We start from the raw sequence: 108,374 nt of genomic DNA on the forward strand, positions 1-108,374 counted from the left end.
TCATAGACATGATCCTCACTGTTTCCTATTATTGAAAACAGATTATTGTATTTAAAATAGATTTCTGTTTAAAGTTCTGTGTCATACCGAATTTGTCAATAATGCAGTGAGTGTGATACATTATCATTCTGCAGACTAGGGTGACATCCATTCTGTCATGCTCTCAAACCACAGTGTCACATCTAAAAAAGTTACAGGTGAGGATAGGACTTAATTAAAAATTCCACATGAAAAATTGCTGACTATCCACAATATAGTTTTGTTTTAATTCTTTGAACTAAACAAATGCACTATCTCTCAGCAGAATCGGCACTAATCTCAGTTTCATTCACCTTTGCAGTGAATGAAACTCAATAAGTGGGAGTGCAGCTCAGTTTTCATTAGTCTGTATCACACTTTAGTATGAGTACTGCATGCCATGTGAAACAGTTGAAAAGAGTGAAAGAACGGAAATAGGTGTAGCAGGATGATTGATCATTTTTCTACCCACCTCTCTATTCTTTTTTCCACTTTAAAAAAGGTAAAATATACTGTATGCTAAAATAGATACAGGTAGGGCAATATTTCAGTGCCTACATGAATGACATAAAGAAGCTTCTGGGGTGTTTGAACACGAGTCTTATGTGAGCAACGACAGATGAAGTTTGTCTGACTTGTTATTGTGGCCTGCCGTGTAGCCTATAATAGAAATAAAATTATAAATCAAGCAATCAATTAAGTCGCCATTAGTGCCCCAGCCACAATGGGGTTGTAACTGCAGAACACGGTGAAAATAATGAAGCACAACAGAACTGAAGCACGCTTAGCTGTAGTTCGTATATTCCTTGCCCAATTTCGACAGGTGTCAGCAAAAATTAATCTCTTTTTCTCTCTCCTGGCTAAAATCGTCTTACATTCATTGCGATATGTTATTTAGCTCACTTGATGAGTAGAAATAAACACTCAATTTCATGTAACTTACGTCTTGCTACTCTCTACATGAATAAAACAACTCATTCTATTGCTAAACAGTTTTTAAAACACATAATCTGCACGTTTTCCACTGAGCATCAAAGACTGTCAACGTTTGTAAACAAAGACAATACATTTTTCTTGAACACTTTGAAAGGTTATACACAGCGCGCAAAATAATGGTGAAAATCAATACCCAAAACACGCCGTCAAACTCATCAGTACCATGTACCTAAAGCCACTATAATCAGAATACGTTGTAGCTATGATGCAAAACAATGTATGTTAAAAAATATACACAAAACCATAACTTCAGAATTTCACAGTTATGGATTTTATTTTCGTCTGCTGGTTTTGCGCATTTCGATCAGCTGATTTTCGCGATACTCATTTGTTTATTTTTCAAAACGATGGAAAAAAATGTGGAGTCTGCGCAGTTTCGTGGCCGAGCGTATGTAGACACATTCAACCGGGGATGTGGTATCCCGAATGTATGACGCGATTTACGAAATTTTGAATGACATGTACCCAATGAAGAAGTCATTTCACATCTTCTGAAGGTTTTGGAAACCCTCGGATAGTTTTCTCATACCAACCTTCTCATTTATGTCGATACTCAAAAATTATACTTGTTTTTCGAGCGGAAGGACATGAAATTGGGCTCTGCTCATCGACTGTAGGATAGTGCGGCGGCCATCTTGCAAATGAACAAAGCCTCAGCTGTATAGAATTTATTAAAATATTTGTTGTACATTTTCGCCTTGTGTTATTCACTTGTATATTTAGACTATGCACGAATTATTGTCCCAGATGTTTACTTAGCTATGGCTGCTACAAGAAAGCTTCAAGGTAAGGGATAAACCTCCTTTATTGCTAAATATATGACCTCTTCCCGACCTGTTTACAGTTTCTTAACGTATGTATAGCGTTGTTTTCGCCAGAAAAACTCATTAGGTTGTCGTACCAGGCTCACAAGACTCTTGTGACCGACAGCATCACATAATGTTTACAGGCGAATGTTTTACAGACGCCGGACTGTGGTTTGTTTTGATTGTTGTTTATGTGGGGTTCCCCGTGATGTTATTAATGTGTATGCTGTGAACAGGAGTTGGCGTCGTATTCTGTTGTGAAGTTTTAAGGAAATATATGTACTAAACGTGATACACGGTCAAACTGCGTGTTCCTGGCAGGTTGTTTGTTTATTCGCATGAGGTTATTGGAAGTGTTTATCTGTCATAGAGTGTCATTACAACTATTGCATGAGATTTCATTATAAGTAAATGTTTTGATACTGTGACATCAGCATGTGTACATACATTAAAGCTGAATAAAACATTTTTCAGGAGAAATTGATAGGTGTCTCAAAAAAGTGACAGAAGGAGTTGAAACCTTTGAAGACATTTGGCAGAAGGTTCACAATGCCACCAACAGCAATCAGAAGGAGAAGTATGAGGCAGATCTTAAGAAAGAGATTAAGAAGTTACAGCGGCTACGTGACCAGATTAAGAGTTGGATTGCCTCGGGAGAAATTAAGGATAAAAGCACACTTCTGGAGTTTCGCAAACTGATAGAAACGGTTAGTGAAATCTGAGTGTAGTGGAAATTATTTAGTTATTTCACTAGCGTGCATTCACATCAAAGAGCTCTCCCAAGTTATCCATTTGCGTGCATTCACATCAAAGAGCTCTCCCAAGTTATCCATGAGTGATGGCTTTCAGTGGCTGAAATAATTGCAGTGTTTTGACAGCTGCATTTGTAAATTAAGAGGAATCGAAATGCTGTTTGGTGAGTTCCAACATTTTATTTCAAATTTTATTGTGGTGCAAAATTAGAGATTTTGTGTTGACAGAATAGCTTTTGTGAATCCTACAGTAGATCCAGAAGGAATTGTTAAATAACTGTTCCTTATGTTCATATGTTAGTCAGTTGCATATAACTCTATTTCATACAATTTCGTTTTTCACCATCTATTCAATTACTTATAACAAATTTCGTAACTAAAGCAGCTTCCCAAGTATATTATGAAGCATATGTATGTTACTGATTCTATCTCTCGTTCATCACCTTTCTTAAGCACATCCTTATATTCTTCACATCTCTGTAGTCTTAGCATAAATGCTGCTGTTCCACCATGTATGGTGTTCCAGTTTCATCTTGCAAAACACAAGTTATTAACTTGCATTGAGCCTTTGCCATAATAAGTATATGTATGAAATCAAATAGTTTTTATAATCTTTGGCATTTTCATCATACGCGTGAAATATTATGCAATTTAAGCATGGCATTGATTTTTTTCACATTGGTGGGAATTTTGTGTAATACAGACTGACCTTACAGGAATGCACCAAAGCAGTTTCAAACAATTGGTTGAATTTATCACACTTTTCAAATTCATTGAAAAATAGACTTAAAATTTGAAGTAAAACAGTCTTCCTGTACTTATGATCAAATGTTATCGTTTACCTCACTGATACACACTTAAGAGGAAATGCCTTTACTTCACTTGCTGCAGTGACTTTCATTTATTTTCACTGTGGGCTACTTTATCGGACTGCTTATGATTGTTTCGCAGATCATAAATGTAACATCCAGTGAGCTTTGTGTTGTTTAAGGAGAATATCATTAATGGGGCAGATTCTTTGTAGGCTAGTTGGAAGTTGTTCCTTTGCCTTATACTATTTCATCAGGAGATTTTTGTGTGTGTGAACAATATTTCAATTTGACAGCTCCTGATTCATAAATACGTTTGTTAGACAATTAGATTGAACAACATGGTGCAGCGGTAAGACACTGGCATCGTATTCGGGAAGATTTAGATTTTCCCTAATTTATCTAAATCGCTCACAAGACGAATGCAAATCATGTGTATGCCAAATGCTGGAACGATTCCTTTGAAAGGGGGCTGGAGATTTTCACCATTGCCCATGATTCTTGCTTGTACTTCATTGGTAATGAGTTCATCATTGTCAGGACATTGACCCCTTATCTCCCTTCTTCTTGGTAGGTGATGCATTTGGAATTCCTCTTGTTACCTGTGTATTGCAGTCTTCTTTTCAAGGAAGAAATAAAGGCAATTTGCATGCATTTTTGAACATTCATTAAGTGGCCCTTGTCATTTGCAAGTTTTTGTGAGAGTTTTATATTTTGGATGTCCATTTTGAGCTGAAATAACATTTTTACGTTTGGCTCTCACAGCAAATGGAAAGGTTCAAGGTTGTGGAACGAGAAACAAAGACCAAAGCGTATTCCAAAGAAGGTTTGGGAGCAGCACAGAAGTTGGATCCTGCACAAAAGGAACGGGATGAGACAGCTGCATGGTTAGCAACTTCAATTGCTGCTCTTAACCTTCAGGTAACATATCAGTTACACATTCCAGTTACGAATAAAGAATACTTGTGTTCCCATATGGAAATTCTGACTTAACATTCATTTGTATAACTTTTTTTTTTCTAGTTGGATCAGTATGAATGTGAAATCGAGTCTCTCTTAGCTGGCAAAAAAAAGAGGCTTGACAAGGATAAACAAGATAGGGTAGAAGAGTTGAAAAGCAAAGTAGAAAAGCACCGGTATCATATCCGGAAACTTGAGACGTTGTTACGAATGCTTGATAATATGTCTGTGGAGGTTAATCAGGTAAACAGACTATCTGTGACACGTGTAAGTTTATTATCATTAAATTGCCATTCACATTGTGTCTTGTATAATTTCAGATAAGGAGAATAAAGGATGACATAGAATATTACATTGAATCTTCCCAGGAGCCAGATTTTGAAGAAAATGAATATATTTATGATGACATTAGTGGTCTAGATGAAGTTGAACTGACTGGAGTATGTATTTAAGAAATTCGCATTTCTTCCTTACTTTTCTTTTAAGTCGTGTAAAGTGTTTCACATCTTTCAATTTGTTTGTTATAAAAGGCGGGACTGCCGTCTTCCGCGACGACTGATAGCAACAACAGCAATGACACTGGAGGCACTCCAACTTCCACCACATCAGGCAATTCACCAGCACCTTCTCCTCCTCTTAGTACATTGCACAATCATTCCAGTGATAGTTCTAATGAAGACAAGAAAAGGGTTAAGGATGAGGTTTCTGCAAAGGTATTGCAACAACATATATATGTATTTATTTGTTGTGTGTGTGTGTATGTGTTCTTTATGATTGTAAACTGTGGATATCTGTCAATTTGAGTTCCTGAGTCACTGATGAATTTTTACAGCCTCTGAAACCAACAGCAGTTAGAGCCAGCAACAATAATTCCTTAATTAGTTCCAGCAACTGTTCACAAGTTGCATTAAAACCAGTCCTAAACTCTAGTACACCTAGTAAACCTGTATCAGGTATGCACAGTGCAATTAATATCGTCAAGTAAGGGCAGAATATTGAAAGGCAAATCATATTTTTGTTACTTTCTTTTTGTGTTCCAGGTTCAACACCTAACAACAGTTCTCCAAGTTCTGGGTTGAGTAATCATGTTAGCAACTTTGCTGCAGTGGCTGCAGCAAATACCCAGTCATCCTCCAGTACCAGCAAGGTTTCATGTAAGTTTTGCAATTATTTATGGGAATTTACCACATCTCTAAATGACTGGCTGCATATTGACACACAGTTCTGCTATTGTTCCTATGTAGCACTCACTTTGCTTGAATCTTTGGTTAATAATAAGCTGCCCTTTTGAAAAGTTCTGTTTATCACATCTTCTTTTGTAGTGTATAAGAAAGCTATTAAAACTAGGAAACCTGAATTGTCAGTGGAAGTTGAGATCAGGGCCGGTGGAGGTGATGATGTTGCTTCTTTAGTGTTCAAAGTTTGAAAACGTGTCAGTTTCATGTAGCCAATGGGACAGTACTTTCACATAATGGTGAAAGGTGAGAAAATTAATTTCTAGCACCAAATTAGAAACCATTCTCTTCTTCGCTGTTGTCTCAAAATATTTGACCTTTTTTTTTCCCCCCCAAATATGTCACGAATTGCAAGGTTGTGGTTAGTTTAGAGTGTGGCAGTTCACTGCATGTGAAAGCTTATAAAGTTGATTTTGGTGACAAACTAATCTGGGGATTAGCTCAAGGTCTAGGTTGAAACACAATAATTTTAATTAGTTTCTTGTAATATGGGCCACAGCTTCTATAAATTTTTTTAATGTCATCACCTTTTTTTCAGCATCAAGGAATCTTTGAAGGTACTACATAGGGTAGTAAAAGGCAGATTAATTGGTGCTTTAGAAGAAATTGAAATGTATAGTACCTGCAGAGAACAACTGCAGTATACACTTGATGAACAAGGAAATCTCACAAATTAAAATTTTCTCAGTTGTTTTAGACATTTACTCTACATATTGTAAGTGCACACTCTTAGAAGTGTGGTGTGTACAGTCTCCTCAGAATCACAGTACATACGATGGAACATTGACTAGTATCACTAATTAGTTGTTCTTTGATGTGCATATTATGTTATTATCTCTGCCTAGTGTAAAACTACATTTCAAAATTCGTAATTACAGTATACAGATGTCAACAAATTACTAAATTGGTTGTGCATGCTGTTAATCCCACTTTAAATCATCCTCATTATGTTGTCTTATGTTGAGTAGAAGCTTTAAAATAGCTTAATGCCCAAGTTTCTGCTAAAGTTGCAATTGTCAAATAAAATTCTAAAAGGTGGAAGCAAGGTGATGACATTTTTAAAAAAATAAATGATAGGTTTACTCAGAGAAATTAAATTAATAATTTTTGTTGCCACCTATGTCTGTTTATCCCAAATATTTCATAAATTACAAGGTTGTGGTTAGGTTGGGAGCTAATAGTACAGTTTACATTAAGTGAATAATCTTTGTTGTCAAAATATTTGCCTGTTTCTTCTAAATGTGTTACGGTTTCGGAGGTTGCGATATGTTGATGTGAGTATGTGACAGGAGTCCTCCAAAATGACACATCACCTGTTCGCCGATCTCTAATTGGCTGTGGAGACCCAGAAGCAAATACATCCCGTATTTACTTCCCATCATACATCATGGTGAGCACTGACACCATTGTTGCACAATATGCTTGGCCCTGATCTAGACATGTATCGAAATGGCCTTCAGAAAGCCATTTTGAAGTTCAGTCTGAATCTTCGTATAGAGTTCCACATAGTCCATCTCCTTCAAACATTTTTAGTTTTTCTCTTATTATTTCTGAATGTTCATGCCTTTTTCCTGTCCCTGAATCCAAGTGTCTTCTTTGTAGCTGCATATACATCGCTTACATCTCGTAAAAGCAAGGCAGTGAGCAAATTGAAAGTCAATTTGAATATAAAAGTATTTAGGTAGGATTGATCTGTTGGAGGTGGTATGCTTGCGTGCAGTTCAACCAGCCAGTTCTTTCTGAAACACAATATATTCACTCTTTTGCATTAGCACAAAGCAGAGGGGGAAAAAGTGAAGTGCCAATGAAAGTTTTCAGTTCAGGATCAGTTATCTACCATTTGCCTGTATAATTTAACCCCCCCCCCCCAAGGCTTCTTAACAATCGACAGATGCATATTACAAATTAAGTGAATGCTGTGCTAGAACTTTAAAGTGAATTTCACACTGGGCAAAGTGCAAGTTAAAGTATTGTTATCTGTACAGAAAATAATAAAAAAAAAACAACTGATATTTGACTGCAGTAGCCTGTGTGCGTTATGACCAGATACACTGCTTTACCCTTGGTGATTGTCAGTTGTCATTAATTAGATTGGTGAACTGGTCCATTGCAGTTCCCATATAGAATGTAATTCAGTGTAATGACAAAGTCATTGTTGCTATTAGAAGCTGCTTACCTCTGGAGCCATTAGAGGTGCGTTCCATATGGAAACAGTGTTTGGCTCCAGGAACTGAGTCAAAAAACTGCATCATTCACATTGATTGTTACCCATTGCCACCAGGAGGGGTGCCGGGATGGTTAAAAAATAACAGATTAGGTGAACAGATGAGTAATGTGATGGGGGCTCGGGGGGGGGGGGGGGGGGGCAGCAGCAGCAGCAGTGGCTAGATTCCTTTCCTGCAAGTCCAGAGGTAGTGGGACAAGTTCCTTTATTGAGTTCTACACCACACTGTTTTAAATCAATTTACCAAGAGTCATTCACATTGAAGCATCGGTTAAGTCTGAGTGCCTGTTTTTATAAATTTCTAAATTTATGTGAAGCAAAAGTTATAAAAATTGACACTAATGTCTGTTGCTTCTGTATCAATGATGACTGGTCACTTGATTCAAAACATCATGTAGCCAAGGCATCTCATAAGATAACCTGTCAATAATGTGCCTTTGCTTGCAGGAAGGCAGTTCCCTGTGATTACTTTTGTGTGTATCGTCTCAGTTTTGGAAGTGTGGGAATGATCTCGAGCAAATTATTCCTTATTTCAAGCACACCATAAAGTCGGTCTTTTCTGTCACAGATATTATATTTATCTGCTAAACCAAACCTGTTTGTTGATCTGCGGTTTGTGACCTGGCTCGCACTCATGACACAGCTGGGAGCAGCTGGTGCAAACTAATAGTGGGGAAAGGAGGGGAGGGCAAATCAGAACAAGACATCTCAGCAAAAGAAACAATTGTCAAGGAGTCAGATTCTACAGCCAATAGTGTCACATTATATGGAGATGTATTGCTGCAAGGTGGCTCATTAATGCATGTTGTGGCAATTTCTAAGACAGTTGTATTAATAAGAAATGACAATGAAATTAAATTTGCATCTCTCTTAATATTTTGATGAAATGGAGAACAAGGGGCAGCTAAGTACAAAACATGATATTCCGTATGATTGATGCGCCACATGATGAGTACCGTTTTACGATGAAATTTACATTAATGTAAACTTGTATTTTGTGACAATTTTATGTGAACATTATACATAAAAACACAGGATGTCAATGGATATTACTTATTTTGATTAAGTAAAAAGCATCAGTGTCTGGTATCACTTTTTGAGCACTGCTATTTTGAGGACAAGCTTTTAAGTTGAATTCTACCAGTAGCCTCCGTGAGAATATTGTGTTCTCATTATTGCAGAAAAGCTTTCACATGTGTGTAGATCTGAACACTGACATAATCAGAGCTGCAGACATGTAAAATAAAGGGCATTTATGTTCAGGAAACTTCTTGTACAACTTTGCGAGACCAAATTCATTACGGAACTTACACACTACAGATCTATAAGTTCTAATTGTAGCTCTGTTTCCATTTTGTCAACTTCAGTTGAAAAAGTGAAAAGACATTTAACTTTTCAAAATCCTGGGGTGAGTCTCAGATTTGTGGAGATGATCAGTGAATTTCTTTTGATACTGTTGAAAATTGACGCTCTCCTTGTAGCAGTGGCATTGTTCATAAAATACAGAGTGTTTCATCTCAAAGCCCTGAAGGCTGTCGTACGTCTGTGAAACTAACAAGTTTTTACCCTACAATGCTAAATTCAAAACATACATTTGGTGCACAGTTTCGCTAAGGAAGATCAAATCTGCTCTTCACCATTAATTTTTCAATTTTACAACAGGCTTGCCACTCCATAAATATGTATATATCACTCTGTAGTTGGAAAAAAAAAAATCTGTCAAGGGCTTGACCTCAACTCGGACAGTATGTTTCACTGTGATATTGCACATTTCCATAACTGCTTTCCAGTTTTTCCAAAAAGGCTCTGAATTTGTGTTGTTTGAGAGCAGAACTATGGATGAAATTTTGTTGTGCAAATCATCACGCTCATCACTTTCTCATATTAACTGTCTTACACAATAATACTCTTGATGGAGACTGCAGTGTATTGCAGAAATGTCATGTGGAATGAGTAACAGCCTTAGCATCTCTCTTAAAAGGGCCACGAAACCAATGTTTCAGCCAACCACAAAGATGCTGTGCTTTTGGAGAAGCAAAATCCTTGTGTTGCTGACCCATATTGTCAACACTACCTTGTGATAATATCTACCCCTGTTATAGTGTCTTTCCTGCAGTCAAGTCCAGTAACTATTCTGTGATAGTGAGGATATTATGTACTCGGCAAATGCAAATTTCTAACTGAAACATCTGTACACTCATTTGAGTACTGAAGAAAACGCAATAAAATCTTTTGCAAGAACCATTACCTTACATTATTTGCTATTCCATTAATTATACATCAAATCAGTGAATGAGAGACTAAGCGCCCGAAACTCCTAAAGTCTCTCGAGGAGATGCTCAGCTTCAGATACTAAAGATGTCTTTGTAAACTTGCCTTCAGTGAAACTACACAATTCTTTGACAAAAGTAATATGGTAACTTGAATGAACTACAGATGCAATTTTTGAGTGTTTTTTCCTGAAAACAAATTTATATTTTCATCATGCAAATGTTGGGGAAAATTCAGACGTGTTCTCGTTGATGAATATTTACTTCAGTCACATTGCTTAACAGTACTTTCTTCAATTTTTGCACGTGCGCTTCTCACTCTTTGCCGTCCAGATGTCCATAATCTTTTGTATGGAAGATATCATAATGTCATTGTAAATTGATTTTTTTCATTGTGTTCAGAGGTTTGAAGCACACTGAGCATTTCAAGACACTGTTGTATATCATAAACATATGTAAAACTGACATGTTGTACATTGATGTTGGTGTGTCTGATCTTCTCTTAGAATTTCCTAACTTGATCATGTTACTTTGCTCCAACTTAAAAGGAGCTACCCTCCACTTTAAGAATTGCATCATAAGTATATACGCTCACCTCTAATGCTACAACAGACATAACTATTGTTATTTGTCTGAAGACAGCCCATTGCCTGTATTCCTCTTGTGCTAAACCTCATTTTAATGAAAGTGCTCACTGTCTAAGTGGTGAGCAAGTGTGGTTGCTCTTGCTCACATAATCATCTCCTCAATAGGCCTGTAAAACTGTGATGGCAATGTGTAATGCAGGATGCTGTTTGTGGCTGGTTGACGATGGTGCTGCAAATATGATGGTGGAGGACCAGCTAAAGATGATACTGTCAGTAAAAACCTTTTTTAGATCTTCAGCATATATGAAAAGGGATTACTTTTTACGTTGCAACACTCACGGGTATAAAAGTTGCAGGTATGGACGGGGTGAGAGTTGATATTGTTACCAGTTTTAATGTGGAAACTTGATCTTTATGGAAATATGAGAGATATGTTTATCAGCCATGGGAAAGCTGTTTTTTTTGTCAAGGTATAACATACAGAAATGGATTTGGGAGAAGGTAGTAAGTCTCTCAAGGGATGAAGAGAGAGAGTCTGAGTCTGTACCAAGAGTCTAGATCTAGTTATTGATCATTGACTCTCCAGCAGGAATTTAGCTGGTTAACAATAATTCTTGTTAGCCCTCAAACAAGAGCACATATGTACACTCCTGGAAATTGAAATAAGAACACCGTGAATTCATTGTCCCAGGAATGGGAAACTTTATTGACACATTCCTGGGGTCAGATACATCACATGATCACACTGACAGAACCACAGGCACATAGACACAGGCAACAGAGCATGCACAATGTCGGCACTAGTACAGTGTATATCCACCTTTCGCAGCAATGCAGGCTGCTATTCTCCCATGGAGACGATCGTAGAGATGCTGGATGTAGTCCTGTGGAACGGCTTGCCATGCCATTTCCACCTGGCGCCTCAGTTGGACCAGCGTTCGTGCTGGACGTGCAGACCGCGTGAGACGTCGCTTCATCCAGTCCCAAACATGCTCAATGGGGGACAGATCCGGAGATCTTGCTGGCCAAGGTAGTTGACTTACAACTTCTAGAGCACGTTGGGTGGCACGGGATACATGCGGACGTGCATTGTCCTGTTGGAACAGCAAGTTCCCTTGCCGGTCTAGGAATGGTAGAACGATGGGTTCGATGACGGTTTGGATGTACCGTGCACTATTCAGTGTCCCCTCGACGATCACCAGTGGTGTACGGCCAGTGTAGGAGATCGCTCCCCACACCATGATGCCGGGTGTTGGCCCTGTGTGCCTCGGTCGTATGCAGTCCTGATTGTGGCGCTCACCTGCACGGTGCCAAACACGCATACGACTACCATTGGCACCAAGGCAGAAGCGACTCTCATCGCTGAAGACGACACGTCTCCATTCGTCCCTCCATTCACGCCTGTCGCGACACCACTGGAGGCGGGCTGCACGATGTTGGGGCGTGAGCGGAAGACGGCCTAACGGTGTGCGGGACCGTAGCCCAGCTTCATGGAGACGGTTGCGAATGGTCCTCGCCGATACCCCAGGAGCAACAGTGTCCTTAATTTGCTGGGAAGTGGCGGTGCGGTCCCCTACGGCACTGCGTAGGATCCTACGGTCTTGGCGTGCATCCGTGCGTCGCTGCGGTCCGGTCCCAGGTCGACGGGCACGTGCACCTTCCGCCGACCACTGGCGACGACATCGATGTACTGTGGAGACCTCACGCCCCACGTGTTGAGCAATTCGGCGGTGCGTCCACCCGGCCTCCCGCATGCCCACTATACGCCCTCGCTCAAAGTCCGTCAATTGCACATACGGTTCACGTCCACGCTGTCGCGGCATGCTACCAGTGTTAAAGACTGCGATGGAGCTCCGTATGCCACGGCAAACTGGCTGACACTGACGGCGGCGGTGCACAAATGCTGCGCAGCTAGCGCCATTCGACGGCCAACACCGCGGTTCCTGGTGTGTCCGCTGTGCCGTGCGTGTGATCATTGCTTGTACAGCCCTCTCGCAGTGTCCGGAGCAAGTATGGTGGGTCTGACACACCGGTGTCAATGTGTTCTTTTTTCCATTTCCAGGAGTGTAAATATTGCACAAGAGTCTGGCTGTGCTGTTGAGTTTTTTTTATACAAAGAAAAACTAATAATTAGTAGATAAGTAGTCTTGTTTATATGAAGAGTTTGGGTTTGAAACTAAAAGGTTGTGTTCAGTTGCAGCAAAGATACAAATACCTTTGTGTCTGACAGGGGAGCTGCACAGTGGTGAACAGGTGATGAGATGGGCACTGTTGATTTGCTTGGGAGGGTGTGATTGGTGCCTTTAATATGAGATGGTAGGCAGCAGCAAATGGCTGAAGATTCTAGTCCACAAAGGCTGAAGTCCCTTGAGCGAGAGTGAACTGACTGATCGCAATTAGCTGTACTGGATTTTTCAATTTTAGGAAACTTGTGAAAGTTGGGGTGTTATGAATAGTGGGATTGAAGTGATTCGCAATTATGGGTTAAAGGTTTTAGTAGTGGTTGGTGAGATTTGGGAATTGTTTTGAGATAATTGATGTCTTTTATTGTGTGAGATCATTGTTGTAAGATTTGATGGCGGAGGTATCTGACATACGGCAAAGGCGTTCTACTACACTTAAGTGCCCCAGCTTCATTTATCCAGTAATAAATACTGAAAAAGGTAGGGATAGCAAATCACTATATAGTTGTCATCACGCACATAAATAGCACTGAGAACTTTATTAGCTTTCAGGCGAATCATCCATCAGAACCAACAGAACACAGGCCAGGTGCACACACCTGGAGGACTTCATTGTCCTACCCAACTACATTGTTCTGACACTACAGCTTGACCCTGTCCTGTAATGAACGGCCATGAGTGCTGCACCAGAACCCCCAACAAATTTTAAATTTCTTCAACTGTTTATATTATGGCCACTTAAAAAGCTTTTCTCGCTTTGCAGTACTTATCATTATTCATTTCTGTGAAATATGCACAGTTCAGACAATGGAAAATCCAGGATGGAATGTAACAACATTATTTGAAAAGAAACGTTGCTACGCACCATATAGCAGAGATGCTGAGACCAGCATCTCCGCTCTGTGGTGAGTAGCAACTTTCCTTTTCGTAAATATGCACAGTTAATTGATAGCTGCTGCTTCAAAGTATTACCAAATCTGCTATAAGAATTGCATCTACCAGTAACCATAGAAATTTACATGATGGATCAGCCCTCCTTTGTAGAGGTTTAGAGGGCCAAGAAATTACTACTGAAAGAACATGCTGTAATTAACAGTTACAAACTTGTAATGTGTCCACACTACTGCACTCCAATTTAGTGCCTTTAGCAACACCTATGAATTGAATACCAACAAGAACATTTATAACAGAAATGTTATGTTATCAAGTAAAGTGTGAATCAGTATTGCGACAAACTTAATGTGGAAACAGCTATTTAAACAGTTGATTAATTAACTTTTTTGGGAGTCTGCAACTGAGTTAGGTATCAGTGAGACTGAATTAGTGACTGTAGAATACTACAGAGCTAGCTAACTGAAATCAATAGTAAAACATAAGATTTTAAGTGTACTTAATGCCAGTACATGATAACTATTTACTCTAGAGTAAAGTTTTAGATGCATTTCAATTGACATTGGATTTCAACATCTGTTATGTAGCAGAAAAGCTATCATAAAATCAACGGCATAAAATCATCCTGGATTCAGGCTCTGACAGATTTCAAACAAAAATTTGAGGGGCAGTAGTGGCAATTAAAGGTGCTAATTCTGGAAAATATTGCTCTGTAGGCTTGTAAATGAACACACAGAAAACAGCTGAAAGCTCTCAAAAATTGTGTGGTGCAATTAAATTTTACAGTTGAGCGGGTGAGAAACATCTTTATTCACTTATCCACATTTTTAGATCTGTGTTTCTCTGTTGTAGTTCAGTCGTACTTTATAATTGAGGACTGCAGCTGTAAAAGCTTTACAAATAGGAAAAAAATACCATTTACGGACAACAAGCAAGAATCATCTTCAGGGGATAAGTTATACTAGTTCATGTTACCCCAGAATTTAACACCGAAACTACGAGTGTACTGAAAAGTAATGCCTCTTAATTTTTTATGTGAAAATTCGTAGAGCTTTTTAAGCAAAACAAATTTTATTAACATTCTATGTCTTTATTCTTCATGTCTGTATGTTTATTTCTCAACATTGTCAACTTGGCAACAAACACATTTTTCCCAGTGAGAAACTGGTATGTTGACACTAGCACAAAGAATGTTTCGTTGATGGAGCCATAATTTCAGCTCTGCTTGCACTGCTTCAAATATATCAAAGTGAATCTTCCAAAGGTGTTCTTTAAGTTCTGGAAACCTTAGCTCTGTCATATACTTTGAGGTTAGCATGTTGTTTCCTTCATTATGAGCACGGACAACCCAGTGTTGCACATTGCTGACACTGATACAATTATCACTGTACACAACTTTCATTCGTCTATGGATTTCAGTTGGAGACACGTTTTCTGAGATTAGAACCTCGATTGCAGCACACTTTTCTCATGCGCAGACATAATTAGTTACGTGAAAGATGACCAAGTTATATGCGTGACAAGTAATACCTCAACTGCTATTGAGGACAGAGTAAAAAAATTTGGAAGCGTTAATTTCAGTGCACCTTCATGCCAATTGTATACCCAGCATGATATCACAGTTTTCGTTGTCTTCCTTGTTGACATTAAACACTAGTTCAGTTAGAGGAATACCATTTTAAGTACATTTGGTTCAGAATTAAAAAAAGTTACTGACAGCGTGTTGTTTACAGCTACCTTTCCAACAGCCAATCAGTGAGTAAGCTTCGGTGCCTTCTATTCTTTTCTCTGTTATCATTCTCTCTCCTACGTCGGGTACCTGTTGCCTAGCCAGTTGCACACTGTGCTTGCAACTGGTAACATAACAGTTGTGATTCATTTGCATTGTTTCTCTATACAGATATTTATTTCATTGGAGAGAATCTCCTAAATTAGTTCCAAAAATGCACAGAACAGTGCTGCCTATTACCATCCTGCTAAGCATTGTACAGCACATTAACTGACAGTGTTTGAATGTATCCACAACAGAAGCACCCAGCTGTTGTTGCCACAATCAGATTGTGCTCCCTCCTCCCATGCTTGACTGGCAATCACTTTGTAGCTTTCCTAATAATGCGCACTACGGAAATGCTGCTGGTAGACCTTTACCATGTTGTATGCCATTCACATACTTCAAAGTGTGTAATGTTCTGACTGTACAGTATGACTTTCATTGGGCGAGGCATGTATAAACTAATTCTAAAGAGCATTGTTAGTAGTAATCTAGTCACCATGTTTGCCAAGTTTCTTCGCGTATTTACATCAGTAAGTAGAATGAACACAGGTCACTATTTCTGCAAAAGTTGTCAGGTTTTTAGTTGAATATGTCAAGTTCATGATATTTGCATAATATGACACACCTGTACCGTGAATTGCCAGTGTAAAATGATAGCACATAAAGAAAGGAAAAGGTATACTGCTTTATCTCAGAGAAGTTTCATTTATTATTTAAAGCTACAAAATAAAATGTTGTTTTGCAGGAGAAACTACTGGCTATGTGCATATGGCATCCTGAATTATAGTTAGTTTTTTGTTACATTGACCCATTATTATCCTTATATGGACACATTCTGAATTTGGCCTCATTTGCCTCTTTGGTATCTTCTGACAAATTCTATTTTTTCTCCACTTATAGCGCATAATTCCGAAAATGGCAGTGTCAGCCAGTCTTCACTGGGCAGCTCTCCTCCAGCACATCACCACCACCATCACCACCACCATCATCACAACCACACAGCAGGTGCGGCAAGCAGCAGTGGAGCTGTTGGGAGTCAGGCATCCCAGTCTGTCCCGCCGCCTACACTGCAGCAACAGCAGCAACCGTCCTCATCCTCGACAACTGTCACGAGTGGCAAGCAGTCACAGCAGCAACTGCCACAGCAACAGCAGCAGCAACCACAGCAACAGCAACAACAGCCACCACAACAACAGCAACAACCACAGTCACAACAGCAGCAGCAACAGCAACAACAGCAGCAAGCTGTACAGCAGCAGCAGCAACAACAGCAAAGCCTTGTTAACTCTCTGGACCAGCACCAGCACAATGTCAGCAGTTGTAGCAGTAACGTCAATAACAATAACTCATCATCCCCACCATCATCGGTGAGCAGTGCTCCATCTCCGCTGCCAGCTCCAGGAACCTCGACTCCCTCCCCAGCACCATCGCATCAGGTGCCGACGCTCAATGGACCCATTTCTGCAAAGGTACGTTCACTGGATAAGCTATCTCTTGTCACTGTTTGGCAACTTTTCTTAATGCTCAGGTCTGTGGAATACAGGTAATCACTTCACCCTTCACCGGCACATGAGAAATTTTAAGTATATTAGTATATTCCAGATTTTCTGCAGGGTACTGTCACTGTTGTGTATATAGTGGTGACTTGAAAAGATAAATTAGAGACACTGTTAAGTCCATATTTATAGAAGATGGTTGCGGGGCCTTGGCTATTTAATATAAAATGTCAAATGAAAACACATTCAGCCATCTAAATTGCCAGTTTTATTTTATGTGTGCAACAAGTTTCAGCATTACGCTACACCATCTTCGGGCCCCCTGACTGATGTGTAGGAAGAATCCTACCTCTTGTGCAGTCGAAGTAAGGGCCAGCGTTCAGTCACTGGTATCCATAAATTTCTTTGTAGCATAACAATCCCTGTGATTGAAGAGATTGCTGTGCTTAGAAGAAATTTGCGGATACCAGTTACTGAACGCTGGCCCCTATTTCGACTGGACAAGGGGTGGGATTCCTCCTACGTGTCAGTCACGGAATCTGAAGATGGCATAATGTAATGCTGAAACTTGTTTTACAAATAAAATAAACCTGGAAATTTAGACATTTTATAAATTGGAGAATCCTTTAAAAGACATCAGTCATTTCTCACATACAACCATTAGATCAACTTCGAAATGAATTGTTGAATTACAGTGGTCAGTAGACTTCATTTAAACCTTCAATCTTGTTTTCTATGGCAATTGTTTTTTCTAGTCTTCTTTAGATCCCGAAACAAAACTTACATCTGCCATCATCTCTCGCATACTTCCTGATTCTGCAGATTCTTTGCTACTATAGGTTACTTGAAATTACGTATTGATTGATGTCGGCAGGTACAGTGTTGCGACTATCACGTGTCTTATGGGTGTAGACAACAATATCAAAATGTAAGGAAATACTATTTAAATTAAAAGAAACATATGTTGTACACATACATACATTCATGAACATTGCCCTGAAATGGACACACACTACTCAACTCTGAATCACTTGGACTTGAAAAAGTAGCTGAGCTGCTGGAATCAGTTGTAGTTCTATTATTCTATCTTCGAGGAAACATTTGTAATTCTGTACTTTGTCAACTGTTTCCTTTGAGTGCATTACAGAAGGCCTCCATTCCATTTCAGTAACATTATTTTTTCAGCTTTGCTGATATAAAGGATCAATCAATCAGACAGTGAGGTGCCTGCCATAGTTCTCAGTTCCACATTGTGACATCATCCTGGTCAGACAAAAGGCAGGCACCTGTGATAGACTGCTCTTTTCTGTGGCGGGTAGTTGGCGTATTGCTTGCATGAACTTATAGCCAATAATTCTATATCATAGTTATTCCTACGCAGAGATTAGGCTTAAACATAGTAAGAATACAATACCATTCTGGAGGATCTTTTAATAAAATTCTTGGATGTCTAATTATTTATCCTTTCTATCTTTTAACTAGATGCTTAATGATGCACTGCTGAGTTAGTAAAGATTTTTGTCCAGTGAGCTTGCGTAATGTTTTGGATTGTTCATGAGACATATGAAAGTAACTGGAGAAATGTCTTCACAAGAATACAGGTCCTTGCAAAACTGCTGGAAATTGCCATAGTTTCCTTATTTACTATAAATATAATATAACCACTTTGTTTCCGTGAAGATAGTGCAAATGAAAGCAGCAGTTCATCATCTGTTACTCATGTTTCTTGCACAGCAGCTGACTCAGTCACGACAAGCACCATTTGGTAACTGGAACACTGCACTCTACCCACACTGTCTTTGACCCTGCTGGCCGTAATGGGTAAAAGCACATTCTGCTTGCATGAAAAGCTCACACACTATTTAGCTGAGCTTTAAACTTTTTGTTTCACTTGCAACATATCCTTTCTTTTGTGCCAAAGAGTACAGTTTTATTAAAGATCAACTAATAAGGAGACAGTTAGGCCTATATGACATAATGTATGTATTTATAAGCGGCATCACCAGAACTCTGCTTAAGGAATTGTGACTTTGAAGTGACAAAGAGTTTAGTTAGTACCTCTACTCTTTTCAGTATATTGTCAGCAGTTAGTTGGTGTTGTTATTAACTGAACAGCATATCCTCAGAAGAGATGAAACGTCATTAGGAATTGTGTAAATGTACATACACCTCACTGGTGTGTGCTTCTGATGCGAAGTGCTTGGGTTTCTATCCAGATGACAATGTTGAGATACCACATTATTTTTTCTGGTTAGTGAGCATTACAAATCAAAATATCTTCTCGTAAAGATGATGAATACATCATTTGTCAAAATGTCTTCTGGTGAAGATGATATGTTTGACATTCATCAAAACATCATAGTATCTTAACACTGCCACCTGACTGGGAAGTTGAGGGCTTTTCATCAGCGTCAAGAAATTCCTAAACTTGGTAGCAAAGAATTTATAAACTGATCTAAAAATTGTCAGGATTGACAGCTGGGAATGAAGTCATGAGACGTATCAAGGTGAAAAGAATAATTCTACCACCTGTGCTACTGGGGAGTACCATACTCTGTCGTCAGTCCAACTTTTCTTCACATGTTGTCGTACTTTTACAAATGTATTGTTAATTCAGACTGTATCCTTAAAATTAATGTTTCATGCTTCATTTAAGACTTTGCCTTGAGTGCAGTTAAAAGAACAACTCACTGTATTGACATTGTCTGGCCTTAAATACTTTGGTACTCTAAATAGAGACTAGTGAGAAACAACCACAACAATTCTGTACTGACTCAGAAAGTTCAGAATTTTACAATGTCATGTGGGCTTACCTGAAGTGAGTGCTCTCTTTGATGATTATTGAGCATAGTCTCTTGTGAGGAGGAATGCATACAAGCTTCTGAATAAATTTCTCTTATAAAGTAGCTTATCTAATAGCCAGGATTTTATTATTATTATTATTATTTCCACCCTCCTACCTACCTGAGCTTTTTACACACATCAATTGTAAACACTGATTGCATGGCTAACTTGAGGGGTCCCAGATGTTCTCTTTCTCTCTCAAAGTATTTGCACTCATTGCAGAATTGGTGCAACAGTTCCTGAAGGCCAATTCCTTGTCCAGCTTTCTTCCTTGTTATGTCTTGATGCAAAATCCTCACTCTTCCTCTTCTACAATTTTGTGTTACATCAGATGTAATAGACACGCTACAATCAACCTTAAAAATAAGGTACTGTATGAAAAGCAAACCAAATGATTAGCAGACAGTACCGGTGTGTACACCACACTAGAAAGCAGTGAAAGTAAAATGATGCTTTGCTGTGAGGCATTAACAGTGGTGAACCGTTCGTGATGGTGATGAGATTATTGACTGGAGAAAATCAGTTGCATGATGTGAAGCATTACAGGCCAACTAATTTTAATCTTGGTTAAAAAAAAAAAAAAAAAAAAAAAAAAAAAAAAAAAATTGGTAATAATAATGATGAGCTAAAATGTGAAAGAGAGCTTGATATGCTGTATAATTCTGCCGTGAGAATTGATTTTTCAAATTTTTATTTGTCGTATAGACGTAGTCATCAATTGATTATATAGATAAGTCTGTGAAAATAGCAAGTTCATATGAACTGACAGAGCACAGTTCTTAGTAGATCGCAGCTGAAATTTTGAGTGAGGCTGTGATGCATTTCATTGTGCCGCCACCGCCACCTATAAGTACTTTTCACAGTGGTGTAACTGACAATAATCAGAAAAATGTGCATCTTTTACTTTAGTGAATCATCACATTCCTGCAGAATAAAAATAGTCCATGAGAGGTAGTATAAAAGTCGACCTGTACTTATCTTTTAATGGCTTCATTGGTCCTGGGGCTAAAATACATTTATCGGAACTTTGGAATATGGGATCTGTGTTTTACTTTGTAACTAATTGAATGCTAATTATTTGCTATTGCTGATTTATTTCATCATTTTCTAGATTGCAAACATATTTTTGTCACAATTTTTATCACATAGTAATTTTTGCATTTGCATAGCTCTTCTTGTCTGTAACAGTCACAACTGACAATGTACGTATGCCATAACTTCACAAGACAGACACGATATGTGAGTTAATCAAGCAGTGCGATAACCACAACCACCTTTCTACACAGACTGCTTCACGTGGCATCAACAAATGACCAAAAATCGTAATACACCACAAATAATTTTCAAAGAATCGATATAATAATTTTGTACATTAAAAAAAGTAGAACATATAATTTGCATGAAATAATAATTTTTCACCAACTTCGTTGAAATTAAATGTAAAATATCTGGATGACTAGTTTTTTTCTGAGTATATTGTTTATTCAAAAAAAGCAAATGTTTTGTAAGAATCCATCAGTGTAAAGAAATGGGAATAATTGATAACTACAGTAAAAAATAAATAAAGGCTCTCTGGCAAACGCTGACAACTGCTCTGCTCAATTATCAACGAAAAGTTATATCGGATGATTCATTAAGAGTGAGACTAGCATCAGTAGAATCAATTTGGAAAAGAGAGAAGTACCCTTGGGTTGTTAAACTTCCCAAAAAAGTTGCTTCTTCATTCAAGCAATTCCTCAGTTGACTTCACTAGGGTTTACAGATTTGTTCCAGGTACAACCATAAAAAATTGCAACCGCTGACTACCAAAACAGAAACTTACTTTGGATGGAAATAACACTTCACTAATTAAAGCTTCAGACAGCACAGTAAATACCAACAAACAGAAAACTACAGAAGCATTCAAACATTTCTTAAAATGTTTTGTGTAGTAGAACATAGAAAAGGGGTCATAATAAAATTAATGCCATGTGATGTATATTAAACCATTTGAGATGTGAAGAAAGAAAAGGTCTCAGAATGTGGCACTGTTTCTATAGAAATGATTAAAGCCAGAAGTAAATTGATATAAAACGAACTTATAAAAACTGTTACAGAATATCTGCAGAGAAAGATAATTTACTTTAACTGTATATGCTGTAATTATTATACTTAACAAGAGAGGGTACAGATGATGCAAGAAAACATAGCCCTATCAGCCTCTGATCTGTAATTTTCTGAATGTTCACTAAAATTAGCCCAACTGCATAGAAAAGAATGTTAGATTTTAATGAATCTAAGGCGTGAGCTGGATTTAGAAACAGATGATGGATAATTTGCAAGTCGTGAACAAAATAATAGAATGGAAAAGTGAAAAGCCCAGGACGGAACGACAACAATATTATGGTAATAATACAGTGCTACCCACAATATACATGAAATGTTGACTCGCAGGTTGGCACAATGAAAAGCCTGCTGCACATTAAAGCTTTCAGCCAAAAGGCTTTCATCCAAACTAGAAAACATACCCAAATTCACGCAAGCACAACTCTCTCTCTCTCTCTCTCTCTCTCTCTCTCTCACTCACACACGCACACACACACACACACACACACACACACACACACACACACATGACCACTATGGCCAGAGACAGTGGTCTCACATGTCTGTCTATGTTTAATATTTCAGAAGGAGGCCTTTTGACCGAAAGTTTAAATATATAGCTATCGTTTCATTGTGCTTGCCTAATACTGAGATTGTAACAAGGACCATAGAGTATGAAGTGCCTTTTTTCTGGGAATTATAGATTTTGAAAAAGCTTTTGACTTAATTTCAACTAAATATGTGACAATAACCCGTGAAAAACAAGCTATCCATTCTTCATTGAAAAAGGAGAACAAGTTACTGTTAATGGTACAACACTTTGTTGATGTTGTGTTGTGTTTCTCTAGTCCCGAAAAGCTTAACAACTAATGAAAGCTGGTGGTAGGTGGTAGGTGTTAATATCAATTATCTTTAGATGAAAATAATGTCTAATCAATGCACTGAAAAGAAAACTGTGCAAGTAAACACTGATGTCGCATAACAAGTCAATGAGTTTTGTTGTATATATGGCAGTTGAAGATAATGACTGGATGGAACAGCAAAATAAATAAATAGACTGTAAAACATTACCTAAGGTGCTTTCAATAAACTAAACCGAGTTTTTTAAACCAAGCTTCATGCAGGTCTGAAATAGAAAGTTTACAGTCATTTGACTTGAAGCAGTAATATGTGGCCTTTAATAGACAACCTGAGAGGTTTTTCAGAGGGCAGTGAAAAGATGGATGTTAATAATTGGTAATAATGACAAGTAAATAAGCAAATGGAAGAGACTGCAGTGGAGGACATATCTGTGTTGTTGTTGTTGTTGTTGTTGTTGCTGTCTTCAGTCCTGAGACTGGTTTGATGCAGCTCTCCATGCTACTCTATCCTATGCGAACTTCATCATCTCCCAGTACTTACTGCAACCTACATCCTTCTGAATCTGCTTAGTGTATTCATCTCTTGGTCTCCCTCTACAATTTTTACCCTCCACGCTGCCCTCCAATGCTAAATTTGTGATCCCTTGATGCCCCAGAACATTTCCTACCAACCGGTCCCTTCTTCTTGTCAAGTTGTGCCACAAACTCCTCTTCTCCCCAATTCTATTCAATACCTCCTCGTTAGTTATGTGATCTACCCATCTAATCTTCAACATTCTTCTGTAGCACCACATTTCGAAAGCTTCTATTCTCTTCTTGTCCAACTTATTTATCGTCCATGTTTTACTTCCATACATGGCTACACTCCATACAAATACATTCAGACACGACTTCCTGACACTTAAATCTATACTCGATGTTAACAAATTTATCTTCTTCAGAAACGCTTTCCTTGCCATTGCCAGTCTATATTTTATATCCTCTCTACTTCGACCACCATCAGTTATTTTACTTCCCAAATAGCAAAACTCCTATACTACTTTAAATGTCTGATTTCCTAATCTAATTCCCTCAGCATCACCCAACTTAATTCGACTACATTCCATTACCCTCGTTTTGCTTTTGTTGGTGTTCATCTTCCTCCCCATGAACCATGGACCTTGCCGTTGGTGGGGAGGCTTGCATGCCTCAGCGATACAGATAGCCGTACCGTAGGTACAACCACAACAGAGGGGTATCTGTTGAGAGGCCAGACAAACGTGTGGTTCCTGAAGAGGGGCAGCAGCCTTTTCAATAGTTGCAAGGGCAACAGTCTGGATGATTGACTGATCTGGCCTTGTAACAATAACCAAAACGGCCTTGCTGTGCTGGTACTGCGAACGGCTGAAAGCAAGGGGAAACTACGACCGTAATTTTTCCTGAGGGCATGCAGCTTTACTTTATGATTAAATGATGATGGCGTCCTCTTGGGTAAAATATTCCGGAGGTAAAATAGTCCCCCATTCGGATCTCCGGGCGGGGACTACTCAAGAGGATGTCGTTATCAGGAGAAAGAAAACTGGCGTTCTACGGATCGGAGCGTGGAATGTCAGGTCCCTTAATCGGGCAGGTAGGTTAGAAAATTTGAAAAGGGAAATGGATAGGTTAAAGTTAGATATAGTGGGAATTAGTGAAGTTCGGTGGCAGGAGGAACAAGACTTCTGGTCAGGTGACTACAGGGGTATAAACACAAAATCAAATAGGGGTAATGCAGGAGTAGGTTTAATAATGAATAGGAAAATAGGAACGCGGGTAAGCTACTACAAACAGCTTAGTGAACGCATTATTGTGGCCAAGATAAATACGAAGCCCACACCTACTACAGTAGTACAAGTTTATATGCCAACTAGCTCTGCAGATGACGAAGAAATTGAAGAAATGTACGATGAAATAAAAGAAATTATTCAGATAGTGAAGGGAGACGAAAATTTAATAGTCATGGGTGACTGGAATTCGAGTGTAGGAAAAGGGAGAGAAGGAAACGTAGTAGGTGAATATGGATTGGGGCTAAGAAATGAAAGAGAAAGCCGCCTGGTAGAATTTTGCACAGAGCACAACTTAATCATAGCTAACACTTGGTTTAAGAATCATGATAGAAGGTTGTATACATGGAAGAACCCTGGAGGTACTAAAAGGTATCAGATAGATTATATAATGGTAAGACAGAGATTAAGAACCAGGTTTTAAATTGTAAGACATTTCCAGGGGCAGATGCGGACTCTGACCACAATCTATTGGTTATGACCTGTAGATTAAAACTGAAGAAACTGCAAAAAGGTGGGAATTTAAGGAGATGGGACCTGGATAAACTGAAAGAACCAGAGGTTGTACAGAGTTTCAGGGAGAGCATAAGGGAAGAATTGACAGGAATGGGGGAAAGAAATACAGTAGAAGAAGGAATGGGTAGCTTTGAGGGATGAAGTAGTGAAGGCAGCAGAGGATCAAGTAGGTAAAAAGACGAGGGCTAGTAGAAATCCTTGGGTAACAGAAGAAATATTGAATTTAATTGATGAAAGGAGAAAATATAAGAATGCAGTAAATGAAGCAGGCAAAAAGGAATACAAACGTCTCAAAAATGAGATCGACAGGAAGTGCAAAATGGCTAAGCAGGGATGGCTAGAGGACAAATGTAAGGATGTAGAGGCTTATCTCGCTAGGGGCAAGATAGACACTGCCTACAGGAAAATTAAAGAGACCTTTGGAGATAAGAGAACCACTTGTATGAACATCAAGAGCTTAGATGGAAACCCAGTTCTAAGCAAAAAAGGGAAAGCAGAAAGGTGGAAGGAGTATATAGAGGGTCTATACAAGGGCGATGTACTTGAGGACAATATTATGGAAATAGAAGAGGATGTAGATGAAGATGAAATGGGAGATACGATACTGCGTGAAGAGTTTAACAGAGCACTGAAAGACCTGAGTCGAAACAAGGCCCCCGGAGTAGACAACATTCCATTGGAACTACTGACGGCCTTGGGAGAGCCAGTCCTGACAAAACTCTACCATCTGGTGAGCAAGATGTATGAAACAGGCGAAATACCCTCAGACTTCAAGAAGAATATAATAATTCCAATCCCAAAGAAAGTAGGTGTTTACAGATGTGAGAATTACCGGACAATCAGTTTAATAAGCCACAGCTGCAAAATACTAACACGAATTCTTTACAGACGAATGGAAAAACTAGTAGAAGCCGACCTCGGGGAAGATCAGTTTGGATTCCATAGAAATACTGGAACACGTGAAGCAATACTGACCTACCGACTTATCTTAGAAGAAAGATTAAGGAAAGGCAAACCTACGTTTCTAGCATTTGTAGACTTAGAGAAAGCTTTTGACAATGTTAACTGGAATACTCTCTTTCAAATTCTGAAGGTGGCAGGGGTAAAATACAGGGAGCGAAAGGCTATTTACAATTTGTACAGAAACCAGATGGCAGTTATAAGAGTCAAGGGGCATGAAAGGGATGCAGTGGTTGGGAAAGGAGTGAGACAGGGTTGTAGCCTCTCCCCGATGCTATTCAATCTGTATATTGAGCAAGCAGTAAAGGAAACAAAAGAAAAATTCGGAGTAGGTATTAAAATCCATGGAGAAGAAATAAAAACTTTGAGGTTCGCCAATGACATTGTAATTCTGTCAGAGACAGCAAAGGACTTGGAAGAGCAGTTGAACGGAATGGATGGTGTCTTGAAGGGAGGATATAAGATGAACATCAACAAAAGCGAAACGAGGATAATGGAATGTAGTCGAATTAAGTCGGGTGATGTTGAGGGTATTAGATTAAGAAATGAGACACTTAAAGTAGTAAAGAAGTTTTGCTATTTGGGGAGCAAAATAACTGATGATGGTTGAAGTAGAGAGGATATAAAATGTAGACGGGCAATGGAAAGGAAAGCGTTTCTGAAGAAGAGAAATTTGTTAACATCGAGTATAGATTTAAGTGTCAGGAAGTCATTTCTGAAAGTATTTGTATGGAGTGTAGCCATGTATGGAAGTGAAACATGGACGGTAAATAGTTTGGACAAGAAGAGAACAGAAGCTTTCGAAATGTGGTGCTACAGAAGAATGCTGAAGATTAGATGGGTAGATCACATAACTAATGAGGAGGTACTGAATAGGATTGGGGAGAAGAGGAGTTTGTGGCACAACTTGACCAGAAGAAGGGATCAGTTGGTAGGAAATGTTCTGAGGCATCAAGGGATCACCAATTTAGTATTGGAGGGCAGCGTGGAGGGTAAAAATCGTAGGGGGAGACCAAGAGATGAATACACTAAGCAGATTCAGAAGGATGTAGGTTGCAGTTGGTACTGGGAGATGAAGAAGCTTGCACAGGATAGAATAGCATGGAGAGCTGCATCAAACCAGTCTCAGGACTGAAGACCACAACAACAACAAACAACAACGATGTTCATCTTATATCCTCCTTTCAAGACACTATCCATTCAGTTCAACTGCTCTTCCAAGTCCTTTGCTGTAACTGACATAATTACAATGTCATCGGCGAACCTCAGAGTTAACCTCAAAGTTTTTATTTCTTCTCCATAGATTTTAATACCTACTCCGAATTTTTATTTTGTTTCCTTTACTGCATGCTCAATACACAGATTGAATATCATCGGGGAGAGGCTACAACCCTGTCTCACTCCCTTCCCAACCACTGCTTCCCTTTCATGCCCCTCGACTCTTATAACTGCCATCTGGTTTCTGTACAAATTGTAAATAGCCTTTCGCTCCCTGCATTTTACCCCTGCCACCTTTAGAATTTGAAAGAGAGTATTCCAGTCAACATTGTCAAAAGCTTTCTCTAAGTCTACAAACGCTAGAAATGTAGGTTTGCCTTTCTTTAATCTTTCTTCTAAGATAAGTCGTAAGGTGAGTATTGCCTCACGTGTTCCAATATTTCTACAGAATCCAAACTGATCTTCCCCGTGGTTGGCTTCTACCAGTTTTTCCATTTGTCTGTAAAGAATTCGTGTTAGTATTTTGCAGCTGTGACATATTAAACTGATAGTTCGGTAATTTTCACATCTGTCAACATCTGCTTTCTTTCGGATTGGAATCTGTAATGTATATTAACTGGAGATTGCTGGCCTATGAAGGCATACCGTTAAATTTAATGTCAAGTATTATAACCAATAACATTAAATGGCAAAAATTCTCAATGGAGAAAGTATTCCATTAATGTTTTTTTCTTCATTCATAAAATTATTAGTGTGATATTTTCTAAAAGAGGTATTTATGGTAACTTGAAGTGTCAGAGAATACAGGGTGTTTATAAATGAATAACGGGGTTTTAACATTTTATAATATTTATTATATTAAACTTACAGTTGTAAATTATGTGTCAAATGAAAGAGCAACACAAACAGTTTTACCATGAACCATATAAATGTTCAATGTGAGCACCATTTGTCACAGGCACACATCAAGTCTATAGCCAAGTTCTTCCCAAACGTTGGTAAGTGTGTCTTCAGTGATTGTAGCAGCAGCTGCTTCAATCTAGTTTCTTAATTCAGGGAGGTCTGCTGGTAGCGGAGGCACGTACACAGAATCCTTGATGAAACCCCAAAGGAAAAAAAATCACATGGGTTAGGTCGGGTGAACGTGGAGGCCATGCAAAACAAGCCCTGTCATTGGGCCCCTTGCGGCCTATCCAGCGCTTGGATACAGTGAAGTCTAGTGGATTGCGGTGGAAACATTGTGCGCTGCACATGCACACTGGTGCCAAACACAACTGTTTGAGTTGCTCTTTCATTTGACATATCATTTATAACTGTAAGTTTAATGTAATAAATATTATAAAGCGTTAAAACCCTGATATTTATTTATAAACATCCTGTAATTTTCTGATAGCTTCTTCCCGTAATATTTGAATATTTCTGTGATAATCTTGTCCATGTCATAGTAAAAGTATTTTTCCATCCATTCATTTTCCACAGATACTAAAGAATGTAGAACATTCCTGTGGCTAGGTCAGAATGACAGAGTTCAAATCTAGCAAGTGTATATCTCAAAGCTGCTGACTTATAAAATTCCCTGCTCCAAAAAAGAGAGAGATTGTTTTCCCCTTCAGTCACCAGAATGTTGTGCAACCTATGTTTTCAGTTAGTGTTGTTGGTAAGAAAATTATAGAACTACAGTTTGAAAGTCCAAAATTCAGCTCCCACTACCCCTCAGTTTCATCAAACTTGCTCATCATTTTATAAGCTAACGTACTTTTCTATAGCGTGTAATTACAAGCAAAGGAACTTGGGTATAAATGCATCCTAACCAAAAAATGCACTACTCCACTGCAATAAAAAAGTATGGAGGTCAAAGTTCCATTCTTATTGACATGTTTTCAAAAGGATACATCCACAAGATGTTTGTACTGCCTAGGGTATCAGTAATTATATCACTTAATATCCCAATACTTGATGTAGGACATTTCAAAACTTCCACAGACACCCTACTACTTGGACATGATTTGTCAAAATACTTTGTTTCATTCCTTGATAACAAATGCATGAAAAACATTTGTGATCTGTAGATAATATCAAATTGATTGTGACAAAAAACTATGAACATTGTCTCTACTGAAGACTGCTAACATTGTTATGAAGAGTGCAGCAATATTAGATTCAGTGCATAAACTTCGGTGGGGTCCTGTTTGATAACTAGCAAGTATGTTTGATCTTGATTTCTATAAAATATTTTTTCTATGATATTAGTTTTGGAGCAGACACACTACTTACAAACCTACATCCTCTTTCAACACGACTTCTATACGTTAAAAGGATAGATTGCTACTTACCATATGGAGGCGATGTTGAGTCACTGACAGGTACAATAAAAAAACTGCTAAATGTGTGGGCTTCCAGCAAAAAGGCCTTCTTTTAAAGTATACTAAACACATGTAGCAATGTATCCTTTTCATACTATTGCCTTTATTCCATCCTGTATTTCCCATTGTTAGACATCTATGTCATATATTATGTAGAGTTGGAGGTATTGACTGTTTGTAAACTATGAGGATCTTCATAAAAGGCAATCGCCATAATGATTCATAACAAATCAGTGATATAAATGGGAATTAAGGCAGAACACACAGTTTTGAGAGACTTCTGGGGTATGTTGCAGATATCAGTCTAACAAGTCGTGTGAAGCTATTTCAGGGCAAGTAATTTGATTTCATAATTGCAAATGAGACAACAGAGACATCTCTGCAAAACAGTCAATGTCACAGTAAATGGTATGGACACTTAGTGAGTATGAACACCCACACCGCCAAGAGACTGTAAAATTAATTAATATGATATGAGGATTGTAAAGATTGTAAATTATTGATAAGACGGCATCTGTTAAAAAAGAATAATTGTTTTTTGAACAGATAAAACCTTGGAAAAGCTTCATTACTTTTACGCAAGGGGAAAAAGAAACTTAAATGACACTCCGCTGCAACATGCAGCTACTTCTGTGATGTAATTAGACAAACTCAGTGTCAGCATTGTGATGATTATGTCAACAGACTTGTTTCATTTAATGTTTATCATATGATGGTGGTACAGAAATAGAGGAAATCTGTCATTATGATGTTTAATGCACAAGTCAGGATTGTTGAAGTAGGGCAATGCTACCTGAATGTTAGATTTTACACTCGCAGTATAACTTGGGTTGCTTAAAGTGTCTACAGTTAGGTCTTGCTTAAACAGCCAAGACTGTGTAGTTTGTGCTGAACAAAATAGTAAAACTCTAACTGAAAAATATGAAAGGTGCCACATCTGGAGGCAGAGTAGCTCATGAAACTTAGAAAATGTTAGTATTACCATTTTTATTTGCTTCTTTTGTGAAAAAATAATTGTCATCTCATTCAGTCCGTAAGACAAACAACACTAAGAGTGCCACAACAAGTGTTGCTGTCTTTTTACTTAATGCTTGCAAAGGCATTCCAAGAAATACTAACACTTCTCCACAAATAAAAGTAACAATTACTGCATATAAACCCCTCCTCCAAAATACAGCATAGCCATTGACAGGTACGAAAGTCAAACAATGTTTCTCCATCTCCTTGTTACCTTTGTTTTTCTGATAATGAAAAATATACACGCAATAAAAATTGAAAGTAAATCCAAAAACTGAATTCATTACCTATAATTATGAACATACATGATTCACGTATGACTTCTGCTAGAGAGCAACACTGCAAGGTTACCACCACACCTGATTTTTTTTTTTTTTTAGTGGAATTCAAGCTAGAAAAAATGCAGCAGGAATTTTTGCAAGTGGCCCAGCTCCATAGAGCAGTACGAACTGCTGAGCATTGGCAGTCATATACCTTGGTACACATGCTGGAGAATCAACTTCTCAAGAACAGTGATGGTCAGCATTTTGTTAGGCAAAAATTCTGTTTTCACACTGTGTTTATTACCAGCATCATTGAAGTCAAAGACAGCAGCAAAAATGGTGAGTCCACCATATAATTTAGGAACAGAAGGAAATCATGATATTTATTCTTTATTATTGAATGTCAGTCCATTCGAAAAATTGTTATCTATAGTGTAAGCCTGAGTCTCTCGGGATGTTGGCACCAGTCCACATTCATGAGGTTATTTTTAAAGTTTCAGACTCAATTTAGGAGAGCTGTAATGTCTGCAAAAAATCCTAAATCAACTACCCATTCAGGGTAATGCAGAATTGGCCCCAGACGTCCTTTGTCATACAAAAGCTGAGCCTTGGCAGGGTGTAGTCAAAAAACTTTGGAAATCACTTTCCGTTTGCTTAACCAGCGTACCTGAGTGTGGTAGGGAATATCTGGATATTCCTCTTCAAATAAAATCAAAAATTCTTTGAAGTGACGATAAATGAGCCTGTGAGAATGAACGTAGGTCACATTACACACCACTGCATTCACGGCATTTTGGAGACCAGTTACTTTTGCACAGAGTGTCTCTTGGAGTGCCAAACAGTGAACGGAAGGTAAATTTGGCATGTTGAGCTTTTTCCATAGCGGACCAGTAAAACCTTTTACCTTACCACTCCTTGCTGACACCCTTTGCGTGATTGTGCAAAACAACTTTTTCCAAGTGAGTCGTACTCCTTCAGCTACCATTTCAGCCACTTCTAAAATATCTGCCCCTGTAGCAGTGTACTTCATCGAAAGCATATACAGGAACTCTACCGTTATATGTAAGTCATCGTCCCCACGATACAAAAGAATGGCTAACTGATCCATGTCATTAATATCCTTGAATTTCTCAAGTGCTACAGAGTACACTAGGAAGATTTCAGTTTTGCATGCTAATTGTTCACACAAATTGCCGTCAGTTTCGCTGATTCCCAGAGAGAGTGTCATACTGGGAAAAGCGGTCTTCTGCTATATGCGGGAGCTAATGTGTGGTTTGTTGTCCAGCAAAGTCTTCTTTATTAATGGCTCTTCCATAAACGGCTTCCCAGCTTCTGTTAAATATAGGGGAACTTCATAACTAGCTCTAAGAGTCATTTTGCAGCATGCTTTATCTTCTTCACCTTAAAATGGAAATGATTGTATGGCATTGTTGGCCGGGAGGCCCCATTCAGGGGAATTCGGCCACCGTATTGCAAGTCCTTTTTAGTTGATACCACTTCAGCAACTTGCAAGTCAATGATGATGAAAATGACGACGTACTCACAACACCCAGTCCCCTGCCGGGACTCGAACCTGGGCCGCCTGCCTGGTAGGAGGTAACGCTAGTGCTATGCTAAGGAGGCGGACTTCTTCACCCTAAATTAGTGAAGAAAGATTGTGTTTGAAATAATAAAAATGAAAACGAAAATGAATATACATTTGAGAGGAATGTAAATAAACTTCAGTTCATTTTGCAGGTCTGTTAACCAAAATAAAAATGGTACAGTACTGGTAGAAAGGTCTATTCCTGGCTACAGAAGTCTCTTCTGCAAGAGTTCGCAACTTCAGTAATTCCTTGTCTCTGGTGCCTTCTATAATAATGTGATGTAAAATCGCTAAGCGGTTCTAAGGCTTCCATTCAGTTCCTTGTTGACCAGTCTGGTGTGCCAGTTGAAGATAGCAATAATAAAGACAGAGTTTTAAATTTCACGTTCAAGAAAGTGTTCACACAGGAGGATCGTGAGTCTCCAACCCAGCACAGAGTTCCAAGCACGTGGAAAAAATGCAGATGACTCCAGTATATAATAAGGGAAAAAGATCAGACCCACAAAGTTACAGACCAGTATGCTTAACTTCAATTTGCTGCAGAATCCTGCAACATATTTTCAGTTTGAATATAAATATAATGTTTATGAATCGGCCTTGTTTTAGAAAGCATTGCTCATGTGAAACTCGGCTTGCCCTTTTCTCACCTGATATACTGTGAACTATGGATGAATGGCAACAGGCAGGTTTCATATTTCTAGATTTCCGGAAAGCATTTGATATAGTGTGCCACTGCAGGCTGTTAACAAAGGTACAAGCATGTGGAAGAAGTTCACAGATATGCGAGTGGTTCGAAGACTTCTAAAATAATAGGACTCAGTATGTTGTCCTCAATGGTGAGTGTTCATTAGAGACAAGGGTATCATCAGGAGTACTCCAGAGAAGTGTGATAGGACCACTGTTGTTCTCTATATACATAAATTATTTGGTAGACAGGGTGGGCACCAGTCTGTGGTTGTTTGCTGATATGCTGTGGTGTACGGTAGCGTGTTGAATTTGAGTGACTGTAGGAGGATACAAGATGACTCAGACGAAATTTCCAGTTGGTCTGGTGAATGGCAACTAGCCCTAAATGTGGAAAAATGCAGATGAGTAGGAAGAGCAAACCTGCAGTGTTCAAATTCAGTATTACTAATGTGCAGCTTCACACAGTCAAGTCATTTAAATATCTGGGCGTAACATTGCACAGCAATACAAGGTGGAATGAGCATGTGAAAACTGTGGGAGGGAAGGCAGATGGTAGACTTCAGTTTATTGAGAGAATTTTAAGAAAGAGTGGTTCAGGAGACTGCTTATAGGACACTGGTGCAACCTGTTCTTCAATACTGCTCGAGTGTTTGGGGTCCTTACCAGGTTGGATTGAAGGAAAATATCGAAGCAATTCAGAGGAGGCCTGCTAGATTTGTTACTGGTAGGTTTGAACAAAACTTAAGTGTTACGGAGATGCTTTGGGAACTGAAATGCAAATCCCTGGAAGGAAGGCGGCATTCTTTTCAGGAAACACTATTACGAAAATTTAGAGAACCGACATTTGAAGCTGACTGCCGTATGATTTTACTCCCGCCAACATACATCGCGCATAAGGACCACGAAGATAAGATACAGAGGTGTACGTAAAGTCGTTTTGCCCTCGCTCTGTTAACAAGTGGAACAGGAGGGGAAATGAAATTAGTGGTACAGTGTAACCTCTGCCATGCACTGTATTGTGGGTTGTGGAGTATCAGTGTAGATGGAGATGATTTCACTATACTTTTCTGAATGCAATTTGCTGTAGTGTTTTTCAGTAGATGATTTTCTTACACATGTAATTACTGTACTGCAGATTAGACATTTGGCTTTATTGTCACAACTATCAAAAAAAATAAGAACATTCCCACTCCAATTTAAATGGATGTTCAAAAATTTTTCTTTTTTCAGACTAGGTTGTTCCATTATTCTAGTAACTGTCTTGCAATTATCTATTTCAGCATCTAATAAGCCATCTATCAATGCACTCAACACTGCACCATAGCAAACAGGAATTGTTCTTTTCTTTTCTGCTGGTAGCTGTGACAAATAACAACTACTGTTACAGATACATTGATGTGGAAAACTATGTGTGAATGAAATTCAAATTTATTCAAAGCAAGTGATTTAGACAAAGGAATTTTAGTAGATTTATTAAATTTTCCTTAATTCAAATCTCTTTCAAACTTTCCTACCCGTACAACTCTTCTGTGTGTATTTGTGAACAATGAAGCATTTACCCTATGTTTCCATACAAAAGCTTCACACTTCAAAATAAAGTTTTCAACCACAGGTCATCAAGAGTTCGGTGTTCTGTTGAAGGTGTTTTAGCATTTTAGCAAGTAAATGATGGATTTTGCAGCAGCTGATAAATACGATTGTTGAATTTATTGACATTGTAGTTACAATATGTTGTGTACTTCACACAATTACAGTCGGTGGCGACTTTAATCTACCCTCGATATGCTGGAAAAATTATATGTTTAAAGCCGGCGGCAGGCATAAAACGCCTTCCGAAATTGTACTGAATACTTTCTCAGAAAATTATTTTGAACAATTAGTTCATGAGCCGACTCGAAGTGTAAATGGTTGCAAAAGCATACTTGACCTTTTAGCAACAAATAATTCTGGCCAAATAGTGAGTATTGTAACGAATACACGGATTAGCGACCACAAGGCAGTTGCTGCTAGGCTGAATACCGTAACACCTACAACCATAAAAAAGAAACGCAAAGTATATCTATTTAAAAAAGCTGATAAAAATGCTCTTAACGCCTTTTTAAGAGACAGTCTTCACTCCTTCCGATCTGATCATGTAAGTGTAGAAAAGTTGTGGAATGTTTTCAAAGAGATAGTATTGACAGCAATTGAGAGATGTATATACCACATAAATTAATAAGTGATGGTACTGATCCCCCATGGCACACAAAGCGGGTCAGATTGTTGTTGCAGAAGCAACAAAAAAAGCATGCCAAATTTAAAAGAGCGCAAAATCCCCAAGATTGGTAAAGTTTTACATAAGTTCGAAATATGGCGTGTACTTCAATGCAAGATGCTTGTAATAATTTCCACAATGAAATTCTGTCTCGAAATCTGGCAGAAAACCCAAAGAAATTTTGGTCATACATAAAGCACACCAGTGGCAAGACGCAATCAATACCTTCAATGCGAGATAACAATGGTGGAGTCACTGATGACAGTGCCACTAAAGCAGAGTTATTAAACACAGTTTTCCGAAACTCCTTCACCAAAGAAGACGAAGTAAATATTCCTGAATTCCAATCAAGAATAACTGCCAAGATGAGAAACATAGAAGTAGATATCCTCAGAGTAACTACACAGCTTAAATCATTTAATAAAGGCAAGGCCTCCGGTCCAGACTGTATACCAGTCAGGTTCCTCTCAGAGTATGCTGATCCCCCCAGGGGGTCCACAACTCTTTTGTGGATACGTGCGTAGCGAGCACGGGACCCCGAGCTAATGTGGCCCTCCTTCCTTTCCGGGCTGCATACCTTCCTTTTCCGCATCCTTCCCTATCCCTCATCTTCGCCCCCCCCCCCCCTTCCCCTCACCTCTGGCTCTTTCCTTCCCTTTCTCCCCCTCTGGGAGTATGGTTTGTGCCTACGTCCGGAGACGGACGCTCGTAAATTTAATGCCTTCTTTGCCTTCCCTGCTTGTATGTCTTCATCCTTCCTTTGTCCTTCTCTTTTCCTTACCTCTTCTCTTTACCCTTTTCTCCGCTGCGGCGTTTGAGACCTCTCTTCTTTCCTTTCGCTTTCTTTGTTTTTCCCTTTCTCTTTCTTCCTCCCTGTGCGTGTCTGAAGGCCGACCAATGCATTTTCGTGCGTAGCCGGTGACGGGGTAACGCGTAATTCCCCGCCCCGGGTAGACAGGTAGGACATGTACGCACCCCCTGGTAACGGCCAGGCCCAGGGAGGGGTGGTTACCCGAGCTGATACTCCGAAAGTGCCGATTGGTCCCTCCGTCCGTTTGTCGGGAGGTGTGACCTGAGGTGTGAACAATCACCTAAGGCGGGAGTGCCCTCAGAGAGGGCCCCCACAAGGGAGGAGCACGCCATCAGAGACGCCGGTAATCATGGGGGATTCTTCCGCAATGGTTTCCTCACGTTCCATTATGTCTGCTCACAAGCGTAAGTTCACTGAGTCTCAGCCACAGACAGTTCTTCCATCGTTGCCACAGTTCCTTGTTGTTTCTCGGTCTGATGAAGGTCACGACTTCTCCACGGTCAACCCTTTCATTATTCAGAAAGGTGTCGACGCAATTGCAGGTCCTGTAAAGTCTTGTTCCAGATTACGGCATGGCACCTTGTTGTTAGAAACAGTCAGTGCTCTCCAGGCACAAAAATTGCTGCGTACTTCACTGCTCAACACCTTCCCTGTCCGGATTGAAGCGCACCGCACTTTAAATTCCTCGCGTGGAGTTGTTCATACACACTCCCTCGATGGATTGTCTGACGAAGAAATTCAGCACTACCTATCTGACCAGGGCGTAACGGCTGTTCATAGAGTTATGAAAAGGGTTGACACGAACATCATTCCAACCCACACTGTCTTCTTGACATTTGATAAAGTTCAACTCCCATCGAAAATCAAAGCAGGCTATGAGATAATTTCCGTTCGCCCTTACGCCCCAAACCCTACGCGTTGCTATCGGTGTCAGCGGTTCAGTCACACCAGCCAGTCCTGTTCCAATCCGGCCAAATGTGTTATGTGTGGCAAGGATGCCCATGAGAGTGCTTGTCCACCTCCATCCCCTCGCTGCATCAACTGTATGGGTGACCACGCTGCTTCCTCTCGAGATTGCCTTGTTTTTAAAGACGAAAAGCTCATCCAGGAAATCAGAGTGAAGGAAAAGGTGTCGACCTTTGCTGCTCGAAAATTATTCGCCAGTCGCCAGCCCACCGTGCCTCAGACAGGAAAATACAGCACTGTCCTTGCTTCTCCTCGGCCAACAAAGGAGGCGGCCACGCAGACTTGCGACCTCACCTTTAGTGCCACGGTCGTCAGATTGGCCAGTGCAAAGATCGCCCGTTCAACTTCACCACTTACGCCTGCCCACTCTATGGCTCATCCTTCATCGGGTTCTGCTAAATCTCGAGCCCAAAAGTCAGACACCCGGACTTCCAAAAAAGAGCACACTCGTGAAGATTTTTTACGTACCCCAACTTCACAACCATCTGTTCCTCCTCCATCTAAACATCATATTTCCAAGAAGGCTACTAAGAAACCCAGTTCTTCTCCGCCAAGGCATGTCCCATCTACAGCACCACCTAGCGGAAATCGCCCTCGGCCGTCTTCTGTGTCGCCGAGGCGCACTGCTGGCGGCCGATTAATCGGCCAATCGCTGGTGGCAGGAGCTGCTCCTGAACAACCTATGGATCAGGATCTTCTGCTTTCGGCTGAATGCCATTCCATGCTGTCGGTCGCAAGCTCTGAGCAGTCGATGAGTTGACCGCAACCTTGGTGACATTCCTCCATTTTCTGTTCGCCCTATGTCCATTATCCACTGGAATATCCGCGGCATTCGAGCCAATCGGGATGAATTGTCGATCCTCTTACGATCCTACTTGCCGGTCATCTTCTGTCTTCAGGAAACAAAGCTGCGTCCCCATGACCGCTTTGTTCTCCCCCATTTTCAGTCCGTCCGATTTGATCTCCCTTCTGTTGAAGGCACTCCAGCCCATGGAGGACTCATGATTCTTCTCCATGGTACTCTCCATTATCACCCAATCCACTTAAACACTTCCTTCCAAGCAGTCGCTGTCCGTCATTCCCTTTCTGGATATACCTTTTCTCTTTGTACTGTATACATTCCATCGTCCACACCAATGGCACGAGCTGCTCTCCTTCATCTTCTTGGTCAGCTTCCACCCCCCTATTTGCTGGTTGGGGACTTCAATGCCCACCACCCGCTTTGGGGATCTCCACATCCTTCTCCACGTGGCTCACTCTTGCTAGACGTCTTCCACCAAGCGGATCTAGTTTGCCTCAACACTGGGGTCCCTACATTTTTGTCTGCCTCCACGACAAATTTCTCTCACTTGGGCCTTTCGATCGGTACTGTTCCGCTAGCTCGGCGCTTCGAATGGTTCGCCCTTGACGATACACACTCGAGTGACCACTTTCCATGTGTCCTTAGACTGCAGCCTCAACTGCCATGTACGCGCCCGCAATGCTGGAAGTTTGCCCAAGCCGATTGGACACTTTTTTCGTCTCTAGCGACATTCGATGACCGTCACTTTCCTAGCGTCGACGATGAGGTCACACATATTACCAACGTTATTCTTACAGCTGCGGAACGTTCAATACCACGCACCTCCGAATTGCCCCGGCGCCCCCCAGTTCCGTGGTGGAACGAGGCGTGCCGTAACGCAATACGTGAACGGCGACGTGCTCTTCGCGTTTTGCGCCACCATCCTCCTTGGGCCAACTGTATCCGCTATAAGCAGTTCCGTGCGCGATGCCGTCGCGTCATCCGCGATAGCAAGAAGGCAAGCTGGAAATTCTTTATTAGCTCATTTAACACCTTCACTCCCTCCTCGGTAGTTTGGAGTCGGCTTCGGCGGTTATCAGGCGCGCCTAGTTTCTCCCCGGTCTCTGGGCTCACTGTCGCGCATGATACATTAGTGGACCCCGTCGCAATTTCTAACTCATTGGGTCAACACTTTGCTGAGATTTTGAGCTCTTCAAATTACCCGCCAGCGTTTCTCCCGAAGAAACGTGCAGCGGAAGTGCGACCTCTTGCTTTCTCCTCTCAAAATCGCGAAAGCTACAATACTGTTTTCTCCATGCGGGAACTCCAACATGCACTCTCTTCTTCTCGCTCCTTCGCTCCAGGACCGGATGGTATCCACGTCCAAATGTTGCTGCATTTACCAACCCATAGTCTGCGTTACCTCCTTCACCTTTATAATCGAATTTGGACCGACAGTACTTTTCCCAAACAATGGCGGGAAGCTATCGTCGTTCCTGTTCCGAAACCTGGAAAGGACAAACATCTCCCCTCTAGCTATCGCCCCATTTCTCTCACGAGTAGTGTATGTAAGGTTTTGGAGCGTATGGTGAATTGCCGTTTAGCTTGGTGGCTGAAGTCCCGAAGTCTTTTAACACCTGCCCAATGCGGATTCCGAAAGCATCGTTCTGCAGTTGACCATCTTGTTGCTCTCTCCACTTATATCATGAACAATTTTCTCCGGAAACGCCAAACAGTAGCAATATTTTTTGATCTGGAGAGAGCATACGATACCTGTTGGAGGACAGGCATCCTCCGCACACTGTTCTCTTGGGGCTTTCGAGGTCGGCTGCCCCTTTTTCTTCGCGAATTTATGGCAGAGCGCACATTTAGGGTGCGGGTGAACACTACTCTCTCTCGTACTTTCTCCCAAGAAAACGGGGTACCCCAGGGCTCCGTGCTGAGTGTTGTACTGTTTGCCATTGCTATAAATCCAATTTGGATTGTCTCCTTCCTGATGTCTCGGGCTACCTCTTTGTGGACGATTTTGCGATCTACCACAGCTTTCAACGGACCAGCCTTCTTGAACGACGTCTTCAAGGATGTCTCGATCGCCTCCACTCTTGGAGCGTCGAAACCGGCTTCCGTTTTTCTCCCAGTAAGACCGTTTGTGTTAATTTTTGGCGATGTAAGGAGTTTCTTCCACCCTCCTTACATCTAGGACCTGTCAGCCTTCCGTTTTTGGACGTCGCTAAATTCTTGGGTCTTATGTTCGACAGGAAACTGTGCTGGTCCTCCCACGTTTCCTATCTTTCGGCTCGCTGTCTGCAATCCCTCAACACCCTCCGTGTCCTGAATGGTGCCTTCTGGGGAGCGGACCGAGTGGTCCTTCTCCACCTCTTGGACTATGGAAGCATAGTTTACTCCTCTGCTCGGCCGTCTATTCTTCGTCGTCTCGACTCTATCCACCACCGTGGATTACGTTTAGTGTCTGGAACTTTTTACACCAGCCCTGTGGAAAGCCTTTATGCTGAGACTGCTGAACCTCCGCTGTCCAATCGGCGAACAGTCCTTCTGAGTCGTTATGCTAGCCATCTGTCTTCCATGCCTGCTAATCCAGCCCATGACATTATTTTCAACACCTCCTTTGATGTAGGGTATGCAGGCCGCCCCTCCTCCCTACTACCTCCGGGAGTCCGCTTCCGTCAACTGCTCCATTCTCTTTCCTTCCGCTTTCCTAAAACCTTCTTGACAACTTGGGGTACGGCACCGCCTTGGCTCCGTCCCCAGATCTGCCTGCTCCGTGACCTTTGTCAGTTTCCCAAGGATGGTACCCCTTCACCTGTTTATCGTCAGGCATTTTCTGCTCTATGTGCACAAATGACGGAAGCCACATTTATTTACACTGATAGCTCAAAAACATCGTTTGGTGTAGGGAGTGCCTATATTGTTGGCGACACCCCAAATCAATTTCGGCTTCCCGACCAGTGTTCGGTTTATACTGCGGAGCTTTACGCTGTTCTCCAGGCTGTCCACTACATCTGCCGCCATCAGCGGATACAGTATGTTATCTGCTCAGATTCTCTCAGCTCTCTCCTCAGTCTCCAAGCTCTTTGCCCTGTCCACCCTCTGGTCCACCGGATTCAGGACTGTCTGCGCTTGCTCCACCTGGGGGGCGTCTCGGTGGCGTTCCTCTGGCTCCCGGGACACGGTATATGTGGAAATGAGGCGGCCGATATAGCGGCCAAGGCTGCAGTCTCTCTTCCTCGTCCAGCTATTCAATCGATTCCCTTCGCCGATCTACGGAGCGTTTTATGTCGTCGTGTTGTTCTTTTATCGCACGCACATTGGTTGACACTTCCCCATAATAAATTGCGGGACGTGAAAGCTCTTCCTTGTGCTTGGACCTCTTCCTCCCGAACGCGTCATCAGGAGGAGGTAATTTTAACTCGACTCCGGATAGGGCACTGTCTTTTTAGCCATAGACATCTTTTAAGCGGTGATCCTCCCCCACTCCGTCCCCACTGCTCTCAGCTGTGGACGGTAAGACACCTTTTAATTGAGTGCCCCTATTGTACTCCGTTACCGCCCGTCTACAGCTGTCACCTGATATATCGTCCATTTTAGCAGATGACACGCGCTCGGCCGATCGCGTTCTTAAGTTTATTAGTGCCAGTGAAATGACGTCAGTCATTTGAAGCTTTTTTTGGGGACAACCAACCCCTTTCTGTAGTGGATTTTTAAGCCTTCCTTCTGCTTTTAGTTTCTCCAATTGTTTGAGTTTCGTTCCCATTGCTGCTGGTCTCCATTTTTGGTTTTTTACTGTTTCCTAAGTCACGGACCGGGTGCTAATGACCATAGCAGTTTTGTGCCCTAAAACAAAACAAAAAGAGTATGCTGATAAAATAGCTCCATATTTAGCAGTTATATACAACCACTCGCTCATAGAAAGATCCGCACATAAAGACTGGAAAATTGCTGAAGTCACACCGATATCCAAAAAGGGAAGTAGGAGTAATCTGCTGAATTACAGGCCTATATCACTAACGTCGATTTGCAGTAGTGTTTTGGAACATATACTGTATTCAAACATTATGGAGTACCTCGAAGGAAACGATTTGTTGACACATAGTCAGCACGGATTCAGAAAATATCGTTCTTGTGAAGCACAACTAGCTCTTTATACTCATGAAGTAATCAGTGTTATCGACAGGGTATGTCAAATTGATTCCACATATTTAGATTTCCAGAAGGCTTTCGACACCGTAGCAATAGACGGAAAGTCATCGAGTAAAACAGAAGTAATATCCGTCATTCCACAAGGAAGTGTTATAGACCCTCTGTTGTTCCTGATCTATATTAACGACGTAGGAGACAATCTGAGTAGCTGTCTTAAATTGTTTGCAGATGATGCTGTCATTTACCGTCTAATAAAGTCATCAGTTGATCAAAACGATTTGCAAAATGATTTAGATAAGATATCTGTATGGTGCGAAAAGTGGCAGTTGACTCTGAATAAGAAAAAGTGTGAAGTTATTCACGTGAGTACTAAAAGAAATCGGCTACATTTCGATTACGCGATAAGTCACACAAATCTGAAGGCTGTAAATTCAACTGAATACTTAGGGATTACAATTACAATTAACCTAAATTGAAATGATCACATAGATAATATTGTGGGTAGAGCAAACCAAAGACTGCAATTCATTGGTAGAACACTTAGAAGGTGCAACAGGTCTACTAAAGAGACTGCGTACACCATGCTTGTCCCCCTATTCTGGAGTATTGCTGTGCAGTGTGGGATCCGCATCAGGTGGGACTGACGGATGACATCGAAAAAGTACACAGAAGGGCAGCTCGTTTTCTATTATCATGAAATAGAGGAGATAGTGTCACAGACATGATACGTCAATTGGAGAGTGGCAATCATCAAAACAAAGGCGTTTTTCATTGCGATGGGATTTTCTCATGAAAATTCAATCACCAGTTTTCTCCTCCGATTGTGAAAACATTCTGCTGGCACCCACCTACATAGGGAGAAATGACCGTCGCGATAAAATAGAGAAATCATGGCTCGCACAGAAAAATTTAAGTGCTCGTTTTTCCCGCATGCCGTTCGAGAGGGGGGCAGTAGAGAGACAGCTTGAAAGTGGTTCATTGAACTCTCTGCCAGGCACTTCATTGTGAATAGCAGAGTAATCACGTAGATGTAGATGTAGAAAAGTTCAGCTTTTCAGTCTGCTCCTATTCTAGCTATGCATCAGTGCCATGGTAAACTGCTGCAAGGAATAAACTTAAATCATAGTTCTAATTGCAGTGTGAAGATAATCTTGCTTTTTAATATATGTGAGGTAAAATGTAAAACCTTTTATGGAGTCTATATCTGTCAACTTTCTTTCTTTATCCCAGTTCCATTCTCCCCCAATAAGTCTTACAGTACTTGCTAGCCAAGACTCGTTTTTGTACCCTTGTTTTTATAATATGAGCACCTTATATTGTAAATAAACAGTTTTGTAGCCCCAGAATTAACATCTCCCTGCCTACATAATCTTTATTGTACACCAACACTGAAATGTGATCGGAAGCACACAATGCACTGAAATTTACATGAAAAACTGCTTGTGTGGTTGCTCAGGCAACTAGAATTCCCGCACAGAAATAAGATAGGGCACAGTGTACTGTGTGCAACATTGAAGACACACCCCGCTTGTGCTGCAGCTGCGGCACAAATTTTGGCTCCATGTGGGCACTTTCACTTAGATGCCACAGATCTATTTCTGCCACTTTTTTTAGCTCAAATCCTGCTGGAAAAAATTGTATTTTGACTGTATCCTAAAGTCTATTGGAAACTGTTGTGCTGCTTCTTGCTCACCACTTTCTCAGAAAGAAATCTGGGAAGATCAACATAATTATTAAAAGGTGGAAATGGAGGAACTAGAAATGTTAGTGTCACTGAAAGGAATTGACAAGAGAGCCTGATATTTAAAGTTCCGTCAGTGCTGAGAGCCTGCACTGTCCACAGTAGAGAAAATTGGTCGACAGTATGGGTAATGGGAAGATATTTGTGATTCACTCCAATCCCCTTCAATATGTATCAGCAATATTCTGTTCCTCCCATCACCCACACTTACAATATATGATGAAACTGCTGTGCTTTGCCATTGTTATGAAAATGTGAAAAGCAAAGCTCTCCGGAACTTGTTAACCAACACTCACACCCTTTCCTTTTCCTTTACACTTTTTTATTTTTGTGTTGCGTTGGATTGCAACACAGCTCAACATTGTGAGGTAGATGAATTTAAAGCAAAATATAAATTATTTTGTCTTAATATGTGCCATGTGACCAGGGCCAGTTTGAGAATGTTTTTTCACACAAGTGACTTATCATCTGGTGCTCTCTCTACACTTTTTGCAGAAATGTTGCATTTGAGCACCCCTCTCATCTTGGCGCCCCAAGGGCTCACTACTAGTTGTGATATGTCCTGTATAGAGATCTTGTTGTGGCACCTGTGACATCCCTCTAGCTTGTTGATTCAAGTGGCAGCGTGCATCAGTTGGGCCTTTAAATGACTGCATGTGAGACACATTGCAGAAATGTAAATAGTTTAGGACTAAAGGTGGCCAATCATAAAAAATCAGATGCATTCAGTAATTGATTGACACACACAGAAAAGACACAGGAGGCAGAGAGTGAGGTTTGGGGTGGGTGGCCAGCAGCTCAGAGCGAGGCAGTTGGTTCTCCGGCTAGGAATGCAAGAGGCAAGTATGGCAGGTACACAGACTGGACACATGATCACAGGTGCTAGAGCAGTGCATGCTGACGGTAATGTGTGGCCGTGAATTGGGAGGAGGTGACAGGATGCAAGAGAGGGGAAATTACTGGGTGGACGATGTGGGGGCAGATGGAGACCAGGACGGTTACGGGAGCAGAGGAAGTCTTGTGAATGATAATTCCCATCTCCGTACTTCAGAGAAGTTGGTGGTGGAGGTAAGAATCAAGATGGCGTGGGTTATAAAGTAGCCATTGAAATTGATCATGTTATACTCAGTTTAATGTTGTGCCACCAGATGGTCAACTTTGTTCTTGGAAACAGTCTGGCGGTGGTCATTCATCCTGGTGGACAGCTAGTTGGTAGTCATATTAATATAAAAGGCTGTGCAGTGTTTGCAGCAGAGTTGGTATCTGACAAGATGGATAGCGTGGCCTCTGATGGGATAGGGTATGAGAGTATTGCATGTGTGAGGTGACATGTACCAGTCAGCCAATCTAGGTTTTAAAGTACTGAAGTAGGACAGTGGACTCTTATTTATTAGAGAGGATGTCTATTGATGTAGATGTTCATAATTTCTTTAAGTAATTCAGTTGATTGTCAAACGGAGGAAGTAGAAAAATGTTCAGGACAAGACCAGAATACAGCAACATGTCACTTAAAAGTGAAATAAAAAGGAAGTGCAAAAAGAAATAGTTGTCAGAAGGATTCGTTCTGCATATAGAAAAGTTGGAAGTCTTTGGTGAAATTAATAGCAAATGTCTCAACATTAAGAGTGCAGGAGGAATTCCACTGTTAAGTGCAGAGGAGAGAGTAGGTAGGTGGAAAGAGTGTATTGACAGCCTCTACAAAGGGGAGAAACTGTCTGATGAAGCGATAAAAGAAGAAAGAGGAGTCGACATGGAAGACATAGGGGATCCAGTATTAGAGTCTGAGTTTAAAAGAGTTTTAGAAGACTTGAGATCAAGAAAAGCAGGAAGTATAAATAACATTTCTTTGGGGAACTGGCAACCAAACAATATAAGTTGGGTTGTTGAAGTTATGGTTCTGGAGACTTACCATAAGACTTGAAAAAAAATATCATTCACAATCCCAAAAGTGGGAAGGACAGATAAGTGCAAAAACTATCATACAACCAACTTCACATCTGGTACCTCCCAGTTGCTAGCAAGAATAGTGTACAGAAGATTGGGAAAAAAAGTTGAGGATCTGTTACATGCTGATTACTTTGGCTTTGGGAAAGAGAGGAATAATTCTGATGTTGTGCTTCATAGTGGAAGCAAGTCTTGAGAAAAATCTCAAATTCGTAGAAGTTGTCAACATAGAAAAAGTGTCTGCAAATGTAAAATGATGCAAGACGTTAAAAATGCTTAGGAAAATAGGTACAATCTATTTTTTAACATTTGGTAATATACAATGTGTACAAGAACGAGCAGGGAACATTAAAAATGGAAGGGAAAGAACAATAAGGGTGTAAGACATGATTGATGACACTTGCTCCTCTTGTTCAATCTACCTATATGTCAAATAAGCTACGATGGAAATAAAAGAAAGATTAATGGTGAAAGGCTATGAGTGATAAGATTTGCTGATGACATTACTATCCTCATTGAAAGCAGGGAAAAGTTGCAGGACCTGTTCAGAGGAAGAAACAGTATAGTGAGCATACAACATGGATTGAAAGTAAACCAAAAAAAGACGAAACTAATGAGGAATAACAGAATTGAAATCAGCCATAAACTTTGCCTTAATATTGGGAACCACAAAGTAGACGTAGTCAACCTTGGAAGCAAAATAACACATGAGGAACAGAGCAAAGAAGGCATAAAAAACAGGCCAAAAGATGTCTCCTAGTATCAGATGTCAGCCTTAATTTAAGGAAGAAATTTCTGAGAATGAAATTTGGAGCACAGCATTGTACGGAAGTAAATCGCCAATTGTGGGTAAACCAGAGAAGAAGGAATTCAAAGTGTTGGGGATATAGTGCTTTAGAAGGATGTTGAAAATTAGGTAGACTGATAAGAAGGGATAGGGTAATTTTATTGAAACAATAATGTGATAAACGGTAGCTTGGACATTTTCTAACAAAATGACATAGAAAATAGGGTTTTTCTCTGTTCATGGGTAAAAATGTCATAAATCTGAGGATATCAGTGATGACTGACAGCTATTTAATGTCAGAATTGGATACTAACTTTTCAGCATGGCTAACAGTGGCATACAACCTATTTTGAAGTAACAGCAAATTTTTCACATTAAGAAATGAGATCAGAGACGTTAATGATTAAACAGTATTGTGCACAGTAGCAGTGTGGTAGTCTTGGTTAATTGTGTTTTCCATTGCTGCTAATGGATATCTTCGTAAGAAAGGTACCATTATTGAATATATAAATATATTATGTCATTTAAATTTTCATTGGACAAAACGTTTCAGCATTTGTCATGGGGGGAGCATTTGTCATGGGGGGTAAAAGCAGAACAAACTGTATCCATTGCAATTTAAACTCAGCATGTAAAGCATACTAACATACAAAAATATTATTAGTAGCGCTATAATTGTTTCGATATTTTTTTCAAAAGCCATTGGAAGATTTTCTGCAAGAAAAATCTATAAAACTATTTATCAAGTCACAGTTCATCTCACTATGGTGTCCCAGTGATGAACACGTGTGCTGTGAAAATGCTAAAGCCTACAGTGACTGCTGCCAACAGGGCATGGGAACTTGAAATCGAAGAATTTTACGGTTCCAAAAAATAAGTGTGTATGCGTGTGTGTGTCTGTGTTCCCTTTTTTTTTTTCCTCCGCTGCAATAACAGACTTCATCGTAGCATGAAGATACAATTTTGAAGCGTGTGTGGAGTGGAAAAAAGTAAGGGCGAAACGGATGAAGCAGTGGAATTTGCCAATAAAGCGGCAGTCTCCAGTTAGCCGCAGCTTTTTATAGCTGCAAAAAAGTGACTGGATATCTGCCCGAGGGGATTATGGAACGAGTTTTGAAGCCCAACAGCACTCAGCGAATTGGAAAATAAAGATTTTCAGCAGTGGATGAACAAATTAATTGAAGGTGAGCAGCATTTTTTTAAACAGTAAAAATATAGTTTGATCTTCACGCTATTGAACGGTAAAACTTAATATTTAATAAAGTAATGTTTTACTCTAGTGTGGTATCAAGTTGTTTTAAAAGATCAAATAACTAATTATTCCTTTTTAGGTGCTGGTGACATGCCAATTCCACATTTGTAAACATGGGGAGACTTGTGCCTACAATACAACAATGGTGTAAAATGATGTAATGGAGCAGCCGACTGAAAGAGAGTCATTATGTTAGCCAACAACACCACTGACAGAAGAAGCGATTGTGTTTTCGCGGTGTTGTTGAGACCATGCTGAAGCTTTTTGTTGCAAGTATATGGGTTCTCAGGCAAACTCAACGCAACATGCTTATGCAGTTTTGGGGGCTCTTCAGGGATAGAAATAATGCACGATAATGTGAAAGCCATAGTGAATGACACCACTGGAGAAGATGGCGCCAAAAAGTGCACTTTGCATCGACTGATGGGCAGTCCACACAAAGTGGAAATGCAGGGTGCACCACCCGCCACAGTGGAGGCGAAACAAGAGGCACATGCCCTGCCCACAGCAAAGAAGAAGACCAGGTGGGACACAGACATTGTGGAAGGCAGTAACAGCAGTCACGCAACAACGCAGCTCCCAGCTATGGATTCAGCGAGAAGTCGAGAAGTTGCAACATCAGCAGCGCGATTGCCATGCTCTCAAGAATGTTCGACCGCATGGTGGTCAAGATCGAACAGAGGACACACACACACACACACACACACACACACACACCTGTGCGCGCAAGCTGCATTATCAGTCGGCCTGCTGACCAACACCTGCTGTGCCGGTGCTAGAAACGAAACCACCCCAAAAGTTTCAAACCAGAGGACAGCCAAAGAGAGATGCTATAACTGCATCCAATAAGTATGGGACTCACAAGACCTACGAGGCTGGTGGAGTGTTAGAACTCGAAGGCTGAAGGGAACTCCATGAAGACTAATGTGCAGTAGTGAATGACAGTGCCAGATACATGAATAAATGTATCAACTCTTTGGAAACAATCAAAACCATGTTTGTCCCAGGGTACATAAACTGAATCTTATTGTGAACTCTTTATTTATTTATTCCTTCAAAGAAACTTACGAAGTTGAACACTGTGATAACCAATTTAAAAAGTGCTTTGTTGAACTTCAGGAAGAGCATCAGTTGTATTTGCATCTTCTGAAAGAAAAGAACAGAATGCAAAGATTTCCTTCTTTCAGTTTTAACATGCTGAAACTCGTGGCTCTCCACAGCTACTTCTGTTTGTGGTACATTTTGAAGAACTGATGTAACTCTTCCTCAGAGGCAGTTTCTGGGAACAGTATAATGAAGACGATGAGTATGTCAAATCATTGTCAGATGATGAATTGAACTTGATTCTTGGTGAAGACCACGTTCGTTAAAAACTTATGACTCCCTTCTTAGTGACATAAAAGTATCTCATTTTGCTCCAGCTTTATTGAAAGCTAAAACAGCTTAAAGAATGTTTCAGTGCAAGAAAATTTTTGGTGATGAAACAAATGTAATACTAAAAAATTGAAAGTGGCAAGTGCTTCATGCAGAAGATAAGGAGGGATTGATGCAAACTTGTTTCACCTTAAGACGAGGTTGTCAAGTCCCATGGTCACACATCCAAGTAGATCAGACTTCTAAGCTTTAGAGTCATGTTTAAACCATGGGCAACAAGCTTGAATCCCATTAATGTAAACATGACAAGGCTGTTGCAGTCTGTACCTGGAATGGCGTGTCTCAGTAGTACAGGTATTCTGAAGGGTTGTAAATGTCTTAATAATTTTGCTAAAAAGCAAATGTCAATGCAGTCAGAAAATGTTGACATAGTTAAATGTCTGCGGACAGTAGGAATTGATAATCAGCAGTTTGCGGTTGTGACACTGAAGGTTATTTGGATTCCGTGTGCCAATATAGTCAGTGAGAGGTTATTTCCTAACTACCATGAAATGTTGACAGATCAGCCAGCAAAATCCATCAGAAGATACTCTGGAAATCTACAAGGCTGCCATTTGAAAAACTTTCTGTAGTATTTGACTGTGAATATACTTGTCTTAAAGTTTTATATTTTACTGTAATTATAAAGTAATACATTTGTTTAAAATACCGAAACGTAAGATACCTGCAGTCAGCTTTGTACTAGACATCTTAAAGATGGATATCACCTCAGTCCAGTACGGTGTCTATGTCACATACAATTAACAAATTAAAACAAATACAAAGTTTAATCTTAATAAATTGTAGAACAATATGACACCAACAAGACACCCATGGAAATTAGAGGTCTTGGGGGGGGGGGGGGGGGGGGAGAAACTGAGCTATTTGATACCAATGAATGAGTAAATCTGCAGAAAAGGTTGTTGAAAAAGCCACTAACCAAAAACAAACTTTGCATCAAGTCGTGTTATCGAAAACTTCAATTGATCTACATAGCTATAACAAAGTGCGTAGTCTAAGACACCAAAACTCACTGCAAAATAACAAGTACCAAAGACTTTGCTTGTCCCATATAGCTAGAACATAGTCATCATTACCAAGAAACCAAAACACACTGCAAAAACTGGTATAAAAAACTTCAATTGACCCATATAACTAGAACAAACTTAATGATACCCACCAACCATAAGTAAACATTATTAACTGACAGACCAAAGAAAGCAACCTACAAGTGCACAGATATTTTCTAACATTAATTTGTGTGTGCAGCTAAATCGCAAGCTGTGGCGCCTTATAAACACAACATACTTCTTAATATAAACAAAAAATTAAGTCAAAATTCAGCATCACACAAAGGAAATCTGGACTAGTGAAACAAACAAACAAATAAATAATATATATGTTACTAAAATATAGGTAAAAAGTACACCTGCTAATGTAAATAGTAAAAATTGCCATACAGTGCACTGAAAATTATATTTTAAGAGAACTACACAAAATGTGGAGAGCTGTTAAGCAACTGCTAGTGTCAACTGATTACCCAAGGTGGTGGAGCCAGGGAGAAAATATAATTCAATAAATGCCATCATGACAAGTGACTTAAAATATGTGATGGCACAATGAAGTATAGTTGTGCAAAATGTTGTAATATAGAATTGAATGTCCTGTAAAATTTAATGTGTACTCACAGGTTCTTGCCTAAGCATGAGCTCAGAAACCAGAATTTTCTGAAAGTACCCTACCAGTTTTTTGAGCATTCTAACAGTTATTGTCGTGAGTTGATGCCCAGACTGTCACATTCAAACCTAATGTTGGCCTTGGGCTATGATTTGACAAACTGCTAACAATTCCGAACTTCAAAACAAAGCACTCGCCGCTATCTACCTTTGGTTGCAACCACTCACCTAAAACTGTATGACAAACAAGTTTCAGAACTACACTAGGGTGTTCCACCACAACCTATGACACACCCTTTTTAATTACTCTGCCCAGTCAACAAAACATTGTTGCATCATGAGTCAAAGCCAAGGCTTGGTACCATACGTTTCGATTGGCCTACTTTTTTTTTTCTTTTTCAAGTCAGTGTAATGTAAGTAAGTGTGATGTGTATGGTGTAATAAATATAATGTTTATGAAAAATATGGTTTCATTTTCAGCATTCAAATATGGTTAAATAGAACAAAAATAAATAATCAGAAAATGAGAAACAAGCCAGCAGTAAATCCCACCAAATACTGCAAAAGACAAGGCCAAAAGAGAAACATGTGGACAACTCTGACATGGGACAGGCCGTTAAGATGTATTAAGACATCGTGGTACTTCAGGGAGCTGTGGAGGGTAAAAACTGTCAGGAAAGGTAGAGCTTGGAATACAGGGTGTGTGTAGAAAATAGGCTGAATGAATTGGTAAAAAATAATTTATTGAAAATAAAAGTACAAATGTGTAGTATTCTTCAAAATAGAACCCTTGGGCATCAGTACGTTTTTTCTAGCTGCTCTGGCAGCTCTGGTAAGCTTCCTGGAACACGTTGATGGGAACCTCCTTCAGACACCACATCACGGTGGTTTTCACGGCATCTACCGACACAAAATGATGGCCCTTTATGCTTCACCTTATTCGATGAAAGTCCACTTGTGCCAGATTGGAACTGTGTAGTGGCAGGGACAGCGTTGCTACACTGTGCCTGGCCAGGAATTTGCTAACAATGAAGGCAGTTTGAGACATCACATCATTCCAAATAGGCTCATTTAAGCATTGTGATGGTCTTGGAGCCTGATTTCACTTACTTAACTCAAAATTTAATGGCATGTCACTGTTTAGTGAATTGTGGTATTTGATCTCCTAATATGTCACTTGAACACCACAAGCAATATGCAGTGGGCATTGGGCAGCATGCAACTGGTGAGGAACGCATTACCTTCCCAGGCCCCTCCCCCAACCAACTTTTCCCCTACCAGTCGCAACACAGTACTTTCCTAGACATACCCTGTACATCCAACAAATTATTTGGGTGCAAATGCTGATATGATATAAAGAGGTTGAAACATCAGAGGAATTTGTGGCCCTCATCAAATCAGTCCAAAGACTGACGGCTGGCCACCGCTCCTTCCCCCTCGCTGCTCCAACTCTCCCTCCCCGACCCTCTGAAGTCTTGCTCACCCCGCACCTCACCCCCAGAAAAGGAACATGATTTCATTCACCAGAGCATAGTTTAAAATAATTGATGTCAGCAGTTAGCACATTTGAACACTTAAGTACTTTCAGTTGGAAAGTTGCCACAGCCAGTAGAGTAACTACATATCGACTAGGACTCAAAGGTTAAAATGTGTTCTGTCACCTTTTTGTTTTCCATATGGATAATTGAAAGTATAACAAAACTTGTAAATTATAGAGTGCGGCAGTCAGTCGTCCTGTTTTAGATTTTATTAAGCAAATCCAAATTTCGGCTGATTGCTGCTCTCTATAATTTATAACCCGCATAAGTCGCCGAGTGCACCCACTTTCCGAATGGAAGTAACCTGATATAATAATATAGGTAATAATAACACAGTTGTAGGTAATAACAACACATTGTTTCACATTAATATCAAAGCACTCTTACCATTTACTGATTAGGCACAGGCACATCTTGATTAGTTGAATTGTCATTTCTTTTCTTGCAGCTACTAGGTGAAAGAAATGGGCGTGCACCAAAGTACCCTATAATTCAACATGCATGATGAATTATTTTATTTTTTCCTGCGCTGCACTATTTATAATTGACTTTCTTAACCGTTTTTCACTTTCATCCATCAGTGATGAATGAAAAACAGTTAAGAAAGTCAATTATAAATAGTGCAGTGCAGGAAATAACGCAAAATGCCAAAAGCTGCAGATGTAAAATGAAGCCTGTTGACATCAACCACTGCTAGCAAGAGGGGAGGGTGCAGACTGTGTAAAGAAACACCAATACCACAGAAGATGCTTTGTAAATCAAAGTGAAATGCATATAGTGTAATTCTTTTTAATTACATTGTAGTCAGCTCAAGACAGATAACCTATAATAACTGATGAATAATTTTTTTTATTCCGATTTTGGCCGTCTAGGGACCGCGTTAAACAACTATTTTTCAATGTACATTTCTCCTATTGCGCTCCTCCTCTTTTCTCTTCTGCCAATATGTCTTCATCCTCTCTCTGTGCTGCTCACTTCGGTCTTCTGTCCACACTGTTCCTCCAGTTCTTCTCTTCTTCACTTCAAATCCTTCAAAATGTTGAATTTTGTCTCTCATTAAGTCTCTGTTGGTTATATCATCTTCTCCTATACCCATCTCCTCTAAGTCTGCTTTGACTTCTTTGAACCAGGTAATTTGGGTTCTGGGGTTCTTGTCAAAAAACATGAATATTTTCTTTGTCAGCCTTTCATCATTCATTCTTTTCAAATTGGCGTAAAAGCTTATTCTTCTCTTCCTCATAGTATCTCCCACTTTCTCAATTTTGTCATACACTTCTCTATTACTTCTAAGCTTCCAAGTCCCATTCTCAAACCTCGGCCCAAGTACTCTTCTAATGATTTTTTGCTCCTTTTTTGCTATAGCTTCCATTTCCTTGTTAGTGTTCATTGCTAAACATTCAGATGCATACAGACACTCTGGCTTAATCACAGTGTTTTAGTGCCTTATTTTTGCGTTAATTGATACTGACTTCTTGTTGTACACATTCTTTGTTAGCTGGAATGCCATTTCCATTTTTCTTGTTCTTGTTTTATTTCCTTCTTTATCTGAAGCATTGGGCTGGATGATTTCCCCTAAATATTTGAAATTAGAAACCTTCTTCATCTGGCCATACTTTGTAATCATATTGTTCGGTGCCTCTTTTACATTGGTTAGGTACTCTGTCTTTTCAAAGGAGATTTTCAGTCCTGCTTTTTCTGCTGTTTCATTCAGAATATTGATCTGTTTGACTGCTTCTTCCAAACTTCCTGCCAGAATCGCTAAGTCATCAGCAAAAGCGAGGCAATCTACTTCTAATCCATCCTTTATTCTTCCTAACCTGATGAATAATAAGATTTTGATAATCTTCTTTTGGGCTATGGTATAATTAATTCATTACTACTACTACTACTACTACTACTACTACTACTTGCTTCAAATAATGGAAAGTCTGGGATCGAAAAATAAAAATATGATTGCTGCTCACCACATGGAGGAACCACTGTCAGGTGGCTTGCGGAGTATGGATGTAGATGTAGATTGAGTCGCAAGCAGACACAGTGAAAAGACTGATAAAGTTTTGGAAACACACACACGCACACACTGGCTGTCTACAGCCTGAGTGGCTGTATATAGTAACTGTGTGTGTGTGTGTGTGTGTTTTTCTGAAGAAAAACTTTTCTGTATGAAAATTAAACATTTTGCAGTCTTTTCATTGTGTCTGTCTGCGACTCGGAGGCTCCTCTATGTGGTGAGTAGTGATACAGTATGCGTCTTTCATGACCAAAAAAAAAAAAAAAAAAAAAAGTTGCAATTGGATCTGATAAATTTTTTCCTGGATAATGTCTTTGCAGTGTATCTAAAAGATGTGAGGCACATTTTCTCTGTCTGGAGACAGTCAAAACGAATAGCGCTCATGACTTTTCAAACAATGCCCAGTGTCAGTGGAAAGCATCAGTTTATTTCCTTTTACAAATAAAATTATTTTTAAAGCAGAATTTTATGTGTGTATTCGATAGAGTGGTCCCAGATTAGTCTAGTGCAATATTTGTTTTTTCAATATGTTTTAAAAGGGATAACAACACTTGTACACTAACCAGTACTTGAGCAGCGACACTGCCACTCTGGCCTGAGATGACTGCTACTGCCAAGCATGCAGCGCTGTTTGGTCACTGCTGGAATGTTATTTATTCTTCATGTTTTACTATCCCTGTTAATAGATACTGGTAAAACGAATATCGCGCTAGACTAATTTGGGAGTGCTCTATATAATAGGAATGTAAAATTCTGATTTAAAAATAATTTTTCTTGTAAAGGGAAAAGGACTGATGTGGGTGTTGCATGAAAGACATGGTGAGCAGTAATTGTTTGGGCCATCTCCAGCTACACAACGCAAAAACTATATTGCAAATAACTGCTGAAACACCAGAGAAAATGCTCCCGATGACTCTTAAGAGAAACATCCTGTGTAACAAGTAAAGTGTATTTCATGTGGAGAAAAATTTCTGTATATTCTTAGAATATGTGGGTCTAAAAACCAGACAGTAACAGTTTTGAGTAACATTTCAAGTATTAATCCCTCTTCTGTGTGTTCTCAACATAACCCAGAAAATAGGTTGTTGTGATTAGTTTCGGTCAGTAGTGTATTGCAAAATCGCTGTCACTCTTTGTGCTGTCAATTACCCAAATATATTCTGCAAGACGCCCTACGGTATGCGACGAAGATACTTTGTGTACTACTACGTGTCCCAGTTGCTAACCAAGCAAGCTTCAGTGTGAACTCAATCTCTAATTTTACCTTCATGTTCTTTTTGTGAGAGGTATGTAGAAGGAAACGAGATGGTGGTTGACTCTTCTACACTGTACAGTGTTGCAATTAATAGTAAAACATACCTTGGGACACAACAGCTCTTCCCTAAAGTCTGCCACAGGAGTTGGATGATCATCTTGGCGACACTAAATGAACCATGTCAAAATGCGTTAATCATCTTTTGATCTTCTCTATTCCCTGTGAGCAAACCAACCTGATAAGGGTCCCACGCTGAGGGGTGACGCTAAAGTATTGGTCGAACAAGGGAAGTGGCTTTCCAAGTTAAATATGGAGATGGAAAAAAAATATGGAAACACCATTCCTAATATGGTGTTGGATAACTGTTGCCATTAAAATCCATTTCCACTCATGTTATAATGGATGAATGCAGATCCTGTACGGTTTTCTAGGGACTTTTACACCATTCTTCCTGCAAAATAGTGGCAAATGCAGGTAATTATGATGGAGGTGGTAGCTTACCACCCACCTTTCCCGTCAAAGGATCAATAACATTGAGATCTGGTGACTATGATAGTCAGGGCAAATGCAACAATTCATCTTCATGCCTTCAAAACTTAGTCTTACTGATGTGAGCTCTGTGGACAGGGCCCCTTGTTGTCTTGGAACACAATGTAACCATTGGCAACAAACATTGTACCAAGGGATGGTCCTGATCAGCCAAAATTATCACCTAATCCTTGCAATAATGCGACCCTGTAGAGTACCCATGGAATACCACAATACTGTTGCCCAAATCATTACCGAACCCCCTACATGTTTCACTCTTGTGACATAAATGTGGTCAGAAGTTGGAAACAATGTGCATCAAGACTCGCCCAACCAAATGACTTTTATCCACTGCTGCATAGTCCGGGTTTTATGGCTTCGGCAGCACATTTTCCAGTACCCATGGAATACCACAATACTGTTGCCCAAATCATTACTGAACCCCCTACATGTTTCACTCTTGTGACATAAATGTGGTCAGATGTTGGAAACAATGTGCATCAAGACTCGCCCAACCAAATGACTTTTATCCACTGCTGCATAGTCCGGGTTTTATGGCTTCAGCAGCACATTTTCCTGTTACGGTCATTAGCATCACAAATAAGTGGGTTTGAAATTACGGCTCACCGTGCAGTACGCTGCTTATGGAGCTCCCTTTGTTGTATTTTAGTTTTGATAAGGTTTGCGAGTGCGAAATTCTATTCTACAGTGACTTTGCTACTGTTATCCTCTAATTTTTGTCGCAGTCCTCTTAAGTGACTGTCACGATCATTCAGTTCACACTTTTGTTCACATTGTGCATTAGTGGACGATATTCCCTGTAAGTGATATTTAGTATCTGCAGAAGGCGTGACAATGCCGCTATTCAACAATTGTTGGCATGAGTACTTCACGAGCCAACAGTGGCTCAGTAACAACTGAGAAATAGTACCCTGGTGAGAGGAACAAACTCGGTGTGTGAATTGATAAACTGGTAGAAGTGTGTCCAAATCCACGTAGATATGCCCATGGCAATATACTCGGCACACAGCTCGTGTGGACGGCTAGCAACTGAGCACATAACAACACTCTACATGAAGCACAAAGTGATGTCCATAGTGGGTTAGCTCCACATGAGAACTTACTTGCTCTGCTTACTGCTTGTAGCAAGTAAACACTTACACCGGCGTGTCTGCCCATACAATACTATGTATGCACCTTCTGTGGCAGGTGTCCAAACTACTTCACTGCTCTACCCATGCAAAATTTCTGGACTACTACACAGTTCTACCCAAGCAAGCACATCTGCCTCAATTATGATGTCCACTGGCAGGGATACTAAATGCCTTTCCCCTGAAGAGGCAATGTAGAGCTGAAAGCGGCCAGGTGTGGCCCGCAGTCTTAAGTGCAGAACCAGAGCAGGCGTCATAGAACCATCAGACAGACCGACAAAATGGTTCCTGAAAATAGTAGGCCTAACTGTTAACAGATCACTAAAAAATTGACCTACTGATATAGACTGATGGGATTGAACCTTACTATACATATGAAAAACAATATTGCTTTTACCGTGTTCCGAGCCTTATTGTTACATACCTTCTCAATTTCTAAATTTATGTGAACACTAAGAGAATTCTTCTCAGTGAACTTGAGCCTAGCTTCCTTTCACGAAAGATTAACCTCTCTGTGGGATGTTCGTTTCTACTTTTCAGCAGCTCAGTTAACACACAGTTGGCAAAAATTCATTTCAAACACAATAACATACATTTGTCAGTTGCAGATTATCATGACTCTTTCTCAACTGACGTGCTTGAACTCGGTCTCTCTGGTAGGGAACTTCGCAAATGAAATCTGGCACTTGTGTGGCACTCCTTTCAGATTGGGAAATCCTGGGCATACACACATATAATGCATTCAGTTCAAATCACAGTATACATAGGAAGACCGGTGTGTACTTTAATATTGTCTATGCTCGGGATTAATTTTATAAAACAAAATGTTATCTTTTATAATAATGGGGGTTTTCTGAATTAAAAAGTCAACATGAGATTGTAATTGACTTCCCCATTTTAAATGATAATTGGTGAGGTTTTGCCAGATTAATTTCCTCCATTTTGGACCCATGTAATTAATGGAAGTGCCCTAAATCAGTAATTAAACATGCCAGTACTAATTATTTGACAGGAGAATCTAGGCATATCACATGTAATGGTATTCAATTTAACTTGTTCAGATCATTCTTCTGTAGGCTTACCCATGGCTACTTCACATGGGAACTATATTCATGATGAAAATGGGATACACGCACATGAGGAAACAACATTTGATATGAAAAGCATTCTCCAGGACACTTGGAATATACTGCTGCAAGAAAAGGACATTAAATGAGTCAAAGAAAAGCAGAGAAAAAAAGTGTTAACTATCGTCAACTATGAAAATGCATTATTATTGAAGTTGATGAAAAAGAAAAACTTATTGCTACAGTAACAGGAGACATCATCACCCTTTTGTACTTGTCCATGCAGAAGAACTGTTTGAAGTATAGCACAATAATCACTTGAAAATAAGACACGGACGTCGCACATGGGTTGAAAATGACCTGCAGTTTATGTACAAAAATGTCACCAATAAGGTTATTACTTTCTATGTTTGCTTATGCAAACCTTGTCAGGCTAGAATAAAAGTCTCTCGGTGCACACGCCGCGTCGATTTAGGATAAAACTCCAAGCTTTCGACCACTACCTCCGTGATTGTCGTCAGGGCTAAAACTGACTGTCGTGAAGTGGCGAGGCTCCCACTTTCGTATGCAAAGGACGGCTTCTGATTGGCTGGAATAAGTCATAGCAACAGCGATATGGCGCGTAGTGAAGTGGTGCCCTCTACTTCCATAGATGTAGTTTCTATCACGCGTTGCTTGCAGCGCCATCCCTTGAATCAGGAGGTAAAGTGCGGGAAGTTTTCCTCTGCGATTTTTCTTTATCCAGTACACTCTTCCAGTTGTTGCTAAGTGCATAACCGTTGTCTCTGTTAAAGTTGCTATCGCTAAGTCTAATTTCGACTGCTTCCCGGATCACAGAGTCCCAGTAATTCGATGCATGGGCTATTACTCTCGTTTCTTCAAATAAAATCTTATGCTTGTTAAGCAGGCTATGCTCAGCCACAGCTGATTTTTCCAAATACCTGTATTTTAGGTGGCGCTGGTGCTCAATGCAACGGTTGGCAACGGTTCTTACCGACTGGCCCACGTAATTCTTGCCGCATTCGCAAGGAATACTATAAATTCCAGGCACCCTTAAGCCAAGACTGTCTTTGACTGGTCTCAACATTTCTTTCATTTTCCTAGGTGGTCGGAAAACTGGTTTTATTCCTTGCCTCTATAGGACTCTGCCTATCCTGCTTGTTGTAGCACCGCAAAATGGAAGCCGTGCTATGTGTTGGTCCTCTTCTTGTTTATGGACGGCATCGTGTCTTACTTTCTTGGACAATACTGATTTAATTTCACCGGCAGAATAACCATTCCTCTTGAAAACAGCCGTCAAATGGTTAATCTCAGGACTAAGGTGGTCCTTGTCAGAAATAGTCCTGGCTCTGTGCACTAAAGTATTCAGCATAGCTCTCTGCTGAGACAGATGATGGAAGTTGTGGCTATGCAGATATATGTCTGTATATGTGGGCTTCCTGTACACAGAATGGCCCAGTCATCCATCCGGTTTTTGCTGCACCAACACATCTAAAAAAGGTAACTTCCCTTCCTTTTCTACCTCCATTGTAAATTTTATGTTTAGATGTACACCATTCAAATGTTCGACGAACTGCTGCAGCATGTCATTGCCATGTGGCCAGATTAAAAAGGTGTCGTCGACGTATCTGTAGAAGCATGATGGGCGGAAGTGAGCACTGGTCAACGCTCATTCTTCAAAATCCTCCATGGAAAAAATTCGCTATTGCTGGTGATAGTGGCGAACCCACACTGTTCCATCTGTTTGCCACTATTAACCCAGGCATAGCCAAGGTCCCATCAAACGGGCCAGTCAGGATATACAGAATACCACATTGTCATGGATGCATACAAATAATTCAGCACATTGGGCTGAGAGTCTTCAATTCATCCAGTTCATGAAAAACCATTCTTTTCATCAAGGAATTCAGCAATCACCATATGAGGCAATATTTGGCTGTAAAGAAAAAATGGCTGAGTACTTCAAATCTGTCTGAAGAAATGATTGACAACATAGTGACAGGGGAAGACCTTGAGAGACTCAAACAAGAAATGGAGGATGCTATAAATGTAAGTACTGTTCCAGCAATGAAATTGCTGCTGTGTAAGTCGAACCATGGGAAAGTCGAGACCAGTTACCTGACAATAATAAGCTGAAAATATGAAGAAGAATGTAATTTATCTCATTGTTGTATATACTGCAGCAAAGATGTGCATGGAAGAAGTAATGAAGCAGAGGAAGGATATGGAGGGAAAATTATTTGCAAATTATGTTATAATAAACAATAAATCGGAAGAAGAGGGCAGGAGCTCACAACAATTTGCAAGCACAAGGTGCAAAAATTCTTAAAAATTCAGATGCAAAATTCACACCTGCAAAAGTTGTAGACAATGTTCGCCTCTGTATACCAGATTTTGACAGAGGTCGCAGAGATCCCAGAAGTGTTCTTGCAGTTGTCATGAACATCGAAGGCACTTCCTACAAGCTGGGAACAGAACATGGTATTTGCAAGCAACTGTACTCCAGAAATGAATTCTCTATTTTGCACGAGCAACTGCTCATGTTGGAACTCGTGGCCAAAGAAGAAAAATCATTGCGATCCATATAGTCTTTGCAACCACTGACCAGAGGCCAAGGATACAATCAATGCAGTTGCTCTACTAAATGTGCCAGAAGTCACTGCAAATGCAGAAATAAGAAAATATTGTGTAATTCCAAATGTCTGAAAACAGTTAACTTGTAATAAGTGAATGCCAATCGTATTAAAAAATATTTATGAAGTTAATAGATTTTATAAAGTTTGTTTTTATAAGTGAGTTTGATAAAATAAATAGATTACATACAACTTGAAATTATACACATTCATCCACACTCTATTTATCTTCCGACTCTGGCTGATCTCTTTATTTATCTTCAGATTCTGACCGATCTGTCTGCGCCACTCTGCAAACTGGCCGTCTAGATCACGAACTCAAGAAAAGATCAGACACTAGCAGGTCAATTTACAGCGATGTTGGCCATTTCCTGACTTATACAATTTGAAATTGTTCAATCATATCAGCTTTGCTTCTTTTGTCAGAGTTTGGCCGATCGGTCCCAGCCCCTTCACGAACTGGCTGGCCAATTTAAAGCAACATTGGCCTCTTCATGACTTAGCCGGTCAGTTCCCAATTTGGCTGTAACATATGTAATGAACAATGATGTTACTTTAACGCTCCTTTGAGTGTTGCGGACGTTAACATTGATGGCTAAAGATTTTTCTTCATTAAAAATAGCACAATGTTTTATTTGCTAGGATCTGTTTAGTCCAATCTTAAAGCTGGTCTCCTGTTCTGAACACCTGTATTTTGTTCATTAGGAGACACTGTGGAACTGTGAAGTGCCTTCTAGAAGGCGAGGAACATTGCATCAACTTTGACCTCTGGATGTTTGGGTTTTTGTGGACAGAGTGAGCTGGGTTTAGCAAGAATTTTGTGTCGAATCCATTTTGATTCCTCCAGAGGAGATTTTTGGTCTTCAGAAAGATCACAATACGAGAGTGTAAAACATGTTCCAAGATTCTACAATAGATTGATGTCAGCAATGTAGACCTTGGAGTTGACCAGCACTGTCTAGTACATAAATTGTGTTGTGTTATTCTATTTATGTCCTTGTTTTTTAATTTAGCTTAGCATTCAACATGAAATACCTCAAAATACAGCCTTGTGCGTTAGTGCTTTACAAGTAAACTCCCAGTTCTTTAAAGAGTTGAACATCCATTTATAAATCAGCTTCAGACATCTGTTTACTTTACAAATGACTCAATGTGTTAAATATTTGACATTAACCATGTAAATGAGGGAAAGGTTCAAAATTATGTTTAAATTTTTCTGGAAATCACGAAGTACTCTCATTCTCAAGTAGTGGATGAATGTACTTAGTGTAATTTGCGTGCCGTCATTCCTCAAGACAGACCGATAGTCTCCAACGTAATGCTTGCCTTAGTGTGTTAAAGATTTAACACAAGATTATACCTCTTAATGAGTAGGTTATGACTGTGATTTAAGTTTTTAAATTCAATCGATTATTACATTAAATATTGATTTCATTTGTGTGTGTGTGTGTGTGTGTGTGTGTGTGTGTGTGTGTGTGTGTGTGTGTGCTGACAGGAGGGGGTCCTGGAAGCTGTTAGAAAGGTAACCTGCAACTGGTTCCAGATTAGTGCTTTCATAATATACATTCTACAAACACCTTCAATTGGAATACTCTGTTTCTCTGTCGACCTGTGATAGACTGCTGCTAGAATTGGAGCAAATTCTTCCACATTCTCTATATTGAATCATACAGGTATCCCATAATACCCAGTTTCCTTCGTTCTGTTGAGCAGTTTCAGTTAATTTTTATCCTGGGGCAGTCATCTCAAATATGTTGTTTTGGTGTTCGTGTGACAATTGTGAGGAGAAATTTAGTATATCGGCCTTCTCTCTATCGCCGTCTGTTTTGGCATCTACGAAACTGGATTAATGACTTTGATCCATTTAATTAATTAATGTTAAGAACAAAATTTCATAGGATTTTCTATCAGTATGGTAAATAGAATTTTGCTTTTGAATTCATTGACCACCACCTGCATTGCTCTCCTTGTGCTCTTTTTGGCTTATTCAGCTTTTGTTTGTGAAGAAAGGTTTTGCTGTATTTAAGTCCGGATTAAGTTCTGTTTGTTTTCAGAGCAACTTTCTAATATTGTTGTTTAATCATGACAGGTCTTTCACCAGTTTTAGAACTTTACTCGACACATATCCTCTGAGGCATATCGTACAAAATTCTTAAATTTTGTTCATATTTACTCAAATTTTTGAGTCTCAAAAATGAAGGTTTCATGTTACCTGCTCAGAAAATGGGAAATCAGCTTCTTATCACACTTACTAAGCAAAAAAATTTCCTACCTTTCTTTTAGCTCTCCACTTGACACCTGTAAGCAAGCAATGTTATAACAACTTTATGATATTGATTACCTCCACTACATTTAGTGAATAAAATAGTTTAGGTCACTTTGTAACCAGGTCTGGGATGTTATGCTCATGAATTAGTTCTCTGATTAACTGCTAATAGTATATTTTGGTCAAGACACTTGAAACAGTCCTCACTTGATGACACCACCACTACTGACAGTCAGCCTAGCTATCTGATATACATTTCATTTCCTTTTGTTCTCTTGTTCTTCTAAGGCCATGTCTTGTTGCTGAAACTATTCTCCCCTATTTTGTGCTGTATTCTTCATTTCTTGACAATTTTGGCAGTTTTTATTATTTTCCATTTTTTTGGATATTTGCTGAGAGGATTCTCTGCCCAGTGTTCTCTTTTTAAACATCTTAATTGGTTTTTCTTTCTGTCCAGTTGGTCCTTGTTGGGCTTCTCTAATATACATACCAATTGGACTGAAAGTTTCGTTGCTGTTCCCTTCTGGTTGCAGACAGCTTCCTGTTTCTAGCACTATGTGGACATTATTACTGTTTATAAGTAATACTAGTTCTGCGACCTTACCATGGACAGCCGTGCAATTAACCAATACTATATTAACATTTTCTTTCTCTGATCTACCGTGATGAATGCTATCTTTTGTAAATAACAGTGCTGATATTCTCCCACTTCTTTCTCTCCGTACATAATTTACCAGACCAGTTGACAAACTTTCTTTAACCTATAAAAAATATGTGCATGCCATTTTTACTTCGCTACCCTAGTAGCTGCTTCCTGCATAGAGTTCATATCCATTATAGTAGCATAAGTCCTATAAATGTCCACCCAGCAGCAGCAGATAAGAAATCTGTACCAAGGATCATCACAGAATCATCTGAGCCTTTGATTTAACCCTCCAAATCATAGAACTAGGATCAGTTCTCAAAATGATACTGCAGAAACATTAGCTCAGGTTCCACCCCCACATGCAAGGCAGCCTGTAGGAACCAAGGATGGCCTTTGAACCCAGGCGGCAGGCATCGTTTGTACCAACATGAGCCATGACTGGCGCTCCCCAGGACCCACTTTCTCCTTCTTCCCTGTGACATGCAATCACACCATTATTCACCATTCCCTCTTATGTGTGTGAACATTTCCCAGGCCAAGTCAGGTTGAGTGTATTTGGAAGGTGCTATGGCTTCAGGGATGTGCCACAACTTTCGCCATAGGTGCCTCCACCCTACCAATAGCCTGAAACCTGCCAACACAGCTTCCATCTGTTTCCGAAAATGGCATCTGCACACAACACGTGCAGTCGCCATCATTGTTAATCCACACTGAGCAATAAATCAAGATATATATACTATTAACAGTGTACCTACTAAATACAATCTAAGTACAATAGTACTTAGATTGCACTATGAAGTCAGATCATGTGCCACTAACAATAACATAATACACAAACTCTTGGAACAAAATTAATAACACTACTGAAAACAGATCAAAAAATCATTGCTATTCAGTTCTGAGAACCGTATAACAAAACTACTAAACTGCTGCTGGAGGCTACTCTTTTCGAAGTGACAGGCACTGTTGTCTTTCAGCTTATGAATTTCTCCCAACTAATGTCATTGCACTATTCTTGAACAGGGATTTATATGTCTGGTAGCATAGCTTCCCTTGTAAATAAACTATATGCCATTTGACAACATTTTCTTTATATGGTATTGAACATTAAATTTATGACGTGAATTGACTGTGAACGGCTTGCCTCTGGACGCACATTAAGGAGGAACAGGTTTGAAATCTCCATCATGCTATCCAGATGTGATTTTTCCATTGTTTCCTTAAATGACTTAATGCAAATGGTTCCATTCTAAAGACCATGTCTCCAGTGAACTTCTTCACTTGGGAGTTAACCCATAATCTTCATGCTTTCTTAGATAAATTGCTGACTAGCTATGCTCCTCTCCAAAAGACTGTTAGAATAATGGAAAACCAGCTGCCTCAATCCTCATGTCATCTTCCTCACCAAAAATTTTGGCATGCAAACATATTCACACTCTTTTAACACACAACATTCTAAATCCTATTAGCCTCTCAGTTTGTAGCAAAGCCTCATACTCAGCATCTCCCTTTCACTGCCACTGTATATATAAAACAAAGATGATGTGACTTACCGAACGAAAGCGCTGGCAGGTCGATAGGCACACAAGCATACACACAAAATTCTAGCTTTCGCAACAAACGGTTGCTTCGTCAGGAAAGAGGGAAGGAGAGGGAAAGGCGAAAGGAAGTGGGTTTTAAGGGAGAGGGTAAGGAGTTATTCCAATCCCGGGAGCGGAAAGACTTACCTTAGGGGGAAAAAAGGACGGGTATGCACTCGCGCGCACACACACACACACACACACATATCCAACCACACATATACAGACACAAGCAGACATATGATATGGTATAAAAATCAAATTTTTGCGTGCAGCTTTCTGGAACATATTGGTACTTTGCTCTGTCATGCATTGACTAGTACACGACTATGAATCTTCTTTCCATAATATTAAGGGTATAATTTAGGCAGAAGCAGTGAGGGAAAAGGAGCAACATTCAGACTTAAATAACTGGTAGTCAAGGGTTTTTCTACATTACCAATACTGTGGTAAAACCACTCTGTTTTATCTAAAAAAAAAAGAAGACCCATACAGTGTAGGTGAAAATATGAATTACTCCAAGAAGGTAGTAGAAACATTTTGGAGCATTATCAAACAGAGAACAAATGACACCATTGAGGAAACTAATCACTGTCCCATAAATTCAGTGATTACTTCATTAGTATGGCAGTAAACATAAGAATTGATTATAAATAATGAAATGGAGAATGTGATGTCCTGCGTACTCCCCTTATTTCAACAGGGATATTTCTGTTCAGATATGTATTGTAAATTATTTTATTTTGAGAGCAGTTATAGATCCTTTTTAAATATATGTTTCTATGGTTTTCATTCAGCAGCTGCATAGTAGGACACACACACTTCACTCAATTTATGTCTGGTCATTACTAGCAAATGGAAATGTTAGACAAAGACTTCTGTTTTGTGATTGTGAATTTTCAATTATAATTACACCAATTGACTATTTATTTCAATCTTTCAATTTTTAAGTCAATTGCTGTTGTAGCTTTCCTCACATTAAAATTATTTTAAGAAAGGGGGGGGGGGGAGGTAGGTTTGGATTTAGTACATGTATTGAAGCCAGAGCATTCATTTAATGAACGAAAGAGTAAGATTACAAGATGCATTAAATTTGCTCTGGCTGAAATTAAATGTATCATGAAAGGGCATTATCTCAAAACAAACAAGAGAGACAAAAATCATAAGATTGCTAAATAAGTATTTATTTATTTAACCTGATCTGAGTAGGACCACCAGGCGCCCTCTTACATTGGACCAGAATATCGCACATACGGTACCTTTTCTACGTCATAGTTAGCAAAATAACAGTTTTAATATGATAAATAATGTTAAAATGATTCAAGTGGCAATGTAAGTAAATAATACTGCCTATGAACTACTAACGTTAATACTGGCAGTACTTGTTCTACTACTACTACTACTACTACTACTACTACTACTGCTGCTGCTGCTGTCACTAATACAAAAATGATGATGATGATGATGATGATGATGATGATGATAATATGATGACAATAACAACAATAGTGATAGTGGCAGATATAGAAAGACTTTATAGGTGTACAAAATAGTTGTTTTCTGCTATAGTGAATTTTGGGGAAAGGAAATTTAACGAGACAGTGCCAGCAATGAATACGGAGAAAGAAAGAAAGATGTAAAGGGACAATGGTAATCATTATTGTTGCTTTAGTAGGTATGTCATTCTCTGTCTACTGAAGCTGCAGATGTTATTCAGTTCTGTAATATAATGTGTGAGATTATAGCAGAGTCGAAGGACTTCGAGAAAGTGACTGAGTGATGGAATGGTGGAGAAAGGATTTTGCTCTGATGGGAACAGGAGTTTCTGCCATGTTGTTCAGTCAAGTGTGTTAAGGTTGAGGAGAGATGTGAGGGACAGTGTACAATGATAAAACGGTAGAGAAGATAGAGGGTATGAAAATCTCTGCACTTGTCTGCACACAGCCAGAGTAGCTGTGCATATGATGGGGAAATATGATCAAAGAGTCGAACAACACAGATATACTGAATACAGAATCAAACAGTGGAAACTCCAGGTAGAAATATAAACAGTGTAGAAAAGATAGGTTGTTACTTACGGTAAAGATGACACTTTAAGATGCGGGTAAAGATGACACTTTAAGATGCGAACAAGGCTGTGGCCAAAAGCTTTGTGTGTCTTTTAATTGTGGCTGTCTGCAGTTGAATGCGTCATCTGTATGGTAAGTAGCAATCCGCCTTTTCCTACATTGTTGGTTATACTGAACACAAACATTCATAACCAGCTCCAGGAGTGCCATGAGCTCTCCTGAGAAAGGTCTTGGAGGAGAACATCAGTGTAATCAATAATTGGAAATATAAGTGTTTGTAGAACTTTCTTTTGGGGTCAAGAGGGAAAGAACTTTACATATTTTTGTAGGGCACAGAGAGATATTGATGCCTTCTTGCACATTGCAGTTACATGCTCAATCCAATTTTTATTTTCATCCATTATTACTCCCACACTCTGTGCTGAAAGAGAGAAGCTGATATTTGTCCAATTTAGGGCTAAAGATGGTAGGGATTCCTAATATTTTGGGCTAGTGAGCCTTGAGTGACCAACAAGTACTGCTTAGGTACTGGATGGGTTGAGCTTTAACCCTATATCCTGCACTGATTTTGATAGTGGACACAGGTCTGTATTGAGAGTCTCAGTAGTTGTCTTCAGGTTTATTGGTTTTGCATTTACATACAACTGGAGGTCATCAGCGTACATGTGGTATTTTTAGTAGGAAAAAACTGAGGACACATCATTGACGTACAATGAAAGAGTATAGGATATGATATCGAAGCCTGGGGAGCACCTGTCTCCACTGTGACATGATGGTGCCAGACATGACATATTGCTGGTAAGACGTCAGGTATGAGCAAAATCATTGCATTGCACTTGGCAAGAAAATTAGGCTGCAAAATGTGGCAAGTAAAATGTCAAAGTCAACAGTGTCAAAGGCTTTGCTGCAGGCTATGAAGCACATGATAGTCCCCTCTAATGCATCCATGGCAAGCTTCAGGTCATCTGATACCTTTTTTAAGGCAGATGTTGTGCTTCGGTATTAACGGAAACATGATTGGTATTCCTCTAGTAGGTTGTTTGTAGTTATGTAGTTTGTTAGTTGGTCATGAACTATATATTCTTAGTCCACGGACAGTGAAGGAAGAATGCAAATAGGTCCATAATCTGAGAGTGCTGTGACAGCATCCTTTTTAGGTAGTGGCTTAACTAGCCCCTGTTTCCAAGCCTCAGGGAAAACACTTGTGGTTAAGGAGTGGTTGAAGATATCTGTTACAGCAGGCAGTAGTATCTCAGTAATAAGCTTCATCATTTGGATTGTGATACCATCTTGTTGACTGATACACATGATGGCTTTTTCGACAATATTGCAAGTAACATGCTGTAGATAGAATTTTTCACGGCTACAGTCATTTACCTCCTTGAAATAGTTAGTGAGTCTCGTGTTTCATTTGTGGTTGTAGGTAATGTGAAGTACCGGTTCATTTCTTTGGTTAGGACAATGAGAACAGCTGCAGCTTTTACTTTACCTATACCAAGACCATGCCAATTTTTCCATAGGACAGCTGCTCTATTTTTGTTGCCATTTAGAGTATGGGAACACGTGAGTTTTGCATTTCTCATGGCTTGAATGACTCTGTTTTGCTTCTGCATGCAAGCAGTGTGCTTTTCAGGTGTGCGGCACAGTTTGTATGTCCGATGTGTAGTGTGTCTCAGATTCTTGAGTTGTTGTAGATCTTCAGTTAGGTCTGTGTCAGTGTGCAGTTATAACATCATCACTAGAAATAATAGGAAGCAGGCGATATCTAGTAACAGAACCATTTCACGTTTCCTAGCTGTGGTACTTTCAGATCATAAATTTCAATAACAATTTATAATTATTAACAAGACAGACTTCAGCATTAATCACAGTAGTTGCATGCTGCTGTAACCATATTGAAACAAAGTCATGTCCAATTTCTTGACCTGGTCTCTCAGGATGAAACTAATGATCTGTAGTTCGATGTGAAAATATGGTTGTACTTCCAGTGACAAGTCTTATTACATAAAAATGTCTTTATACTGTATTTTGTTATATACCACTGTGTACAAGATGTGCAATGTTGTATTTCTCTAGTAGCCTAGTTTGTTTCTAGTCTTGGGAATGCTATCTTATCTAAATTAAAAACAGTTCTTTGGAATGCTTTGGCATTATGTTGAATCCAGAAGACAGCTGCATTGTCAGGTTACGTTACTCTACTAATGCCAATTTCTGTTCCCAGTATTCTTCGAAGGTGATAAAATTCTTATTACAAAGAAGTTGCTTTCTTGGCAACCAACAGCTGAGCATTGAGATGGAAAATATGATACATTTTAACCTATTTATAATTTATAGTGTGTTGGTGAAGTTTCTACCAATACATGTAGGCCTACACTCTGTAAGTCACCTTATGGTATGTGGCATTGCACATGGCAAGAATTAACTGCTTATGAGCTCTAATTTATCGTATTTTCTAGATGTGATATTTAGTAAGACATATGTGGGAGGAAGTATTATGTTGTTCACATCTTCTTGGTGCGTGCACTTTCTTGAAGCATAGCACCTCACTTGTAGCACCTTCCACTGCAGCATATTGAGTGTCTCCATAACACTTTCAAACTGAGTGAACAATCCCATGACGAAACATGCAGCTCTTCATTGGGTCTTCTCTATCCTTTCTATTAATCCAACTCGTGGTTTTGCAAGAATAGGTTTAGTTCATTCATTTGCACTTCTGAGGCGTTAATCACACAAACCAACTGTAGGGCCAACAGATTAGAATGAAGAAAGGGTATTAATGAACTGTATTTAAGAACTGGTCAAACAAATGTTTCTTAGGTAACTTCTTTCATAACTGAATTACATTTCCTTAAGATTTTCCAAATGAATCACAGACTCTCATATGCTTTTCTACTATTTATTTTATGTGGTGTGTAATGTTTTCTCCTTGTGTTTTATGTTAGTTATTGTTTCTAGTGATTTGTTTCCAGTAGTATGAGGGGTCATTCAATAATTAAAGAGACAAATTTGTCTGGAGAAAAAAGTGTTTATTTTTACAAAACAATGCTTTTTCTACTATTCAACATAATCCCCTTGAACATATATGCACTTATTCCAACGGACTGCAAGTTTTTTTATTCTGGCTGCAAAGAACTCTTTATGTTTGAACCAATTTCCCACAAAATTTTTCACGTACTCCTTGTCCTGGAACCTCTTCCCACACAATGCCTCCTTCAGTGCACCAAACAAATGGAAATCACTAGGTGCTAAATCAGGACTGTAAGGAGGATGAGGCAGTACTTCCCAGCCCATTTATCATTGGTTTCATTGGTTAGTTGAGCAATATGAGGGTGTGCGTTGTCTTGCTGGAGAATCGCACCATTCCTCTGAGATCCACGATGTCACTCTCTCATGGCTGGCTTTACCTTGTTTAAAAGCAAATCTGAGTAGTATTGGCTGTTCATTGTACACTGCTCTTTGGAATAATCACAAAAAACTGGATCTTCAGCATCCCAAAACACCGTCAACATTACTTTTACTGCTGATGCTTGGGTTTGACTTTTTTCTTGACATGTGAGTTGGTGTGCTTCCACTCCATGCTTTGTCTTTCTGATTCCGGCTCATAATAGTGAACCCAAGTTTCGTAACAAGTTAAAATTTTGTTGAGGAAGTGCACACCTCCACTTTCATAACATTCCTTTAGCTCTGTGCACACTCTCAACCTTGTTTCTTTGTGTAGCCGCGTCAACACCTTTGGGACCCATCTCGCACATGTTTTGCGGTACTTCAGCTTGTTACAGGTAATGTTATGAACTGTACCAGTACTAACTTGAACCTTATCAATTATCATTTCCACACTCATACAGCGGTCGGCACAAATAATGTCATCAATTCGACTTTCAAGTGAGGGAGTTGAAACTGCAACTGGTCGGCCAGTCACTGAGTCGCAACCATTTTTGAAGTGCTCTACCCACTTGTAAAAATTTCCACGATTCATACAACCTTCACCATAAACTTTATAGACATTCTGCAGAAAACGGAGTGTACATAAAGTTCGGGAACACTTTCAATGATACATTGCACTAGAACCAAACATTATACAGATATCATACGTACGTCATTTTGAAGAGAAACACTGAAAGTTTTTTTCCCATTTATACTGCCACAACGTAGTTTGGTAATTTGCCGATAGTCAGCGATAGTCACAAACATTGCAAGTTCAGGTGCGGAGCGAGCTTTCTGTGTGTTGGAGTTCGATAAAAACAAGTGTGCTACAGCTGTTCAGTGGATGTTTAGAACCAAGTACAGAAAGAATCCACCAACAAGGAAGGCCATTTACCACTGGCACAACAAATTTGTTAAGACGGGTTACTTGTGCCTGGAAAAGAGAAGCAGACGTCCCAGTGTGAGTGAAGTGAATGTGGAGTGCATATGAGAGACATGCATAAGGAGTCCAAAGAAATTGGTGCATCGTGCATTCCGTGAACTCGAAATGACTCCAATGACAGTGTGGAAAGTCCTGTGACAGAAGCTGTCTATGAAACCATTCAAATTGGAGCCGCATCAATGGATCTGCCGTGCCACAGAAGGTAACAGCATGTTTCATGAAATGGCCTCCCCAATCACCAGATCTCACTCCGTGTGACTTTTTTCTGTGGGGACACATTAAAGATCTGGTGTACGAACTGCCTCTACCACGTGGCATAACAGAGCTCCAGGAGAGAATACGGGAAGTGACTGCCACAGTCGACAATGCCATGCTGGGACGGGTGTGTCAAGAATTCGATTACCATGTTGATGTCTGCCAGGTCACCCATGGTTCGCATATCGAATGTTTGTAAAAAAACTTTCAGAGTTTCTCTTCAAAATGCAGTATGTATGACATCTGTACAATGTTTAGTTCTTGTGCAATAAATAAATGGATGTGTTCCCGGACTTTATGTACACCCTGTATATTCACTGGTTTCTCACCTTCAGCAAGTAAAAAATAAATAACAGAACATTGTTCTACTAATGTGGACATTTCAAGTGGACCCGCCATCTTGAAATGTATTTTTGAGGTTATAAACAAAAGAATGTTGATACATCAGCTGACCAGAGCTCCTCCCATTGATGCCAATTTGCAGCCATAAAAGTACCAAACTTGCCCTACTAGCAGTTATTTCCCCAGACCAATTTGTCTATTCAATTATTGAATGACCCTCATACAATCAAAGAGTTGTGGACCTCATTGCCAATTTATTCACATTATATTATGTTTATTTATGTTACATTCAAAGTCAATCACCAGTCCCTGTACAGATCGTGAATTCTCTGCAGGTCTGCCATTTTACTACGCTCTTCTGGCATTTCGATCTTCCTGTAGACAATAGCATCATCTTTGAATAGCCTCAAAGAGTCTCTAGTGTTACCCTGTAGACCATGATTATAAGCTGTAAACAGTAACAGTGTTACTACACTCTCATAAGATATGACTGTGCTATACCAAATATCTCAATGGTATCTTAATGTAGGAAGATTAATTACTTGCTTATAAGACCATTGGCATTGAAATTCCAACTACTGTTTATACATGATGTCACACATTGCAGATTATTTATTGCTGGCCTTTTACCCACAGCTTCACCTACAGACAGCACATATATTGCAAACGTCTCCTCCCCCCCCCCCCCCCCCCCCCACTCCATATCGCTCTCTCTCTTTTCTTTCTTTCCGCCTTCTCCTCATGTGCACCATCCCTTTCTATCTGCACCATGATTTCCCTAAATCGCTCCAGGCAAATACTGGGATGGTTTCTTTGAAAGGGCACAGCCAATTTCAGTTTCCTTCCGCATCCTGAACACAGTGTGAGCTTGTGCTCCATCTCTAATGACCTTGATATCAATGGGACATTAAACCCAATCTTCCTTCCTTTCTTTCCTTTCCATCTGCTTCTCCCCCATGTCTCTGTCCATTCTCTCCAACCCTATGTCCAACTCCTGCTCCTACCCCTCCATCTTCCACCAGCCTTTTATCACGCTCCCCCCCCCCCTCTCTCTCTCTCTCTCTCTCTCTCTCTCTCTCTCTCTCTCTCTCTGTCTTATCCTGTCCCCTCTCTGTGTCCATCTCTTATGCCCCCATTTTCTTTCCATCTCGTCCTCCGCCCTCACTACCCATCTCCTCCTCCCGCCTCTTTCTGTTCATCCATTCCTAACTGCAAGTATTCCCCTGCAACACATTCTGATACTGCCTGCACAACATGCCAGTCATACAGGGCACTGTACATGTCGGACATTACCAACTATTTTTAACCTCAGCTCCACCCCATGGGAACTAGGTGGTAGTTACCCCCTTAGTTCTTCTTTCAGTATAATGAGTAATAAGTGTACAAAATTAGGTTGAAATCAGTTTAGACATTTATGCGACCACACACACACACACACACACACACACACACACACACACACACACACACACACACACACGTACGTATGTACATTTTGTGTGTGTGTGTGTGTGTGTGTGTGTGTGGTGTGTGTGTGTGTGCGCGCGCTCGCCTTATACACATGGGCTGTCACCTGCTGATGCAAACAGCACATACATAGCACACATTTGCCACCCTCTCTGTTTTCTCCTCCTTCCTATCTTTCTCCATCTCCTTCCTATCTTTCTCCATCTCCTCCCACCTCTCTCTCCGTCCATCTCCTCCTCCTACATCACTCTCCGTCCGTCTCTTCCTCCCACCCCACATTGCCAGACTCCTCCTGCCACCACTCCCTCCCCATCACCCCCTGCCACCCCTCTCTGCCCATCTCCTCCCCATGGTCACTTAATCCTCCCCCTTCCCCTGTCTCCCCATCCACCCTGTCTCTCTCCTTCCACCTAGTCCCTCCCCCTCCATCCAGAGCCTCACCCGCCCAACCTGCCACCCAGCTGGCCCAACCCCTACACCCAATTAACTTCTCCCCCTACCCAGCTGACCCTGACCCCCACCCACCCAGCCAACCCCACCCCCCACTGAGCTGGCTCCTCCTCCCTGCCTTCTCCCCCCCCCCCCCTTCCAGCTGTCTGATTGCCCTTCTGGCTCTTCCCCTGTCCCCTCTGCCCATGTTCATTTAGCTGCCCCCCCCCCCCCTGACTCTTGCAGCCTGACTGGGGCCCCCCACTCTTCCAGACTGCCCCACTCCCCCTTCCGGTCTGGTCGTCCCCCTGCTGGCCTGGCCCTCCCCCTGCTGGCCTGGCCCTCATCCCACCGACCTGGCCCTCACCCCCTGCCCCTGCCCATCTTACCCTTCCTCTTCCCCCTCTCTGCTGCCTCGCCTTTCCCTCCCCCTAGCCCATTTCCTCCACCCTTTTCCTTTTCCACCTACTCACTACACCTCTCCACCTTCTACCTGCCTGCTACCCCTACCCCCACTTCTCACTCAATCTCTCTGACCATGTCCCTCTCCCCCTGTCTCTCTGTCCGCCTCATCCTCCCTTCTTGTCCCCTGTCTGCTCATCTATGTCCAAACACATATATACCCCCTGGAACGCAATCTGACACTACTCACATAAAATGCTTGTTGTGGGGGGAAATCCTAGATGTTGGGGGAACCAGTTGGTGTGTTTCAGCCTTATGGGAGCTAACTGGATTTTATTAATTCCAAGATAGTAAGTAGTATGTACACCAAACATGGCTAAATCAATCCAGTGTCTCAGTAGGAGACAGGAACTCTCTCTCTCTCTCTCTCTCTCTCTCTCTCTCTCTCTCTCTCTCTCTCTTTTTCTCTCTTTTTCTCTTTCTCTCTCTTTCTTCCTTTTTCATGTATGTATGTGGTTATTTGAAAATCATTACAGGCAGCATTTATAGTCACAATGTTTGAGGTGTAGTCACAAAGATTTTTCTCCCTGGTAACCAGGTAAACGTCTTCAATCATGGTACGCATTGAAATCCTTACACCGTTTCTCTGTAGCATGCCACCAGAGGAGCCAAAACAAAATGGCACACTCCACTCCATTGTATCAGTGGGCTTTCCCTCTAGTGGCATGCTGTGCGTTAGTGCGGCATGGGGTTTTCAGTGTGTGCCAGGACTGCAGACATGCACCAGAAAACAAACAAAATACAGTTCACATAATTTTATCTTTTGGTGGTGATAATTCAAATGTTACGGCTGTCCCCTATGCCTAAATTTAATGTTTCTTCTGTTTGTGTTCTAATTAATATAAACAGTAATTTGTTTTAGGAACATAGCATAGTATATTAGTCTGCAATTAAAACGGGGATACCTACATAGTTAATGTTTGTTGGGTGTGACCTGCGTGCTTTGCATTATTGTTCTTCAGTTGCTCGTAACTTTCTGGTACACAATAAAAATGTTATTCTCCATGTTGATACTTCCTGCCAGATTTAAACTGTATGTCGACTATGACTCGAAACTGGATACTGGATGTTATTGTACAGGATACACTGCACTAAAATTCAAGTTTACAAACAGATTGTCTCTCTCTCTCTCTCTCTCTCTCTCTCTCTCTCTCTCCTCCCTCCCTCCCTCTCCCTCTCCCCCCCCCCCTCCCCCTTCCCACATTACTCCAGTCCTGTAGACTGCTTAAGGTGAGGGGTTGTTTTGGGAGCAGTAATTGAGAGGAACAAGGGAAGAGGAAGGAAATGGACAGTGACAGCTACAGAGAACCAGCAAGGGAATATGATAGGGATGTAACCCCAGTAAGATTGTTAGGGTGCAGGCTGAGGAAGCTGTGTGTAACATGCAATGTAGTAGAAAAATGGACTGAAAGTATAGTAGTGCAAGATAGAACATAGGAAGAGGTAGAACACAGAGAGCACAATGTGACAGTAAGTTAATGGATAGTAGGATCAAAATAGAGTGGAAGGGGGGGGGGGGGTCAATGTGACAGGGGTAGATGGAGGTGGTGGTTTAACAATGGTTAACGGAGGATGAAGCCAGTAGGTTTGTGGAATTGAAGATTATGTTGTAAAGACAGTCTCATCTGTATAGTTCAGAGACCAGTCCTCCCCCATCAGAGGCAGGTACATGCGAAATCAGAACTGTTGACCCAAATCAATGGCCACAGCCAAACTATGGCGAAAAGCAAAGTTGATCACCCTGTGGCAGTGGAAGCCTCTAGTGTGCTTGGCGACAGTGGCTATTGCACAACTGAGACCATTTGGATCCTAGCCCCCGCCCCTCTGTACCAACACAATATTATATTTTAATTATTTAAGTCAGCACTGAACTCTCCTGTTTTGTGTTAAATATTTAGTCTATTCATATATCCTAAAAATGAATATGCCTGTGTGTATATTATTTTTGATAATTTTGGCTAGTCAGATAAGGGCAATGATGTCATTTGAAAAAGAGGAGAGGAGAGGAGATACATTCCTTATTTCACTGTGCTTCACTTACTTAACTATGTAGTTTAGATTGAAGTTTATACTGCTGCCAAGAGAAGTTCAGTCTAGGAAGTTGACTGTGACTCATATATACCAAACAGGAATTTCTCTTCCTTTCGTATATGCAATGAGTGGTGGTCTTTTCACTTATTGTATGTATTACACTCAAAATATTTCATTCAGCTGCTAAACTATAATTTATGTATGGCATAATAATACACTGAATTTTCTCCTGTTGAGAAATTTGGAGCAGCAATCTGTTTTACTTGATAAAAAACTTTCCATAGCAGAGATAACATATATTCAGCCTTATCTTTGACAACCGGTTTCGACATACAGAATGATGGTAACATAAATTTTTTTGAAGACTAGAAGATGACTGTTATGTCTCTCAAAACCGGTTGTCGAAAATAAAGACTAATTTATGCAATCTTGGGTGTTGAAAGTTTTTTACCATAATATAACTAAATAAAATCATTGAGACCATTTTGGTTTGTAAAATAAACCAAGCAACAGTTGACGAAAGAGGTAGCACCATTGACCAAACTTGCTTCTGTTGAAAGATGAACATTTGCCATGTGACACGAAGAAAATGTGTATCCTTGTGTTTTGAACATCCATTATAGCGAAATCATTATGCAGTTGGATTGAAACCAACAAGCTAAGGCTCTATCCATTCAGTCTTTTTCGTGAATTTAATAAATTTTTCCATCACTGTTGTGTTGTGTGTGATCAAATATGTATGTATTCATTATTATACTGTTTTAATGTATTCTAGGTTCCTGAAGGTATGTCATCCCTAAAGTCAATTGCGCAGCAGGTGATTGATCGAGCAGGTCTGGAAATTCCACCATCTGAACCTAGCAGGGGATTGTTTGATAGTAAATCGCAAGTTTCGGAAACATCTGAGGCCCACATACCACCATTGCTGGGTGTCGCTCCTCTTGGTCCAGTACCTTTGCAGAAAGAACACCAGTGCCAGTTCCAGATGATGGAAGCTGCATATTACCATATGCCTCATCCATCAGATTCAGAGCGGTTAAGGCCATATTTGCCAAGAAATCCATGCCCAACACCTGCGTATTACAACCAGGTATGAGAACTGCAGTTAGACATATTGATAAACTTGTTAAGCTATTTGATGTCACCTAAATGAGACACATCTTCATTCATTAACATTAATATATCTGTTGGTGAAAGTATTGAAAGAAGGTATCCAAACTTGAATGTTACAAACTGATACATGTTTATTAGGGTAGTGTATCACAGATGGGACTGTTAAAGTACCACCTGATAATTGTAAATGTTGTACAAGAAAGTTGTTCATTATTTAATTATGAAGTTTGTTTATTTGTCTTTTTCATTAAGAAGGAAAAAGAAAGAGAGAGAGAGAGAGACAACAACAATTTGAGAACTGTTTATAGCATGGCCAGTTTGTTGAGTCTTTTTAGTTATTTTGAATTTGGCTTGATAATCATAAAGAAATTTGTTTGAGGTAAAGAACGAAAGACAGCTGAGACGTCTATACAATTTTCCAACAACTCGGCCATGCAGTGTATGCATCCTGGACACTGTTGACAGAAATAAATTTTGTAGCTGGTGTGCTGTACTGACTGTATTTCGTGGTCACTAAATGGACACCTTTCAGGCTTGACTTGTAGAAGCAGAAAAAAAAGCTGCAGGAGCCACATGATGACTGTAGGGGGCGGAGAAGGTTGCTAACTTGGGTTTCGCCAGAAACTCCTGAAAGCAGAGATATGTGGCTAGGATTGTTGTTGAGGTGTGACTGGCAGATATCAACCATTTCCTTCTTTGTCCATGCAATGTACAAAATCATGTAAACCACACTCTTGGTGTTGAATAGGTCAGTTAGTGTGGTTTTCATTTTAAACTTTCTCATTCTAGCTGTCTGATGGACAATGGAACTCCAAAATGTTCTTGTCAGAACATTAGAGTTCCTTCTTAGGTTTGTAACCATACACCTGTATTGCGTGTGTTGTGTCACTGGTAGTGATATTATCCAAAAAAAGTGAGGTTTGGTTTGCGAGCATCTGAAAGTTCTCTCATGATCACGACTCTGTTCTTGTGGTTGGCAGTCATCAGTTTTAGAACCAGCTCAGCTTGCACTTTCCACATTGTCAAATTGTCACTAATGGTGTTGTATACAGTTGTTTTTGGAACATGGAGACACACTGTTAGCACCTGCATATATATTCCATTGTCAGTGTTCGCAAGATCGCAAATATGACACACATTTTCATAACTTTTACTGGTTTATGGCCATCCTGAATGGAATTCATTGTCCATCTTTTCCCAGTCCTCCTTAAATGATGTCAGCCATCTTGAAACTTGAGAATATGACAAAGCAGAGTCCCCTTAGGCTTGCTGACTCTTCAACTACTTGTCAACATAACATTTTATGAGTATGGCACAAAAATTAATCATGTTCCGTGTCAGAGTGTTGACTGCATTGTGCATCATACTATGTGCACTATCGAAAAGTTCACAGCAACAGCGGTGCAGATACTTCTGGAGCTTGTATCAAACTGATGTAGGCAGGGATGTAAAGTTAGTGTCTGCTCCATATACCTCAAGTGATGTGAAACTGGTACGAATAGGAATGCTTGGGAAAAACTGCATTGCGTTCCAAACGCACCTTGTAAAAAGTTAAGAAAGAGAGTCGTAAATAATAAATGAAAGGAAAAAAAAGAGAAAGAGGGGTCTATGAATTGAAAGGTGAGAATAATGAAGTAATTCAGTCATGTTAACGAAGATTGTGAGCATGTTTACCACAGTTGTTTGGCAGTAAAGAAGTAGCAGATAGCTCTCAAAGTTTCAGACCAAGTGACTTATTTTGCTTGAAATGCATTTGAAAAAGGTGAAGTGACATTGCGTTCATAATTAAGATCCCACTACAACACTATTTGTCAATCAGTACACACGTGACACATCCCACTCTTGCGGTTTTCGTTATCATCTGTAAGCATACATTTCCAGATATAAGAATTTAGGTGTCAGTCTGATATGTTAGACAACTGTGTTCACATTGGAGACTGATACATGTAGTATTGGACTAACAAGGAATACAGGGGGAAAATAGATTTGGAAGGCAATGTAATTACTGGAAGGAAGTAAAAAACGCATGTGCACAGATTAATTTGGATATCTTCAACGTAAAACCTTGATCTGACAGCTTTGTTTAATATTACTGTGTGTCAGATTACTAACAACAAAAGAAAATAAGTGAAACGTTAAATAACATAAAATTTACAAGAGCACCCATTGACCTACTAGGCTCAACTATTTCAGAAGTGACAGAAATCTGAATGTATCGCATTAATTTTAATAAAAACTGTGATTCATACTGCAGAGTGTTTTGGAAATGTAATCTAAGTAGTGAGTATTGTACATGGGAAAATCTTTCATACATCCAAATCCAATGGCAGCAGTAACATTAATAGGGCCCCCCCTTGAATATGTGTGGGGTAATTGGGGAGGCATGATGTGCCCCTCCAACACATTCAGCATTATGCGCATTATAGTACTGCTTTCTTCACAAGAAGATGCTTGTATCATTTTCCAATTACAATAGGCATAGTATTTACTAAAGGGCGCATACACAAGAATGAGATAATTATTTTGTTTTCGTTAAGTGCTTGCAAAGGACACTCTTGGGAGTTATAAATGCTACCATGACTGCAATTACAGTGCAGAAAAGCCACTTTCATAAATTACACTTGAAATTTGGTGTGTGTTGCGGTCTTCTCACTTGGTAGATAATAATGTGAGGAACAGTAGTGTGCATAATCTTCTCCAAACAGGTTACACTTCAGTTCAGTTCTATAAAATATCATTTTTAGTCATGTTTACCTGAATATTTTCAACGTAGTGACAATGATCTTGTGGTGATGGCAACAAAAGTGGTATCGAGGTCTCAATCAGTGTAAAACTGATGACAGTAATAAGAAAAACTGGAAAAACATACAGATTATTCAAATCACAAAATATGTATACTGTGGAAGATTTTTCTGCTACATAGTTTTTTCACTTGCTTTAAAAAGAAGAAATGGTGTTCCACAAGCAATAGATTATATAAATTTAACTCACAATTGTTCAAAGTTGAATAAAATTGACAGCCTATTGCCAACAATCCCAGCCTCTTATGCAGTAAGAACTCATTTTGCGTAGTTCCTTGCATGCAACTGACTGTTTAAGTTTCAACTTTAAGTTTTGATCGTGAAACCTCTCACAGTTTGTGTGATTGGTACATTGGTTATTTATACAATATTAACTTTAGCAGAATGTAATTTCTTTTTTCCTATGTAAAAAAACTCCTATCATTTTACCAAAAACATTTAATTATAGTGTACTTGTAGAGCATATTTGAAGATACAGTGTCAGGAATGGGTTGTTGCCCATCAGCCCAGATTTCACTGTATCTTGAGAGCCAGTGTGCCCTTATTAGCCATTTAGCTTGGTTTGTTCTGCCTGTCAAAGAAAGAAAAAACATATATTGCCTTCATAATCTTGTGGATTAATGTAAGATTAAACTGCTGTTCATTAATTTGTATGTGTATAGCAAGTAATTCTTTAAAATTTGTATGTATCATTGCAAAAATGTTAAATTAAGGTGTTATTTTGTTGATAAACTCTGTAAAAATTTCAACATTGAAATTCACAGTTTCATGCACCCACTGTTTCATTAATATTTACCTCATTGTCATCATTTTATTCTGTCTTGAATAATAACTGGTTGAGCACTCTTTTGAGTAATTTATTTAAAGACCAGTTTCATAACCTATTCTGTGTTAGGCCAAGGGCAAGTAGATGCACTTTTCAATATACTGTATGCAAAAACAACTACTAACAATACTGTTTTTGATTACTGCAGACTCCGTTGCCACATTCGGACACTGTGGAATTCTTCCAGCGGCTGTCGACGGAAACGCTCTTCTTTATTTTTTATTATATGGAGGGAACAAAGGCACAGTACCTAGCAGCGAAGGCCCTTAAAAAACAGAGCTGGAGGTTCCATACAAAGTACATGATGTGGTTCCAGCGACATGAAGAGCCCAAGATAATCAATGAAGAGTATGAACAGGTATGACTGAAGCTCTCGTCTGTACGAAATATTAAAATGTGTTGACAACACTTGTTTTGTTTCAGTATACAAATTATTTAGTAAAAAATTAGTATTCATTAATAATATCACTTCTAACTTGTGTTGCCGTGTGGGATTAGCCGAGCGGTCTAAGGCGCTGCAGTCATGGACTGTGTGGCTGGTCCCGGCGGAGGTTCAAGTTCTCCCTCGGGCATGGGTGTGTGTGTGTGTTTGTCATTAGGATAATTTAGGTTAAGTAGTGTGTAAGCTTAGGGACTGATGACCTTAGCAGTTAAGTCCCATAAGATTTCACACACATTTGATTCCCCCCCCCCCCCCCCCCCTCCACTCCCTCTCTAACTTGTCAGGCAGTTTCTTTGTGGCTTTCTGTAACCAGTCTTTCTTTTTTATCTTTTAAATGAAAATCAAATGACAAATGATGATGTGAAATTGTAACAGTAAATCTAATTTTTTTATTTGTGTCAGTAGAATCGGATTACAAATTCAGAGAACGAAAACGAAGAATAGTGTATCAGACAAAAAATTTATAACAGAAATTACATATTACAAATTACAAAACACAGAGTGTAACTTGAACTAGTTTTGCCCCAAAGTGTGGAACATCAATTGCTTTATGAGTTCTGACATGAGGTCATCTAGGCTGCACTTGGTGAGGCAATAAGGACAGGAATGTGTGTTGGCTTGCCTGGACCTCCCTAAAATTGCATGTGGTAGATAATATTGTACATCACCATTTCACAAGATTTGCTTTGCATCTTGTTATTCCTATTCCAAAGCCTTTTAATGGACTCTGAGACTTCCCAATTTTCATGATGGCCAAGGGCTAATTCTTCTAATGGTTCAATCCAATTTTCATCCTTAAAAGGCAACCGCATATCCTCTTTAGGCTGACTTTGGTGTTCATAGTCCTACATTGCTCTGAGGAAACTAGTTCTTGATTTGATGATGTGAAATTGTAACTATGCGTAACCCATGTGTCAGATACCAGATAGTGGATTTTGTTTGTAGGTAGTTGTCCTCTATCAAATTGTAAATGCAGTTATCCCAGCCATATGGTAGATCTTATCTCTCGGAGAAGTTTTCAGACAGACTGTACAGGGCAGCAGGATTCGTTGAATGTGACATAGCTTGCTTAATGGGTGCATGGTTTAGCACCCCAGAGTGAAGCTACCAGTTTCCGCTGATTTTCATTTCTGTGTTGATGTAGTGCTGTTTGTATGTCAGGCGCCTGTCTAGGGTAATACCCAAATATCTGACATGAGGTCAGTGGTCCAACAGTGTTTGCCTTCACGTAACCTGGAGTGCTCTTGACACTTGCTTGGTGTAGACGCAGTGTGCAAACTGAAGTGTGGGTTAGGCTCAAGTTGGTTCCAGATATACTATTCTTCAAGCCTGTCAGTGTTATAGTGAGTATCGCTTCAGCCTTATGAACCACACCACTTTGGATACCCAAAGCTTGGTTATTAATGTATATTAAGTTTGTGGTGTCATTCAGTAGTGGTTGTTATTTGGTATAAATATTAAAAACTTTTGGCTCAGTACAGTGCCCTGATCTAGGTTATTTTTCTGTCTTCACGCGAATTCACAAATACCACATGGTTTTCTCAAGCTGACCTCCAGTAGCCACAGTCAAATTGTAGTCTTTTGTTGCAATATAGATAGGTATTGTGCGTCAGGAGTGTGAGGGTACAGTATTATAGGTAGTGTAGAGCTCTATGAATGCCACACCCATTATGTTACAATATTCAATGTCATTCTTGATGAACTATGTGAAATGTCATATTTGTAAAGTGGTCATTTTTCCTGTGTGTGTTGTGTGTCTTTTGGCACTTTGGATAAGTCAATAAAATTTGATATAGGATTGTGGCAAGTACAGTCCAATTAAACACAAAAAAAAAAAAAAAAAAAAAAAAAAAAAAAAAAAAAAAAAAAAAAAAAAAAAAAAAAAATGAAAATGAGCGAATGGCATCATTGGCCAGGAGGCCCCATCTGGGGAAGTTCGGCCACCAAGTGGAAATCTTATTTTAGTCGACACCACATTGGGCAACTTGTGCGCCGATGATGAGGATGAAATGATGATGAAAATTAATTGATAGTTGACAGTTCTCATTGTAGCTGGTTTTGTCCAATCATAATGCTTATGTCATGACTAAATTGTTTGCCATTGCCAAACTGCCACTATCAATATGTCAGTTCACTTTCACTTTCTTGATGTGTTTCGATTCCAAATCCTGGGTTGGGCTTTGTTACTTCATACTTTATCACACATGACAGCCACACCAAAACACACACACACACACACACACACACACACACACACACACACACACACACACAAACTACTGAATCCTTTCGCACAGGATGCGATTCAGCATGACGTATACAGTTATTCTAATCCCAGAGATCAGCTGACACTAGATAAGTTTTGCATGACATAGTATGAAGCCAAATTTTCGGAAAGGTGCAATGAATTGTTGCAACTGGGTCTCCAGAGTCGTAAATACCGCAATTTTCTGCAGTGCGCTGGCATAGGAAAGCGGTTAGTGTATCAACCAGATTTGTGGAAGGTCATATTTCTGACATTTTTCCGCATCATTGTGATCATTGTATTGACTGTTTTATTCACCCTTATTTTTCTTCCTATCATTATTTTTCCATTTGGAACCTGCTTGTGTCAAGTATAATCTGCAACCATGTGCCAAGCAGGACTGCTCATTGGTTGATAATGCAGCAGCCTGGGTAACCATTGTGTGCCAAGTAACTATTGGCAGTGATAAATTTCAGTTTGCTTTTACAACTAAAACTGGAAGTTTTCTGTTTTGAGTTTGGTCGTAGATGTTAGCTTTAAGTGCTGTGGACAAAGCAATTGTGATTCTTGTTCTCCTGCAGGTTGGTGCTCACCATTTTCTCGAATACATTACACTTCACGAGTTTGTGGTTAAGTCATTAATCACTTAAAACCGGCTGTTGGCATTTCTGTTTCCATTGTACCTTGTGGTGGTCACTTCCAACATTGCTCCTTCTTACACATTAGCAGCATTTGTGAAGTGACCTGCCATGTTTATGTGTCATCTATAACCAAGCAAAACTGTAGCAGCATGTGACAGATGTAAACTATCAAGTAATTTTAATCAGTCTATAGTTATCCTTTCCCATACTGCCATCAAATGTTTCTGCCATTTGGAATCTTCATGTCGGACATAAACTGAAGCTGCAGCCAACTTTATATTACTGGTCTGCCTCAAATCATCTGCTTCCATAGGACTCAAACAAGTGGTGCCAAATGCTCACAACAGTCAAGTGGAACCACTATATCCGACATCTCTGCAAGCATCAACTTAAGGGAACACACTAAGTTGTCGTGTATTGGTGTACCACGTATGCCTGTTGTTTCGTGTTCAAAACACTTTAATATGCACAAAGTTGTTACATTCAGCCATTTTTAATTGATTCCGAGTGTATCTTAGCTTACGGACGTGAATTTATGCCATGAATCTATTTTTTGGTTAGTTGTTATCGCTACTGTCACTAAGATGAAAGAGTGTCTCCTGTATAAAATGTTTTTATAGAGGTCACTGCTTGCATTTCGAAAATTGTACTTGGCTTCACTCACAGTTATGATACCTTAAAATTTGTCCTCAATGTGACATCATTCCACACTCCATAAACCACCATTTGAACCACATCAACCAGTTCATAATGTACAAATATCACATTACTACCTTCTTATTCTATTTACAAGTGGTGCTTGGGAGCAGTTTTACTGTCATCGTTGTTGAAGTAGTTAGCATGTTCCTTCAGTTGTTTTTGAAAATGTGTTCTTCAGACTTTAAAAACAAGCCTTTATGTGACATGCATTTCTTTTTCATAGCACTTCCTTAAGTAGATTGTTTTGATATTTCTATTACACTATGGCACTAGCTAAAGAATGCTATAATTGCCCCCCCCCCCCCCCCCAAAAAAAAAAAAAAAAAAAAAGAGAGAGAGAGAGAGAGAGAGAGAGAGAGAGAGAGAGAGAGAGGTGAAAAACCTGTGCACCATAAGACTTCCCCTGCGGATTAATTAGAACTAATTATATTTGCACAGTTATAACCTTCTTGCCTTTTCTACTGACCCTGAAACGTGCCTGTTCACTTTGATAAGTTTAATCAAATTGATCCCTTCAGTGTCAATGAACGTCCTTGCAGTCCATCAGAAAATGTTAAGTACATGGTACGACACAAAAAAGGAGACAGATGCTACACATTTCTGTACTTGCCAAATATATGTACATCTCTACCGCGCAAGTCACCATATATGTGCGTATGTATATTTGGTCAGTGGTAGTACCCATTGAAGTCGGTTCCACTGCTCATAATAAGGAAAGAAATAGAGGAGGAGGAAAAAAGAAACTAGTGGCTGTGTTGGCTACCTGCCCCATTCCTTGCTCCCACTCCAGCACTACACAGCCTTCTATCTCACCAATGCAGTGATTAATCTTTTTGTATGTGTGTGTCACTTGACATGGTACCCAATGAGCCCGTTTTTCCAATAGTGTAAAGATTCTACATCTTTATTCTGCAAGTCATCTTGTGGTGTGTGGCAGAATTTCATGGACAATTGCAGATTCTAAACTGTGGCTAGTGTTCAACTAATGCGCAATATCATCAATTGTAGGATTACAATAATCACCAATTGTTTTGCTCACCTCTCTGTTTCCAATAGTGAGTAGCTTACTTGAGTGCTCTTCTTTGTAGACAGATACTTGTCCACTTATTAAGTAATTTATCCACCCATAAATTTTTATTGACCAAGGCAGCTATCACCATACTGCAGCAGCATTCTCTGAATAGACTGCACAGCTTTAGTCCCTCCAGAATACAGAAAGCAGAAGTTCCCTCAGTTAAACCTTTTGTGCCAGAGAGCAGGGCACTCTAATGAAATGCTTTGAAATCACTATGAATAGAACTATTCAGTGAACCAAAACAGCTAACGCACAAGAATGACAATAAAAACAAGCCATGTCATTGGTGAGTCAGCCCTGTAAACATGTGGAGCAGCAGAAAATGGCATTCCACTTATTTACTTTCCCTAATAATATGTCAAAGGTCCAGTTTTATGACAAACTATCTAATAATATAATAGAGGGAAACATTCCACGCGGGAAAAATATATTTAAAAACAAAGATGATGTGACTTACCATACGAAAGCGCTGGCAGGTCGATAGAAACACAAACAGACACATACATACACACAAAATTCAAGCTATCGCAACAAACTGTTGCCTCATCAGGAAAGAGGGAGGGAGAGGGAAAGACGAAAGGAAGTGGGTTTTAAGGGAGAGGGTAAGGAGTCATTCCAATCCCGGGAGCGGAAAGACTTACCTTAGGGGGAAAAAAGGACGGGTATACACTCGCGCGCGCACACACACACACACACATATCCATCCACACATATACAGACACAAGCAGACATATACAGAGGCAAAGAGTTTGGGCAGAGATGTCAGTCGAGGCGGAAGTGCAGAGGCAAAGATGATGTTGAATGACAGGTGAGGTGTGAGTGGCGGCAACTTGAAATTAGCAGAGATTGAGGCCTGGTGGGTAACGGGAAGAGAGGATATATTGAAGAGCAAGTTCCCATCTCTGGAGTTCGGATAGGTTGGTGTTGGTGGGAAGTATCCAGATAAACCGGACGGTGTAACACTGTGCCAAGATGTGCTGGCCGTGCACCAAGGCTTGTTTAGCCACAGGGTGATCCTCATTACCAACAAACACTGTCTGCCTGTGTCCATTCATGCGAATGGACAGTTTGTTGCTGGTCATTCCCACATAGAATGCATCACAGTGTAGGCAGGTCAGTTCGTAAATCACGTGGGTGCTTTCACATGTGGCTCTGCCTTTGATCGTGTACACCTTCCGGGTTACAGGACTGGAGTAGGTGGTGGTAGGAGGGTGCATGGGACAGGTTTTACACCGGGGGCGGTTACAAGGATAGGAGCCAGAGGGTAGGGAAGGTGGTTTGGGGATTTCATAGGGATGAACTAACAGGTTACGAAAGTTAGGTGGACGGCGGAAAGACACTCTTGGTGGAGTGGGGAGGATTTCATGAAGGATGGATCTCATTTCAGGGCAGGATTTGAGGAAGTCGTATCCCTGCTGGAGAGCCACATTCAGAATCTGGTCCAGTCCCGGAAAGTATCCTGTCACAAGTGGGGCACTTTTGTGGTTCTTCTGTGGGGGATTCTGGGTTTGAGGGGATGAGGAAGTGGCTCTGGTTATTTGCTTCTGTACCAGGTCGGAAGGGTAGTTGCGGGATGCGAAAGCTGTTGTCAGGTTGTTGGTGTAATGGTTCAGGGATTCCGGACAGGAGCAGATTTGTTTGCCACGAAGACCTAGGCTGTAGGGAACGGACCGTTTGATGTGGAATGGGTGGCAGCTGTCATAATGGAGGTACTGTTGCTTGTTGGTGGGTTTGATGTGGACGGACGTGTGAAGCTGGCCATTGGACAGGTGAAGGTCAACGTCAAGGAAAGTGGCATGGGATTTGGAGTAGGACCAGGTGAATCTGATGGAACCATACCATGTCACCCTCACAACACCCCCACGACGACCCCATTAAGTTTTATTTACATTCCCTCCGCAAACATGCCTTCGCCCTAGCCAGATTACGCTCCCATATTCTATTTTCTCAGGCTTGTCTGACATTTGGCATTACCCCCAAAGGCCTCACACTTAAAGTTCCCATCTCTGGCTGCAACCCTTCTTTCCATCAGTCCCTATACCAGTTCCAAACTGAACAATTCATTGCCCTCACCCACCTAATCCTTCACCTACACATCAACTCAGCCAATGAACACACCCGTCAACTCCTATCCTTAATAAAAGTCCTTAATCTTTCCTCTCCCACATCCACACCGGCTGTTCAGAGCATCCTCCTACACGCCAACCGTAAATTAGAACAGCATGCCACCCTCCACCTCAAAAAACTATCCAATCTCCTGGTTTCCCACCTCCGGAAAGGCAACTCACTCACCCTTCACAACCTTTCCAGCAAACCTCAACCTCCTCTCATTGCACACAAACCCAGTCTCTCCCATCTACTCAATCTCCCACTTCCAGCTCCACTCCCTCCAAAACCTCAAAATTCCAATCAACACAATCTGGAACCACAACACCCTAATTCAGTAGTTAACCTTTCCTCCAAACCTCTCTCCCAATCCGAAACCTCTGTCCTATCCAAAGGCCTCACCTTCGGCCCCACTCCCAGATTCAACCAAACAGCCCTCGTCAAAGATTTACTGTCCTACACTCGTACTCTCTGCTGGAAATATCACTTTGCCACGAAGAAAAATGATCCTAATCCCACTCCTAATAATCCAACTCCCCAAGACACCATCCAAATTGAATCCTGCCTGGAACAGTTCCGTCCTCCGTCGCAGCGGGACCCACCTCCTCTTCCTCAAAATCACCCTCTCCAAACCTTCCAGGAATTTCTGACTTCCAGCCTTGCATCTCAATCCTTCTTAAAAAAACCTTAATCCTACTCCCAACATCACAACTGCTGAAGCCCAGGCTATCCGTGATCTGAAGGCTGACCGATCCATCGTCATTCTTCCGGCGGACAAGGGTTCCACGACCGTGGTACTTGATCGTCGGGAGTATGTGGCTGAGGGACTGCGTCAGCTTTCAGACAACACCACATACAAAGTTTGCCAAGGTAACCCCATTCCCGATGTCCAGGCGGAGCTTCAAGGAATCCTCAGAACCTTAGGCCCCCTGCAAAACCTTTCGCCTGACTCCATCAACCTCCTGACCCCACCGACACCCCGCCCCCCTACCTTCTACCTTCTTCCTAAAATCCACAAACCCAATCATCCCGGCCGCCCCATTGTAGCTGGTTACCAAGCCCCACAGAACGTATCTCTGCCTACGTAGATCAACACTTTCAACCCATTACATGCAGTCTCCCATCCTTCATCAAAGACACCAACCACTTTCTTGAACGCCTGGAATCCTTACCCAATGTGTTACCCCCGGAAACCATCCTTGTAACCATTGATGCCACTTCCTTATACACAAATATTCCGCACGTCCAGGGCCTCGCTGCGATGGAGCATTTCCTTTCACGCCGATCACCTGCCACCCTACCTAAAACCTCTTTCCTCATCACCTTAGCCAGCTTCATCCTGACCCACAACTTCTTCACTTTTGAAGGCCAGACATACCAACAATTAAAGGGAACAGCCATGGGTACCAGGATGGCCCCCTCGTACGCCAACCTATTCATGGGTCGCTTAGAGGAAGCCTTCTTGGTTACCCAGGCCTGCCAACCCAAAGTTTGGTACAGATTTATTGATGACATCTTCATGATCTGGACTCACAGTGAAGAAGAACTCCAGAATTTCCTCTCCAACCTCAACTCCTTTGGTTCCATCAGATTCACCTGGTCCTACTCCAAATCCCATGCCACTTTCCTTGACGTTGACCTCCACCTGTCCAATGGCCAGCTTCACACGTCCGTCCACATCAAACCCACCAACAAGCAACAGTACCTCCATTATGACAGCTGCCACCCATTCCACATCAAACGGTCCCTTCCCTACAGCCTAGGTCTTCGTGGTAAACGAATCTGCTCCAGTCCGGAATCCCTGAACCATTACACCAACAACCTGACAACAGCTTTCGCATCCCGCAACTACCCTTCCGACCTGGTACAGAAGCAAATACCCAGAGCCACTTCCTCATCCTCTCAAACCCAGAATCCCCCACAGAAGAACCACAAAAGTGCCCCACTTGTGACAGGATACTTTCCGGGACTGGACCAGACTCTGAATGTGGCTCTCCAGCAGGGATACGACTTCCTCAAATCCTGCCCTGAAATGAGATCCATCCTTCATGAAATCCTCCCCACTCCACCAAGAGTGTCTTTCCGCCGTCCACCTAACTTTCGTAACCTGTTAGTTCATCCCTATGAAATCCCCAAACCACCTTCCCTACCCTCTGGCTCCTATCCTTGTAACCGCCCCCGGTGTAAAACCTGTCCTATGCACCCTCCTACCACCACCTACTCCAGTCCTGTAACCCGGAAGGTGTACACGATCAAAGGCAGAGCCACATGTGAAAGCACCCACGTGATTTACGAACTGACCTGCCTACACTGTGATGCATTCTATGTGGGAATGACCAGCAACAAACTGTCCATTCGCATGAATGGACACAGGCAGACAGTGTTTGTTGGTAATGAGGATCACCCTGTGGCTAAACATGCCTTGGTGCACGGCCAGCACATCTTGGCACAGTGTTACACCGTCCGGGTTATCTGGATACTTCCCACCAACAACAACCTATCCGAACTCCGGAGATGGGAACTTGCTCTTCAGTATATCCTCTCTTCCCGTTACCCACCAGGCCTCAATCTCCGCTAATTTCAAGTTGCCGCCACTCACACCTCACCTGTCATTCAACATCATCTTTGCCTCTGCACTTCTGCCTCGACTGACATCTCTGCCCAAACTCTTTGTCTTTAAATATGTCTGCTTGTGTCTGTATATGTGTGGATGGATATGTGTGTGTGTGCGCGAGTGTATACCCGTCCTTTTTTCCCCCTAAGGTAAGTCTTTCCGCTCCCGGGATTGGAATGACTCCTTACCCTCTCCCTTAAAACCCACTTCCTTTCGTCTTTCCCTCTCCTTCTCTCTTTCCTGATGAGGCAACAGTTTGTTGCGAAAGCTTGAATTTTGTGTGTATGTATGTGTCTGTTTGTGTTTCTATCGACCTGCCAGCGCTTTCGTATGGTAAATCACATCATCTTTGTTTTTAAACTATCTAACAAAGTATATGTGGCAGCATTGTGGAATAGGACCATGGTTAAATTACACCTCACAGCTACAAAACATCTTGAAGTTGTGGTTCCTACTGCCTTGAGCTGGAACCTTGTTAGTTTCATGAAAAATATTGATTAATGTTTTTTGATATATGTTGAGCTGATACTACACTAGCATTGTTTTTTGCATTGAACTTTACCCAACTATACCTCACTTTTTATTCATGACAAATAAATAAACAGTACCACACAAAGTTTGGAGGACAATAAGCACATCACGGCACAGTAAAACCCAATGAAAGTAGTTGCATTAATTTGTTAGTGATATGCAAAACAGTTTGTTGGTTTCAGTACAAGCTTCTGAAGGCTGTCTAATACAAGTTTCAATATTTTGTCATGTGTCAGCACTAGTTGTAGTTGTGGTTGCATAGGAGACTGCTGTTAACTTCGTTGGCTCCACGGGAAGTAATCTGTGTGATTGAAATCAGAAGTGTTGTTGGTCACTAAATAGATCAGTGACTCTCAATTCACCAATCTCGCCACTCATAATTCAAGTAACTTCACACTACCAGCTTCAAATGTACCACACATCATTTGTTTGGATCCATAGTATTGTTAATGGATAACATGCCTGTCTTTCTTTGTACTATTTTATTGCTTGGTTTTTAGAATGATTATCTTCATTGTACATAGCTGCCAACCAAGTGTGGGCATGTGAAACACTTCATCTGTTGTTTTCTCACAAAAGATGAATCGTGTAATATTTTAACAGGCTATTGTTTTTACTTCAGATTTCAGTTCTTTACTACTTTGTGAATTGCTTCAGTGAAATAGGATGTGTTCAACCTATAGAAAATGTGTCTCTCTCTCATTTGTGGTGAATTTTAATTCCTCCCAGCCATTTTTAAACTATTGGAAAATTTGGGCTCATTGTAACTCTCTGGAATTAGCATTTAAACAGTTAAAATCTGCCTCGCATGTTATTTGTTTGAATGTGTTTAGTAGACAGTTAACTGATGCAGTAACATTCTAACAGAAAGCTATGTCATACCCAAAACTTCACATTAAACATGATAGACACAGCCTGTCAAGATCGTTGTTGGGTCAGCAAGCCCCCTTGCCTCCAATTAACAATAGTTAATTAATATTATTACCATTAACCCCCTTCTTAACAGTTCACGAAAATCTTAACACATGATAGTTTACATATTTGCCACAAGCAAGCAGCTAAATATTTAACCCTAAAACTTAACATTGCACCATCTAGAGAACCATATTTTTAAATGTCTTTGTATTTTGGCTACATTCATGCCTTCTCGATGTTAAAACCATGTAGATTGACAGAAGTTCTGTCAAGTAGTCTTTTGTCATTAAGCGAACCACTCTTTTTCTTCTGTCCTTATTGTTCTCTTATTTATCTAAATGAATTCTGTCTCAGCTCCTGTCATTTTTTATGCCTCCTCATCACCATATTGCCACAAACTTGTTGTAATGTTAAAATCTTTTAGTAATAATTTCTTTCTCATGTCCATGATGCTTCACCAACCCCCTCCCCCACTTTGATAGACGTGTCTTTTGAAATCAACCCATTTTGTGCAAATTCATCTTTCATTTATCCTGCAAGCTCTTTAATAAGAAAAGCAAAATCTTTTTTCTTTCCAATTTATGTTGATGTGTGTAAATTCTGTAATTCAACTATTCATATAAAAATGAAGACTCACCCACTCCTTTTTTAAGACTATTTACTTGCTTTAAAACTCAATTTAGTACTAAGCTAATTCTGCATGATTACTTCAGTATTCTTCGAAAGCATAAATTACAACAGTAACAACCAATCTACTTTCTTCAGACACCTGTAAGAATTGTGTTGTGATCTTCAGTCCAAAGACTGGTTAGTTGCAGCTCTCCATGCTACTCTATCCTGTGCAAGCCTCTTCATCTCAGAGTAACTACTGCAACCTACATCCTTCTTAATCTGCTTACTGTATTCATCTCTTCATCTCACTGTACGATTTTTACCCCCCACACTTCCCTCCAGTACTAAATTGGTGATTCCTTGATGCCTCAGAATGTGTCGTACCTACCAATCCCGTCTTCTAGGCAGGTTGTACCAAAAATTTCTTTTCTCCCCAATACATACTCATTAGTTATATGGTCTACCCATCTAATATACAACATTCTTATGTAACACCACATTTCAAAAGCTTCCATCCTCTTCTTGTCTAAACTATCGTCCATGTTTCATTTCCATACATGGCTACACTCAATACAAATACATTCAGAAAGGACTTCCTGACACTTAAATCTATACTCGATGTTAACAAATTTCTCTTCTTCAGAAACACTTTTCGTGTAGTTGCCAGTCTACATTTTATATCCTCTCTACTTCAACCATCATCAATTTTATTTTGCCTGCCAAATAGCAGAACTCATCTGCTGCTTTAAGTGTCTCGTTTCGTAATCTGTTTCACTTAGCATCACCTGGTTTAATTCAATCACATTCCATTGACCTCGGTTTGCTTTTCTTGATGTTCATCTTATATCCTCTTTTAAGACACTGTCCATTCCATTCAACTGCTCTTACAAGTCCTTTGCTGCCTCTGACAGAATTGGAAAGTCATCAGCAAACCTCATAGTTTTTGTTTCTTCTCTCTGAACTTTAATTCATACTCCAAATTTTTATTTTGTTGTCTTTACTGCATGCTCAATATACAGATTGAATAACCTCATCTCACTCTCTTCCCAACCACTGCCTCCATTTCGCGCCCCTTGACTTTCATAACTGTACAAATTGTAAATAGCCTTTTGCTCCATGTGTTATACCCCTGCTTACCTTTAGAACTTGAAAGAGAGTATTCCAGTCAAAATTGTTAAAAGCTTTCTCTAAGTCTACAAATGCTAAAACTGTAGCTTTCCCTTTTCTTAACCTATCTTCTATGAGAAGTCGTAGGATCAGCATTGCCTCCCACACTCCTGCGTTTCTCCTAAACCCAAAGTGATCTTCCTCAAGGTCAGCTTCTACCCATTTTTCCACTCTTCTGTAAAGGATTCGTGTTAGTTTATTACAATTGTGGCTTACTAAGCGGATAATTTGGTAATTTTCACTATTTCCAGCGCCTGCTTTCTTTGGAATTGGAATTATATTTTTCTTGAAGTAAGAGGGTATTTTTTGCCATGGCTGGCTCTTCCGAGGCTATCAGTAGCTCCAACAGAATGTTGTCTACTGTCGGGGGTGCATGTGTATGCGTGCGCATTTTAGCTCATAATAGGATTAGTCTGAAAGCCAGCAAGTTTCCTTTCTTTATGTGTGTGCCTGATTGAATGCTTCTGCTTTTTGGTGAGCGGTCGCCTTTATTTCAAAGTATTAACTCCGATGAAATATTTGTTTGAATTTGTGAAACAATACAGCCCAGTGTTCCTTAAAGTTTCTTATTTCATGTTAACATTCCAACACATGTTTATCCATGGAAATTACCCTGTTGTCAACAGTGTCATTCATAGTAAACATTGAGTGAATGAGATGTTGTGGTTTTTAAGATTCCATACATGTATTCAGTTATGGTGGAATATGGATGAAAACACTGTCTTTATTTATGTTTTCTATGATTCCCCTATATCAACTTGGTAAAATGTCAAGTTACCCTCTCAGCAAGGCAATGGCTGATTTTCTTCTCCATCTTTGCCCATTTGAGATGGTACAATATCTATAATTACTTTAGTAGTGTGTGTTACTTTTAAAATTGTGATACAATTTGATTGGTGTCTATATGTACAGGTAGGGTTACGTCTCAACCTTTCATCATACTGGTGTCATTTGATTTCAGTGGTCATTTAGATTTGTGGTGTGAAATCTGGCTGGCTATGTCATGAATTGTAGTGCAGAATTATGAGTAGTGATACAGTTTTGTTTTAAAGCTATATTTAGTGTGACAGAAACTACATGAATAAACTGGTCCCTGTAACACAAGAAAAAATCAGAAGAGGAACTATTAAAACGTCACTTCACAATTATTAGTTTTCATCTCAAAGCAGTACTGAGTATGAGAGAAACTATAAAAGTACCAGGTCCCTGTAATCCAAGGAAAAATCAAAAATGCAACTAATAAGGCTACTAAAAAGTTACTTCACAAATGTGATGAGACACATTTGTGAAACAACTTTGCCAAATTTTGAATACATGTTAGTTGGAGGCAGATAATTTATATTTGAAGTTAAAATATTTGAGCAATGTTGGTATATAAAAAATAATACTTCTGTGAAATATGAGTACTGTGAGAAAACAATACAACACATGCGGTGATGAGGAATTCTGTTAATGACCTCCAAAGGAAGAAATTGTCATTCTTCTCACAAAGTTGCTGTCATCTAAAGACTATGAGCAGTAATACAACTCCCAGGAGCATCCCACCCACCTGGTATTTGGATGGGAGATCGTCTGGGAAAAATTGGTGGCATTTGGTTTTAAGGCACGCAATTCGTCCTAGTGGCATCCAATTGAAAGACTTGCCACAGGCTGTTGTGCTACACAGTATATTTATTTATCTATTTATTTTTATCCCACAGTTGTACTGTTTGATTCGGGTTGGTGGGTCAAGCTGACTGCTCCATGCATTGAATTGTTTGCTGGTAAAGGTTTTTCATTCATAAGTATTGTGTTGTTGTTTGCTGGTGTAGTGTAAGTGTTGTTGATTGTTGACATAGTGTAAGATGAAAACACCATCCATTACACCTGCATAAGGCTCTAAATAATCATGCAACTATATAGCCTCTGCAGACCTGAGCAATCACAATTCCACATTTCTTTTGTATCCAAATAAACATATGATATACCAGCTCACAGATGATCATCCAAAATCATCCTTTTTACTGACATTTGGTGAATTATAACATGTGCAACTTCCTCCAGATATAAAAATCTGTGCTTTCAATTTACGGTCTAAAATGAGAATCGTCCATGAAGGGGATAGTTTTCCATTGACGTGCAATCTGGTATGCATGATGGCCAGCTCACTACAAATACATCTTTCTCTGATGAGCAGTGCACCTGTAGTTGATCACCTTCATGAATTTGCTGCTTCACACTTTCTATTTTTCTTTGAGAATGTTACCAAATGAAGCAAAAGCAGTGTGATTTTAACATTGTGTGAGGGATCATTTTAGTGGTTTAATTGTATCAGGGAAATAATCCCCAGGGAATCAGTTCTGGCTCTCGAACTGTGAAACGTGTTAAATGTATTGAAGAACAAAAAGTGAATTATATAAACATAAAACACAGGTTACTAAAATTGTTCATTCTGTGTGTCCACAGGGACAACTTTCCACAACATTATTCATTGTGGAGATTTTGATTTAAAATAATGTGACTGTATACTCATCAGATTTTGAATCTGCTGAAATCATCTTATTTTTAGAAGTGAAATCCCACTCAATTATTTATATGTTTTGAATTTGTTTTGCACATGTAGAAAGCAATGTCAGGCATAGGCTAACTTCTACAGGAGCATCCGTATGCAGTACAGATACAGAATCAATGTCCTAAGTCAGAAGGATTATACATAAGAGACCAAATATATAGCTGCATTATTGCTTAGATAGATCTTCTGTATAACCCGAGTTCTAAATCATCCAAAATACTGTATGTAAGTGTTCACCGTCAATCTTTCTCATCTATTTTGCAGCAGGTGTATTGTATTTTCTGGTATAAAATAGTCTCCTGTAGCCATCAGATTCTAACTAGGCACTCTAGTGGGAAACTATATGTATTTTTAAAATTTTTTTTTTTACTGCACTATATGTTGCTGTCTCTGTGTTCTATGCTGACCCACACTATCTTGCAAAATAGCACTAAATGGCCATTTTGACAGTTACCAACTCCCCCTCCTCCCTCTCTCAGATGAGGTTTTCCACAGCCGTTCTTTCACCTTTGTGACCTGCCTACAGTGATCTCAATACTGCCCTGAAGATCCACAGTAATAATCAATTACTTTAGAATATATGGACACTTATACAGTATAGCCCTTATTTTACTTTCCTGGAATTAACATTTTCCCACTGTTTACGACATTTTTTTACGGTTCCCGTCAAATTTCGTATGTCCACAATGTTAATTTGCGCCCGATTTTGCATCAACATATGTATAATTTTCCTGCAATTTATGCATTACGAAAAAGTGTTTGTGGAGAGAAAAAAATGTTGCTGGCATGATGTTGGCCATGCACCAGTGTTTATGAATAGTACATGATTAAGTTTCTTTACACCAGAGCGTCTTACTCAATGGATTTGAACCGGTAAACATGTAACAATTGCAACAATTCGTGCCAAATCTCCTACCACTGCCAAGCTCTACTTGGCAATGTGGTTCATGGAAGTAATTAGGATTGTTCGAATAAATATATTATGACCAATCACAAAAACCATTTCCAAACTGTCTCTACTGCACAAACTCATTTTTGTGATTGTTTTGGCCATCGTGTCACCTTTGTCGAATCATATTTACCATGTTTCGGCGTTTGGCCACTTGTAGTGCTAGTTGACACAATCATTCACTTTTGCGTTGCTCAAATGTTTGTACGTTTAGTATAACACGGCACTGGTTATGCAAGTTTTTCATGCAGAGCAAAATGTGTTTCGAGAATATATTCTCGTTGTCAAGTGCAGTATTTATGTATGTATATTTATTTATTTTGAACAAACAATGTGAGTGGTAGTTGGCGAGTGTGTGGTTTTCTACACAACTGAGGAGGCACACTACCTGATAACCTCAGAAAGATGACTACAGGAGAGATGCAAAACAACACATGCAAACGCAACACAAAATACTTTTTTGCCCTTGATAACAAGAAAAAATTCTTGAAACGCACCTTCCTAAGCATGAAAAAATACATAACTAGTGCAGTATTTCAGTATTTAAATAGCAAATGACAGCTGCAGGCTTTCAAAAACATCGATTGTGTTGTATGAAATTGAGTCAGACGTTCCTACTTCCCAGACAGTTGTCAGTTCCACTTCAATCAGCAGTTTTTATTTGATAATAAACCTTGATTAGATGATAAACAAGTCCCTTGAAGCCTGTTACATACATATACCACACATAAAGTGCGAAAAAGCAAGGGGGGTATCCTGTACATAACTTTTACAGCTTAAAATGTTATTTCCGACATTTTATATTTTTCTGCATTTTACACTGGTTTTTGAAGTCCCTTGAAAAGTGTAAAAGCGGGGTTTCACTGTATTCCCTTCCCTCCCTCATCCACCCACTCTCATCATTCTCTGTTTCTCATTCTCTCATTATTTGTCACTTTATTTCTATTCCACCTGCTTTTTAGTAATATTTTTCTTTCTTCCATTCTTTGCATTCCATTAATTGTTTCTAAATGTCTCAGAACTTCAGCAAAACTGCAGTTCAATTCAGCATTTAAAATTGCAAGTTATTGACATAGTTTGATAAGACAAAGAAGTGGTAAACTTGGATAGAGGGTGCCACTTTTGCCTTGTTTCGAATAATATTGTGTAGTACAATGTCTTGTTTTCGTAGCCGCATGAGTTTTTGATTATTACCAATATTGTAGTGTATTTAGTACGGCATTGATTAGTTACAGCATTCATTATGGCAGTAAGTTAACCAAATTTTAGAAAACATATTTTTTGTCGTGTATGCTTTATTCAGCGATTACTAACTTTGCATTGTCTTTTGTTTCAGGGCACTTACATTTACTTCGATTATGAGAAATGGGGCCAAAGGAAGAAAGAGGGTTTTACTTTTGAATACAAGTACTTAGAAGATCGTGACCTGAACTGAAACATCAGACTCCACCGGATATGGATGCCGGTTTTTACCCCAGTGGAGCCATCCACAGTGATATTGTATAGAACAACTTTTTTTTCTCACTTTTGGCTGGAATTGGATTTGTGAATACACTCATGAATCTTTTGTGGAGAGAAAAGACATTGTTTTTTGGTACAGGTTATCGTTATTTTAAGTTCTTTCAGCTGTTCTTGGCATCCAGTCGGAAGTGCATTTTCCGGTGATGCTATGAAGATCTCTCAGTGTGTTGTTGAAATATTCCTAAGTGGAAAAAAGTGACTGTGAAACTGTGTTTTAGTTCGTGATTCTTTTCCTAAGATCTTGTGATGGTGCATCTTAAACAGTATCACTTTCCAAGTTATGAATCCCCAGTACAAATAAATGACTAGAATGGAGTATTATGTGGAGCATATGGCCTCAGCATTCTGCATGGAGCCTTCATATCCGTGCAAAGTACTTGTTGTGTTGATCTTAACTTTTGTAAAAAGTACATGAAATGATATAAAATACTTATGTACAGAACATTTTGTGTAGAATATTGAATAATAATTATTACAAATGAAAATATGTTACATTTATTGTTTTGCACGTCTATAGCTACTTGAAGCTGAGTAGAATGCAAGAGGCCATGGCTTGTGGTTAGAAGGTGCTTGCTCAGTAAAAGTGGTTATCAGTCTATATGCAGCTGGATGTTCAGGGAATTTCGTATAGGAGGTTATTGTTAATAAAATGAAAATACCACAAAAAAAGTCTGTACGGCATATGCCTATACTACAGACAAGAAGGAACCCAGAACTACAAAAATTGAGGTATTTTGTTTGCTGCTACCTGGGACCCAAATCCTAGAATTATTTTCAGAAATGATTTACTTTCAAATCACTTTCATATGTACATGCCTATCATCAAATTATAACTGTACCCCTCCAAATTTTTTGGGTCTCTGAAAATTATGTGCAAGCAATGTTAGGTGGTTTTGAGTGTATTCTAGTTCGGCAGTATAAGTAGACAACTCCAGTTTGATTTTCTACCTTACAGCCTATACCCACTGCTGTCACAATGTCAGTTGCATTTACTTTTGTACTTTAATTTGAGGCATTTTCCCCAGTAGATGTCATCTGCTGTCAAATAGCATTTATGTTTCTGCAGTATACATTTCTGTGAAATGCTTGTTTATACAAACTGGTATAGATAATGGTCGAGTTGTAATAGTATGTCTAGTTTCTATGTGTGTTGTTTCATTGTACTAGCAGTTGCCATGCTCTCAATTCTGGCCAAACCCCAGTGTGCAGTCCATAAAACAATACTGTTTTTTGTGTGTCCTTATAGCTCTTCAAGAGACAGATAAAATTTTAATGAAAATTATCAACTATAAGCTTTGAAACGTATTTTCAGAATGTATCTGGGGTTTGTGCCAGGAGATACTGCCAATTAGAAGAGAATGGCATGATCTCAGGCTGCTTTCTTGGTTCCACTTCAACACATTTAGTTTCATTTTATTTATGTCGACCTGCTATATCAGATTAAATGTTTCACAGCTTTTTGCAGTTTTAAAAATCTTACTCGGATCTTCAAACACTGTAATATAAAAGCCAATGTGATGTATGCAGATGTCTTGTATATGTATATATACATACATATATATATATATATATGAAATGTTTTTATTTGTTAAAAGTAAAAATCCTACTGAAAAAAATATTACAATGCTGATGACGGCATTTCTGTGCAAGTATTAAATTATATTTTTAATTTCAAAGCAGACTAATATCACAGTGGGTTTATTACCTTCTAAAGCTTCCCTTTCTTTTACAATGTTCCATTCACCACTTTTTTATGGGATCCCAGGGTACTGAACTCTTTCGTAGCTGCAATGTGGAACAAGACATAACTACATTACTGTTGGAGGAGCCAGTTGTTATTAAATATTTATAAAGAGTATTCTAAAAGTTGTTCTTACATTACTTTGTCTCTATGTATTGTGTTGCAAAGAGATACACAACAGTTCATATATATGCAGTATATATTCGTATATAAAACCACTGTGTCTTAATAGAATTTAAAAGACTTTTAACTGGATAAAAAAATATGTTTGCCCATACTTGTAGTTCATAAAATCTGATGTTAGTCATTCTACTTTGGAAAGATACGTGTTATTGTGTTGTGCACATGTTTAATGTTTGCTGGCTGCTCCAGCAGTAAACTGCAAAAGAAGTACTGCTCTTGCAGTGCAATAATTCAGAAATTATTTTTGTATATTGTGACTTAATCTGATGTTAGTTGTCATTTCATAATATCCCTGAAATGATTATTTTTGAATACTAATTCATCAAGGCTGTTTATTTTGGGAGCTATCCTTACATGCTCAGAATTGTTAAGACTATTTTGAACTTGAAATATCAATGGTGTGTTAGAAGACCAGTATTTGAATACCACTTTTGAACAGAATATCAAAAATTTGACTGTAAGGTTATGTCCCAAATGACCTTGGTAGAATTGTGGTTGTAATACAGTGGTCATTAGATCTCATTATTTGTCTGTAGGTGAAAGACTGAGTTTCACTTTCAAGACTGATACAGTATGTGGAATTATTAGTTTACAGTAACATTAAACCCAGTGATGTCATTCTTTTATATATAGATAATGCCAAAGACTGTAAAGAGCAGAGCTTCTTTTGGTCATAATAACAATGAACTTTCAAAATAAGTCTGCTACAAAAAGTGACAGGACAAGAAATCATTGAGAGAGAAAACTGAAGGAATACAAGAAAATGATAACCTGATACAAAATACAGTGATTTTTGTCAGTGTACTAAGAGCTTTCATTGTAAAGTGATACTCCCATTTGTTCCTTATACCTGTTAATTGTACATAGTTTTCTTAATAGACCCTCTCTCTCTCTCTCTCTCTCTCTCTCTCTCTCTCTCTCTCTCTCTCTCTCTCTGTTTTACTTTCATTCCTCTCTGCATGCCTGACTTTGGTAAATAATGTGTTGGTCAGTGACACTCAGGGTAAATATTGGAGCTTCCTATAACCTAGTTTGGAATTCTCGCTTTTATCAGTGGGTAAAAATATTCTGGCACTCTGTTTTGTTGTTGCTAATTAAAATACTCATCAGTTGTGTGCAAACAAATCTTGAAATGAGATTTCTGCACACTTAGGGAGAGTCATCTTTGGTGGCATAATATTAATATCTGATTATGTCAAAAGTGACATGTAGGTACCCAGAAACTAACTATTTGAGCACTGCCTTACATCTTTGGTTGTGCAATATGCAAGAATGCTGAATGAGTACAAATAAAAGTCCGAGAGGAGAGGAGAAGCTATTCTCAACATTACATTATTGTACATTTCAGAAGGTTCTTTCTTTTTCTGCACTGCAGAAATTTTGGGTTATTGTAGTAGTTGCTGGTGCTTTTGTGCTTAGAATTATGATTTAAATTTTGTCTAACATACCAGTTGCATAAATATATAATGATATGAAATGACTGGAGCAGCTACATGAAATGAATTGTTTGTTCCATTAGTAATGAAAGTATGGGAACAACTACACACAAAAAAAGGTTATATGAAGCAGATTAAATGAGTCACAACCTACAAAAATAAGTCATGAAAATGGATGTTTTAGTTAGTCACATTAAGTGAAGTTTGCTGTGTACGATAAATAAGGATGCTATTGGCATTGTGTAACCTTCCATAGTAGGGAAAATAGCTTCTAGATTTTTTTTTTTTTTGTGGAGGATAACACGTTTTGATCTCATCTGCTGTTCCAGTAAAATTTTTATGAAAATGTTATCTGCTTTGCCCCACACAATATATAAAGGTGCAGGGGACCCGTGAAGTTTGTATAAATGGCATATCCATCTGGAAAGCAAAACTACAGACAAGGTTCCGCAGCATCTGAGTAATCTAGAGCCAAAATGGGTAGTTATACCCATGTTTTCGAGTGAGAAATGAATAAGTATAGTTAACATGCAGAACAGAACAATCCACGAAAATGCCAAACATTTTATGAAAAAGGAGTTTGTGACAATACAAATAGGATTAGGTGAAAGAGAAGTAGGCTGAGAATATAAGTCCATGAAATTATGAAAATAAATGCTACACCTGAAGGGTTAAATGGAAAATGATGGTAAAGCCAACAGTTCCTTGCAAGTGCATTGTACATACATGGAAATAGTTACAGTCCAAATAAATCAATTGGGTTATTTCAACTTGCAAGTAGGTTCAGTGTCAAACAACTTCTGAATTATTCTGTCATCTTGCTGGCCTCACATCATATTCAATTACAGGTGTGCTTTTCAGCAAGTAAGTGGCAGTGAAAGAAAATCCTATGGTCTGTGCTTCAGCTGGCCATGAGAGCAGCTTTGGTAAAGGAGTATGTCTTGAATGGAAATTGTGTGTGTTCTTCCAGCAACAGGACGCATAGGGGGAAAAAAAGAGAGATTATTGTGAGTCTATGAACACTTTTGTGTAAGGGCTGTGTCATATGGTTGTCATTATTGCACAGTGTTTAAAATAAAGAATGAGAAGGCACTTGCCACAAATGAGAATGGTATGGAAGTCCTAAGAGAAATTGGGAGGACTGTCAGATGGGTTCTGAATGATCTACCATGCTTAATGTGGGGTTCCACAAAGCAGTGAACCGTACCACAGCCAGCCATCAACAAATTCACCATGCTGGATTTATTCCTCTGTATTGTCACCATTGAATTGTTCTCCCTCAACAAAAGCAAACAATTGAAAATCCAGGATGGAATAATGAAAGTACACTCCTGGAAATGGAAAAAAGAACACATTGACACCGGTGTGTCAGACCCACCATACTTGCTCCGGACACTGCGAGAGGGCTGTACAAGCAATGATCACACGCACGGCACAGCGGACACACCAGGAACCGCGGTGTTGACCGTTGAATGGCGCTAGCTGCGCAGCATTTGTGCACCGCCGCCATCAGTGTCAGCCAGTTTGCCATGGCATACGGAGCTCCATCGCAGTCTTTAACACTGGTAGCATGCCGCGACAGCGTGGACGTGAACCGTATGTGCAGTTGACGGACTTTGAGCGAGGGCGTATAGTGGGCATGCGGGAGGCCGGGTGGACGTACCGCCGAATTGCTCAACACGTGGGGCGTGAGGTCTCCACAGTACATCGATGTTGTCACCAGTGGTCGGCGGAAGGTGCATGTGCCCGTCAACCTGGGACCGGACCGCAGCGACGCACGGATGCACGCCAAGACCGTAGGATCCTACGCAGTGCCGTAGGGGACCGCACCGCCACTTCCCAGCAAATTAGGGACACTGTTGCTCCTGGGGTATCGGCGAGGACCATTCGCAACCGTCTCCATGAAGCTGGGCTACGGTCCCGCACACCATTAGGCCGTCTTCCGCTCATGCCCCAACATCGTGCAGCCCGCCTCCAGTGGTGTCGCGACAGGCGTGAATGGAGGGATGAATGGAGACGTGTTGTCTTCAGCGATGAGAGTCGCTTCTGCCTTGGTGCCAATGATGGTCGTATGCGTGTTTGGCGCTGTGCAGGTGAGCGTCACAATCAGGACTGCATACGACCGAGGCACACAGGGCCAACACCCGGCATCATGGTGTGGGGAGCGATCTCCTACACTGGCCGTACACCACTGGTGATCGTCGAGGGGACACTGAATAGTGCACGGTACATCCAAACCGTCATCGAACCCATCGTTCTACCATTCCTAGACCGGCAAGGGAACTTGCTGTTCCAACAGGACAATGCACGTCCGCATGTATCCCGTGCCACCCAACGTGCTCTAGAAGGTGTAAGTCAACTACCCTGGCCAGCAAGATCTCCGGATCTGTCCCCCATTGAGCATGTTTGGGACTGGATGAAGCGTCGTCTCACGCGGTCTGCACGTCCAGCACGAACGCTGGTCCAACTGGGGCGCCAGGTGGAAATGGCATGGCAAGCCGTTCCACAGGACTACATCCAGCATCTCTACGATCGTCTCCATGGGAGAATAGCAGCCTGCATTGCTGCGAAAGGTGGATATACACTGTACTAGTGCCGACATTGTGCATGGTCTGTTGCCTGTGTCTATGTGCCTGTGGTTCTGTCAGTGTGATCATGTGATGTATCTGACCCCAGGAATGTGTCAATAAAGTTTCCCCTTCCTGGGACAATGAATTCACGGTGTTCTTATTTCAATTTCCAGGAGTGTATTATAAAGGGTTAGATTGCTACTCATCATGTAGCAGAGATGCTGAGTCACATCCTCAGCAGCCAGTGACTGTGGCCACATGTGTGCGAGTTTCTTTTGCATTTTGTGTGTGTGTGTGTGTGTGTGTGTGTGTGTGTTTGTGTTTGTGTTTTGTCTAATATCGATGAAGGCATTCTTGACTGTGAGCTTACTTGTTTGACGATCTTTTTGTTGTAATTATTTGCGAATCAGCATCTTCACTATATGGTGAGTAGAAATTTGTCCTTTTCATAATATTGTCACCCTGAACAAAGTGCGAGAAGTTTTGATGTCAGACTTGGATGAGCATAGTGTATGATTGCCAGAAATGGATCATGCTTCTGAATAGATGAGGAGGACCATTGGCCCTGTATGTGCAAGCACCCAGTGACATTATTGTGATTGTTACAGTACCAAATCACCCCTAGTATTAATTTCAGAAAGTGTAAAATACTGCTGTTTAAGCTTAGAAGATTATCTAGTCATTTGTCCAGTTTTTTTCCCTATCAATTGAACAATGTTCCAGCAAGATGTCAACTAACCTCACAAAGTTGCACAGTACCATGAATGTATAGATATGATGTGGCACAGTGTCACCTGGTCTCTCCCCAACAAAAATGTGTGGAATAACTGCACACAACATTCAGATTTTGTCCCCAGCAGAAACATGAGCTGTAACTGCACACAACATTCAGGTGGTGTTGGCAGTTATTCAAGCTCCCAGGAATGCATTATTACATAATGTAGTTGACTTCTTGATTAGTGCTTGCTGCAATATCCAGCACCCTGTTGGTGAAATGGGTGGACAACAGCATCTACATATTGATCTGCAGGTTGTTGCAGTTATTTTTAATGTCTTTCTTACAACTGGTTTTGTTATTCTTTGATATTAAACATTTTGAAACTACACAATATAATGGACTTTTAGATACAAAGCTACATAAACTTATAAAAGTTCATATTTTCAGTGCAGTATTTAACATAAGAGAGGATGAGATGATGAACAGCAAATAGGGTACCAGAGTATTCTGATTGGCAGTACAAAACACACACACAACACACACACACACACACACACACACACACACACACACACACACAGCTTCATTCCATCTCTGTCAACATTAAACACATATTATACACATACCCATAATACGGAAAAAAATTTTTTGATTCTCAGTCTAAAGGTATTACAAATGTTGAAGGTGCAGCACAAGTTCTACTAGTTTAACAGCTCAATTTTCTATAGTGAGAAATTTGTTTGATTAAAACCTTGTACAGTAGATTGTGTTGCTGTGTCGTTAGCAGCTAACAGGGTCTGGAAACTCATTGGGAACTAATGACCTAGTTCCTTAAGATACATTAAATTATTTTTATGTTCTCCATATTCTAACATATTGTCAAAAAATGTGATTTGACTCGTCTTTAGTGCAGGTCAAGTGGTGTGGCACTCAAGTTAGTACGGTGGAAGTGTTTCTTAATGTTTTTGTCTTATCAAACTATGGCTACCTTTTATATTTAAAAACAAAGATGATGTGACTTACCATACGAAAGCGCTGGCAGGTCGATAGAAACACAAACAGACACATACATACACACAAAATTCAAGCTTTCGCAACAAACTGTTGCCTCATCAGGAAAGAGGGAAAGACGAAAGGAAGTGGGTTTTAGGGAGAGGGTAAGGAGTCATTCCAATCCTGGGAGCGGAAAGACTTACCTTAGGGGGAAAAAAGGACTGGTATACACTCGCGCGCGCACACACACACACACACACACACACACACACACACACACACATCCATCCACACATATACAGACACAAGCAGACATATTTAAAGACAAAGAGTTTGGGCAGAGATGTCAGTCGAGGCGGAAGTGCAGAGGCAAAGATGCTGTTGAATGACAGGTGAGGTGTGAGTGGCGGCAACTTGAAATTAGCGGAGATTGAGGCCTGGTGGGTAACGGGAAGAGAGGATATATTGAAGAGCAAGTTCCCATCTCCGGAGTTCGGATAGGTTGTTGTTGGTGGGAAGTATCCAGATAACCCGGACGGTGTAACACTGTGCCAAGATGTGCTGGCCGTGCACCAAGGCATGTTTAGCCACAGGGTGATCCTCATTACCAACAAACACTGTCTGCCTGTGTCCATTCATGCGAATGGACAGTTTGTTGCTGGTCATTCCCACATAGAATGCATCACAGTTTAGGCAGGTCAGTTGGTAAATCACGTGGGTGCTTTCACATGTGGCTCTGCCTTTGATCGTGTACACCTTCCGGGTTGCAGGACTGGAGTAGGTGGTGGTAGGAGGGTGCATGGGACAGGTTTTACACCGGGGGTGGTTACAAGGATAGGAGCCAG

The 108,374-nt window shown here is 40.1% G+C and overlaps 1 protein-coding gene across 1 annotated transcript; it reads left to right on the forward strand.

Annotated features, from left to right (window-relative positions):
* Positions 1-1,402: 1,402 nt before the first annotated feature.
* Positions 1,403-102,616, forward strand: LOC124599768 (CCR4-NOT transcription complex subunit 3). The gene is made up of 12 exons (XM_047136106.1): positions 1,403-1,800; positions 2,295-2,527; positions 4,147-4,302; positions 4,405-4,584; positions 4,662-4,781; positions 4,872-5,054; positions 5,174-5,294; positions 5,382-5,495; positions 16,406-16,974; positions 77,856-78,170; positions 81,969-82,178; positions 99,704-102,616. The coding sequence occupies exons 1-12, from the start codon at positions 1,776-1,778 to the stop codon at positions 99,800-99,802; spliced, it is 2,325 nt and encodes a 774-aa protein (XP_046992062.1). The 5' UTR covers positions 1,403-1,775; the 3' UTR covers positions 99,803-102,616.
* Positions 102,617-108,374: the final 5,758 nt, after the last annotated feature.

This window comes from Schistocerca americana, chromosome 1 (assembly GCF_021461395.2).
Source record: "Schistocerca americana isolate TAMUIC-IGC-003095 chromosome 1, iqSchAmer2.1, whole genome shotgun sequence".
In the NCBI taxonomy this organism is placed as follows: Eukaryota; Metazoa; Arthropoda; class Insecta; order Orthoptera; family Acrididae; genus Schistocerca; species Schistocerca americana.

What these genes read in the sequence shown, in the direction of transcription:
- LOC124599768 (XM_047136106.1), top strand. Translation starts at nt 1,776, where the DNA reads ATGGCTGCTACAAGAAAGCTTCAAG. An exon ending in CAGTACCAGCAAGGTTTCAT is followed by an intron (nt 5,496 to 16,405) that starts GTAAGTTTTGCA and finishes CTCCACTTATAG; the next exon opens with CGCATAATTCCGAAAATGGC. An exon ending in TCAATGAAGAGTATGAACAG is followed by an intron (nt 82,179 to 99,703) that starts GTATGACTGAAG and finishes CTTTTGTTTCAG; the next exon opens with GGCACTTACATTTACTTCGA.